General features: G+C 41.5%; 8 protein-coding genes across 17 annotated transcripts in view; 1 reads left to right on the forward strand and 7 right to left on the reverse strand.

Moving 5' to 3' along the window:
• The window catches only part of wscd2 (WSC domain containing 2), a 55,512-nt gene extending 40,927 nt beyond the window's left edge, over positions 1-14,585 (reverse strand). For both annotated transcript variants that reach the window (XM_061039134.1, XM_061039133.1), the window contains exon 1: positions 14,092-14,585. The gene's annotated coding sequence lies outside the window, so the exon portion shown is untranslated. The remainder of the gene's footprint in view (positions 1-14,091) is intronic.
• Positions 14,586-32,616: 18,031 nt separating this feature from the next.
• Positions 32,617-39,480, reverse strand: LOC132974652 (ubiquilin-1-like). Of its 2 annotated transcripts, none has more exons than XM_061038854.1 (8): positions 39,212-39,480; positions 38,920-39,062; positions 37,996-38,114; positions 37,063-37,184; positions 36,728-36,841; positions 34,867-34,982; positions 34,564-34,726; positions 32,617-33,965 (listed from the first exon to the last, which is right to left on the reverse strand). In XM_061038854.1, the coding sequence occupies exons 1-8, from the start codon at positions 39,341-39,343 to the stop codon at positions 33,927-33,929; spliced, it is 948 nt and encodes a 315-aa protein (XP_060894837.1). In that variant the 5' UTR covers positions 39,344-39,480; the 3' UTR covers positions 32,617-33,926. The 2 variants fall into 2 exon arrangements, with proteins under 2 accessions (XP_060894837.1, XP_060894838.1); XM_061038855.1 differs by having other exon boundaries at positions 36,758-36,841; positions 39,212-39,479.
• Positions 39,481-40,709: 1,229 nt separating this feature from the next.
• gkap1 (G kinase anchoring protein 1) lies at positions 40,710-48,895 on the reverse strand. 2 transcript variants are annotated; one of them, XM_061038857.1, is made up of 13 exons: positions 48,738-48,895; positions 48,147-48,402; positions 45,942-46,091; positions 45,635-45,712; positions 44,484-44,619; positions 44,365-44,393; positions 44,083-44,244; positions 43,733-43,819; positions 42,036-42,099; positions 41,829-41,899; positions 41,664-41,741; positions 41,453-41,487; positions 40,710-41,200 (listed from the first exon to the last, which is right to left on the reverse strand). In XM_061038857.1, exons 2-12 carry the CDS (start codon positions 48,387-48,389, stop codon positions 41,455-41,457), a joined length of 1,131 nt encoding a protein of 376 aa, XP_060894840.1. In that variant the 5' UTR covers positions 48,390-48,402; positions 48,738-48,895; the 3' UTR covers positions 40,710-41,200; positions 41,453-41,454. The 2 variants fall into 2 exon arrangements, with proteins under 2 accessions (XP_060894840.1, XP_060894839.1); XM_061038856.1 differs by lacking the exon at positions 41,453-41,487.
• A 1,988-nt stretch (positions 48,896-50,883) lies between these two features.
• Positions 50,884-61,449, reverse strand: LOC132974886 (kinesin-like protein KIF27). The gene is given in 14 exon segments (XM_061039194.1): positions 50,884-51,490; positions 51,974-52,172; positions 52,375-52,602; positions 52,721-52,909; positions 53,037-53,265; positions 53,911-54,118; positions 55,528-55,665; positions 55,907-56,028; positions 56,222-56,424; positions 56,519-56,695; positions 57,166-57,309; positions 58,043-59,004; positions 59,516-59,716; positions 60,980-61,449. Coding segments are annotated over 14 exon segments (3,876 nt in total). The 5' UTR covers positions 61,296-61,449; the 3' UTR covers positions 50,884-50,930.
• A 1,100-nt stretch (positions 61,450-62,549) lies between these two features.
• Positions 62,550-73,612, reverse strand: qng1 (Q-nucleotide N-glycosylase 1). The gene is made up of 7 exons (XM_061038858.1): positions 73,524-73,612; positions 71,724-71,918; positions 70,258-70,408; positions 67,071-67,183; positions 65,145-65,288; positions 63,279-63,474; positions 62,550-63,081 (listed from the first exon to the last, which is right to left on the reverse strand). The coding sequence occupies exons 2-7, from the start codon at positions 71,907-71,909 to the stop codon at positions 62,852-62,854; spliced, it is 1,020 nt and encodes a 339-aa protein (XP_060894841.1). The 5' UTR covers positions 71,910-71,918; positions 73,524-73,612; the 3' UTR covers positions 62,550-62,851.
• Positions 73,613-75,191: 1,579 nt separating this feature from the next.
• hnrnpk (heterogeneous nuclear ribonucleoprotein K) lies at positions 75,192-89,900 on the reverse strand. Of its 7 annotated transcripts, none has more exons than XM_061038890.1 (17): positions 89,788-89,900; positions 88,843-88,919; positions 88,564-88,730; positions 88,169-88,266; positions 87,825-87,881; positions 86,864-86,907; positions 85,230-85,302; positions 84,057-84,170; positions 83,590-83,718; positions 82,600-82,934; positions 82,035-82,082; positions 79,746-79,785; positions 78,892-78,907; positions 78,397-78,429; positions 78,171-78,238; positions 77,655-77,873; positions 75,192-76,137 (listed from the first exon to the last, which is right to left on the reverse strand). In XM_061038890.1, exons 3-16 carry the CDS (start codon positions 88,619-88,621, stop codon positions 77,673-77,675), a joined length of 1,314 nt encoding a protein of 437 aa, XP_060894873.1. In that variant the 5' UTR covers positions 88,622-88,730; positions 88,843-88,919; positions 89,788-89,900; the 3' UTR covers positions 75,192-76,137; positions 77,655-77,672. The 7 variants fall into 7 exon arrangements, with proteins under 7 accessions (XP_060894873.1, XP_060894875.1, XP_060894874.1 ...); XM_061038892.1 differs by having other exon boundaries at positions 77,704-77,873; positions 84,057-84,161; positions 89,788-89,899; XM_061038891.1 differs by having other exon boundaries at positions 77,704-77,873; positions 84,057-84,164; positions 89,788-89,899.
• Positions 89,901-91,141: 1,241 nt separating this feature from the next.
• rmi1 (RMI1, RecQ mediated genome instability 1, homolog (S. cerevisiae)) lies at positions 91,142-105,099 on the forward strand. The gene is made up of 8 exons (XM_061038878.1): positions 91,142-91,349; positions 92,373-92,483; positions 94,542-94,691; positions 97,986-98,056; positions 98,306-98,429; positions 98,625-98,712; positions 99,368-99,551; positions 103,188-105,099. The coding sequence occupies exons 1-8, from the start codon at positions 91,188-91,190 to the stop codon at positions 104,269-104,271; spliced, it is 1,974 nt and encodes a 657-aa protein (XP_060894861.1). The 5' UTR covers positions 91,142-91,187; the 3' UTR covers positions 104,272-105,099.
• Positions 105,100-127,691: 22,592 nt separating this feature from the next.
• Positions 127,692-135,774, reverse strand: part of LOC132974675 (solute carrier family 28 member 3-like) — a 16,370-nt gene continuing 8,287 nt past the window's right edge. Inside the window, exons 10-17 of the mRNA XM_061038898.1 lie at positions 134,994-135,119; positions 134,505-134,635; positions 133,067-133,235; positions 132,536-132,733; positions 131,561-131,642; positions 130,246-130,344; positions 129,594-129,708; positions 127,692-129,437 (exon numbers count right to left, since the gene is read on the reverse strand). Coding sequence (XP_060894881.1) covers positions 129,317-129,437; positions 129,594-129,708; positions 130,246-130,344; positions 131,561-131,642; positions 132,536-132,733; positions 133,067-133,235; positions 134,505-134,635; positions 134,994-135,119 — 1,041 coding nt within the window. The 3' untranslated portion in view covers positions 127,692-129,316. The remainder of the gene's footprint in view (positions 129,438-129,593; positions 129,709-130,245; positions 130,345-131,560; positions 131,643-132,535; positions 132,734-133,066; positions 133,236-134,504; positions 134,636-134,993; positions 135,120-135,774) is intronic.

The following is a 135,774-nucleotide window of genomic DNA, read 5'->3' on the forward strand; positions in this document are numbered from 1 at the left end:
ACGTGGACACAGAGCAGCAGCAGGTATACTCAGGAAAAACGGTCAAGTACTGTGTTCAGCAGAATACCCAGGAGAGTACCCTCATCAATCAAAACACTGAATAGTGTGTCATGAGGCTGTGTGGGCTGTGCAGTAGCCTCATTGTATTCCTGTATGTGTTTATATTTTCTAACCTTTGCTGTCTTCTATCTCTCATGCTGTGTTTTTGCAGATCTTGTGTAATATATTTTGTGTTGTCTTGCACTGGTACATGCCTTTCTGTTTACATGTGGATGTGTTTTTATATTGTTTTTATTTATTGATTCTAAAGGAAGCAGCTGAATGTTTGGCAGCACTTTGAGTCCAAGACAAATTTCCTCAAGAGGACAATAACGTGTATCGTATCATAATTAATTTTTTTTTAAAGGCCAGACCGAGTAATCAGCCAGCCGATAATATCGGCCGATTGATCTCTTTGCTGATATTGTCCTGAACATGTGCAAGTAGTTTTTATGAACAAATAATCCCATCCCGCTTTTTTTTAAACTAATCAAACGTATCGCTCGTTGTGAATTTAACCTGTCGGGAATGTAAAAAGAAGAAGAAGCAGTTTTCTCAGAGAGGAAATAAGCACGCTGTGTGACGCCTACCCTGCAGCAGAGCTTTCAGACATTAACAACAACTCTGACGAAATAAACAATCAGGTCTCTGATGGTCTTGTTTGCTTCTGTAGCTCACAGAGAGGCATCAATAATAATCTCAGCCTGTTTTCTAAGCAGATAAAAACTCCTCACAGGAGCTTTAAGTTGAGAAGAGGAGATTTCCCCTTTGAGATCAGAAGTGTCTGTTATCAAATCTATCATCTTAATCTTGATCAAAATAACCAAAATGCTGCAGCCTAATTGCTGACTAGTTGACGTGGCTGTCGACAGTTAAAGGAGGGGAAAACCACCTTTTAGAAAAAAACAAAAAGTTTCACATTATTTCCACAGACTGTTTCTGCAGCAGAGCGTGCAACTCTGCAGCCAAAATGTGTTTTCAGTCATGACAGAACTCTCATTTTCTCTCCATAATAAAAACACTTAGCATGCAGTCCATATACTGCTTCCACCACCTCCACCCATAACCCACAGCAGAAACAAGCCCACCCTCTGACTCTGTGTCCCTTATATAACACCAGGAGGCTGTAAGGGTATACTGTAGCATGAGAACAGGCAGCGTGTCTGTCACTGCGAGTGTTGCTGTACACAAGCTATTTAGCCGTTTCTGATGAGCTGTTCAATGTGCACAATCACGCAGCGCAGCGAGCCGGGTGCAGTGGTCTGGATGCATTTATTTGAGGAACACGAAGCGTGTGTGTGTATATGTGTGTGTGTATATGTGTGTGTGTGTGTGTGTGTGTGTGTGTGTGTGTGTGTGTGTGTGTGTGTGCGGCAGGGCGCTCTGTAAGCATGCCTTGCAAAATGTGTAGTGAACCGTGGGCCTCATCAGGATTCACGCAGATCTGCCCTGTAAAGGTCGAGCAGCACCAGAGGCCTGCTGTCAAACTATCCTGTCCAATTAGATACCGACATCATTAGTGTTGCTTATACAACTATTTTTAGTTGTTGTTGTTGATGTTGTTTGTCCCATTGACTTTATATGACGTGACATGCAATGAGTAAATAAAGTGCTTTCAATGTTTGATCAACTTTAGAGTCAGTCTGAACGATCCTGGTGTGCGCTGGATTACTCTGATCTTTTTTCAATTATTTATTTTGGGCCTTTATTTCAGAGACAGGAAAGTGGAAAGAGTCTGGGGAGAGAGGGGCGCCGGTAGCCTAGTGGTTAGTCCAAACGCCCCATGTACGGAGGCTATAATCCTCCAAGCGGGCAGCCCAGGTTTGGATCCAGCCTGTGGCTCCTTTCCCGCATGTCATTCTCCACTCTCTCTCTCTCTCTCTCCTGATTTCTCACTCTACCCACTGTCCTATCTCAAATAAAGGCAAAAAAAGCCCAAAAATTAATCGACATGCAGAAAAGGAGCCACAGGTCAGATTCGAACCTTGACCGCGCACTCTCTAGGTCTCTGTACCTGGGGCGCGTACACTAACAGCTGTCAGCACGTCTGTGCGCCGGGTGTTTTAGTGACATCATGGACGAGGAAGCGACAGCAGCACCAATCATAGGTGGTATGGAAAGTTGATAAAACACCATGAGCACCGTCCCAACTCAGTTTCTCAAACACTTCCCTCGGTGCGCAGATGTAACTTGTTTCCATTTAGCTTCACAGGTTTCCACGTCGACTTCTAAAATGGAAGTTATCTGTCACCAGCTTTGACGGGCATGTTTCCCCCTGTGCAGCGGGACACATTGTAACGGACGTGGATACATGTCAGTTTGTCTTATAAGCTCTCTGCCATTGTTGTTTCCACAGCTGTGTTGACTCTGTCACATCCCCTCTGCCCCTACCACTCATGTGCGTATTCATCTTGAAACTAGCGTCCGTGGGTCACGCACAGCCAATGCTCCAAACGGACGCAGGGGACCCGGCAGGTCAGCCGTTATGCACAAACCAGAAGTTTAAAGAACGTATATCTCTGAAACAGTGATAGTACTCATTGTGAATTATTTTTTGAGAATGTTCTCTACAGAGTTCTTTGCATGACTTTTCTTACTTCTAGACCTGCAAACATAAGGGAAATTGAGAGAAGGTCTCTTATGCAATGATGGAAAGGGTATACCTCTAATGTCTGATTCATGTACACATTCATGCTTGGCTCTTCTTTCTGTTATTTTAATTTAATTTAATTAGTTTTCTCCAAACAAAAGGGACCTGAATACGACCCTTTGTCCTCCCAGGGCTTTGGCCCTATACATGTTTATGTGCACACAAGAGGGGGTTCTGTAGCATGCTATTAAATGTGCATACATGAACAGTATGTATGTGTGTGTGTGTGTGTGTGTGTGTGTGTGTGTGTGTGTGTGTGTGTGTGTGTGTGTGTGTGTGTGTGTGTGTGTGTGTGTGTGTGTGTCGGGCTCTCTGACAGCTGCCTGCTTCGGGCCTGCAGCTCTGCTAAGATGAATAAAATATGACGAGCATGCAGAAGTGTTTCTCTGTTGCCCTGATGCAACGTAGACAACATCTCTAAAGCAACGGAGGAAAGCCGAGAGCCGCGCGCCTGTGAAATAAATCACAAAGAGAACGGACAGCGAGGTGCTCTGAAAGATACCTGCAGTCTAATCCGTCTGATGTGGATGTGGTTGAAGTTACCCACACATGCCCCAGAAACATATTTCTGTCACTTCCCTTTGGTGGCATCCTGGCATGATTTTATGAGCCGAGCTTTTCAGTTTCTGAATCTGAAACTGAAGCGGACTCTTTCTTCTTGCAGCAGAAACCGTCTCTGTCAGCTTTGTGGATTCTCTCCGGAGTAACTGGGACATTATTTATGGAAAGACATGTTACAGCTGATTTCTCAATCATCCCAGCCCCCCAAAAACAAAACTCCCCTCTCCTCCTTAATGTTGAAGTAAACACAAATGTTTATACCTAAATATTTTAGCTTTTTAGTCGACTAAATGGTTTAACATCACCCTCACAAGTCAGCACCAGAGTTACTAGTGTATGCCCTCGACGTCAGTTCAATGTTGTGTCTAAGCTGTAATGCAGCTGCCGGCCACTAGGCGGGGCTGTAGATCTGGTTAATAGACCTGCTCTCCCTGCTCTATCGGCAGGTTGTAAACAACTCGTTAACTTTAATATAGGAGTCTCTCTATCAGAAGATTTCTCTAAAAGTTTAATTCACTGAACAATATGCCACCGTTTGCTTTAAATGCACGAGAGAGAGGGAGAAAAGATGTTAAAGAAGTAGAACACCTGGTCTGTGTCGCTATGTATCCCAGCACGGATTCATTTTCAATAGCGTAGTGTGGCGGCTGCACCCGAGCTAATGACGGCGCATGTCTGCATTTGGTATACTGGTCGTACTGGTGTATAAGATGCAGCAAACTTTCTAGATTGGAAAAATAGGTATTAAAAGTGCGTCTTATACACAATATTTTACGCTTACTATTCAACAGCATTTAAGGTGGTTTGGGAATCTGTTAAGGATGCCTCCTGGACGCCTCCCTTTAGAGGTTTTCCAGGCACGTTGCTGGGGAGAGGGCAGTCTGGGCTGACTTACTGCGCCTGGATAAGCGGTAGAAAATGGATGGATGGATATTCAACAGCAGGTTAGTTCACCTGCAAGGAGGACTGAAGACTGTTGATGTGATTTACCTGCAGACGCTGTGATCCCGTGTTTAGCTGTGTTTGAATCATTGTGCTCGGTTTGGACTCTTTCTGAATGTGTTTCAAACTTGAGACTCGTCGACTGCTCTGAGTGAGAAATTGCCAAATATGGGATATTTTTGATCATTAAAAATAAAATAAAAAATGCCCAATATTGGGTGTGGATCACTTCTGTTTTTTTGCTTCTGTGTTCATAAAGGAATCAACAGCTTTTAATTTTTACTAAAATAATATCCCAGTTTAAAACTCTGGTGTTATGATGACAACCTTAAACTCTAGCATGCAGCGTTTGAAAGGTAATCTATACCCAACAAATCATACTCTCTTATGTTTATAGCACACAACCGGCCTGATTCTGTATGTTATTTGAATTTCAAATAAGTGAATTTGTACATGTTGAACACTGTGGGAGAAAAAAGGATGGTTGTTCACATTTGCAGAGAGTGGGGGAGTGGGATACTGGTTGAACTTGTGTTAATTTGCTCAATCACAGCTTTCTGAAGGGAGTGATTAAAGGTAGAAATGTCCAGCTGCTGCTGCTTCAAGCTTGATAATCAACAACTCCAGATCGTCTTTGACGGATCCAAAACATCCTCTCTTTGTTTTTCTGAGGTGAAATACCAACAATTAGAAAATCCATGAAGCACTCCGATCCCCTGAGGAGGTACGATCAGGCTTTGTTTTTTTTCCGACAGACAAACAAAAAGTGGTGGACCCCCCATCGAGTCAAACAGAGCAGATAATGCAGCCTGTGCGCCGGCCTCAGCGGATCAGACAGACACAAGTTAAGTTGCCGCGGTTGACTGAGTGAGAGGCCCGAGCCGGGAGTCAGTGAAGCGCTGAACTCCAGCTCAGGCTGAGTCATCCGGCCCTGAAGCAACCTGGGAGAGACATCTGCACAGTCACCGAGAGAGAGAGAGAGAGAGAGAGAGAGAGAGAGAGAGAGAGAGAGAGAGAGCCAGGGTGATGCGGGTTGACGAGGCGTGGCGGCCGGCTCGTAGCTGACCAGGCGTGCCTCATTGACTGCATGTGATAGTTCCTAACATCACGGCCAACCTGGGCAGCCTCACTGGCAGATGGAGAATATTAGCGCGTCTGCTGCAGAGCTCTGCTTAACGCCAGAGTCAGAAAAGTAGCTGATAAGGGGATAGACTTAGGCGCTCATCCTGCTAGCTGCTGGAAATTAATAGAAAAACATGTAAGGCTGAGTGTAAGAATAATAAGCCCTCCTTAAAGTGTGTATAAATAGACGAGGCTCGGTTACTGTTGCACATTTTCCAGAGGAAATCCCTGCAGATACAATTACGGAGCAGTGAGAATGCGCTTCTTCTGTTTACCTTTTAATAACATATCGCCATGAGGAAATCAGCTAGATTAGTAAATCCGTTTAAAAGCCTGAGAGTCCTTTTATTCCATTATGAGCACAGATGTAGAGGGGCTTCTTTTGGGGCGAGAAAAAAGAAAGAGGCACGTCTTGATTTGGCCAAGAAGTTCATTTCAGAGCGACCTGACAAATTTCTCGAGCAAGCGTGAGAGCCCAATTAAAGGCGAGCTCCCTGAAAGGAGATCTGAAGCTGCTGACACTGACTGCACCGGCTGACAGAAAACCCAGAGGGGACTCCACTGCTTCTGATGATTTATCACACACACACAGGCTCATGCTGCCGCTGCTGTACTGCAGTATGGTGAGGACAGGGCTTATAGAATCCTCCTGACATCTCCTTTAGAGAGAAAAGGCCCCGTCTTATTCTCTCCAGTCTGAAGGTGTCTTTACATCTCTACTGCCTGGAGTAAAGGGGAGAAAACACCACGAGGCAGGACTCTATTGTTCATATATGATCTCAGCTGTACCAAAATAATAGAGCTGAAAAAGGAATAAGGGCTGTTTCACATCAGGACCGATGTGTGGGAAAGACAGTTTTCAAATGTTTAGAAGTACGTCATATAGCGGTCCACTTGCGGTCACATCTCCCACAGACCGTACTCGAGTACACATAAATCGTGCCTGAGACCACCTCTTCAAGAGGACTCGGGAACGGTACCCGAGTATGATACCAGTTTGTGTTCACACTGGTCAAATGAACCGGACTTTGGGGTCAAGTATTCTCATGTCCAGGCCCGCCCCAAAATGCGCTAGAAAGTCGGCCTGCACCACGTGAGAGAAATATGCAATGTGTGTTAACGTCGTTTAATGTTGCAATAACAATATGAAGTGTGATAAATTAACAATAATAACAGAATGCATGAAGCCATGACTCACAGGTTTTATGTCTTCCTGCTGTTCTTCATGTTTTACACAACACCTGTGTTTGCAGCACGTTTCTCCTGAATCCAAAAAGAATTAAAAAAGCAGCTTTTTCTCTTTGTCTGCAACAACTAACCTGAGGGAAGCTCATTAACGCCAGCTTGAGCTTCTTATAACTTCATTATGGTGTGAAAACTAAGAGGCAACCACCAGTGTGAAAGATGAAGCTACAGCGGGAGTGGAAAAAACTGCAGTTCCAGAAGTGTCCACTAGAGTCTGGCTGCAAAAACAAAGAGATCCCTTTTAAAAAGTCTATTTTTACATCAGAAATAAACATGTTTACAGCCTGGTACAAAAATGAATTTGGTCTTGTTAGCTAATATATTTATTGATTCATACTGTTCAGGGGGTGAATCATCATTAACTCATTTAATTTGTATTTTTTAAGGCTAAGAGTTATGCTTACATACTCAAAGAGGCTAAAGTCCCACCTCAACTTCATCTCTATTCCTGTTTCTAGTCTGATTGGAAGTTTGTAAAAGTGGACCGCTAGGGGGGCGTCTAATGGAGCAGACAGAGCTAACATGGGGGTCATCTGAAGACGGTATGGGGGTATCACGTCATCCCTCGATTACGCACCCGCGACATTCAGACTGAAGAGGAACAGCACAGTGTGTAAATATCACAGCTTGAAACAGCAGTCTGAAAAGGGCTATCAATGGTTCTCTTTGAAGGCTTATTTTTGTGTGACTTTGTGTTTTTGCTGCTGGCTGCCTCCCTTGAAAAAAAAAAAAAAGGTTGTTTATCCCAATGGGACCAACCTGGTAAGATAAAGGTGAAATAAATATCAACAGCTTGGTGTGAGATCTCAATGTGGAGACTCAATGTTGACCTTGAAAAAGACTGAATTGTCTACAAATGAGTGGAAGCTGACTTTATTGCTACGTTTTCCCTTCTACTCATTTGGATAAATGGTGCCTCAGTTTAGGGTTTAAATACCTCCTGGGCGAGCACACAGGCAGCACTCAGACCATTTCGCCCTCCAGTTTCCTAAAAGCGGGGTCGCTAAACTAAATGTCTCTTTAAAAGGCTCTGCTGTTGCCAGTTTTGGAAATCTGTTGGTGCAGCAGGTAGAGAAAACAGATCCCAGCAGTTTGACACAAACAAAGGCCTTTCTGTGAAGCAGGGATCAAGTTGAAGAACGGACAAGGAGGTCTGCTACTCGAGGTGAGCAATTACAGCCGCAATGTGCTGATCCTGCACGCTGGCACCGCCTCAAGGTCGCCCGCGGCCCGCTGAGAATGTGGCTATTATATTCACTGTTATCTTCTGCTCCTCATCTTTTCTCATTCTCTCAATGGTTCTCACACTCTCGTTCCCACTCTCCACTCTCTCTCTCACTCACTCTCTGCCCCAGCGGAGCGGCTGGTGTTGATGTTCACACAGCTGTGAGTCCGTCAAACACAGAGTGTACATCAGACTAAGGGGAGCCGGAGCTGATGCCTCATTTGGGGATTTAACCGACCTCCTGATGAAGTCTAATGTTGTGATAATCTACGTCTAGGGAGAATAGACAGATTATATTATACTTCATTTTACAGCAGAGGACTGTAAACTGATCTTTGATCACATGCACAGACTGACCTCAGACAGTTCTTAAACTCGTTAATCTTCACAATGAAGGAACAACTTCATGATTCAAAGCATGGACTCAGACGTGTGAGATTTATCCAGGGAGAAAACTTCAAAAGGATGCATGTAAGGAACCAGACGGGGGGAAACTAAAGCTTTTTATCTCTTTGTCAAAAATGAATTACAGAAAAAGTTTTTCCTGCTCACAGCTTTGCTTTCAGTTCAGTGTGGGAGGCTTGTGTCTTTTGTTTATAAAAAAAAACTTTAAAAAGTTGAAAATTACAGAGCACTTGAAGTCTCAAAAAGTTGAAAATAATACCTCGTGTGCGCAGACAAACAAGCTCAAGCTACCGATCAGCTAAATCCAGATTAATTGGGGTCAATTGAACGGTTAAATCAAAAGACTTTGGGGATTTATTTTGAGGAGAACCATGTGCCAAACACCGGTATTATGAAAGAAACCCATAAATAACTACATGTGAACAAACAATGAGTTATACAGTAGCTGATATGCACAGAAATCGAGAAACCATAAATGGACGGTGTGATGAAGAGCAGGTGTGTTTTGTTTTGGAGCCCCGCAGTGTGTGAGCCCTCCGTCTCTTTGTTTACAGATAATATGCACCAATTACTTATTTTCTATTCGTTGCACTTCATATGGTTATCTCTGTAATGAAAACTTTTTTTTTCACATATTTCTCTCAACTTGCACAGGCCTATAACATACCTGCAGTACATACAACACTACTGTTAATATCTGTGACAAACAAACTGCAGACTAGAGTTAAAGGGGACATATTATAAAAAATCTGAAATGTGCTCTCCTTGTGATGTCACAGTGGGATTCTGGTATCTCCACCCACGGACTCCACCCCACACCTAGAGCAAACTTTTACGCAGGTCTGTCATTTTTAATCTCGCTACAGAGGAGTGATGTCTACCGGGAAAACTCAGGGGGGGGCTCATTGCATTTAAAGAGACACACACACCAAAACGGAGCGTTCTGAGAGAGCTGGTTTATACAGGGTCACAAACCTCTTCTGGTGCTTGATTCATGTTATATTTTGACCAAAGCACAGCACAGATGTTTCATTTAGACCACAGGGGGACTGATTGAAAAGGTGGAGAAGGGGGATAATATGTCCTCTTTAAAGTTTAGTTCACATTGTCCTCACCGCATGTCAGGGCTGCGATTATGTGGATGAAGGAATCCGGTGTGAATAATCCACCTTTAAGCTGAAAACCTGGCCCGGATGAGCATTCAGGGACACTGACCCACCCCTTAGATCTGTGTCACCGGAACACAGGTTTCGAGGTCATCCACCTACAATCTGTATTATTTTAATCGATGTCGTTCCAGGGTACAGCAAATTAAAGTGGACCCTTTATGTTTGTACTCAAGTGGATAAAAAATAGATTGTGAAGCCCTGAGTGTGAAATTCTGCCGCACACTAGAAATAGCAGGGAGACTTTCAGCACGTCTTTGCAGAGTACTCGACACTAAGCTATTTCTGTATGAGCTCTAATGAGGATCCTTCCATCTTTTCTTGCCGGTGATACATCAGTGCAACCCTCAGCCTACACGCAGCCCGCACACCCTCACTGTTATTCCACCATAAGGGCTAACACCAGCATGCATAACTGTATTTCCTGTCAGCTCCTCGGGTGATCTTCAAAGCCTCCGGACGTTGGATATGATCCACGGCACGTCCCTGAGAGGTCGCAAAGAGGATGAGGAGATAAGCTCGGGGGGAGGAATTCAAAGCTTCCTCACCGTGCCGACGGCCAGCCCCCGTCGCTACACAAAAGGCCGCGTCACATCTGAGACACGTTCAAGGTCTCCTCCGCAGCCACAGCTCAGAGAGGAAAAAACTTCAGGTTATGAAGACGTTTTCTGTCTGTTAGGATTCAGTCGTCCCCGTCCACTTTATAAAGGCTGACACTTAAACTCCAGAGGGGATGGAGGCCATGCAGAACTTTTGACCCCGGATTGTTCACTGAATCAACAGCAACAGTGGAAAACAGCCCCCGCTCATTCTCAAGTGCACGGATACAAATAACACTTGTTGCCATAGTTCTGTGGCGTCTGCTCGCTGCTACCCGAGGGAGGGTCGAGCTCACGGGACAGCAGCGTCACCGCAACAATAAAATCTGTGTTTCATCTGAGTTTTGAACGGCTGTTTCTGCAGAATCATGTCACCGAAACTCTGATAAAAAAAAAAAAAAAGGGTTTGATAAGAACCAAGAGGAGAAGGTTTTAACTCTGATCTCTTCGTCCTGGTTCTGATCAGTTAACGTCCCATTACAACTATAAAATGAAAGATTTCTCTGGCTTTGATGTTGGAAACATAAGGAATTAGGTTTTAATGATTTTAAAGTAAACATTCTAATAAAAGTCTACATATTATACCTTTAATGCAGGGGTCGGCATATGGCGGCCCAGGGGCCACACGCAGCCCCCATCAACCCTCAGGTCAATTTTTACATATCAATTAATTGGAAACATGAAGAAAACATGACAAAATCTGCCATGAAATCATGAAAACCAGAAAAATGTCCATGATAATATTTGATCACTGGTACATGTTGAGTTAAATTTGAGACATTATTGACTGTAATCGTTTTTTGCCTCTGGCAGTGAGAATTAAATGAATGTGGCCCTTGCTGAGAACCAAAGTTGCTTCTTTAATGTGTCGCTCTTCATGTCCTTATTACAATATTGAACGGTGTTATCGCACGTGTTTTCTCGTACCGCGCGGGTCGAGTCTTGATTCAGCGGCTATGGACTCAACGGTGCGTCACACTCCGTTCTTTTTATTTACTGCCGCGCCAAGCGCTGAAGTAGAAACAGCACGAGCAATCAGTGGTGTTCACGGATTGATTCTGACACCACCGGGATCGATCTGAACGACCATGACGTTCTCCTTCTTCTTCTTCCTCTCTAATTCAGCGCCTCACACTGAGAACATTCAAAATAATCATCTACACAACGGGGTCATCTGGAACGATGAGCAGCAGAGGAGGTGGCTCAGTATGGATAAATCCATTACAATCATCGGAGTCCCGTTGGAAGCAATCAGCTTGCACAAGCGGATAAGTAGTGTCAGGACTTGTTTTCATGATAACCTGATGTCTTTAAGTGTTTTTTATTTCTATTATAAAAAAGAGACAACGCAGATACTAAAATAAGATTTTGTTGAGCACAGTGAGACGGAGCACACATTCACACAGACATCGAGGAACTCAACCACAGCCAGACTCTGTGCAAAAGAAAAAGTGTCAGATCTTGTTTTTTTTCACAACAGCCACTGGTCCAAAAATACACGATACTCAACTTAGAGCGAAACAAAGTGAGAAAATTCAAACTTCAAATCAGAAGAGCTGCACAGAGTTCTCTTCTGCTACAGTGATGAATGAACAGATGATATTTAAAACAGTGTCAAACAAGAGAAGAAGAAAAACTCTCTACAACCACAGAACTGATCCGGTCTAAAAAGAATTATCAGAAAAGACATGATCGTAGAAATAAAACAATATATGTGCACATTTTGAGACCACCACAACAAAACTGGCTTATTGTCGGTTTTCAATTATCAAAAACTGCAAGCACACCACACGATCTAAATTACAAAATACAAAAACGTTGACGATGTATTTGTGCAACTCAGATAGTGTGCAAGATTTTTATAGATTACATTTTAAGCTTTTTGTGCCTTTATTTTAGAGATAGGCCAGTGGATAGAGTCCAATCTCAAGGAGAGAGAGACAGAGAGAGAGAGAGAGAGAGAGAGAGACAGAGAGAGAGAGAGAGAGACAGAGAGAGAGACAGAGAGAGAGAGAGAGAGACAGAGAGAGAGAGAGAGAGAGAGACAGAGAGAGAGAGAGACAGAGAGAGAGAGAGACAGAGAGAGAGAGACAGAGAGAGAGACAGAGAGAGAGACAGAGAGAGAGACAGAGAGAGAGAGACAGAGAGAGAGAGACAGAGAGAGAGACAGAGAGAGAGAGACAGAGAGAGAGAGACAGAGAGAGAGACAGAGAGAGAGAGGGGAACGAGCCACAGGTCAGATTCAAACCCGCTTTGAGGACTACAGCCTCGGTACATGGGGCGTGCAAACTAACCACTAGACTCATTGGTCTCCTACGCACATACAGAATCTTATGAGACAGACGTAGATATTTATAAACTCTTTATGAGATGTTAACATGCTGTAAGGAAAAGTCTATTTTGTCAAATGTATTTAGTATTTTATTTAACCTTTATTTAATCCCATTGACGTCAGGGATCTCTTTTTCAAGGGAGACTGTATCTCTATCAGCAGAAAAGCACGTTTCTGTGCATGCTTCAGTTAAGAAATCCATGAACCAGTGCTCCTAGAAACAAAAGTTAGGAACATGTGTCTGTTTCCTCCGTCTGGTTAAAAATTAGCAGCAGTGCTTTAATGAAAGTGCAGCGACTTCACACCTCGGGGGGAAATGATTCAGACTGCGGGCCACCAGCCATGCATGCGCCTGGTTAATGCATCTTTACTGCCCACTGAGCATGAAAATGTGCTGAGCAGAGAGCAGGGACACCTTCACATCTGTCACACACACACACACACAGGCACTACAGGTGAACGTTTTATTAGAGTTAATGTGGAGCTCGGCCTTTCTGTACCTGGGCCGATATTTACACCAGGATTCTGAACTTCTAAATGATGCTAGTAAAAATCTAATCAGGTACCTGTTTCTGCAACCAAAGTAGAAGTCCTCCAGGCATCCACTTTTGGCAACAACAACCGCAGGCCAACTCCTGCACACACTGTTTAAATAGTACACCTACATTGGGGACGTTTCAGCAGCCTAAATGTCGCCAACTCATTTCTGCAATTTAGATGGTGCTCTCTTTCCTCAGCTCCCGGTGTTTGTTTTGTTTGTGTGTTGGTTTAAAAAGGGACCAGTGGCCTGGTGGTTGATGCACGCACCTCTGTGCAGGGAGTCTGGGGTCCAGGTTCGGGTCAGACCAGTGGCTCCTTTCCCACATATAATTCCACACTTTCTCTCTCCCCGACTCTATGCACTGTCCTGTCTCGCCCCACAAATAAATCTTTGAAAAGTGACCCTGTTAGGGGGCCCTTGTGGCCTGGTGGTTGATGCACGCACCCGTGTGCAGAGGCTGGGGGTCTTTGAGGGTGGGCAGCCCTGCATGGTTTGGGTCTGACCTGTGGCTCCTTCCCTGAATGTCATTCCCCTCTCTCCCTCTCTCTCTCTCTCTCTCTCCCCGACTCTATGTAGGCTACTGTCCTGTCTCTTTTAAAAAAGGCGCAAAATTCACCAAAAATAAATCTTTAAATCGTGACCATTGTTAACTGGCGACTTGCAGAAGAATGCGTCTGTGGTTGTCATGGTTACGAGTGTGTCCCCTATGTCTGCCTCTTTATTTTATTTTTTTAGATCAGGTCAGAAATAATCAAGACACATCCAGCGGAAAGTCACCAGATAACACGGTCACAATTTAAACCATAACACACCGGCAGCTTCGGGTTAAAATATGCCTGAAGATTTGAAGGTTGTTTTTAAAGTCTTAAATAGGCATACCATTCATTAAATACCTGAGATTGCATCGTTTAGTACCGAACACCTATGACAACCTTGTTCTTTGGCTCTATTTGCAGGAGTCAGATCTGAGTGTTTCTGTGTAGTGTGAAGAAACTGACAGGGAAGGTTAGGGCAGGTATTTTTTTTATCACCTGAAGCTCAGTCTTTAAACACACCATGCTTAAAATAGAGAATGCCTAATGCAGCATGCAGGCCTACTGTTCAATGTTTGCTTTAACAAGTGGAGCCTCTTCATTCATACTCGTCTTTGAGTCCATACACACTTTCTGTTTGTTTGTTTTTTTAAACAGGATTGACTCTGAGCTGCTGTGTTAAAGGTTTCCCTCTCGAAAGCAAACGTAACGACTGCAGTGGCCCAGCTTACCTAGGAGAGGAGTGAGGAGCTGCAGGCTTCATGAGGGTCTTCTTGGTGTTGCGCTGCACAGGACGAAAACTCAGCCGAGGATGGTCACCTCTCGGGCGCAGGCATGATGTCTCATCTCCGCGGTCATTCAGCCATTCAACACAAACAGCAACATTGCTCTCCGTTAGGTTCTCTCTCTCTCTCTCTCTCTCTCTCCGATCATCCGCAGATTCGTCACGTCATTTTATCAAGCTTATTAGCTCGTGGTGTCTCCTCGCGCCGCTCAGTAATCTACTGTCCGTTACCGCAGATAAACCCCGCTGCGCACTTCTAGCCTTCAGTCAGAGGAGGAGGAGGAGGAGGAGGAGGAGGAGGAGGGAGTGCGTTAACCACTCTGTAAGCTCAGCCGTCTAAAACACACAGTCCGCTCTTCTTCGTTGCCCTCGCTCCACTCAGCTGTTCAGGTCACAGTGTGTGTGTGTGTGTGTGTGTGTTGGGGTGTGAGGCGGGCTTTCAGGTCGACCTGTCTTCTGTGTGAGTGTGAGTGTGAGTGTGTGTGTGTGTGTGTGTGTGTGTGTGTGTGTGTGTTTGTCGCGGTGCAGGAAGGCTGTTTGACGCTGCAGCGGAGAGTTACGCGCCGCACCGTGCGCCCCGCACGGACCAACAGCACTGCCTGCTGTATTTAAAGAGACACAGCAGCAGCAGAGATACCCCTCTCCCCCCACCCCTCCCCCCGCACCCTGCTGCTGCCTGCTGGGACACACAGAGCAGGGGCGTGACCACACACTCCTCTGACTGGGGTGGTGGCCCAAACTGGGGCACCACTGACTTCTGCAGACTTGAATGATCTTTGTATTATTGTTGCTCTGTGTGTCTCTATCATTCTCCTTCTTTCTGCATCTCCAGAAAAGAAGCATTTATTTAGGCTCTCCCTTTCCACTAATCACATCTACTTTAACTAAAATGAAAAATATACACACAGATGTTATATGATGTGTATAATTTCAAAAAGTAACGCAGCAGAGTGGTAACATGAAATCTTCTTAGCTTTATTATTTAGCAGGTGACTCTGTGTCCGTCAGTACGATAAGACTTCAGAGCTTTTTAACCTTGAAGGCGCTCTGAGCAGATTTCATCACTGATTTACAAATTTGAGGTTATTTATAGATTTTATTGTTTTAATGTTTTTTTTCCTCTTAAATGTCAGATTGCTGTATTTCAAACGTAATCTTCTCTGTGATTGTTAATGGTTTGTTTTAGTGTATTTTTCTCTCTGTCTTGATGTTTTTGATGTTGTGTGTGAAGAACTTGACTTGACTAAAGGCCATTGTTCATAAGCCAGAGTATGGAAGTGACTAGTGATCAGAATTCAAATGATAAAGCTAATTTGAAAATGAAAAAGCAGTAACAGAAATGCTTTTTAATTTTCAGAATATGAGTGTATTATTTGACTCAAAAATACAATTATGACTAATTTATCTAATTTGCATTTTAGTTTTCAACTTCAAAAATGCACATTCTTTGACTAAATTAAAATGAAGACGGAAATTACATTTGCTTTTTCATTTTCAAAAAATGCTCCATTGAAAGTTGAAAGTTGAAAACTAAAATGCAAATTAGATAAATTAGTCATAATTTTATTTTTCAGTCAAATAATACACTCATATTCTGAAAATTAAAAAGCATTTCTGTTAATGCATTTTCAAATTAGCTTTATCATTTGAATTCTGATCACTAGTCGCTTCCAGAGTCTTCTGATGACTCAAAGCTCTTTTACACCGCAGGTCACACCTAAAGATTCACACACAGATGACAGAGGCTGCTGTGTAAAGAGTACATCAGTATGAACTAATCCATTCATACACTGCAGACAAAGCAGCGGGAGTAAGTTGGGGTTAAGTGTCTTGAACAAGGACACATCGGACATTTTGCTTCAGGAGCTGGAGATCGAACCCGACGACCTTCCGGTTGAGAGACGACCACCTGAGCCACAGCCGTCTAAAACTCAAACCACACACAGGAACAAGTTCTTTGTAAGTGAGGTCCCTTTTTAGTCTTCGTGTGTGTGTGTGTGTGTGTGTGTGTGTGTGTGTGTGTGTGTGTGTGTGTGTGTGTGTGTGTGTGTGTGTGTGTGTGTGTGTGTGTGTGTGTGTGTGCGAAACACTGACAGACAATGTTGTCACATTTGATTAACAGTGACAGTGTTTGTTTTTTGCCCGCTTGGCATTCTGATATCAATCCAGATTTCTGTTTCTGCTTCACTCCTCTCAAACCCACCAGATGTTCAGCTTCTGTGTGTTCGTCGTCGGTGCTGCACGTCAGGATTTCCAGCATCAGATCAGGCTGATCATCCATTCTGTTCAACTGCAAATCTGTCTGTGTGTGTGTGTGTGTGTGTGTGTGTGTGTGTGTGTGTGTGTGCAAACTGTGCGCTTCAATCAGTTTTAACGTCCACGGCTATTTAATCAATAGATTACACCGACTATATAACACAGATCTCCAAAGTGCATGTGCACATATAGAGATTCTCATGCAAGCAGAGCACAGATAAACAGCACACAGGCTGTTTACAGTAAAGTCTCAATCCCACCTGACTGCTGTGGTTTAGCAAAATGAGAGCCTGTCTAACAAAAAGATGACGTTTTAATGAGAGAAGATGATGGGTTTGTCTCACCTGTGAGGGTTTTTGTCAGCCTACTTAGTCTCCTCTTACTCCTGCACCTGCAGTCTGAACAGGCCACTCAGTCATTACAAGCTTAGGGCCGCACGGAGAGTCCCTGAGGGATGGTGTGCTGACACAACACAAATGATTCTGCATATTTCAGCTGCATCAATTCATGCGCCGGTTGCTGTTTTGTGCCGTCGCCAGTAGCGCTGTCACCTACAATTACTCTCCTCCACATGGTGACTCAGCGGTGGACTCTAACTTAGAGGGTAACTCTTGAAATAACCAGTGTGCAGTGGTGATATTGCTCATGCTGAATCAGGCAGAACGAGCAGGACAGCAGCACAAACAACACAATCCTAATACTCATGCGGAAGAAAAAAATTACACAGCAAAAACTCAGATCTAAGAGTATTTGTCTTCTTTCTGATACAAAAATATCAGCCACATGCACCTGACAAAGTTGACACATTAGATTGACACATTACTTCATCGTATCACAAGCACAAAAAAATACAGCCTGCATCGCTTGTAAGTAAAAGTATTTGTAATTGCAGCATTCAAATTTGTCTGGAAATGAGACGCACTGTTAAAATTAGATCGCACATCATATTTCAAGACGCTCAAAGCCTTTTAAAGCAATTCAAAATATGTACTTTTTGTTTCTTATAGAACAGAAGACTGGGTTATCAACCACCAAGCCAAATTTCAGAGACAATGAAAGTTGCTAATACATTCAAATTAAGCATCGAAATCATGAAAAATTAAGCAGTTATGTCACCGCTGTGGGATTCTGTGGGAGTGTCAGATTAATGCGCCAACACCCCAATGCACCCCTTATGAAACATGGGGTGCACGCACTAACCGCAACGCTACCGGCGCCCCGAGAGTTTTGAGTTAGTGTGACGTTTGTGTTGCAGAAAGATGCCGAACATGCTCCCTTGTCATAATGTGTTTCGTAATGATATGCAGTTCACATATTCATGCATTGTTTAAGGTCAGGAGTGTGTTTACGTGTTTGTGTGAAGGGGGGGATGGTAAATCATGTGCTGCGAGAGATAAAATTCCATACCAGCCAACGCAGTCCATCTGCATCACAAGCCCGCAGTCTCTGCATCGGGTGCATTGTGCGCTGGCCTCTGTGCGACTACAGCTGATTTATCTGCTCTCCAGACGCAGGAGGCTGAAGAAAACAGATGATAATGGGCTCATTGTGTAAAATCTGCTCTCTCATGGGGACACGTAGGCGGCCGTATGAGATTGTGCCTTTCATTTTCATATTGAGTCCGGGGTTAAACCATTCCTCTGACGGTCCTGTTTCATGTCGCCATCTGACAAGTGGCTGCTGTGCACACGGCTGAAAAGATCAGACATTCTTCTGGATTTTCTGCCTCTGTCACTGAAATATCTGCACCACACATCTCATGCACAGAGCCGGTTTATCAAAAGGTATTTTATGCACATCACCTGCTTGTCCTCAAAGCGGAGTTTTCATGGAGACCGATCATGCTTTGGCGCTGTGAACAAAGCCTCATGGGAAATCTACTGGAGCTACAGTGTGATGAGAAGCTTATTATTGTGAGTTATGTTTTTGGGAAATAGGTTTGTAAGTAGTTTAGTCTCATGTTTCTGCCATGTGACGGACGGGAAAGGAAAGACTCTATAGCAGGCTGCTGAAAGAATGAAGCATATTCTCTTTAGGTTCCCATCTTCATGAAGAAGCCTCACATTCATGTCAGCGGCAGTCATTGGGTTTCATGTTTCTGACTGGTTGGTTTACTGTAAAATAGCTTGAAAAACACTTTTGTCAGGAGGCCATTGTACCTGTTTAGAAGCACTAACACTCTTTTAATTGTGTCATGACCGGCTCAAAGGCCATGGCCAATAACGGGAGAAAAAACGAAATAACACTTAAAGAGGTCATATTCTGCCCTTTTTGGGGTTCATATATTTAATCTATGTACCTACTAAAGTATGTTCACGATCGCTAAAGTGTCTGTTTTCATGTACTGCCGCTCCATGCACCGGCTCGCTTCTGACTCTCTCTAAGGCTCTGAAGTGCCCACGTTCAGAGTCCCCCCAGAGTGGGCGTGCTACAGAAGTGAACGGGCGTGCAACATGAGCTGCAGGGCTTGCCACAACGAGCCAATGGGCTTAGATCAGTGATCTCACACTGACAATGACGTCACATTGGCAAAAAAAAATTCGAGGGGGGCTAGAACCGAGCGTTACATGCAGCTAATGCTACAGCTAACAGGAGGACGTAGGAGAAGCCGCGTTTCTGTGGACTTTGAATTTTTGCACATAGATGTGTCTAAACATGCACAGGACACTTGGAAAACACACTAAAGGGCATATAAACCAGAAAAGGCATAATATGACCCCTTTAAGTAAACTAATTTATTTACAAAAACATGACTTAAATTGCGAAAGGGATGAAGTTTGGATGTCAGTAGAGTCAATAGTGTGAGTGAGTGAGTGTGTGAAAAGTGTATCGTGCATGTGTTGGACAAAGTAACAAGAAAAGAGGAGACACAACCTAACAGGCCACTGGGCTGTCACACTTGTCACATGAGATCAGGTCCAGTTGAAGTGCACTTAGAGTGTCAGAGTGTCGCCTACAGCACATCAGGATCAATGACAGGTCAGCTCTGAAACCTCACCACATCATCCCATCATGTTCTTCAGGTAAACATCCTTCTTCAAGTTTCCAGCCTTGAACAGAGAGGAGGACACACATGAGGAAGTGTACGAAGGACAAACTAACTGAAGCGTGTTCAGATCATAACTCATGTTCAACAACTGCCTAACTTACTATCAATAAGGAGTCATTATAGAGTATTGAGAGAAAACTCTGATGATCTATTAGCTGCGATGGTGATGCAGAAAAAGGTGAGAAGCTCTTAATAATGACTAATACGCAGCCAGTATGCTACTTATTAGCATGCTAATAAGCAACTAGTTAATCGGGAATATCCAACAATCCATCCATCCGTTTTCTTCCGCTTGTCCAAGGTCGCGTTAAGTCAACCCAGACGTCTCACTCCCCAGCTCCTCCAGGGGGATTCAGAGGCGTTCCCAGGATTAGACGGGTCTCCTCTCAGTTGGACGGGCCCGAAAAACCTCCAAATAGAGACGTCCAGGAGGCATCCTAATCAGATGCCTGAACCACCTCAACGGCCTCCTTTCGATGTGAAAGAGTAGCGGCTCTACTCCGAGCTCCTCGCCCTCTCTCTAAGGCTGAGCCCGGACACCTTCCACAGGAGACTCATTTCGGCCGCTTGTACTGTATCTGCAAATCTTATTCTTTCAGTCACTACACAAAGCTCGTCATTGTGAATATCGTGACCTTAATTTAAAGTGTTTAAAATCATTTTCAAGAAACGTAAAAAGTGCATTTAGCTTGTTGTAGCTTCAACCTTTTTTTCTTTCTTTTTTTGAAGATTTATTTTTGGGCGTTTTCTGTCTTTATTGGAGAGACAGGACAGTGGATAGTGTCGGAAGTCAAGGAGAGAGAGAGTTGGGAACGACATGCAGGAAAGGAGCCACAGGTCTGATTTGAACCTGGGCCGCCCGCTTGGAGGACTACAGCTTCCACACATTAGGGCACTAAGCACTGCGCCAACAGGGCCCCAGTAGTTTCAATCTTTTTTTTAAGGATTTTGTTTTCTGTAACAGTTTTTTATCTTAATCAGAGCATGCACATTTAGATAAAGTTCAGTATAAGTCTTTTTGTAGCAAATAACATTTTCTTAAGTATTATTGCTGCTTTTTTAGGGTCGTCTAACATTTCCAATGACCCCGAGCTCACAAACTGTGAGTGTGCATCACAAAGAGCAGACTGTCGACCCAAACAACTGACGATCGATTTAGTTTTTCTGTCGCTCATGTTCCGATGGGACACAGCTGATTGGTCTACTGTCTCTCGTCATTCAGCTTTTTTTTTTGTCATGCGACATGTTCATCGATCTGCTTAGGGATTTATTATCATGCCGAGCTGGAGGCCGGGCACCCATGGGACCAATCATGGGATCAGCAGTGAAACCTCACCCAGTCTGACACTTTTAACAGAGACATCTCTTCATCATGTGTACCCCCCCCCCCTCCCCCCGCTCTGTGGTAATTATCTGTTAGAAGCTGTACAGTTCCGCTCTGAAATAGTTCTCATTGATTTGACACGAGAATAACACGATCGATAAATGTAGTTTGCTGTGACCTTTAAACCAGTAAACACTTACCACCCACTCTGCATGCATACTTTTTTGGCCACAGCTGCAAGTTGGGAGGGATTTTCTGTTTTTTCTGTTTTTTTTCAGCATGTTACATAAATGTGAGTGATCTTCACTGAGATTGCAGGACATTTATGAACATTTTTTCTTGCATCGGGCTGGAGGATCTCAAGCTCCCACAGCTGAGAAAAACAACATGCTGAATTCATCTTAAACAACTCCTCCACAAAGACTGAGCAATTTGAAAATCTTACATCATGGAACTAAAATAACTTCAAATATCATCTTTTTGTCTCCTACTTCCTTCTGAAAACTACAGAGCTACGTATGTCTGCGCTTCTTGCTACCCCTCAGGGATTACAACACTTAGTACAGAGCCATAAAAAGCTGCTGCTCAGCTACGACCCGCTGATTGTTTTCCTGACAACCACGAAGTGACATTATCATCGCAAAGCACTTACACTCGACAGCCACATGATGAATATTCAAGAGAAACGGCTTCAAGAGCAACACTGATGATGCTGCAGACAACTGTTCTGTTCTGACTGAATCCTTTCATGAACATCTCTGAGTCATCTGAGGAGCTGTGAGTGTTTTCACACACGTCCTCTGACTTTCAGCCAAAATGTTTAGAGCGCCCCCTGCTGTCTGGCCACAGAACAAGTCATAAAAACAGCCTCTTCGATTAGATGGCACAGTAGCTTTTTCCTGAAAAACAGAATGTAGTGCGACCTCCTTACATGTGTTGTGGTGACATTGTCTGCAGAGACCCTGTCCTCTGCCTGGATATGTGATGTTTTGGTTGACTCTGCACTTTCCTATGCAGGGCGCTGGGGTGTTTCCCCCCAGCCAATCACAGCGCACAGGTGAGTTTGGTAGTGGAGTAGTAGTGGTAGTCCAAGTAGATAAAGCTCGTTCCAAAACGAGGGTGAACCCTCGGTGTTGGATTTGACCCGCGGACGTGGAGTTGGCCTGCTTTCTTTTGGACAGGTAGGTTGTTAGCTTGTGCTAGCGTGCAGAGTTAATTTCTGCTGTGTAAAAAGGCTTTTTTCAATGGGAGTGTTTGTAACTTCAGGAGATTCTGCAGACAGCCTCAAGTGGACACTCGATGAACTGCAGTTTTTTGTAAGCATGCTCTTGCTTTCATAAAAACAGAGTTTTGCCGCTTGTGTTCTTCCGGCCTTCTGTGCATGTAAATTACATCACAAGTGCAATAAGTCAGCGCCCGGGGGTATTTTGGCCTCACTTTTGTACAAAGTCTCCAAAAAATGTTTTAATGTAAAAAAAATGATAAAGGTTAATTTAAAAGTTGGGGGATTCAGAGGTTTTACAGAGTTTTACATTTAAATTTCGGGTCACTCAAAGATAGTGTAATGGAGTCCTCTTAAAGGCAGGGTTGATTAATTTTCTCCACTTTTTAAGATGTTGGTTGAAATTGTCTTTAGGTCCCGACAGAAATTAATAACTCATGTTCTCTGAAAAAGGAACGAAGAAAATCCATCATCTGTATCAGTTGTAAGCCTGTAAAAACTTCGACCAATGTCTGCCACGAGGTACCAATCTGATGAACCAATCACACGCCTCCCTGTCTCCCTGCTCGTTCTCCACCTCTTGCATGCACTAACCCACACTCAAAGCATGAGCTGAGGTCCGATTCTGGAGCAACTAAGTGAGAGGTGTGGCTTTTGAGGGAGCACAGAGGGGAGGGGGTGGGTGCAGACGGAGCATTGAGGGAATGCTACTTTCAAAATCATGCTAGTTTTGGAAATTTACCAAACCTGCCTTTAATAGTCTGTTTTTAAAATGTAGATGTATTGTGGTCCTTTGTCCAGCCAGGGGAATTAATAACAACAACATAAGACAATCATTCAGAAAATGGTCACCAGCTAAATTTAAGGGTTAAAGGGATGAAGAGGCTGATCAAACTGGGAAGTCTGGGCTTGACCGGACGATGGTTGATGCTGTGATCTGAGGCTGATGGGATGAAGAATGGGATGAAACTGGGAAGGCTTGGTGGTGATGCGGAGGTGCAGAACTACTGGATAGATGTGACCAAGGTGACAGTAAGAAGACAATGAGTGCGCATGTATGGAGGAGCGAGTTACACAGTATGAGACAATAAACAATAAAACCAGCATGCAGAATACAGTCTTCCTGACTGAACTTTCTCTAGAGCTACATTTAAAGTCACTTAACATTTGCATAATTTATTTATCTGTGGGCAACACTAAATCACTGCTAGTCCATATTCTGTGTGCTGACAGCCATGATGATCTGTCCTGCTGTGACAGACTGGAAGTGATACATCAAATAGTGGTGACACACACATTGACTTTGACTTATTCCCAGTATCACTCTGCCCTTCAGAGAAGCTGAGTGGAGCCAGGACTGGGCTGATAAGCGTCACTCGGCTCCATTAGCACAAATAAAAAAAAACCTTGTATTTGTTGAGTATTGATTTTATCTTGACGGTCTTATTGTGAGTACATTCTGTTCCGATGGATGTGTACTCTAGCCTTCAGTCTATCAGCTGTACTGAGAGAACAGATATCAGCGTGACACGTTCAGTCGTGATATCATACAAAGCAGAAGCCTCCAGTGTTGAGAAGTTAAGCTAATGTGGAGAAATGCAAAAAAAACTGCTGTTCCTCAAGTGTCCACTTGAGACTCTCTGCATGAAACGTTCATTATAAAGTGCACCTTGTAGGGAGTATGCCACTTTGTAAAAGGGTCTGAATTATTTGTGAACATTATGCTACCGTATATAGCGCACTCATTGTATCCCACAATGCATTGTGAAATGTAGTGTCGGCCAATGGTCACTATCTAAGCGATATACGAGTGAATATTATTCTTAATATAATCAAACTGGACGACTTCTAAAAGAAATTCAAGCATGCAACATGTTTATTTCTGCTTTTAGAAATGGGCATTTTAATGCATTGGCCTAGTTGGGATCCTTTGGTTTCTGGAGCCAGCCTCAAGTGGACACTCGAGGAACTGCAGTTTTTTTTGTTTTTGTTCAGCTGGGGCTTCATTTTTTATTTTTTTTCCAACTCTTTTTATTCACTTTTTTTTACAAGTGACAAACATTTGTAAATGACAATGAGATATTTCTGAAGTAGTTTTGTCAACAAACCCATTCCACTCCCTCCTCCCACCCCACCACCCAGTTAGTTGGGGCTTCATTTTTTGATGTTGTGCTTTACCTCTGGTCACTTCCTGTGTGTCCGAACTTAAAGGTACAGTATGTAGAATTTTATGACAATGTTTACATTCAAATATCTAAATTTATTAAAAAGTGACTAAGCCTATGTTATATCAAATGTTTTGTTGAGTACTTACGTTACCTCAAATATTTCCAAAAATTATCAAAGCCAGAGAAAAACGTAATTTTATATTTGTAAGGGGACGTGTCTTGTCGCGGCAGCCGCCATGACAGACACAAAATGTTTATCGTTGCCAAGGAAACACCGGATGTTATGTCAAAGACCGCTTCATCAGGAAGCTGGAGCTGCTGCTGAAAGCTGCCGTACTGTAGCTGTATGTGCTGCTGTGATAAAACATATTCTCTTTCTCAGGTCAATTTCGCTTGCTCGTCTTGACTACGGTCAACATGGAGTTCGTTTTTGCAGAGTAGCAGAGAGAACTCCCATGATTCCCCACTAGCCTCGACGTCGTCTTTTGTTATTGTTTTGACTGAGAGCCAGCGGGCACTGACTTAAACATACTGTGTGTTTAAAGTTGTACATTTGCACTTCCTGACGTTGTTTCCTCCTCTAGATCTTCACTTGTGTTGTTCTTACTCTCTGATGTGCGTCGCTTGCGATAAAAAGCGTCTGCTAAATGTAATGTAGAATTGTAGAATACAAAGCAGGTTTGTTCTGGTCCGGTCTCAGAGGAGAGCAGGTGAAGCAGATTTTAACTGAGTCATCTATTAAACCTGATGGATGCTGGCGTTAATAATTAAGCAGTCACTCCAAAAACTAGTAGAAAAAAAAAATAGATCCTGCATTATTAAAGGGGCACACTGAATTAATTAGAAACATGAATTAGTGATGAGTTTATCCAGAGCAGCCAACTTAAGTTCCTGGTAGTAGAGCTCAGGGAATGAACGAGTTGATCGACTCTGAGTGCACACACACACACACACACACACACACACACACACACACACACACACACACACACACACACACACACACACACAAACTGTTCTGCTTAGACGACCGAGGCTGTGAAATCAACCTCACACAGTAATTGCTATTCGGGGAGCGTTTCAATGTCAACGCTGCAGCTCGGGGTAGAATTACCGGAGACTTACATCTTTCAGTTACCATTAAAAAATAACGATTCCCTGACTGAGTTTTGTTTGATCCTTTTGACCGCGCTGCTCGCCGCATCTTGTTCAACACATCTGACACAGTTTGCGATGTTTTGGTCGGTAGTGTGGTTTCCTATCAGCGTAACACACAATCACACTGCTGGGAAAAAAACCACATCCTTATCTCTTGTTTTTGCTCTTTGTTGTGTTTTTATTTTATTGCTTTATACGTGATTTAAACCTTCTGCCCTTTATTTTAAACTCTTTATTCAGCAGAGATGTGCTCGTGTTATTAATTAAAGGTTCTAATTTCACATTTGTGCGCTCTGCTAAAAGCAGGGTGCAGATGTTAATGACACCTCTCGTCATATCTTTCACCGACTAGTTTAATGACACACTTGATTCTGTTTAAAGGCCAAAAGCATAAAGAACCAGGAGGGAGCTGCAGACAGTGAGTGAAGTCATTGACTCAGATGTGACACACACACACAAACACACACACACACACACACACACACACACACACACACACACACACACACACACACACACACACACACCGGTAAGTGGTTTTGTTGCAGCCCCTCACATCTGCCAAAAGCTCCATCTCTTCTCAGATGTCTGCTCCAACTCTTGTCTCGTATTATAAATGACTGCCGTGTGACTGATGAGCGACTCCAAAGACAAAGAGAACAACTTTGTGTTTGTGTCCTTGTGACTGAAAGAGAGATAGCAGACGGGTCATTTATCAAGGGGTTCACATGTAGAGAAATTAAGAGGAATAAGAGGAACTTCAAAAAACAGAATATGCTGATTCTTCGTACAATTATGTCTGAAATGTATTTGACTTTTTTTTTAATTATCATACTTTAAAGGAGCAATATGTATCATAAAGTGACCTTATGATCAGACATTAAGGAAACATGCTATGTTGAAGTGCTTCTCTGACAACAATGCAGCAGCCAGTATGTCCTCCTTCTAACTTTAGATTCTGGTCCTGAATGCTCTGGATTTGTTTGGACCAGAGAAGGTAGGCGGTTTTAAGGAGACCCCCCCCGCCGTTTTGGACGCCCCTCGGTTTGTCAGATATGAGAGCAGTTATCAGGTCAACAGGTGTTGCAGTGATGGAAGCGGGCAAGAGAAGTGGTTCAGATAGAAGTGATTGTACCCGACCTAAAAAGCCTCTGCATGTTTCTAATAAGCTCCACGAGCAGAAACGTGCTCAAACTAGGATCAATATTGGAGATGCTTTTGAAAAATGGAGAGAGGTTAGAACACAGAAAGGTTTACAGACCCATGCAGAGCTGGATAAACACTGAAGCTTCAGAGTCCACCACATGGTGACCTGAGTGAGCATCGACTCTAGTGAGGAGGGGGGGAGACAGCTCTCTACTATGTTTTTAAATCAGACTGCAGTACCCATTTTAAACACTAGGTGTCAGAGTTACATATTAGCCTTTAAAATTAACCTGACACTTCACACTCTGGTGTTCGGATAACATCTTGTGTTTTCAGGGATAACGACTAATAATGAACTACCTCTAATACTGTAGTAATTGCAAATAATAGTTTTGGTATCGGTCCCTGGCACTGCTTATGTAGTTTCATGTCTGAGGAAGTTTGTCATTGTTGTGCCAAGAATATCATGCACCTCACAGGACAATGCAAAACATGGCAGACTCAATTTCAGGCCATATTAATGCAAGCTAATGAGAATGTGTCTTCTGTGAGGGGGAGCCATAACAGAAGTTGGTTTTACAAATGAGCAGTTGAACTCAGAAACTGTCTGTGTGCACCAAAGCGCACCAATCCAAATTCTGACATAATGTTGATTTAATATCCCTAATATCCCTTTCCACCTCAGTAATGTTCACGTATTGTGGTTGTTTAGAAGCCAAGAGTTTTTTTTTATTATTATTACATTTTTAAAATAACATTGACATAAAACATGTTTGGGAAAAAAATTAATATGTATTTGGATTTTCTAGTTCAGTGTAGCTTTAGGGGAGCTGTCATTCTCCCCTAAAGCATGACATATATAGTTTATGCTAAGCATGTAGCATTCATAATGTAAAAAAAAAACTACTTTAGGTAACTTTCCACCTCAGTAGTTTGAGCCATGGTTTCAAAACACCCACAATAAATGAACACTGTCAACAACCACTGCTGCTACATCCGTCTGAGAAAAAACATAACGAGGCTACAAAATGCTAATGACTTTCTGTGCTGGGAAAACTAATTACGCTGATGCTTTCCGATCCAAAACCAATTTATTGACTTTAGCACATTTTCCAGTTCCTAACAGACAGTGCCCCAGCCTACTTAATAGAGACACATTTATCTCTGTGCTCATTGAAGCTTTTGTTTGTTTTGTTGTGTAACAAGAACACAAGACGCTAATTGGGAGTTGGGTCTCTTTAGGAAATTGCAGGGTGTCAAACTGTGTTGTCAGACCTCAAACAACAGCTTTTTGCTGATGATTATACCTCACTGAAAATGATTTACACACACACAGGTTTGAAAAGGGAATGGCAGCACACACAACATTTTCAGGTGTCTAATTAATAACTCTCAGTGTGTTCAGAATAAGCAAATGTGCTAAAACATTCAAACAAGCCATCCATTATCTTTACCACATTTGCCATTCGGGGTCGCGGGGGGCTGGAGATGAACCCAGCTTTTTTTTTTTAACTGCTTTTTATACATTTATTAGATAGACAGGACAGCGGATAATAGTTGGAAATCGGAGAGAGAGAGAGGTGGGAACGACACGTTGGAAAGCGGCCACAGGCCATACCTGAACCATGCTGACCACCCGTTCACTTTGAACGTCTATGGTGGCCGTAGATGATTTCACCTTTTCAGCAGATTAATGCACACTGGGATCGTGAATCCTGTGCTTGTCCATCATCCTGGCTGTTGTAGTTTAAGAAATATTACATCCTAGCTAATGGGACACAATGTTTGGTCATCTTTAAGGCCTCAGTAGTTTTTAGGTGTCCCACAGGGATCAACGCTAAGACCCTAAATTATTTAAATTTCTATGTGACCATAGCTTTAGTTGTACATATTTATAAAGCAGGCCTGTCTCATAAAGACATAAACAGGCTGTGCAGTTTATGTGGATATGCAATTGATTGCAAAATTGGAGATTAGGAGTAGCAGAAGACCGAAGTGTCCTTCATGTGAGATTTGACGTTCTTTCTAATCACAAGTCTGACGAATAATCTATACTTTATTAAACAAAAGATAAACCAAGTTATAGGGAAATGTTTATAATTCTTCATAATTATTTTAGAAGTCCAGAAAAGAAAAGGTATGTATAAAAGACAGAAAAACAACTGTGAAAATGAAATAGATCAGGTGTGAATTTGTAGAGTAACCTTTAGGAAAAATAAATAAACAAGAGGTCCAATTTTTCTTTTAAGGAAATGTGGGATACAAATGATAAGACAGATTGAAGCTGGAATGTGTTTGAAGAAAATGAATTTCAATTCAATATATACACAAGCCAAACCTCCTCAAATCGAAAGATGCAAATATAGAAAGGCATGCTGAGGTTGAATAAACTTCTGGGCCAAATTCAATCCCCTGCAGATTTATGAAAGCAGATGAGACATATTGTCATTTCGGTGCAGCCTCCTTTGGTTAGCGTGGTGGAAACAGAGGGAAAAAATAAAAATGAGGAAAGATGGCTTTTATTGCGGTGGTACAGAACACAGCAGACATTAGAAAACATGATTTCTTTCACTGCCTGCAAATACAAAATCTGTTTTCAGCCTCATCCAAAATCCAATCATGGTCTTTATGGGAAGTTCTATTGAATGAGCAGCAGCCCTGCCACTGTTTAAACCATCCTTCAGGACGCACAAAGCCAGACTCCCTCACTGCAGAGAAGCTATTAGACGGGAAGTTTTCAGAGCTCTGGAGTCCAGACATGTTCAGTTTGCTCTGCACAGACACACCATGACTTAAAACCAGAACATATTCAGCTCTGAGGACAATTATGGTCATTTGAACACACTCTAACATTTCTTAATTTTTATAATCAAAGAACATTACAAACCCTTAAAAAATAATATTGTCTTATATTATGTAAGTCTTTCTTACCCAGGTTAACTGTAGTCTCAGACTCAGTGGAGAGCCTTGTATTGTGAGAAAGCAGTGAATGCACCGTCATCACTGTTCCTTGAAAGACAAAGTGACTTTGCATAAGGGTATGGGACAGCAGTTCATTTTCATGAGAAAGGCCAAGCGATGCCCCGAGCTGCAGCCTCATTACCAGCAGGAGGTGAGCTCTATTTATGGACACACTTGTTATATATGCACATACCAAACAGACTGAAAGAAATCCTCGTTAAACAACGGCGAGTGGTGCAGCCGAGGCACACTGTACCATCCGAGCCTCAGGAGCTCTTATCTGCATATGAATAGTTTGCAAGATGCACTCATTAGCATTTTGATGGGTTGAAAATTGAAGACATAAACAAGTAAACATGTATATTCAAACATGCCGGACAAATACTGTGTGCATTTAAAATATACACATTGCCATGTTGAACCTTTGAATGAGCTGATGTTAGAGGTTGAAGACATTTAAATGCCAGTCGGATTCAGGTCATCAGTAGTTTGCATCCTTATCATGTTAAATGTAAATACTAACATTTGGACCTTTGTTCAACATTTTCCTATGCAGATTTCACTGACTGGCTTTAACAAACTGCTGCAACACGTATGAGCCAGTTCAGCCAGGAGACTCTGCAGCTAAAAGCAAATCAAAGAAGACACAAGCGAGAGCAAATGTTTGAGCCATGGCAGGCAGTGTGATTACTTAATGGCTATCCTCTGTCAATGAATAGTATTGACCAACTTTTTGAGCTTTCAATGTGACCAGCGGTTAGTTATAGAATGTCAAACAGAGATCAGGAATTACAAAACAACAAGAGGGAGTGAGAGAAAGCTTGTGAGAGAGTGACGGGTTTCTTTACAGACAGTCTGATTGCCTCAGGAAAGGTCAGACAAGATCTGACACAGTCCATGACTCTCAGCTCAGGTTCACCTCTTTGTCTGGAACGGCTTAACTTCTTCACAACACAACAGGAGTTAGACGGTGACCCTTCACCCTCCTCTCTGCCCTTAAAGCCTCACAAACACTTACCCTCTGCTATGTATAACCATTAATTTACTGCCCCCTGGGCTCTTCTGTCTATGACTATTGATCACACCGCGCTCTCTGCGCTAATTTAGTGCCCATGATACAGTCTGTCATGAAGGATGCAGGAAGTATTGATTCAGGTGCAGTTGTGCTCAGGGCGCTGCTGCAGCATCGTTCTACAGCGAGGCTCTAATTAAGTTTGAATCGCTCGCAGCGCTGCGTTCAGATGTGTCCGAGCCCTGCTCTATTTTACCCTGAAACTGCTTCTGTGGCTCCATGTGGTGTATGGAGTTATTATTGTTAAAGAACTATTTGCAAAGGCGTAAGCAGTTCCACAAATGCATACACAGATCTGAAAATATGTACAGCAATACATAAGTACTTATGGCTGAAAAGAGTGTTTTTGCTCTAAAAACACAGTCATGACTCATAGCTGAGGCAGGCCTCTCAATTGGCTGTCTGTAGCAAGTGACTTTTACTTCCAGTGCAAGATCCACAAATGTGTAAGCAATTCACACATGCATGTGGCGAGGGTTTGTAAACCCTGAGCTCAGGCTCACAGGCTTACCGTACATTACTTTTGTCCGCCATGCCTCTCTTGTCATTGTTGAATGAATTGAGGAGTCATTTCAATCCAGTCAGATGGGATCATTTATTCTGGATAGAATGTCAAGGGTTTCCTTTAATTGTATCACACATATTATGCAAAATACATTTCACCATATTTCTCTAACTCTAATATGTGTCTCTAGTCCGTCTACAAACCCCCCAATGATGAGAAAAGTCCATCCTCTCTGTCTTCTGCCTGCTCCACTTTTCAGAAAATGTGTGCTAAAACAGGCCTTTTGGATATTTTCCCTTCATGACATCACAAAGGGCAGTAGCCCCTCCCCCAGGTGGGTGACACTCCCACAGCTAGGTGTTTGTTCTGCCCTCTGAGTCTGCCTTCTCACCGTAAACAATAGGACACAGAGCAAGAAAGCACAGAGTACACCCAAATCCTTTCAGAGAGGGGGCGTGGTCAGACACATCTCATTTACATATTTAAAGGTACAGACACAGAAACAGCCTGTTCTGAGCAGGGCTGAAATAGAGGGGTTTATAGACATGATGAAATACAGGATCAGAGTGGATTTAGAACAAGAAACTTCACAGACATGTTTTGAGGAGCTCTGAGACTTATTTACACTGGTTGAAGAGGAGGAGAATATGTGACCTTTAAAGTTTTACAGATATTACATAGTTAGATAAAACACAGGTTTTTACACTAGGAGTTGTATTGTAGAGTCGAAACATTAAAATTCAAACAAATATGTAAAAATAATGATAATAATTCAAACAATATAGCAGGACTGAAATGTCCTCTAGCTCTCAGCAGCAGTCAGGACGTTTGTTTCTAATATTAGATCAGAGAGTGAAGTAGTTTAGTTTCACTTCTCCTTCCATGTGTTCATTGTTAATGCGGCTCTGCTGCCCCCCAGTGGCTCTCTGAGGAAGTGGCCAAACTATAGAAATATTTGCTAAGTTATTCAATGAGACAAAAATGAAACAGGTTGCAGGGAAATTGTAAAGTAATTACAACACGGTAGAATTATGATTTAAAAATGCTTTTTAAAAAATCAACATTGGGGCGCTGGTGGCTCAGTGGTTAGTGCGTGCGCCCCATGTATGGAGGCTGTAATCCTCCAAGCGGGCGGTCCAGGTTTAAATCTGCCCTGTGGCTCCTTTCCCACATGTCATTCCCTACTTTCTCTCTCTCCCTGTTTTCTGCCTCTGTCTACTGTCCTGTCTTGAAATTGAGGCATAGAAAGCCCAAAAATAAACCTTAAAAAAAAAGAACTAATTCAAGGTGATGGCAGAAATACGACCATTACAACACCGAGGCATGAAGGGAACAAAAGCAGCTTTCCAAAGCAGGACATCATCATCATACATTCATGTGCAATAAAACAGTGCATGAATATAGAAGTGAGGTCAGAACATGAATTATAAAATGTGTTGTTTTAACAGATTACATCAAATATAAAAGTCAGCTTAATGAGTAAAAGTGTTTCTCAGTCGGCGATGCACACAAAGATAATGCACCGCCTACTACAGCCCAAAATCAGTGTGGTGCAGTATCTACTGGAGCTCTACTGAATACAACAACAACAACAACAACAATAAATCAAAGTAAGAGGTAGGCATCGAAGGTTTATTGGAACATCTTCAACTGTGAAAAGTTCATCTTCATCGTCATTGTTTTACATCTGTATTCTGTATTCATTCATGCCTGAGAGAAACGCTCTCCTGGGAGAGAGAGTTGAGAAGATCTGAGTTTCTGTGCATGTGTGACTTTGAGTTAAACATTCATCCTCTCTCTTCTTTTAAATGCAACGTTAGGAGCCAAACCTTTTAATTATCTGGGGTGTTTTTTATTTTTATTATCTTTACAGTCTGTGGTGGACAAAACATTCATTCAAGCAGCGAGGGAACGAGCAGAACAAAAAGATTCTTCTCTTCCATTTTCAATCTGAGACCAGAGTTGGTGTTTCAGGCTCTCGTTGTTATCCAGGTGGTAAGACGAGAAGAGGCCTGAGTGCTGCATGGAGATGATTAATATATGACCTCTGGACATTTATGCACTAAAGCTACAAGTGCAGAGTGTGTGAGTGTGTGTGTGTGTGTGTGGGGGGGGGGTTAAGTTCCTGCACAGATCTGTCTCACTGCATGAAGAACAAGTGAACACCAGCAGGTACACATGTGGTCTGATGTGAAGAAGGAGGTGACAGACATAATAAGTTTAAAAAGGAATTAAAGTTAGACTTTGTTAGTGCAGCGATCTAAACATGGCTTGTGTCTTATATCTTTAGTAAGATGGTAAAACATGCAATCATCAGACTTAGTACGTTTCTTTTACATTGTTTTTTTCTCTTGTTTTAAACAAAACTACACTAAACTACAAAAAAGAAACGACTGAGAACAAGATGAAGAAAACTGCAGGACAGAGTCAAAGACACATTTCCCCTTTGGAGACAATGAAGAAGATCTTATCTTAAGGTGTATCTACCACGACAGATAATTCACAAAATCCAATCTGGGTAGGAATCAGAAGTAATCAGTCAGTCCTACAATCACATATAAAACAAAACAGAGGAGGAAAATAAATAAATAAAGTGAAAAAAACTACAGGACTACATTTTAAACGGTTACAAAGAGTATCTAGGAGAAGCCCCATTGTTTTGGTTGTTGATGATCCTCGTCTACTTGGCGATATTTATTCTACAATCGTGTGTTGATCTCCAATCTGGTAAAGAACGTTTATTTTCCTCTTATCTTGCAGCACAACGATCTTTATCTTTGTGTTTTTTCTCAGAAACGACATAGTCACCGATAATGACAAAGTGTTTACTACGATTATCATGTTTGAGAGTGTGTGTGTGTGTGTGTGTGTGTGTGTGTGTGTGTGTGACAGTCTGCCTGTCGGTCTCTGAAGCTCAGGACTCAGCCGCTCATCTCCTCCTGGATCTCCTCAGCAAGGACCTGAAAAGAAACGACAACAGAGGGAAGAGTAACTACAAAAATATTCAAAAAGAAAAAGAACACCAGTATTTTGTAAAGAATATGTGTGTAATATTTACAGTCTATGGTCGTGTGTCATATTTTATTTCTTTAAGAATGAGCAGAGAGAGCATGAACTAAATCATTTTTAAGATTGACAAGAAATTACAGAAACGTTATTAGTCCATAAAGCTCTCAATGGTTCAGCTCCTCAGTAGATTTCTGATTTGCTCACAGACTACAACCCGACCCGGCCCCTCAAGTGGAGGTCTTATAGGCGTACCCAGAATTATATCAATGTCCGGAGAGGGGACCTTTAGTGACTGCGGTCCTTCTCTCTGGAACAAACTACCTGCTGACCTGATCCATCACAACTGTCTCTACTTTTAAAGCTAAACTCAAAACCTATCTATTCAACCAAGTATATGAATAGTTACTCTTTGTATATGTATGTGTGTGTGTGTGTGTGTGTGTGTGTGTGTGTGTGTGTGTGTGTGTGTGTGTGTGTGTGTGTATTGCTTTGCAGTTTGCAGTTTGAATCAAACACGGACAACGAGGTCAAAAGGAACCAATGAGATACCCCATTTGAGTTAGCGAGTGCCTGCAGCATCTGTTGCACAAACTGCTGCTGCTGCTCTGTCACCGTGGCAACCCCAGGGCCACTTCCTGATTGGTCGTTACGGACACAGTCGGATGCTGGAGCAGCATCGACAAAGCAGGTTCCAGTGTCTCCCGGTCCAGACCTACAGGACGGACATGTGCTGATGAATACTGAGAAGTTTAACTGAATCTTCAACTCTCAGTGCTCCTTCAAACCGAACACTTACAGGTATATTTTAGGACGTGCACTGTGTGTGTGTTTCTGTTGTGTACCTATACTCACATGGGCATCAGTGCAGGAGCCTCTGCAGCCAGAGTCTGAAGAGCCTGCTGGATCTGAAGCAGAGCCTCCATGGCTCTGGGATTCAACATGGCTGACAGTAGCTCTGGACTCTGCATCTGCATTTTGATTAACATTACTCATGAATAGGGGGGAAGCTGCAGGGTAACTGAAGATACGACACCATACAATACAATATGATGCAGTACAACACGATGTGGTGCCATAACAGTAATATCACGATTTAGCATTATGCAAGTCAATCAAAGGATGGTATATCGAAATAACTCCATGATTCTAAATGTCCCTAAAAAGGTGCAAAATTTACATTTGAATTCACTGTAAGTTGGTGTCACTTTCACCTCTTATCACGCTTTATCATTCAACATCTCTTCAACACTGTTGGACATTTTACTGATGTCTTCTCCTTCTTCTTTGGCCAATTAACTCCCACAGTGTTACCCTCATTTGTTTAATAAGCCAGCGTGAGGAGACATGACGAAGTGACATGGTGAGTCTTATTGGCAGGGAAATGTGTTTGCGGTTCCACTTTTATTTAAAAAAAAAAAAAATTAAATATAGATATTAATCCTTAAAAAATATGTAACACAAAAATCAAGCAGATGATACATTGCCAGGTCTGCATGTTGTCGCACCCTTCATCATGACGATAATGATCATAAACATGATTGAGTTTGAGTGGAGATCCATGGAGTTTGTTTCTTGCAACATGACTTTTAAAAAGATCGACAAGGATATTCTCATGGTGGGAAAAATGATGTTGCTCAACTAAATAATGGACGTAATGGGTCCAATGTTGAGAAAATCCTGAACCTATATATTTCATTGTTGCATGATATGAGAGTGTGGAGTCACCTGTTACATGATATGAGAGTGTGGAGTCACCTGTTTCATGATATAAGAGTGTGGAGTCACCTGTTTCATGATATAAGAGTGTGGAGTCACCTGTTTCATGATATAAGAGTGTGGAGTCACCTGTTTCATGATATGAGAGTGTGGAGTCACCTGTTACATGATATGAGAGTGTGGAGTCACCTGTTACATGATATGAGAGTGTGGAGTCACCTGTTACATGATATAAGAGTGTGGAGTCACCTGTTACATGATGTGAGAGTGTGGAGTCACCTGTTTCATGATATGAGAGTGTGGAGTCACCTGTTACATGATGTGAGAGTGTGGAGTCACCTGTTTCATGATATGAGAGTGTGGAGTCACCTGTTACATGATGTGAGAGTGTGGAGTCACCTGTTTCATGATATGAGAGTGTGGAGTCACCTGTTTCATGATGAGAGAGTGTGGAGTCACCTGTTACATGATATGAGAGTGTGGAGTCACCTGTTACATGATATGAGAGTGTGGAGTCACCTGTTACATGATGTGAGAGTGTGGAGTCACCTGTTACATGATGTGAGAGTGTGGAGTCACCTGTTACATGATGTGAGAGTGTGGAGTCACCTGTTTCATGATATGAGAGTGTGGAGTCACCTGTTTCATGATATGAGAGTGTGGAGTCACCTGTTACATGATGTGAGAGTGTGGAGTCACCTGTTTCATGATGTGAGAGTGTGGAGTCACCTGTTACATGATGTGAGAGTGTGGAGTCACCTGTTTCATGATGAGAGTGTGGAGTCACCTGTTACATGATGTGAGAGTGTGGAGTCACCTGTTACATGATATGAGAGTGTGGAGTCACCTGTTACATGATATGAGAGTGTGGAGTCACCTGTTTCATGATATGAGAGTGTGGAGTCACCTGTTTCATGATATGAGAGTGTGGAGTCACCTGTTACATGATATGAGAGTGTGGAGTCACCTGTTACATGATGTGAGAGTGTGGAGTCACCTGTTTCATGATATGAGAGTGTGGAGTCACCTGCTGCAGGTAGAGCGGGATCTGCTGTCTGATCTGCTGCTGCAGCAGAGGATTCCCTGAGAACAAAGGATGGCTCAGCAGCATCTGAAACAGGAAGAACATGAAGCTGTAAAGAGTTAAGTGGAGGATGGTTGCCCAGTTCTCGACCTGTAGTTTGCAGCCAGTGGGATTTTGTGAACGCTTCAGACACCCATAGACCTACAGTCAATGTGAGTGTGATTGATGGGAGGAAGTAAATGTTCTGCAGTTGCCGAGTGATCTGATTGCCTGTTACGAGTTCCCTGATGTGCACGAGTGTGGGTCACCTGTGCAGCCAGCTCCGGGTTTTGGCTGAGGCAGTTCAGGAGGCTGCTGACATACGGCCCGGACAGCAGGCTCTCCATCAGACCTGGACTGGCTGTGATCTCCTCCATCAGTGACTGCATGCCTGAGAGGAGGAGAAGAAGAAGAAGAAGAAGAAGAAGAAGAAGAAGAAGAAGAAGAAGAAGAAGAAGAGAGGGCACAGGCACAAGATGAGGGAAATGTACACATTATGTTAGAGTTCAGTCATTTAAAACATGGTGGCTTTGGAATGAAAGAGCATCATTAAACTTCACGCCTGCACAAAAATGGAAAATCTATTTGTACAACTTTTTTTGCCCACATGCCCTCCTGGAAATTTCTAGAAATCTCATGATGGCCTGCATCTGAAATGTTCATTGAGTCGCTCTGTCACACTCGTCCCTCACATTTGTTAGGTTTCTTAAAATGAGATCTTTATCTTCATACAAGAAACTTAAGTCAACTTTGCCGGCAATTCAGGCGGCACCAGATGGCCTAGCGGTTATGTCGCATGTCCGCGTACGGAGGTCAAAGTCCTCATGGTGGTTTGCCGTAGGTTCGAGTCCCACCTTGGCTCTTTGCTGCATGTCGTCCTCATCTCTCTCCTGCTAATATTTCCTGTCTCTCTTCAGCTGCTCTGTCTAATAAAAGCAGAAAGGCCCCCAAAAAACTTAAACAAAAAGCAATTCAGGCCTTGTGTTTCACCTTTAATCTCTTGAAACAACATGTTCAAATAGACTTGACAGATGAATGTGGCTGACTTTAAGTGTGATGAGATATTTATGACTAGAAATTTAACAAATAAACCTGCTAAGATTTGAGTTTTTGCAGTGTGTGTGTGTGAGATTTAAGAAGTGTGAAAAGGCAGAAAATAAGAGTGTGTAGGAGGAGGGATGTTCATGTTCAGGAGTTCTTACCCAGGCAGAGGGGAGACTTTGGAGAAGGTGTGAAGTTATCAGGGTCAGGATCAGGGTCATCTGTAAGGTCTGACTGAACCACTTCTGAAGCTGGATCAGTCGTGGGAGCAGCAGGAGGCCTGAGGAGGACAGACTTAGTCAGAATCTGAAGCACTGTGGGGTGGATTCATGGAACAGTCTGAAGATTAAACTCAAGCAGAGCGACGGATTGTGAAAGCATGTTTTTATAAAGAGACTCGGGCGGCTGTGGCTCTGTCGTCATCTCTCAACCGAAAGGCCGAGGGTTTGATCTCCAGCTCCTGCAACAACATGTCCGATGTGTCCTTGGATAAGACACTTAACACCGAATTGCTCCTTCTGCTCCTTCGGCTTCTTATACACAGCCTGTAGATTATTCAGTAAACATAGTAAAAATATAGATCCTACACAAGAGCACGCAGAACAGTGAGGCGGATAATGGATTCTAGACGAGTGATTAGTTTGGAGGTTAAAAGAAAGCAGGAAGAGATCTTTGGTTTTGAAAACCTACTTAAACATGCAAGATCAGCCAAGAGGTGAGAACTCCCTGTTTGTCCACAAGGGGGCGACAAAATCAACACACAGGACCTAAACCAAAATAGTAGTTCAGCTTTTTATTGGACCCTTTTTACCTGAAGCCCTACAAGGGAACTTACCTTAGAAAACAAACGATACAAATAAATAAAAACAATTTCAATACAATATGAAAAGGCTACAGAATTTATAGGCAAACTAAGTTAAAAGGAAAACATCTGCCCTAAAAGTTAGATTTTGTGGAGTGAGATGATGGATTGTTTTTGCAGGATGTGATCTTTGCCATACAATTACATTTTAAATTAGATCTTTTATTATTATTATTATTATTATTATTGTTATTATTGTTGTGACTGGGTTGTTTCTGTGTACCTTTGCACCATGCAGAGGCTGACTGAGCCGTCTGCTGCTTTCAGGTGACTCAGGATTTCTGAGTCTCTGAGGACACGGCCGGAGTGAATCAGCACCAGCCGCTGTGCCGGGACCTCCAGGCGCCCTGCTAGTCCACATTTCAGCTGTACACACACACACACACACACACACACACACACACACAGAGAGAGAGAGAGACACACAATTACATTTAACTGTGTTACCCCAAAAGGTTACCTCATACTCCCACAGCTCCACGCGCAGCCATCAGTAGGACCAATAATCTGCTGACCTGTGTGACGGTGCAGTTTCCTCTGACGGAGAACTCTTTGCTCTTCGTCAGACTCTTCACAGAAACGTGGATCATTTGAGACCCCTGAGCTTCAGTCGGGGCTCCAGGTTCGTCCTGTGCTGTGCCCGACATCCCTCAGTCCTTCCCGGGATGTGAACGGAGAGGAGCCGGAGAGGAGGAGGAGGAGGAAGAGGACACAGTCCCGGTGTTATGACTCGACAAGAAGTGGTGCGGTGACCCGAGGACGCAGGGTGATGTCAACACAGGAACTACAACTTTTAAAGTAATTCTTCCTTTTATTTAATGTAAAGTTTTAACGCGGATAAAACAGCAGCTAGTCATGATTGAATTATTTGATCACACAATCCTAACTCAATAGTGCACAACAAAATATGAAATTAGGTCACAACTTAAAACTAAGAAATATGTTCTGATTTATTTTTTGACTCCTTTTGAGTACATTTTAATTGTTTTTACAGACTTGGTCAAGCATTATTATCTACATTTCTCCAAGATAGCTGCACGATGGGTCCCAAGGTAAGGAAGCCCAAAGTGGACATGCATTCATGCTTTTTATTTTCTCAGTTTTTCTCTGATTATGAGTCATTTCTGGTTATTCTTGAGATCTGGACTCTTTTTTTCCCATCTTGTATCCACGCAGTGATGATTATCGAGTCTGTCGGCTCTGGGCAAAAATCAATTGGGGGCCCTTCCAACCAGCATTCAAATGCTGCTTGGGGCCCCCTACTGGTCTGGGGCTCCTAGCAGTTGCTGCCAAAGAGCAAAGCAAACAGAAATAGGCTTAACTTACCTCATAGTGTGGGAAGCAACAGCATGTCATTCACAGTTTTGTTCTTCTCGATCAGGGGTGTTCAATTAAAATTCAAAGAGGTCCCGTTAGAGACAATGTGTCTCTCGTCTTGGTTTTCCTCTCCTCCTCTGTGTAGCCTACTGTTTATTGTTCCTGACTCTAATGCACAGATTTGATTGGCTGAGTATCATTACAACACATGCAATTGGTTTGGGAGTGTCAGCCAGTACCATGAAGACGATAAAAACTGTGCTGGATAAAATTTAAATATTCTCACTAATTTCTCAGTTACAGGTCTGGGTCCGGATAGGACGGCTTCTAGGTCTGGACACTCCTGTTCTACATGACCAGAAAATTATCCCTATATCACGAGAAAAACCAGCTTTCATATCTGTGATGATTCATGAATCTGGTTTACTGGGAAAACCAGCTTTGTCATGCCAAGATAACGACAGAAATGAGATAACATGCAGGGTGGATGCATCAGCTTTGGGCTTCTGTACCAAAATGCAACATCATTTATAAGACTAAATTATTCTGCACCAACCTCCGGGAGCCATTCCTGATCTGTGAAACTTAAAATGATCAGTGGAAGGAAACAAGTGTCTCTCAAACTCAGAAACAATAACCAGAAGATCTACAAGCGCCCATAACTCTTTAACATCAAAATAAACACCGAAGTGGGAATCACCTTTCACTGAAAAAGTATTTTATTTACTTGACAGTTTGAAAGAAAGAAAAAAAACAGAACGAAAACATACATTTCATTTCTGTCAGTTTGGAGGTGAAGCCAAACAAAGATCAGGCACACAATCCCTCCTGCTGCACCACAGATGCAGTGACACACCTGTGCCTGCAGGGGGCAGCATTGTAAGTAAAGACTTTTAACACAGTTCAGAAACTTCTCTTCAGAACGTCTGGTCTTCTTAATCGCTTGTGTTTGTTTTACACCTTTTGTTTTCCTGCTTGGAGTGTAAGTTGTGTATATGAGTAATTACAGGGGCATGCATTTTATGCTGACATCAAGTCCAAGCTAAAAAAAAAAAAACATAAAAGAAAGAGGACCCTGCTTGTGATCATTATTGTTTTTCTTCATTTGTTCGTTCATTCTTTTTTTGCATTAACTTCTGAAACATTCATAGATCCGCGTCGGAGCCTTTCTTCCCTTTCTTGTTACCCTGCCGACAAAGAGAAGCCAGAAAGTTCACAGTTATTGACAAAAACAAGAACATCTACTGAGCCAAGTGAAGTTAGAGTTGGATAAAAAAAAAAATCATGATAGAAAAAAAAAATTTCGCTATTAAAAATTAGAAAAGAATTAATGGTTGAATTTTTCTGAACCAAAACTTATCCTAATTCTTCCCTGATCTCAGATTGCTTAAAAGAACAAAAACTAATCTATTGTGACTTTTCTTTGTGCTGCAGCTTACTTTTACTGCAACTTCCCTCTGCTTGCTCCTTTTTTCTGTGGTATAGACAGGAATACAGGGACCATGTATGCAGATGAACACACACACAAACACACACAATCCCGCCTAAACATAGTTACACATCTCCTCTCTCTAAAACAGTCTGAGGTTTTCATTGTTACAGTGAAGCAGAGGTTAACGAGCGAGCATGTGTCAGTGTTAGTGATCTCACCTGATGTTTCGGTTGTTCTGACTGCAGACCTTTGACTTTAGACCTTTCTTGCTCAAGGGCCCCGTGTAGTAATGATACCTAAGAATAAAAAAACAACAACATTAAAATGCAAACACGTGTACTAACGTGTCTACCTTCACCTTCCTCTGTCTCAGTCATACACACCTGTGATGATAGTTCTTCTTTTATATGTAGCAGCTCTTCTACCTGTAGGAGGATTTCTGCTTTGTCTTTCACTGAAGGAGAGGAAAGAGACACAGTCAGAAATCATCAGACGGATTGGTGTTAAATCTTCATGAGGCAAGAGAAGGGCGGATAAGAAGTCAGAGGACGGAGAGCGATCGAGTGAAATCCTGATAAAGTTCGACTCACTTTCTCCCTGTTGGAGCATCTTCAGCAGTTGAGAATTTCTCGCCTTCACCTCTTTGTATTTCAGCTGCGGGGATACAAAGAAGAAAAATCATTTATGGAGGGGAAGAGGATTGTGGGACAGGTACAGTGTAAGGCCCCGGGCAGGAGAGCGCTGGCTCTGCGCTTGATTGAAACGTTTGTGCGCTGAGAAGAAAAAGCGCTGCACGTCCGTCCTGTCTCTATGACAACAGGCTGTTGACAACGCCCGCTGTATGAGCGACACTGCTCTGTTACTTTTTCCTGCATGCTTTATTATTTAAGATCGTTTATTTCCCCGTTAAGACACGGAGCGAGGAGGATGCGAGTACAAGACACTAAGTGACTAAACTACATTTGGAAAAGAGCGCCGGTGACGTCAGCAGCGCCTTTCTGAAATGGTGAAAGGTTTTCAACTTGAGCGCTCAGAGCGGCCGCACATAGAAGGTGGAGAACTCAGAAAAAAGACACAGGGCGCTGTGCTTATTCTCCAGGCGGCTGCCGTCTGCTGCCAACGCTCTCCCTTCAAAAAGACGCTGGAGCTCCGATAAAGCACTAGGTGGACACGGGGCCCGAGTGGGATACCCTGCATATGCTGATACATAACTTCCTTTTTGAGTAGGCCCGCATGGTATGAGAAAAATAAGCCATGTGTGATCACTGTGAGCAGCAGATCGCAAGCTTGAGCTTCATCCGACTAAATCAAAATTGTGAGAAGGCATTGATGTTTCACACTGAACTATTGCTTATTTATTCTTTGAATGCTGACATGTGAGAGGTGTAAGTTAAGAATGCTCATATTATGATAACTGTGATTCATTGTGTCGTCCTTCTTTTCTTCCCCAGCAGACTGTTTATATCTTCAGTGTCGACAGAATTCTTAGCCGACTGTGTTGTCAACACTTTGAGAAAGCAAAACACAAAACAAAGAACCAAGTGCACGCTGACATTTCACTAAGACACTCTTTCCCAAGCTGCATTTTCTAAATCTGGGCCGAGAGAAGAACAAAAATCAGAGGTTACTTTTGATGAGAGCTTTGTTGTTAAAAACAGGTTTGTGCAGGGAGGAGTTAAAGGAAGAATATGTGATTTTTCACTCTTAAATGAGCAGAAATCAAATATATCCTCTGAAAATAACTCTGTGAGTCATGACTGTCTACATGACTCCAGAGTCCCGCTGTCTGTGATGTTGTCTGAGCCGTATCTTCACTTTGTTTACATCGCCGGGACGGCCGGCTGACTCCTCCCCTCGTGTATAAAAGTTTTTTAATTGAGGGACTAGAGAAAAGAAGAATAACATACTGTACTCACTTTGTTTAAATTTACATGCAGTGTGAAGATATGAGCATAATAAAGATCGCTAGCATTAGCATGCTAACACAACAATGCAGCGCCAGTTGTTTTGGTTTCATGCTGGTGCTCAAGGGCGACATCTGCTGGATCAAAAAATCACATATGAAGCCTTTAAAGTAGTCAGCGGTCTGCAGCGTTTAAACTCGATCTTTTAGAATCGTCTCTGCTAACGCACCTTAACCCAGGAGATACCAAATAGAGAACCACGTGTCTCAAACTATACGCTCATTGTGCCGATGGAAACGGAGACGGAGCAATTCTGGAAGATCAGACAGAGTTAGACATCTCCAGTGAAATGAAAGAAGGATAAGGTGCTTCTGACCACTCACCTCCCACTGTGAGATGGTCTTCTTTAGCTTATCGATTTCCTGGTCTTTTTTCTCCAGGTCGTACTTCAGCTGCTCCGCTCGGGGATCCTAACAAAATCAACAAGAGACAAAAGAGCTCAGTGAGGACGAACTCAGACATCACATCAAAGACCAAACGTTCTCCTTCATCTACATCTCCAACAAGCTCCCGTCTGTCTCAGTGAGGTTGAAAAGGTTACTTAAGAGACGTATATAAAAGATTCAGCATGATAGAAACACAGATTTTAAGATTCATAATAGAAGACTGTCAGCCAGGTGTGTTAAAGTAGACACCTGAGTGAGTATTTAGAGAACTGTGTGTGTTTCTGTACCGGCTCGTGTTCTGTGGACGTGTTGACTTCCTGTCCCTGGCTGTTGGTGTACTGCTCGCGTCTCTTCTCCTGCAGGACGATCCGACTGACGTCATCCTCCAGCTTGTTGAAAAAACGCTCCTCCTGCCCGCCTCCCAGCACTAAGTTAGCCGCTCTGGCATCCTGGAGAAGAAGACGGTCGATGTTTCAACATGACTATGCTACATTACAGATGACATCCATCCCACATTTATTCACAGGTCATTGATGAGTGTTTGCTTTATATGAACAAAAGATGCTTACGTCTTTCTCTTGTTTCCTACCTAAATGTTCTGCAAAGAGACAAAAACATTGACAGAAAGATTAACACTGCGGCACACCAGATCATAGTTTAATGAAACTAAATCATAAGTAGTTCTCACCTGCGCTGCCCTCCGCCTGGAAGTCCTGCAGGGAAACCGTCTTTTTGTCTTTCGCCTGCTGGTTCTTTTTTTTGTCCTTCTTCCCTCCGCCTTCTTTTCCTCCTCTGGACTTCGGTGAGGATGCGTTTGTGGGGTGCTGAGTGAAAGCACATGATCGGATGTTCAGTGATGCTTCTACTCTAGCATGTTTGATTTAAATGAAGCAGTGACTACGTCGTAAAAAAAAAGGATGACTCAGCGCTTTAAGGAGACGATGACGCATCAATACAGGGTGAGCAGTGGGAGATTAAAGTCGATCTTACCCTTGGCAGATAGTTAAATAGTAACTATGGCTATATGGGTCATCACATCAACTCATATACAGCAAAGTCAGCATTTTAACACAATTGTCCTTGTGTCATAAAACTTATGAACAAGAAAGCTGACCCAAACAAAAATGAAACAAATCGAGCTGTATGAGTCTGAACAGAAGAGAAATGGATTTTCATCTGGTGAAGAGTGAAAGGTTTGTCTTAGAGCGGTTAATTTCTCTTTGAAACCAAAGATCCTGGAAACAAAGAAGCTGAAGTGTTTCTTTAGCATCATCCCTCCGTGGTTTTACAGATTTAAGAATAGATTAATCAGGCTCTCTAAAAGGACTGGAGTGGACAGGGAATAAAAATGAGCTGTGTTTGATCGTCCTGCAGCTCATGATAAACTTCTTAAATCTTCATCTTATAATGCAACAAGCTGGAGCTGGGTCTTCTCTCCTCAGTCTGCTGCCCGGATGTCAACACGCGGTCTCATGGCCTCTTATAGGAGCAGATGGGTTTGGCAGTAATTTGAGATCATTAGAAGAGTGAAAATTCAAATCAAGTTGTTTTGTATACTGTGTCACGTTTAACTTGCAATTCCACCGGAGTAACGCGTAAACACATTCAGCGACAGGGATGTGGACGTTCACCTGCACAGAGGACCGACGGCTGGTGGCGCTAGCACAGCTAACCTTAGCCACACTCAGCAAACCAGTTATTGACGCTGAGATCTCATTTTCAGCCGTGTTAAATAAATGACGCTTGATTTTGAGTGTTTTCTGAGAGTTTTCTTAAGTTTAGAAGAGTTGACTACTCTGAGTTTAAATTGTAATCAAATTTAAATGTAGTTGCCTTTACCTGTTTCTGCTGTTCGAATTCCAGTTTGCTTAGAATCAAGGCCTTCTCCAGGTCTGCCTCGTACAGCTCAGAGGTTATCTACAGAGGAAGGAGGAACACACACGATGAAGAACTCCTGCTGGAGACACATGGTTGGTGTTGTCGGTGAGATCAGACATGAACTGTCAGTAAAATGCAGTCTCATCAGAAGAGGATAAAACACTCCTCAGCCAGCTCTCTACAACTCTCCTCTTTGTAAACACAGCTGCCAGAGCGGTGTCTTCCTGAACAGCACATCACCTACAGTACAGGTGTTGTTCTTTCTTACCTGCTCATCCCTCTGCTTCCACTGCTGCCACCCCTCTGCAGGCGGAGCGTGGTCCCCCCCTGCAGGACCGAGCAGTTCACCGGCAGCAGACAAACAGGGAGGCGGGGCACACGACTTCTGAGGAATCTTCTTGAAGGCCAAATTACGTAACTGATAGAAAGAGAGACATTCAAATAAAATGTTTATCACCATCAATGCTTCTACTTTTTAACTTTGTCTTGCGCTACTATTGTCTATTGTCTTTGAGTCAGGGTCCAATCCTCCCTCATGTAAACAGTTAGGCCCTTCAGATAAAAGCTTTTTCTTATTAGTTCAAGAGTTTAAGCTTAAGCATTATAATTAAATCTAATAAAACATCATCATAGCAAAATGTTTCTTATTAATACGATTAACATCTTGCAATTCTTGTTAAGTTACATCAAGGCTGAGATCTGTCACAATGTCAACTTTTCATGTCTTCATTAAATATTAACCAAAGTAATTTGTCTGAAAGGTTTAAAAAAATAAACAAGACCAGACTGAAAAACTCTTAAAAAGATTTGTTATAAAAGGAAGAAAAGCAGCCAATGTTTAATTGGTTAAGCTTAATGACTAATGTTTGACATTTCAGGTTAAAAATATGACTAACGTTGAATTATCTAGAAACACAACAGCTGCAGGTAGATTTCGTTAACACCCCACTTAACCGTTTATTTACCTGTAACTATGACCTACACACCTTGAAGTGTGTGTGTGTGTGTGTGTGTGTGTCTCTATCTATATAGGATAGGATAATACTTTATTGATCCCCAGAGGGGAAATTCGGGCGTTGCAGCAGCACAGAAAGGAAGCTCAAAATACAAAATACACATTAAACAGAATAGATAAATATAAATAAAAACAGGGTATATAAAAGTACAAAATGAATGATGAAGTTAACTATGCAGGGAATTGAGACAGTATGTGCAGAGAATGACAAGATAAAGTGACAAGTGATTAAAGTGACTTGGTTTGATAAATAGCAGCAAGTAATGTAAACAGCAGAGAAGAGAGGCAGTGTTGTACCACAGTAATGTAGAGTGCAGTTATATAATATAATGTAGTATAATATAATATAATATAGTGTAAGTATCTAAACACACAGGTAAGTAGGTAAGTCAGTCAGTCAATAGTTGACCTTCTTTCTTGGTTTAATTCTGTTTTCTTCTGAGTTTTTGGGGCGTTTGAGGGCAAGAAAGCGACATCTTTTGACGTTCCCTAACAAAGAATACATGAATGTCCATAATAAAGAACACACCTTACAACATACCTTATCTTAATGAGTGTGGGAGTGCTTGCTATAAACAGAAAACAAGGAACCCGATCAGTTCCGTTTCACCTGACAGCAGCCTCTACAGTTTCAGTTCAGGTGAAGTGAAACAACAACAACAGAGGAGAACAATAATTAGACTCCTCTACGGATCACCATCCAAAACACTCAAGAAACTTCGACACATTCAGAACCCCGCTGCTCGTCTCCTCACGCTCTCCCGCACCAGAGACCACGTCACCCCCACTGGCTCCCCGTCCCCCCAGCGTATCCACTTCAAACTCCTCATCCTCACCTACAAAGCCCTCCACAACCTGGCTCCCCCCTCCACCTGTCTGAGCTTCTCCACCAGCACTCTCAGGTCTGCAGATGCAAACCTCCCAAACCATCGGTCCTGGGGGGACAGGGTCTTCTCCCACCTTCTGGAACTCTCTCCCTAAAAACATCAGAGACTCCCCCACCCTCACTTCCAACAAGAAATCCCTAAAAACTCAGCTTTTCATCACCGCCTACAACCACTGACTCTCATCACTCTCTCGACACAACTTCTATTATGTTGTTTCCTGTCTTTGAGTGTTCAGAAAGATAAGTCATGATTGTGTGTGTGTGTAAAGATGAGGGGTCTCTAGTGTGTAAAGATGAGGGGTCTCTAGTGTGTAAAGATGAGGGGTCTCTAGTGTGTGAAGATGAGGGGTCTTCAGTGTGTAAAGATGAGGGGTCTTCAGTGTGTAAAGATGAGGGGTCTTCAGTGTGTAAAGGACAGGGGTCTTCAGTGTGTAAAGATGAGGGGTCTCTAGTGTGTGAAGATGAGGGGTCTCTAGTGTGTAAAGGACAGGGGTCTTCAGTGTGTAACGATGAGGGATCTTCAGTGTGTAAAGATGAGGGGTCTTCAGATGCCCCTGTGCCTGCTCACTCACCTCATTAGCCTCACTCTGCTGCTGCTCCTTCTTCTTCTTCTTCTTGTCTTTCTTCTTGTCGTTTAACTGACCACCTTTACCCCCCGCTGCCTTCCCTGGTCGGGGCTTCCCGGAGGAGTCCCGTCCTCCTTTGGTGCTGGTCTTCCCCGCGTCAGATCCGTCCGAGTCCGACTCCGAGTCTATCTGGAGCAGGGCGAAGCGGGAGGCGGTGGTGGGGACAGTGATCATCGCAGAAGACGCCATTTCTAAAGTAAAACTGATGAAAGAGAAAAAACAATAAAGAAGAAAAACGCAGTTAAGATAACTTAAAGACAAACACAAACCAAAGACTCAGCTTCTAGTTTATCAAATAAAATCAAACCTACGTCTCCTCTAACAGCTTTCTGTACAGAAACAGATGCATGATCATTATGTTGTTTAAATATAAGACAGAGATTTGAGCTGTAAAGTGTCTAACAGTCTTACAACAGGCTCAGCTAGCATTACATGGCAGCAACTTAACCTAGCTTAACATTTAGCCGGTTTTGTTAGCTTCTAAACAAGTACAACAAGAACAAAACGTGACAGTCGAGAACACGCGGAGGGACTCACGGGGGTCTTTTGTGTTCAAAACGGTCGCTGGTTGAATTTAAAGTGGAGAGTATTCACAAGAAAAAAGTTGCTGGAGAGTAGTTTCACCTGTTCGTAAAGGTGCTGTTGGTAACCGTAGGTTTGCTAACAGACTGAGTACGGCAGCTCGTCAGGACCAAAAAGCACAAAGACTCGTTTCTGCTGTTCTCAGACATTAGCGCACAAAATAAGTTGTTTTATTCTTATGATCTTATCCGATCTTTTTAGTGTCAAGTTTACATTATGCGCTATGTGTTATTTGAAGTAGGAATCAGAACATTTCCTGCAATTGATTATATTATTAGTCAAATTTACCAGTTTACAAAGCCACAGTTGTCATGGTGACAAGATGTCTTCCTCTGGACTGTTGTCATGGTGTTAGGTCTGTAATCGCAGACATGAGGTGTTCTTTCAGACAGAGGTAGATTTAATGTAAGTTATTTATTCTTTAAGTTAAAGCTCCTATAAGGAAAGGTTAATTTGTTTTGATTTTGGCGTCCCCTATGGATGGATAAAGCGCTGTGCCTTATTTGTTTGCTGATTTTGTGTAGGTAGGGATTAAAAAACATCATATTCTCCTTTCTTTAAAAGTCATTAAACCACTCATTAAGAATCTTTACCATGGAAAGAGGCTGATTCAACAGCGTGTCGCCACATACTCACAGGCAGACGTTTCTGGCATTAAAAATGACTTTTTAACAGTTAGTTACAACCACCATATCTGATTGGACAAGAGCTATAGCCTTAATATTTACAGTCTATGGTGAGGACACAGGACGACGTCACTGGGACCTTTCACGACGCATCTCTCACATCAGCCAGGAGTTCTGAATACTCTTAATTGACATTTACAGCTGATCGTGTTTGTCTATAATATTAACCGGTCTCATAACTCAGGATCCCACAACAGACTCTTATTTCACTGGTTTGATGACAAATCCATTTCTTTAAGGGTTTAACATGTAAAGGTTCTTACTACAAGGTAGCTGCTGCTCTGTGGTAACCATGGACACCAGCAGATTGCAGCAGTATGTTTGGGTTGCTTGGCAACAGTCTAATGTCAGTTAAATTGTGGAACTAGTTTAGTGGCTGACGGTTTCTTTTACAAACTGAAGACTAAACGAGCTAAAAACTCTCCAGAGTAGTTTAAATAACAAAAATTACACATTTACTAATTTTAAGGCTCTACACCTTACCCTAAGGTTTTTTTAATCTCATCATTAAATATTTAAAAAAGGAGAGTTTAATCAATCATACAACAAACTTGTGTGTTAAAATTTGATTTATCATATTTCTAATTTATCCCTTGAAAGATGTCCAACATCCTCTTCAAACCACAGCTCAATGTGCTACAGCTGGAGAGTGAAACGAGCCCACACAAATAAGACAACACAGCGAGAGGAGTTTAATAGTTTAATAAAATAAGATTCACATTTGTAGAAAATAAATTAAAACAGCAGTTAACTTAAAATCAATAGTAAAGAAAAGTGCACACACATATATAAAGTTTACACCAAAACAAATCAAATGCATGAAAAACACGGCTGAGATTTATATTAATTTATCTTCAAGTCATTTAGTGCTAAACAGTGCTGCATATTTTACTGTGGAAGACGAAGCGATTTTCTTCATGTAGCATCATATGAAAAGATGAAACAATAGGTTAAAGAACATGTGCTTTTAAACAGAGGAGAATCCATTCAGTGAAGCTGAGTGGTTACTTTAAGTCCATCTAATGCATTTTATATTAACAAAGAAGTGCTGACGTTCACTTTAAATAACCCGTTGTCTTACTACGTACTTTAGATTTTAAGTTATACACACTTATGTCAGAGATATATGAAGCTCTAAAGCTAGTTTTTATCTGTATCTATTACAAGAACTTGAGATTTAAGTTGAATAAGTATTAAAGAGATCCATACAAGAACATTTCTCCCTTTATATATTTATATTTCTTTCATGACAATGTTGGCCTTCTTCTGTATTTCTTCTCCTTCTGAAGAGCAAAACTAAGAATCACATTTTCTCTTCTCTTCCTCTCCTCTCTTCAGCCCTTAAACTCTGCAGTTCTCTACCTTGCTGCAGCTTCACTCCTCTGTAGTTTCACATTAACAGCCTGTTTAACAGCTGCTGCAAAGTGATCTACTAAAGGCACTAAATAAAAATGCTACAACATCATCTATCAGTGTTTTGAGTCACTTCAATGGAGTCCTCTAGAATAGAATCTGAGCTAACATCCAGAACAGACTGGCGCCTCCATGTGGCAGAGCCGAAGATCTTCAGGTCATCTGGGGAGATTTGTCTCAGCTCTTTGCGACACAGACGGACAGGTTCCATTTCTAAACATCCGGACCCTCTGTCCCTCTGCCCCTGGGACTGTTTTTGGTGTTCAGGCACTTTTGTGTTTTTGCAAACTTGCAGGTCGGAGGATGAGGAGGCGTAAGGGGTCTGCCATTGTGTCTGTTTGTCTGTTTCTTCACTGTGTATCTTTGCATATGTTGTAACTACATGTGTCTTTGCCCGTACGTCTTCACTGTGTGTCTGGAGTTGGTTTGCGCTTGTTGGTCTGTTCTCCTGTGAGTGTGCAGGCTGATCAGCTGAGTGTAGCGCATCGCTTTGGAGCTCCCTGAGTTTCTTTTTAAGCTGCCGGCTGGAGCTTTTGTAGAAAAAAAGCTCTTTCTCCAGATGCTGCAGTCGGTCCTGGAAAGCCTGCTGTGCCTCTCCTGGACCTCCCTCTAAACACACAGAGAAACAAAAAACAAAAATAAATAATTACCCTTATATAAATTATAGGACGATGGCCGAAATACACACACATGCACAAACAAGATCCTATGGACATGCATTAATAAGAGGTCTCAGAGTGAGGGGGCTGCCCACAGCGAGCACTCCAGAGCAGTTTTGGGGTCGGTGCCTGGCTCAAGGGTACCTGGGCAGAGCTCAGGAAGTGGACTGGCACCTCTCCAGCTACTAGGCCAATTTCCAGACTTGGCCGGGCCGGGACTGGGTGCTGGGTTCCCAACCCAGGTCCCTACAGACTGAGTTACTGCCGCCCCTGAAGAGTGAGACTGATTTCTAACCAGGCACACTCACATGCAGGCAATTTAGAGTCTCCATTAAACCCAACGAGTACGACTTTGGACTGTAGGAGGACGCCCGAGTACCCGGAGGGTAAATTTTTAAAAATTGTTTTGACAAGGCTGCCCTCATCTCCTCACCTTTTAGCTTCTGCAGCAGAAGCTGGATGTTGCTCTGGTGATCTCGGTGCTGCTGGATGAACCTTCGGTCTGCGTCCAGAGTAAGCCGCTGCATGGCTGCCTTCATCTCCCTCATCGCCACCTCTTGCTCCCCAGCGTGGATCTGCAGCTCTTCACAGTGCAAACGCAAACGGTGCTCCATCTCTCGCAGATAAACCACCTGGACAGTTGGATAAAGGTGAGAGTGAGCCGTGCAGAGAAACACATCAATTTGATATAGAGAAAAAGAAAAGAAACATCTGTAAAGTACAGAAAGAGAAGAATATATCAGCTGTGTCAGAATACGATTTCCACTTTTTTTGTAACTTAAAAAAAGAAGAAATGTAAACAGGTCAAAGTAAGTGAAGACAGATTTATTGTACCTTGTTGAAATATTTGACAAGAAGATCCAAAGCCTCGGGTGGTGACAGTTTCCCCAACTTTGTAACGATGTCACAGAGTTGGGCAGGTTCAGTGCTCTGTGACTGATGTGCAGAGGAGTCTGTGACTGACAGCTTCTTCTGTTTGTCCTGGATGGAGCGGCTTTCAAACTCCAGCGCTGCGTCCAGAGCTTCAATGTCTTCCTCCAGCTCCAACAGGAAATGCTCCTCCTACATGAAGACGTGCACAGATCAGAGCAAAGACACAATGACGAACATTACAGTGCATCACAGATAACAATAAGTATGATCCTATGCATCATACACACAGAGGTCCCTTTTTTCTGACCTCCACAGTGAGCACCATGTTGTCCTTCAGCTGGTCGTCCAGGGTGTCTCTCCTCTTTCTAAGTGTTTCTCTTTCTTTCTCCAGTTCCTCTCTGGTGACTCCTCCATTCTGCCTCACACTGCTCCTCCTCATCTCCTCCTCCAGAGACTCCAGCTGCATCGACACGTGCAGCAGGTCCTGATTCAGAGCCTGAAGAGTCATTGATAAAAACCTTACAGATTCCAGCTTCAGTTATACATGTTCCCCTCATCCAGAATCTGCATCGATTAAAGTGGTCTTTAAATTATAATATAACTTCTCAGATGTACCGGCTGACCTGACTGGAGCGTAGCTTCTTAATCTCCAGTTTATTTCTCTCCTGCAGACAGGTATCCCTGCGCAGCAGCACCTCCTCTCTCCTCTTCAGATCCTCCTCCAGCTCCTGCAGCTCTGCTCTTTTCTGAAGGACCCGCTCCTCCTCTTCCTCCAGCCAACTACTGCCATGAACCTACAGGAAAGACGAGAGAGGGGTGTGAGGAGGGAAATAAGGAGCAGAGAAGGGAAGGGTCAAAAGAGGGAAAACAAAGAAAAATGAAGATGAGAAGAAAGTGACAAAGAGGAGGAAAGAGTGAAGGAAAAAGACACACTTTAGAAATGTTTATTTCAGAGAGGTAAAGGCTTCTATAGTGAACATTTTACCTTTTTCTCTAACCCGTCCAGGTGATTGTTCTTGCACACAGTGACATCTTCTGCACTTTGCTCCTATAAAAAAGACAGATCATGTTTACTCAAAAGATTCATTTATGTTTTACCTGTGCTGGGAATCAGAGACACTGTTGACGTTTGTTTCCCAACAACTCAAACTGAAAGCAAGGCGATATTCAAAATGTTCATTTGAACTCTCAATTAAAACAAAATAGGTAGATTTAAGACCTTACAGGCAAAAATGTCACATCTAAGTAGAAACATAAAAGTTATTTTCTAGCAATCCTTTGACAGGATGTGAATGCGTTATTGCTTCTGATAAGTTTATATGTTTTACTGGCTGCTGATGAAAGATGTCTCTTCTTCTTTTCAGGAGTCTGCTCACTTGCAACCAAAAAAAACCCAGTAAAATTTGGAATCCACATATCTGACACACACGTTTGCTTACAGAAGTCCAAACAACAGTTTAATATGTTTGTGTCTTCTCAGTTGCACAATCCAGCCATTCTCTTTGACAATTGTATTTTGTACAACTAACCTCACTCTGGAGTTCTCCGAGGCTGCTCTGAAGCTGTGCTCTCTGCAGTCTTATGTGCTGCAGGCTGTGGTACGTCTCTGCTTGGACCTTCTGTCTCTGCATGGAGAGTCTCATCCACACGTCCGAGTCATCACTGCTGTGCCTGACGTGCCTGTCCACTGCTCGGGTCTCCTCGTCTGTCACACAAAATCACACATTTAGAGATTGCTCATTGAAACAACTCATACAATGAAACAGTTTAATTAGTGATTAAGTTTAAGCTGTGGTTCAGTCTGAAACGACTGGTTTTTCAGTGTTAAATAAAGATGAGCCTGTCAGCATTAAGTAAGACGGATTCTAATTGGAAATCTTCAAAGTCTATATTTTCTCCCTTCTTGCTCCTAACCTACTTTATGCACAACTTGGTTCCAGCTGTAATCAGCATTTTTCTAAGTCCCTCAGATGGGACTAATACCACCTTTACACAAACCCAGAGGGGCTGCTTGTCAACAGACCCCAGGCCCCCCGAGCGCTGACAAACTTCAAACCACAGCAGTAGCTCAAAATGTGCAAATTTTGCAATGACAGTAGGAAACCTCCCTAATGGGGCCCCATCTGGCAGCAGTCAGTCTCATCGCCCTGCTTAGCATCTCATGTATTACTCCTGTGAAAACCAAAGTTGGTCAATGAAAGTCACTGAAGGAAGATGAAGAGGAATCATCTGTATGGGAGCAAAAACCTAAAAGAGGAAGAGCGTCGGGACACGGGTAGATATAACCCCGGTTGGAGGGGCCCCCGATCAGTTTTTGCCTAGGGCCCCAAGAGACTCTAGAATCGCCACTGCACAAACCATCTTTCTGACAATAAGAAATAAATCCCACTGACTTTCATGTGTCTTAAATAACTTGAAACCTGGCCAGTCGCTGAGAGACATTAGTGGTTGTCACAACAACAGAATTTTAAACTCAGATTAGATTCCAGTTAGAATCAAACAATATCTGTTTTGATACCATGGCAACAAAAACAGAAGTCCTCGGCAACCAACATAGCGTGAATCCTTGTTTTTCACTTTTCACAATTGCAAGCACACACCCGCACACCGTCTAAATGTCATCAGTGTGCAGGTGTCTGCTTGCTCATTCTGATCCATTCATTCCTCTCCTGTGCACCCGTCTTATAAATGTCATTTTCTTTCAAGCTTTGGTACCTTCTCCATACTTTGATCATTCAAAAAATGAAGTTGTTTCGTTCTAAAACCATGTCATGTTGTTAATGTTAAAAACAATTACCAGACTGATAACTTCATGATGAGATTATCACTTAAGGCGGATCATGTGCGCCACAACAATTTCTGTCTTTCTGTAACTGTGACCGTTTTTGTCCCTCAGAATCCAAAATTTCTGCAGAAAGCTGCTGGATGTCTTCTCAGCATGTCAGAAATGTTTCAACCAACCTTGACTCATAAAAACTCCTCACATTGTTTTCTGATGCACAAAGAGATAAGAATCCTTTTCACTGACTCGGTATATTAGATTGAGTAAAACCAAAAACAGACAGACACAGGACCACATGAGTGGTATGTAAGTATGTAATCATAAAATCACACCGGTTTTGTTTAGATCTTTGATGAGCTCCTCTTTCATGCGCATGTTGACAGTCAGATCCTGGATCCTTCTCTGAGTAACGCTTGCTCTGAGTCTCGCCTTCCTCGTCTGTCTTTGCTCCGTGTTCTCTTCGTCTTTTCCTGAGCAGAAAACATACATGAGAGGGAAACAGCTTGGTGGATATTTAAATCTTATTACACTTATTAGAGAGCTTTGACCATAAACACAAAAAAAAAACACAAGCACTCCTGAAAATATTCATGTACCCAGTCTGCTTGCTAGCTGTACATTTTTCTTGAATATCACCGGCTTCATTCACACATTGGGCAGTTCCATGAATGTGTGAAAACACCAATAAAGTGAAGAACATGGAAAGTGTACCTGCGGCTCCCTGAGGCGGTTGCACTGATGGATTTCTATTGGATGTTTGGTTTGGTGCAGTTTTTTTCTCTTCCAGAGCGGATCTCTTCTGCCTGCTGGTCCATGTTCGGTTTAAGGAACGCCTGGAATAAAGTCACAATATCATACAGCAGCTCGTTTTAATATGAAAAATTAGATAAACGGGTTCAAGCTCCTTTTTGTATTCTTACCTGTTTGTATTTCTTTGGCACAGTTTTTGTCATAATTAAACATGTTAACAAAGAACGTAAAGACTCAAAGTCCATTTGCTGACATTTCATTTGTTGTGGCTCGTACCTGAGTCCCATTCTGCCCACCAACATGTCCTCCTCCTCCTCCTGCTGCTTTTCTTGATCCATGCCTTTGCTCTCTGCCGGTTGTTTTATGAACGGACAGTACACCTCATCCTTCTCTTCAATCTCAGTCAGCAGGAGATGACCTCGCATCTTGAAGGCTGCCATCACCCTCTCCAGTGAATAAGCTGGAGGGCTGGAGTGAATCTACAATCGCACGTGTGTCAGGACAGAAGCCTGCGCCGCCATGAACGAAGAATAATCAACTCAAAACACACACTAAACAGTTCAGTGAACCTACCCGTCTGCGGGGCCCGTGTCCACAGCTGTGTCTCATCAGAGGGACACTTTGAGGTCTCCTGCCTGAGTTCCAGGAGGCTCCTGATTCCCCCCTTACCCCTGATGTTGCACTCCTGACGGCCATCAGGTCGCTGCGGAGCCGATTCATCAGAATGTGCTGCTCCACGAGCTGTTCAGTCTGAAGACATTCACGCACAGACGCACACGCACTCAAAGGTACATTTTAATATTTCAATAGATTTTATTAAAGAGTAAGGCACGGGGGCTGCAGAGTGGTCCGGGGTGATACTGGCTCTAAATGCACTGCTGGCGACGTCATAAGGAAGCGTCAAGCTTACTTTGGGCAATCAGGCTTGTAGGACTCTCGCAGCTGGATGTTTGAGGCGACAGTGCACGCCGAATTGAGGCAAAAGGAAGAGGCAGGAGGTTAACCTTAACTACATTTGTATTGTTCTTTGTGTTGATGCTGTACAGTTTGATCACATGGTGTACGTATTGTATTTATAGGCTGCGCTGAGGTGAGGCCAGTTGAATAAAGTTGGAGGAAAAATTTTAAAATCTGATTTGCAGATAATATAAAGTGATGTAGGTGTCTGGATCCTTTTTCAACTGTATGTCAGAGCTGGAAAACAGGACTGTTCTTCTCACCTGTATTCGAGTGCGTTCACTTTGCTCCTCCAAGGCCTGAATGTGAGCTGTGTTCTCTTGAAGAAGTCTATCTATTTCTTTTTGGAGCTGTCTCAGATCTGCATCTCTCTGCTCCAACAGCTGTTTGTGTCGGGCGAGAACTTCCTGAAAGACAGAGAGAAAGAGTGGATTTTTTTTAAACCTGACAGGGAGAAATCCTATGATAAGCTCAGCAGCAAACATGTTCCTATTATCTGCTTTATTACAGTAGCTGTTTTAGTCCATGTTACTAACTGGATGAAGTGTGCATGATCTCAGTTTAGATGATAATGAACATCACAGCGGACACTTTTCTTGACTTCAATCAAAGGAAAAAAGCGGAAAACATGAAAAATCTATTAACTCTGACTGATTTCGGACTCTAACCACTGTACTATCGCTCAAAAAACATATCAGTATCGGCCCAAAAAATAAAAAATCGGTCGGCCCTGTAGCCCAAAAAACATATATTTAAAAAAAAAAAAAGACAGGGAGGTTTTGACTCTCCTGTTCAGACGGTACTTTTCGCGAGTACTTTTATAACTAAAGACAATGATTAATTACAAAGGTCACAATCTGCTGTTAAAAAAATATCTAAACTCTTTGGTGCACCTTTTTTTTCTAGAACATTTAATTGAACACATTGCGTAACATCACAATTTCCCTTCTAAATTTATAGCCAAAGTGTAATTTGATCCTAATGGACAACAAAGACTCTTAACAGCAGCTTACCTAAAGCAGCTACATAGGTTTTCAATTTGATCAATTTTTTCTGTCCAATTCTTAAGATAGTGAGCCAGATCGCATTAACTGTTGGAAAAATAATATCACCTTTAATAATGGTCAGTTGTCCTCATACCTTGCAGTTGCAGAGTTCCTCTCTGAGCTTTTCTATGGTAACATGTTGAGATTTGCCATCGCCTTTCTCTGAACAGTCCTTGTCCTCAGTTTGATATGAATGATTGACAGCTGTCAGTCTGTCCTTCCATTCCCGCTGTCTCTGCCTGAAAGAATGACTAAGGGTGGGACCAGAAATCTCCGCAAGCAGCGTTGCAGCTTCCTGAGCCAGGAGGCGGTACTGTGATGTTTCCTCTCTGCTCAACTTCAATTCTGCATCAGACATCTCCACCTGGCCGGGCTGTGTGAAGCTGTTACCCTCTCCAGCAGCTCTGCAATATTTCTTCAACCTTTCAATCTCCACATCTTTGTCTTTCAGCAGCGCTCTCAGAGTTTCATCTCGAAACTCAGCATCGGCCAGTTTAGCCTCATAAGGATCCCAGGTATTAGGTAATTTTAATTTTAAATGTGTACATGTATTACGAACGTTACGGGCCTTTGATGCAAAATTCAGGACGCGGCAGGTCTCAAGTACACTGCACTTGGAGGGGCATACACATGCGATCATTACAGTATGCGCATTGCCTCCCAATGAATCTCGTAGGAGACGAGTGATCTTGGCATCACGATATGGTATGTAGAAATCACCGCGATTACGCCTTGGGTCACAGAGGGCACGGATGACGCTGCCCAGTGCGAGCAGGCCTGTGTTGATATGAACAGACTCTCGGAATTTGTTCCCAGTGTTTCCAGTTTTAGCAACGCGCTCTGAGCCCGCAAGGTCAACCAGACACAGCTTGGAGTAGCCCATGGACTTCTTGTCGGGGCAAGACTGGAAGAGCTGGAGGGTGAGGATGGCATGAGAACGACTGGAGTGATCGTTCATCTTTGTTCTGGCAGTGTGGCGCTGGGCATTGCCCATCTCTAGATAACTAAGGATCTCCTCTGCTGAGGTGACGTCCATCTCTTTGGCTCCAACCACAGCTGAAAGCAAAATCAAAATCACACACTAGGACGCCAATATTGTGGATGCAAATGTACAAATGCTTAAAGGTCACATATATTATTCTAATTTTCAACAAGTTTAAGTAAGTCTCAGAGCTCCCTAAAACATGTCTGTAAAGTTTCAAATAAAAAATCCACTCTGATCCTGTTTTTGATCATGCCTATGAACCCCTCTATTTCAGCCCCGCTCAGAACAGACTGTTTCTGTGTCTGTACCTTTAAATGTAAATGAGCTCTGTGCGACCACGCCCCCTCTAGAAGGGGATGTGGCTCGAGCTTTCTTGCACCATATGTGGCCTTTAATGAGGGCGGAACACTTTCCGTAAAACAGTCAGTGTGAACACAGAGCTGCAGAAAGTATATAAATACAGATGCCAAGCACATCGGATGAAAGAATTATATGGCAAAACAAATGCAAAAGCCAATACAAATCAAATTCAGTCTATGTGAAAAATCAAATATGATTGACATTTGCATAATTTCAAATAACCTGTGTTTCCTTTGTCATCGTCTCTGATTTGTAGCACTTTCTGATTGTTGTCCATCTCCAGCAGGTCTCGCAGTGCCTCCTTATACAGCTCCATGTAAGAGACTCGCACTGTTGCCCTCAAACCCTCACTGCTCGTCCTCTTCTGCTCCAGCAACCAGAACACATTCTTCGCCACACGTTCAATGATTCCTCCCTCTTCATCTAAGAGTGGTTTTGGAAGGTAGAGACTGATAGTTAATAAGCAGGTTCACAATGACCAAAGGGTGGAAAATCAGACAAGATTTTTTTTTTTTTTTAATCCCTAAAAAGCCTTTAAAAGCCTAAAAAAACTGTCTGTGTAAGCATGCTGTTTACACACTTTTGTTTATGTAAACCCTTGGTTGAAAGCCAAAAAGTTTCAAAAAGGCAAATATGTGAAAAAGTAAATACACAATCTTCAAAGATCACGTCATGTTATTCCAAAATGCACTTTACCATGTGCTTGAACACAAAATGAGTCCCCAGTCTGTCTTCAAACCCCCCAATTATGATAAAAGTCCATCCTCTCTGTCTTTAGCATGCTCCACTTTTTAGAAAATGTGTGCTCAAACAGGCTGTTTGGAGATTTTAACCTGTGGTTAATCGAGTTTCTTTTGTCTTACTATTAGCTCGAACCAGTCCGGCCATTCTCCTCTGACCTCTGACCTCTGACCTCTGGCATCAACAAGGCATTTTCGCCCAGAGACAACTGCTCACTTGATATTTTCTTATTTTTTGGTCAATTCTCTGTAAACCTTTAAGATTTATTTTTGGGCTTTTTATGGAGAGATAGGACAGTGGATAGAGTCAGAAATCAGGGAGAGAGAGAGTGGGGAATGACATGCGGGAAAGAAGCCACAGGTGGGATGTGAACCCGGACCGCCCGCTTGAGACTACAGCCTCCATACATGGGGTGCGCGCACTAACCACTGCCCCACCAGCGCCCCTCACAGGAGCTTTAAACATATAGTCAACAACATGCTCTAATTTATGATACTTTATAGTCCCGAACCTTATTTAAAAAACACTGCTCCCATCTAGGGCTGGGAAATATGGACCAAAACTCGTATCTCCATATTGTTTAGCTGAATGGCGATACTCGATATATATCGATATGTATTTTATTAACAGTGAAAACACATGAAAAATAAATGACCTGTTTGTGAATTTAAAAAGTAATATTATAAAATACAAATGTTGCTTAAATACAATAAAAGAGAGAGAGAGGAGGAGCAGGGTTAAGAGGGACAGACAGTCAGACATCATCAGTGAGATGAGAAAAAGGTGACCTGGCACCTCTGTAACGTTATTTTAATGATATTGTCTTACCCGTTATCTTGTTTGAAAATACATCGATATATCTTAAAAACTCGATATATTTCCCAGCCCTACTCCCATCTATCATTTCAACCAGATGTGTAACGGTGTGCAGCCTGTACAACATACCCAGCTTCATCCCTCCCAGTGTGTGCGTCTTCCCTGAGCTTGTCTGTCCGTAGCAGAAGACGGTGGCGTTGTAACCGTCCAGCAGGTTCTCCATCAGCGGCTGAACGCAGGTGTCGTACACCTCATCCTGGCTGGCTGCTGGTCCGAAAGCATAGTCGAAGTGGAAGATGCTTCCTGGGTCGACTTTGTTGTCTTGGAAGAGCATCACCTGTGGGGAGCCCGGCACCGCCCGCACACACACCTTGTGCCTGTGGAGGATTTCTTTAGGAAGCAGGGGCCGGATACGGAGCGCCACCTTGACGAACTGCTCGCCCATGACGGTAAGTAGTTAATGTACGTTTACTCTCCGCATCTCACAGCTGAATTGTGGATAAATAATTAGGTTTTTTTTTAGCTTTTAACTTTGTCTAATACAAACAAACATAAACAGGATACCAAAAACAAACCGTTCAAAACATTTTCTATTACTTTCACCCTCGTTGCTGTTGTACACTTGTTGCCAGCTCCCGTTTGTTGTCATGCAACGGTTTCCCGGGTAACCGCCGAGAAAAGCACGAGGCGTTTCAAGAGCGTTCTCTGAGAGCGGATCGAGTGTCACGTGAAGGCAACAGCGCCCTCTAGTGGTTGGGCTGCTTCTTCTTTTTTTTTAATTACACCTGTGTGAAAACTTAAACTTAACCATATAACTACAGAATTTACACATACCCGAGATAATATACAATGAATATATGTTAAAAAGAAAATATAGATGAAATAACTTAAAAATATATTTTTTTTACACCAAATATATGGACATTGCTAAGTTAAATCCTGGTTATATATATTCACATTCTTAGTTTTGATATTTTTAGTGCTTATTTACTTTGTATTTAATATTATATTATGTTTAGATTTGCTAATATTGTGTTTTTTTGCTAATATTGTGTGTTTGGATAACCTGCTGCTGTAACGCCACAATTTCCCAGTTTGGGATCAATAAAGTAATTCTATTTTATTCTATATATTACTCAGAATGACCAACAAATGTGTGCTATATATGTGATTACGTTTGTTTTCACTTAAAGAACACTTAACCAAGGCAGTGTAACACTACTGTTCTGTAATAAGTATGTAAATAAGTATTTACCATGATATACTCTACACTACACGGTTGTACTATGTTCTTATCATACACATTACATCTTACATTTTATGACATGTTCATTTTACTTTGAATCATACATGATTGATTTTTTATCTGTTTTATTGTTCTATTAAATAATACACATTACATTTCTGTATTGATTCAGACTCATCTCTTATGTTAAAGAAAAACGCCAATTTAATTGTCAAATAATTGTTTATTTATACATCCTTTATGTATGAAGGTGATTATTAGTTTTTATTTGTTTATTCAAACATTAAAAATGAAAACATCTCAATTATTCTAGCATTAATACCATCTTCTTCCTTCTAAATATTGAACACTTCTATTCCATTTAAACCCCTTTATTATTATTTTTAATCAGAAGATGCAAAATTTGATCTGAAGAAATCAATCTACAGCATCAATACTTTACAACAAAAGAAGAATCTTACAAAAAATAGTTTATTTTCAGCATTAATAAATCACAGTTCAGAAGATCACATCTCCTCTGTAAGGCTCAACTTGTCTGTCATTGTTTTTATCAGATACAGTAAACAATCACTTGTGCTCCAGCTGAACTGGAAACATTTTAATTGACTTCAAAAGGCAAACCATCGAGCGACATGAAAGCTCAACACCTTTTTTGAAATAAATCTGGCACGGAGGCATGCTTGGTTTTATCCCCGAGAGAGGCGGCGCACACTGAGAAGTGCCTCCTACTGTAAGAGCTGCTGCCAGCCCGCTCTTCAGTAGTAAACACAGCGTGTGTGGTGGATGGGAATGTGGGCCATCTCTTTGTGGTGCTGCTTGGCGTACGGCCAGAGGTAGAAGTCAATGATCGCTGAGTTGACGCTGCAGGTCTGTCCGTCTCTCTCCTGCATCAGCTGACACAGACGCTCTCTGATCAGCTCCACGGACCAGATCGAACAACCCCGGATCTCCACCTCTCTCCTGTCCCCTGAACTCAGCAGCTCCCCTGAGGAAAAAAAAAACAGTACAGTACTCTTTTTTTTTTTTTTACCTGATACAGTTCTTTATGATCAGAGAAACACACGCACGCACGCACGCACGCACGCACGCACGCACACACGCACACACACACACACACACACACACACACACGCACGCACACGCACACACACACACACACGCACACACACACTCCTGTCTCACCATTCTTCAGCGTCTGCAGCAGTGCATCAGAGTATCGCAGAGCTCCGAGGTAGACGAGCGCCTGAGGGACCCTGTAGTCTGCAAACATGGTGAGCCAGTCCATGCTGACGATGTCTCCCTCTCCTCGGGCCGCCATGACGCCCCAGAAATCTGCCACCAGGATCTGAGCCCGCTTGTAGAAGGAGATTCTCCTCCCCTGAAACACACACACTGCTCTTACTCTGACAGTTCATTCATTTGATTTGATTGGCTTGTTTACTTTTCCCTTTGTCATGAAGTCTTATGTGGAGCGTTTTGAATTGCCCTGTTACTAAAATGTGTGATATCAAAATGTTCCTGCCTTACCTTGTTCCTCACCCACTACCTTTGTATGCCTAGTTTACAGATAAAGAGAACATGAAGGCCACAATGCATGTGTAAGGAGGATCACTTTCTCCTAACCTGACTGTATGATAAAGAGCTCATCAGCATCCTGCCACACTGTGTTTGTCCAGCAGATGGAGCTATCACACTACCACTTCACTTCCACGTACACTTCCTGTATAGTTTTTAGATGTTTCAATTTTTTGGATATTTTTTTAGTCTAGCTTTGAACTGAATCTCATTTTATCTCGTTTTATAAAAAATTTAACCTCCTGTGTTTCCCTCTGTCCGTCAGTACCTGTTTTTATCTCCTTATTTCACCTTCGTTTTTGGATTGTGGGGTAAGGAATCGGGGCGGGAGTCATGTTGTTTCTGTTTGATTTATTTTGATTTATGTAAAAGCACTTTGTGATACATCGTGGTATGAGAAGTGCTATACAAATAAAGTTTGATAAAGACTATGAAATCCCAGCAGATTTATTGAACAACACATCAAGTAAAAAAAAAAAAAAAAAAAAAGATTAAAAATGACTCGATCAGAAGCTCCTTCTTCATCTTTTTTGTAAATTAGTTTTCAAAAGGAAACTAATTTAAACAAAACATTTTGATTATTATGGGGCTGTCACTATGCGATACCATTAAAAATCAAATAATATTGATACCTGTTTGGATACCACTGCAACAACTAGACACCTCCTGGTAACCAAAATAAGGTCATTTCTTTTTTTTTTTAATTCCCGCCCTGCAGTGGACAGTCTCTGAACACATCCCAACATTTGACATTCGGTTAATAACAATGAAACGCATAATAAATATAATATTAAAATACAAAAAAGAATCCAGAAGAAGTGTGTGTCAGTGTCTGCAGAGATTCTCTCTGTGTATTTTCTCATTTTATGAATATTTTGGTGGTGTGAAGCCCCCTGTCCACAGTTGGGACTGACAGAAAATGTAAAAAGATTAGGTGTCATGTCCGTCTCTTGACTTTGCTCTCTGTCCGTCTGTCACTCTGCAAGAGACACTAACTTAACTTGTGGAGCTTTATGAGGCGCATTAAGGACTTCACAAATCATCGGCCTTCTCTTAAATTCAAACAGTGAACCAGGTCGTTGCTGTGTGAGAGCTGCAGGTGTTACAGACGGGAGAACGACGACTAACGCAGCGGCCACAGGGTGTTTCTTGTTTTGTAACAAACTATTTAAAATCACAAATGATATAACATCGTGTGAAGGAAGAATATAAAAAATACAACGACTTTTCTTTAAATTTCTCTACAGAAATTGACTTTGGTCTTCATCGCAGCGGCTGTGGGTTTGAATCTGACCTCGGGCCTTTGCTGCGTTTCTCCCCCCCCCCCCCTCCCTCTCTACTCCTCACATGTGCTGCCTCTCTTCAGCTGACTTATCCAACAAAGGCAAAAAGGCCACACAAAAAAAAACATCAACTAAGTAATTTGATATAAAAGTAAATTCCGGTGTCATGTTGACCTTCTCTCACTCAAACCTCATACGTGGCCTCGTCCCTGTAGGACGGGATCTTCTCCACAATGAGCTCCACCATCTTCCGGGCGTCGTTCGCGGCTTTGCTGATGAAACTCCGGAAACTTCCGCCGTTTTCCAGAAGAACACGCCCCCCTTCGGTCAGCACCTTGTCAGACAGGAACAGCATGCCGAGTGTTCAAATAATGACTTTTGTTAGATAGATTTATGTGACAAAATTGAAACACATACATGACAGGCTGATCATATCAGACTCCATATAACATGTTATATTCTCCTCATACCTTATAAGGAGTTCCTGTAAGCAAGAAATGTGACTGTGGTGGAATTAATATGTGTTAACTTTAGAAGCTTTAAAATGAAAGTAAATACAGAGAGGTGGTTAACAAGGAAAAAAATCATCAAATCAACAAGAAACATGGAAGGTAAAGTTGTACTTTCATGTTTTATTTTAAAGATCCTGTGAGTCATTTTTGGTTTGAGTCAGTTTTGGCGCCCCCCTGTGGACAAAGCATCCCCCTTCAGACTTTTCTGTTATCATCCCAAACATGTGTAAGTCGTGTTTACTGATCAAAACATCTCATCCTGCTGTCTTTAAGAGTCAAATACATCACTCACTGTGAATCTTTGCTGCAGAAAATGTAAGAGACGTCTGACTGGCGCTTAAAGGCTTTATATGCGATTTTTTGATCCAGCAGATGTCGCCCTTGAGCACCAGCATGAAACCAAAACAACTTGCGGTGCATTGTTGTGTTAGCATGCTAATGCTAGTGATCTTTATTATGCTCGTATCTTCACACTGCATGTAAATTTACCTGAAATGAGCGTGATCTAGAAACACAGTTAAGCAGTGAGTACAGTATGTTATTCTTCTTTTCTCTAGTCCCTCAATTAAACAACTTTTATACACGAGGGGAGGAGTCAGCCGGCCGTCCCGACGATGTAAACAAAGTGAAGATAGGACTCTGAAAACTCTGAAAACATCACAGACAGTGGGACTCGGGTGTTACACCCATTGTAGACAGTCATGACTCACAGAGTTATTTTCAGAGGAGATACTTGATTTATATTACATTTAAGTGTGAAAAATCAAATATTAAGCCTTTAATGACTTCTTCTGACGCCCCATCCCGCCACATTTAATCAGGCAGGAAGTATTACTATATAAAAAAAGTCCATCTTAATAATGATAGTGTTATTTGCATTTTGTAGCTCATATAGAGTCACACAAATTAATTTCAGTCTGTTTAACTAACACACACAGACACACAGAGACACAAAACACACATTTTCACTGCTGCCATGTGCAGATAGAAGAGAACACAGAATAATATTATCATGTATCCTTTATGTACTCTGGAAGGATGTAATAATATTTAGATTTTCAATTCTTTGTTCAGAGTCAAAATAAAATAACTTAAAGAAAGGACAGGGCTGTATTCATCACAACTCCATTATTAAATATTGAAGAACGACAGATACACACAATAAAGAGTGCACATTAACTATAACACAGGCTTGATGCCTATCTGATTTACTTCAAGTTTAACACACTCTGATCTGAGTTTGCAACAAATATCTTTTGAAATCAGTACATCCAAAAAGCTGTTTTTTATTTCACCACTAAATTGGCACCAACTAATCTGAGGTTAGCTGAAGGCTAACAGCTTAACATTCATCTGACTGCATCTAAATGTTGTGAAAACATGAACATTATACCCAGGCCTTTATTCAATAGTTTAAATGTCTGCATGCTGAACGAGTCGTTTGATTACAAAGAAAAAACATTTTTCATCCCTAATCATTGCAATAAATTCAGACTTTTGCGACGTGTTCATCATCCTCCTCTTGTGATAACAATGACATTGGGATGAATTGTGCCGCCATGCCTTCAGAAAGATAATCCTCTCATAAATGAAGATGTGAGTACCTGGTGTCGCTCCTGAAGCATGGGCATGGGGGTTTTATTGTCTGATCTCAGGACGTGTCCCAACTCCTCCACACTCATCTGAGAGAAGAACTTTGGGTCAGTGATGGGGACACCTGTTGGCAGGTTTGAGACAAATATTCAGATTCTTTTCTTATCGTTCTGAACACTATTCACTGTTCCTGTTAGTTTGAAATAGGTCTCGGTGTTTATCGTGTTGTTTTCATGATTTTTGAGTTTTGATTTTAGAGCTTGGCAGTTTTTAAATGTGATTTATAAATACATTGGGACTGGATCTTTCACATAAGCAGAGGTAGAAGATGTGTTCGGGTCGCCGGCTCAAGTCCCGGGGCGGACCACAAATTTTGATGGTGGTCTGGTAGCTGGAGAGGTGACAGGTCACTTCCCGAACGCTGCCGATGTTACCCTAGAGCAAGGCACCGACCCTCTAACATGCTCTGTGGCAGCCTCACTCTCACATCTCTCCATTAATGCATGTCCACAGCTCCTGTTTGTGCATTTATATGAGAAGCATGTCTCTCAATAACAGAGCGTAAAACCAGAATCTCTTCAGGGATTAATAAACTATCTCAAATTTACAAAAAAGTTAAACTTCAGATGAAAGTGTCAAAGACTAAAAATACTCGAGTTTAAGTCTCGAGTGAGATCTCACTGAGATAATTTCTATGATTCAGTTTTGATCACCAACAAAAACCTGCAGGAGTATTTTAGAGTTTAATAAGTCCAGCACTGCTTCCTCTTCAATAGCACATCTGCTTTTTTTTTTTTTTAGCACATTTGCAAATTGTCAAAGCCTTCATTTTAAGAGATTCACATCAGAAGAAAAGAAGAATTATGAGAAACATCTTTGAAGAGTTAAAGCAAAGAAACCTGCACGACTGCACAGGTAGCATCCTACAAACAGCTGAAGGAACAACTGATTGTGTGAAATTTCACATTGCACATATCAGACTGGAGTACCTCATCTGTTGTTTTATTTGATTTACTACCCTGCTGTTTTTATGTATTATACTGTGATGATTTGATTTATCACTTTGTCCTATGGTTGCTATCAACTCTTATATTGTTGCATTGATCGCGAGTCACGCACTCAATTTCATTTAGCCTTCTACACTACAATAAATATATTCTATTCTTAAAGGGCTGCTTTTTATTTAGATCCTTCATCAGCCGAGTTATACGTACATGTAGCCGTCTGATAAATGCCGTAAAGTAAAGAGAAATGTTTCCCTTAATGGGGAAGGAGAAACAGTTAGGATTGAATTTAACAAAAGAAAAAGTGGAGCTGAAGAGAAACAAAACATCCGAGGCCGCTACATCATGCTGCACAAGCATGAATATATCTGCAGAGTTTCTAACAAGAGGCTCAAAAGACATCATTTATTCCGACCTCACGCTGCCACCCCTCCAGTTCCTACCTGAGCTTTTTCTGAGAGAATCTCTGGTAAATTATAAAGGCCAGGGCGACCACACATTGAGAGCACTATTCCATATGAGACATAATTGATTCATATCTGGAGTCATTCACGCTAATTATGAGTGATTCAAAGCCGCATGCAGAGCTACAAGCAATTTCCCAGCAGTCCAAGTTCAAGTAAAGGGCACGTACACAATAATTGGTAATAGCAGTGCACAACAAAAGCACTCAGAAGAAAGGGAGCGGAAAAAGAGACATGAAAAGGGCTTGTACTGTATGTACGTGGGTTTTTTTTTCTCCAGAGGTGAAGCTGCTCAAAAACAGACAAATTAATCTATAATAAAGGCCAAGATGCCAGGAAACACTCAAAGCACAGCCTTCACATTTCTGTATCATTCTGACATTTTTTAATAATTTTATATAATTCTGTGCTTTTACTTTCTGTCTAAATTTTATGAATCCTTTAAATATAAGTAACAGCCAAATGTGCACCTAAGAAAAGTGTGCATCACATTTTAGATGAAATGATCAATTATATTCAATTATATAAAGTCCTTAGTGAGGAGTCTGCTTGTTATCGTGGATAACACCTCGCATCCCCTGCATGCCATTCTAATCCTAAAGGAGCACATCCAGCTGTAGACTGAGACCACCGGGAGCCTTTTCTTTTATCTGGCTTAAAGGAGCAACATGTAAGATGTGTAGTGAGTGAGATGATAAAGTGATCTTACTATATGATCAGACATTAAGGAAACATGTTGAAGTGCTGGCTTCTCTGACAACAATGCAGCAGCCAGTATGTCCTCCTTCTAACTTTAGATTCTGGTCCTGAATGCTCTGGATTTGTTTGGACCAGAGGAGGTAGGCGGTTTTAAGGCACCCCCCACACGGCCGTTTTGGACGCCCCTCGGTTTGCCAGATATGAGAGCAGTTATCAGGTCAACAGGTGTTGCAGCGATGGAAGCGGGACAGAGAAGTGGTTCAGATAGAAGTGATTGTACCCGACCTAAAAAGCCTCTGCATGTTTCTAATAAGCTCCACGAGCAGAAACGTGCTCAAACTAGGATCAATATTGGAGATGCTTTTGAAAAATGGAGAGAGGTTAGAACACAGAAAGGTTTACAGACCCATGCAGAGCTGGATAAACACTGAAGCTTCAGTGTCCACCACATGGCAACCTGTGTGACTCTAGAGAGGAGGTGGGGGGGGACAGCTCTCTATAATGTTTTTAAATCAGACTGCAGTACCCATTTTAAACACTAGGTGTCAGAATTACATATTAGCCTTTAAGTCATGCATGGAAACTTAAAATAAATGATTTATGTGTTGATGAGTCTTATTTTGAAAATCATATTTGAATATTTTTAAATGGAAGAAATGAAAGCAAGAAAAGTAAAGCAAATTTCAGCAACGAGGCAATTTAAAGTGCTACACCAACACATCAAACACAACATGACAAAGGGGGGGAAGAGAGACTAAAAGAGGACATTTAAAAATCATTAAACAAACCATTAAAATCAAAGAGAAGATCAAAACACCCCAAATTAAACTATATGCACAATGTAGTGTTTGCAGTTGCTGCCCTCTTTGGGCGTGAAATGTCATCACACAATGGCGTCTGTATTTAAATCAGTTGTGTGATGGAGGGCGGCGTACTCAAAGTTCTATCTTATCTGGTTTTATCTTATCTTTAAGTGCTGGCTCAACAACCACGAAAAACAAGCAACAAACTCTAATCCTGCTCGCTCTCACCTTCCTCCATGGCTCTGGCGATGGCAGCACACAGGGTCATGTAGCCGGTGTACGTGGTCCCGTTAAAGGTGACCTCACACTGTTCACTTTCCTTTTCTGGCCAAAAAGAGAAGTTCATGGTGTCCACAACAAACACCCAGTTCAAGGCCTGCAAACATGAAAAACACAAAACGATCACAGTTCAAGAAAAAGTCAGAGCACCCCCCCCTCCCCTTTTTTTTTTTTTTTACAACACTTGTTTTTTCTTTGAAGTCCAAATTTCAGTTAACATTTAACACTCAGAGTGCCAAGTGAACTTGTGGACACAGATAAATATTCCAGCAGTAGCTCTCTTTAACTTGATCGGACTGTCACTTGAGTACAGTCGCTGTTACTATGAAAGACATCACAAATGCTTTTGGCTCTAAAGAATACTGGGTTGAACTTTGCCGACATATGTGACTCGTTTAATATATTTGAATAAAGCGAAAGGTGTCCCACAGGGGTCCATCTTGGGTCCATTTTGATTTTGTTATTTACATAAATAATTTTCATTACGATACATGTTGTGGAGCAAAAACTTTTTTCAGTTCTTTCTGAAATAATGTTGAGAAAAAATGCAAACTAGCAAATAATGCAAATGCATAAAAACAGCACATGTACCTCAAAGGTGTAGTAGGTACTGTACTTGAGTAACGGTAAGTGTTCTTTAAAGAGGACATATTATCCCCCTTCTCCACCTTTTCAAACAGTCCCCCTGTGGTCTAAATGAAACATCTGTGCTGTGCTTTGTTCAAAATATAACATGAATCAAGCACCAGAGGAGGTTTGTGACCCTGTATAAACCAGCTCTCTCAGAACGCTCCGTTTTGGTGTGTGTGTCTCTTTAAATACTGAGCCCCCCCACCCCCCGAGTTTTCCCCGTAGACATCACTCTTCTGTAGTGAGAATAAAAATAGGGGATCTGCACAAAAGTTTTGTTCTAGACGTGGGGTGGAGTCCATGGGTGGAGATACCAGGGGAGGGGAGGGGATTTTTTTTTTTAACAGAATCCCACTGTGACATCACAAGGAGAGCACATTTGAAATGGAGCATTTTTCTCTGTGTTGTAAGACTTATGCAGACCACAAACAAAGGACTGGATGAGTTTATTTCACATTTTGTGGGTCAGTAGACACTCAGGTTACCCAGATATCTGTTCACAAACACTGTACAAGTGGATTTTTCACAATATGTCCACTTTAATGAAATAAATGGTAGTTCATCCAATTATCAGAAAGTGTGTCTTATCAACAATTTATCAACTTACATTTTCTTATCGTGCAGAGATAACTTTAAGCCCTCTGGTTATTAGTTAAGTCATCATACTGGAACTTATATGAACCCTCTCCATGAGTTGGTCCACATATCTTACACTACCTGTAACAGTATTAACGTAATACTACTGTTGTCTCTAAAATATGGATTGCGGTTTATAGACTCCCCTGGTCAGAGGTGGGGGCTGGAGCCAATGGATTCGCCATCTCCCATCCAATGGCGGTCAGCTCGTCACCGTGTCGGAGGTTGTAGAGCATCTCGGCCACCTTCTGCACTCCTTCCTCTTCCACGAACACATCCTGACTCCACTCTGCGACGAACCGCCCGGACTCACGGGGAAGCATGGGTGGCTCCATGTCGCACAGCTGCATGAAGAAGATTTATTTTTATAAATATAAATACTTCCCGTACTTAGTGTTGGCAAGTTTGCAATAAGCGTCGTCAGAGCAGCTTCTTGAAGCGTGTCATGGAGGGTGCAGGGAGGAGATGTAAAGCCAGTGCCCTTTAAAACACCAATATCCTTCAAACACCTCCAGGGAAGTGCCATTTTAAAGATGATCTCTGTGCTTTATTAGATAATTCACAATAAAAAAGACATAATCAACACGGGAGCGGAGTAACAAGGTGGGAACATTTCTTCTCAGAAAGAAAACCTGGCAGGGCTTTACAAAGTAGCTCACACCTACAGAGCTCGAATCTTCACACAGAAACATTAGGATCAAAAGTAAAGCGCACAAAGAGGAGCATCTCTGACCATTATCAAAAGAAAAAAAAGAACAAAATTATACTTCTCTGCCTGCCTCTAAAAGCTGCAGCGTCCTTTCTATCCATCTGAAGTGTCCAGTTGGTTTTGTGTTAATGATGTGCTCGCTGTCAGACTGACATTAGTTACCAAAACGCCCATCGAGTGGCCTACTGATGAAAACTCTTATTGAATACTTTCTAAAGGTTGTCAACATTCTGAATACTTTGATACTACTTGTTTAAGACAATACAATCCCCATTAGTTTAATGATCAATCGTACAGAAACAAACCTGAGCTTTAAGAAAAACTAACTTCAGATCTTCCGTCATATTGTTAATCAAAAGGAGTGCACTGTCTATAAATTGCACAAACGCTTTGGAAACGTTGTGCAGTTTAAACATTGTTTAGGAGTTTGCCTGCTTATTTTTTGTATTTAAAAACAACAAAAGACATTATCACACGATGGGAGCTTAGGACTTCCATTTTTGTTGCCGTGGTGTCGAAAAAGTAAAAATATTGTTTGATTTGCGTCTGTACATAAGATTATTTAAACGCTCAATCATTTAATCATGTTAATACTGTATTATCATCCTCTTAATCTGATATTAATCTATGCACACTGTTTAATATAACTACAGCAAAAACAACTCTCTACTTCATGTTAATCAATTTATTTGTTACATCATTCCATCATCATGTTTATTCACTCCTCACCTCCACACTATTGTGTTATTTAGTCTCATTGGTCTTTGCTTATTCTGGGTTTATTGTTGATATTTAATGTTTTACTTTTGACCATAGAGAGCTCAGTTCACACATTCCTTGTGTGTGTGAGTATATCTGGTCAACAAAGCTGATTTAGGTGATTCTATGATTTGTATTAAAATAATATCGAAATGCAAACATCTCTGAGTTATATGATTTACTTCACAGTCAAAAATAAATAATTAAAAATAATAAGCACATTTGTTTTTATTTAAACAGAGCTGTATTGATAATGGACCAATAAGTAGTCAAACTATAATCATGTATTTTTGTTTATTTTTCACCTGGCGCACACAGTGCACGCGGTCCTGACAGTAACTACCTGAGTATTATTAATCTAACGTTAGCACGAGCAGAGACACTAAACGGCTTTCTAATAACTGTTCTTGATTTAAGACTCAAACTTTCTGATAATCGATAATACATTTCATCCCTGCCAGTTTTACAGTAGGCTACTTACCTACAAATGTAAAGCAAGTGAACGGTACAGTGTTGCTTCGTGATTCCGCTTCTTCACTTCCGGCTGTCTTTTGACCAATCAGCGCTTCCGTGTTGTTGTCGTCACAGCCCGATAGACCAATCACAACAAACCGGGAGAGGAACACGGAAAACTAAACGCGATGAACTGCTTTAATTCAATCAAACGTATAAAACTCGCAAGTCCCAGTTTTAAAAGAAAAAAACATTTGTAAAATTATTATTAATTTGACTAAATTATTATTTGACAACATTTTTGTCAAAACTGCAGCTCAGCTGATCTATTTTTTTAATTCTATATTGTGGTATCTATCTATTTTTTTGTACATTCTTAATTTTTCTTTTTTTATTTAAATTGTACTGTGTTCATTTTTTGTTTGCAGTCTTTGCTCTTTGCTGCTGTAACAATGTAAATGTCCCCGTTGTGGGATAAATAAAGGATTATCTTATCTTAAAAGAAAGCAGTCTTCTTTGATTAAGAAATAAAACAGAATTCAATGACAGAATAACTTCAATTATATTATTATTGATTTTCATTGTATTTCATTTATACTATCATTTCATACTTTTGTGATTTTATTGTTTCTTGTGTCATTTTTTATTATGACCTGTCTTTTATTTTATTGAATTCATATAGTCGAGCTTTAGTCTTTAAACCCTTCTTTACATTCTACCTTTTCTCAATTGTTTCCCCCTTCCCTTGTAAAGCACCGTCCTGAACTACATGGGATTTGTCTGAACGGTTCTGTAGGAGCAAAGTCTGATTGATGGACAATTTGCTTCACTGTGTACGTCCACTTAAAGGTTTCACCAGAGTTTTATATAATTCTGTAAACAGAAAAAATGGACACATCCAAAGTTCTCCTTCACGTTTTGTTGTAGCCGACAGAAAACTGAAGAAATGATTAAAAATGTGCCAGAATAACCATAAACACGTCTGGTTCATGATGATGTCACACTGATATGTTTTTAGCACTTTGTGGTAAAGACATTTTCTTTTTGAATGGCAACACCAGTCAGGAGAATCATTAAATCATTAATCCCCCCCCCTTCCAAAAAGTAAAGCTAGTTACAAAACTGTTTCTGATGATCGACAACTTGTTTTACACCTTATTGATGTTGATTCATTGACACTTTCTTGGTAAGCGTTCAACTTACTTAAATGCATATTGGATCATTTTTGTACTTGATAATAGACCAGAACACATTTCTATAAATACAGGAGTAGGAAAGAAATTGGACTTCCTAAATTATGCTATTTCAACCGTGTTGGTGCCGTACTTTCTGCATTTCGGCGATGCGTGTGCATAATGCTCAGATGATCGCTCCTGCCTGGCGTTCATAAACCCTACGTCAAGTCAGGTTGTGCTTCCAGCAGTATCCACAAAATAATCAACAGCAGCTCAGTCCAGTGACCTTTTAGTTGTTTTTAAATGATCACTGCACATATTTTAGTCTGAACAAATAATCATGAGGTTAACATGTGATGAAAATTCTCCCTAGTGGTAGATTTACTAATAAAACCTGAAAAAGCAACTTGACCACAGCAAAGTCTTCACACACGTTTTAGGCTCGTCAGTGGACACTAAACGAACCAGGAGAGCTGAATGAGTAAACTTTCAACCACAGGAAAATAAAAAATGAGAGTTGGTTCAGTAAAAAGTGGCACCATCTTTATTCATTTTACAATTTGACAATGTGAAGTCTACAGCATGGAGAGAAAACGAGTGTAGATTACAGGAAATTACGGGGACAGATAGATTCGTTCAATATTGGTCAAATCTCCAATAAAACGCCAAGAAAACCTCTAGCTACACATTTCTGTTTGTGATGAGTTATTCAAATGTTTCGGATTGGTTTTTGTCACACAACTACCACAGTATATTCTGAATATTCTTACAAATGAGACTGTCCCGTACCCCGGTTTGTACAACAGTCAAAACTTAAACATCCCAAAATTCTTCCTGGCGGGTAAAATTTCCCACAAATCTTTCCACAAAAAAAAAAAGAAAAGCAAACAAACAAAACTAAATCATACTGGTTCAATGTGAAAAGAAAACATCTTACATTCTGCATGGTGCTAATGTTAATGTGGGGAAACTGTGTGAACGGACCCAAAGAGACAACAGAAAGCAAACCAATACACACACGCCAACATGCACACATGCTACACACGGGACAGATCTAAGCCGGAGACGCAAACACACGTCATTAAAAAAAACAAAACCATCAAAAATAAAGGTTATGTTTCTTTTTGTCTGTCAGGAGACTGAAGAATAATTTGATAGATTTAAATGTTAGAAGAAAAAAAAAAAGTGTATCTGATAAACTAAATGGACTACACTCTTAAAAATGCAGAACATCTACTTTTTGTTTTATGCACAGGAATGTTGGACATTTATTTCATTAAAAAATACAAAAATAAAATTCAAAAAAAGAAACCCACAATCCAGAGTAATAGTCTGAAGGGGATATGTTGGACAAGGGCAGAGAGGGTCAGGGGTTCGGAGGTTTCGGGGGTGGGTGGGGGGAAATCTGAGCCTGCTTCAATCTTAGTCTCCTGGGTCTACAGCAAATGACCAGAGTACTGCTTCACACTGGAAAAAAAAAAGAGAAAAATAAATAAAAAACACAAGAAGAAAATGCAATTCACAAGTCAATGACGGTGTTAATGTACAGCTGAGGGAGGATGAAGTCTTGGGGGAGGCAGAGCGGGAGGAGACACAGGCAACAAGTGAGAAAAGACAGGCAGAGAGGAAGGGGGGAGGGGAGGGGGGGAGGCAAGTGGCAGAAGAAGAGTGAGGAAGAGGAAGAGGAGGAGGAAAAAGGGAGGGGTGTGGTTTAGGCCTTGTGTCCAAGCAGGTGCAGCACACTGAAGGGCGAGGAGAGGGGAGGAAAGGAAGAGAGAGAGGCAGGGTTAGTTACCATGGCAACACTACACTACACATGAGGCGGCGGCGGCAGGTCTACAGCTGGATTAGCATTCGGGCTAGCATCAACAAGGAAGTAGTGTGTTTTATACGTGCCTACTGGTTGCCAAGGGAGACAGAAGAGGAGGAGCCTGTGCTATTTGGCAGACTGTGATTTGTTGTCGGTTGATCTAACTAAAAACAACAAAATCACTAGTCTTCCACACAGCAGCAGCCAGGGGAAGAATCAATCCACTCCCTGCTTCACAGTGAAACGGCTTAGACGGCAGATAGACAAGTTTTATTTTTTTTTCTTAAATTACTCCATTATTCATATTAATGGACAAATGTGATCAACAAGGAAACATGTCAATCACACAAATGTCCAACTTTGTCTACTCCTTCACAGCCATTTCATGCAAGAGGAAGGTTTGAACTAGATGCAGGTTGCATTGGGAAGAAAGGAAGGGGGTTAGTGAAGAAGAGACAGCAGGCAACAGGAAAGCATAACCCGAGAGGGCTAACTAGTATCAGGATGCAAATTCAGAAGCAAAGAGAAACATACATGTACTGACAATCTGGGAAAAACAATTCTGAATCTACGAGGTTCATTTTCATTTGGTGAACGAGCTGCCAATGAAGCATCGTTTTGCTTTTCTTTTAAGCTCGCACGTGTCCACAAAACGTCACTTTCTAAGATGTGTTGCATTGACAAACAATTAACAAAGCAACACAACAGATGTGAGCTCAGACGTGTGCACAATTTGATTGTGTTTTTTTTTTTTTTTAACAGGGTCATCAGGATACCAGGTTTTTAAGACTTTGATACGATTCTATTCAAAATCAAACGACATTGTTACCCGTTTCGTTACCATAGTAACAAAACTACAAGTCCTCGGCATCAATGTTGTGTAATTTCTTGTTTTTCTTTTAGCAAAAATTGCAGGCAAACTTGTGCAAGCTGTTTGAATTGCACAAAAACATTAGCAACGTTACAACACGGAAATGCTGCCAATGATTTTTGTGAAATTTAAACATTGAGCCTACAATTTTCTGAAGGATTTATCCGTCTACAGTCCTGTCTAATGGAACAGATGTAGTTTTTTTTGTAAACGTCTTGTACTTTTCCATATTGTGGATCATTTTGAAAAACAAGCTGGAGACAGGATAGCACAGTTTGATGGAGCTAAGTCAAGCTTCTCTACCTCTAGAAAGACGCAGGCTCATAAGAACTGATGCTGTGTCAGAACTTGCCTGTTCTGTAGAAGGTACTGGGCGTTCTGGATCTGATCCTGGGTGCCAGTGATGGTGATGATTCGGTCCTCAGAACCTTCCAGAGGCTCGTCGATCTTGATGGAGGCTCCAGACTCGTGGCGGATCTGTTTGATTCGCTGGCCTCCTTTTCCAATGATGGAGCCAGCCAGCTGTCGGTGGGATACCGAGGAGAGGAAAGACAAATCAAGCACATGGAGAAACATTTTAGACACTAGGATGACAATTATTAAAGAAAATATAAAGATGAATAACCTCCTAGAATGATCACGTCCTTATCTACTGTGGGAGACAACATAACTAATTGGTCCATCGGCTCAAAGACTAATGAAAAAATGTATCTAAAAAAGGTTGATCACAATGCTGATAACAAAGCTTACTCTGGCTGAATTGTTTTCTTAAAACATACAAAGGGGGGCACATCATGTCATGTGTCTGCCTTTACTCACATCTTTGGGGATGGTCACTTGTGTGGTGATGACAGGCCCACCCATGTCACTGTAGGAGCCACGTCCACCTGTTGGCAGGAGGAGGAGGAGGAGAGGAAGTGAGGACCAGAGAACACACACATGTAAAAAAAAAAAAAAGTACAACTATCTTTGGCTCTATGAATCACACATTGTTTGGCATTTTCTCTCTTTTCCTTTTGATGGAGGAAAACGTGCAGAGACTCACCTGACGGGTAGCTATCCCAGGAGGAGCTGTTGTCTGAGAGGAAGAGAAACAGAAAGGTAAACTAACCCTGACTGAGTGGTAAATATTAAAAGGCAACATCTCTCTTTCTTAACATTTAATACTAAAAAAAAAATCAAAATACTGAACTGGAAAGTCTGGCTGTTCTAACATTTTCATCTGACTAAAGCAGTGGAGTGCTTTTAAATTATTCCTTCATGACATCTCTTAACATTTGTCATAAACTGAGCTGATTCAGTTATCGAGTTTCATTCCACTGGACTTTTAATAAAATACTGTTGTAAAGCATTAGCCAAGACATTATCAGTGAGAGCTACAACATCCTCCTGAACATGCTGCCACTGTGCAGATCTCATTTTGTTTTAAAACATTTCATTCAGACAAAATGTTTGACACAAATATGATAAATTAACTCTAATATCTGAGCAGCCATGCACATGAAGACACACTGAAACATACAATGAGATCAGTTCTCACCATATCCTCCTCCGCTCTGTGAGAAACAAACAGAAAGACAGACGGGTTACACTCTGAACAGCCGAGTCCTTTCATCTTTGAGCTGATCGTGGCTAAATGAACGTGGCGTTTGTAAGATCTAATGTACAGATTATGCAGCAGCAGCCTCATCCATGGAGTAGACTCAACTAAAAGACACCCAGTTTTCATCCATAAGCTAGACTCCTCCTCCCTCCCCTCCCTCTCTCTCTCCATCCCCCCTTCCAGTCTCTCCTCGCATCTCCATCAGCCCCCATTTTCACCTGCTATTCAGCTGCTGCTGTCGCCAGGGCAACAGGCAATTCAAAAAGCTGTTGCTGAGCAACGGCAGGCAGTATCCTGCCAGCTCTCAGAGAGGGAGAGCGAGAAAGAGGGAGAGAGGAGAGAGAGACCTTCCAGTCTGTCAACAAAGCGTTATTGTTGCCTAGCAACCACCCATGGCCACCCCCAGCCCACCCCACCCCCAACATCCTTCCTCTCTGTGCAAGAGAAGCAGGCTGGCCGTGAAAAGTACACAGTAAGAGGGCAATTATAGCTGATTATTATGAGGTGTCTCCGGCTGTGGTGATTATGGTCATTTGGTAGGGAGGTTTGCACCGTGCCAAAAACTTGCCTGTATGCACGATCGCGGCTAACACGAGCGTAAGAACATGCATGCGCACATGACTGACCAGCCCCTGGTTTTATTGTCATAATCTACCGTTATCACAACAACACGATAGACAATCAAAACACACTGTCTGCTGCTAAATCAGGTTGTACGCCAGCCTGAGGACGCTGGAGCCCAATGAGCCGCTTGAACCAGAGCTGCATGCATTTAGTGAAGGGTCACTAACCATGTTATCGCTATAGCGATCCGGTCTGCCTCTTCTGTCACTGGTGACGAAAGTGCCATAAAGGGAGGGAGATGGGGGGGGGGGGGGGGGGGGGCAGGAACAGACAGAGAGAGAAAAAGAGAGAGATGTGGGTGGGGGAGGAAAGAAATAGAAAATGCTTTACAAAAAAAAAAAAAAATACTTGAAAACATTCCAAAGGAAATTTCTGGTCTGGGTCAAACTGCACACACGCTGAGGAAGATTACAGTATAAACACGTTTCCTCTCAGCCATCTTCCCACACAGTAACAGGAACAGCTCTGACAGTGTTATAGTGAGAGAAGTGACAGGTGGTGGTGATGATTATCAGAGCCAAGAGCTGCTGCTTTTTCTCCCAAACCGGAGCTCAAATTAAGCTGAAGAAATGTGTTGGGATTTCTTTGCTGTTCCTGAAGAACACTCGTGTATGTTTGGTACGGGCGTGTCAAACTAAAGCCTTCACATGACTTCATGGATCACTTGCTTTTTCGCTTAATTTTTCTCTGTCGCCATGTTGTTCTATGTAGTGGCATCAATGCCTGACATCACTTTTCTACAAACAGTATCATCAGATTTATATCAGTGTGTGTTTTCATAGTATTATGAGGCGACACTCAACTGAAGGCCTGGTCATTGAAGAATTATTCTTAAGAGCTACAAAGATTGAACGCTTAGATGTCAACTAGTAAATTAAATCACCAACCCATTATAAAAGATGATTTATCTCAGTGATAACATTATCTTGAATTAGAAGTCATACTTTTCTGAATCCAACATCTACAATGTGAATAATGACCCTTGATGTTTTTATCTCTTTTATAGTTTACTAAATATCTATGTTGTAGAAAAAATACGAGATATTTCAAGAATTTTATTTTGGACGTTGGGAGACATCGAGCAACATTACAGATAAGTTACTTTCATCACAGAGTAAATTACTTCTGAATAAAATGTTGAATAATCCACTGATTAATGGGTAGAGGTGGGGGGTCAATACAGTATAGTATCATGATATTTTGCGTGACGATATATCGATTCATGGTCGCCAAGTATCAATATTTCTAGTATATTAATAACAAATGTGCTTTTGAATTTTTATTTTCTGAAAGGTTTGCACAATTCATTTTGAACATTTTGCACTGTTAAAAAAGTCTGCAGTCGTCCGTACATGTTTGTGTTGAGTTAAGTTCGATTAGACTGAAATACAAACAGTTCAGATTGTGAGCTGCATGCAGCCTTTAATGGGTTTGACTTTTATCAGTGATGGTCAGTCTGTGAGTTTGACTCTCATTGAGTAGAAATAAATATTATTTTTTTCTTATTTGACAAAACAGTTCTTGATTTAGTTTAATTTTATGGACATAATATGCAGTTTATAAAGTTATAGCGCAAAATATTAAATCGCAATAATACTGAATCATGACTCAAGTATCTTGATAATATCGTATCGTTAAGCCTCTGGTGATTCCCATCCCATTCATGGACATGTTAATATAATGTAAATGTCTGCTAGTTGTTGCTTTATTATTAAGGCTTAATAAGAATTAAGAAAAAAGATTTCAGAAATGTTCAGCCGTACATTTGAGAAAATAACTTCTCTTATTCCGTGCTCACTGGAGGAGGTCTACTGTTTCTATGAGCTCCGTATCAGCACATGATCATCACACACCACGAGAAATAAACTCTCAACCTGGATTAATCTGGGAGTTAGTAGCAGGTCAGATGAGTTATTAACACTGGAAAGAGGAGGTCATACAACATCACTGTTAAGCAGCCTAGAGCACTTCAAAAAGTCAAGTGCAAAAGGGTGAGTAGGGATCAGGGGAGGGGACGTATGCAGGCTGGGGCGCTACAGGCAAGAAGACTACAGGAATATGGAGATCAAGGCAGCGGTTAGTAATGAAAGTCCAGGGTATGACAAGGGGGGGTGGTTACAAAGAGATATTTTATCAATAAGATTAGAGAAGAAGTGGAGAACCAGTCACATTTAAAAAAACAATAAGTCAGGGGAATATTTAGGGAATACCTCAACACTTCCATGTTATTTTAAACCATCAGAGCCAATCAGTGAAGGAACATAATGCTCCTCTCAGCTACTGTTTAAGATTCCACAGACGTACCGTCCAATGATATCAATGAGGAACCAATGCTTCAGCGCATTACCTTTAACTAGTTCTGCCTACAGTATATGCAGGTCCAATAAAATAACAGAGTATTAAAGTATCCCTGTTCAGAGATGGGAAGAGGCAAAGGTTCGGGGACAGTGACTTACTTTGACCTTTCATCAGAGCCGCGGTACGAGTCATAGTAACGGTCTTCTCTGTGGGCGAGATGGAGATGGGAAAAAGACACACACAAACACACCCAGACATACATTGATGAGCACATACTATTAATGGAATGATTATCATGAGTACAAATGTTTCCTGAGGGGCGCACGCTGGATCACATGCAGTAAACTGGACTTAGTTTATCCTGTCGACTAGACAACATAAAGCAGGCTTTGTGAATCTGAGCGTCGTCTTTGTTGATGCAGGAGAAGAAAAACAGCAAAGCGTGATAGAAGAGTAACAATAGCCTGGTATGTCTGAAGTATGATACACATTAAAACAAGAGGGGGAGGACCCTCAAAAGCTGACTAATGGGTTTGATCATGCAGTTTTCAGGCATTTAAGTGTTCAGCAAATGAAAAGATTGATCTGTCTTAGGCCGGGACAAAAAGAGTCCACACACCATGTTACATCTCACGTCTGAGCATGAGCAGAAAAAAAAGGCGAGCAGGAGAGTGACAGACATAGAAGCAGCAGACTCCACATCACTTCTGTTCAATATCTTACCCTCCTCTGTGTGGGTGACCCATTGGCATGTTGCGACCGCGGGCGCTCCCCCGGCCACCGACCCTGCTCGGGTGGGGCGGAGGGGGACCACGGCGAGGGCTCATCTCTTCGTAGTCCCGACGGGAGGGAGGCGGGGGTCCTCGTCCCCCTCTGCTTGAGGGCATTCGGTCAAAGCCGCGGTCTCCACCGCTGGACCTTCCCCCGCGCATCGGGAACCCTCCCATAAGCCTGCGACCACCTCCCCTCTCCTCAAACATCACAGTGAAGCCACCGTACTCGTAGGTTTCGTCGTAGAAGTTGGGGTCGTAGGGTTGTGCGCGGCCCTTAATGGGAGCCTGCAGAGGAGGAGGACAGAGGGAGATATATTCTGATCAGCAAAAAGACTTCAAAAACAAAAGTTTGTTACTGGAAATATAACACTTAAAGCTCCTGTGAGGAGGTTTTTAGTCTATAACATAGACTGTTATTAGTACTTGGCCTCTATATGAGACAGGATTGATTATCACATTACTGTTATTTTAAATTCTTGAAGACGATTTCAGATGAAGGGATTAGCAGCATCCTGCAGAAACGTTTTTTTTTTATTTTTTTTTTAAATGTTCAGTGGCAAAGTGATGCATGTTACTGTCAAAAGACATCAAGATGAGATTGTTTTTGTTAAAAGAACAATACTTACACAGGTACAGGACAAAAATAGCAAAAAGATAAGAGGTACCACTTTGTCTAGAGGGAGCACCAAAATAGACCCAAGCTGATAATGACTATGAAAAAATGATTTAATGGTCTTATTCGCACAACAAATTCTCACAGACATCTGGAGCCTGACTTGTCAGTAGCTATAATTGTCATCCCATGTGATTGCTTTAACTCCGCTACATTTTGAATTTCTAAGCATCAAAGAATCTTTAATTAGAAAGACATTCATTTAATTGCGCCAAAATGATGTTCTTCTATTGATCAAACTTGTGAACCACATTTTAAGATATTTACCTCGGCGATGAGCTCCAGCATAGTCTTGATACACTCCACCACGCGCTCCGTCTTCCCGCCAACCAGCACCACCCGGTCTGTCGACTGAGGACAACACTCCTGGAACAGCTTGATGCTGGTCTTTGTGTTCTGAAGGCACATAAGACACGGGCACGAATGAGAATGTAACTACACAACATGGCAGATGAAGACCACTAAGCATTTTACACATCATATCACGTCAGTGACTTTATGGGCATCAGGTACATCAGGAACTCCAGGACAGAAAAACATCTCAGACTAACAGGAATGAAACGGTTGATTTATTTATTTAACCCAAACACAAAATATAAAACAGATCATCCACCAGCTGGGATCGATCCAGTACATTCTGGCTGGAACGTGTTTGACATCACTCACACATCTCCGTGTGTAAACTGCTCAGCAGATGATTTCATTTCACATCCCGATCCCTTGTATCAACATACCTCCCGGAGCTCCTTGATCTTGGCTCCCTTGACGCCGATGATGGAGCCGGCAAGGCTCTGATGGATGAGGAGACGCAACTCACAGTCGAAGTCCATGCCATTGTACTGCTGGTACTTAAAGGGACACAAAGTATTTTAGTACTCTAACCTCTTGTCTTAAATGGATACACTTATTTTATGACCGATTGTATCTTCAATCACATTTTTAACACGAAGCCGCAGCGAGAGATCGAGAGATGACACCGTGTAAGTTCTACAAATACGTTTGGATGCCAACAAATTAGAGCGGATTTAGCAGTTTGGGTTATCAAACACAAAAAATCACCTCTAACGGGTGCCTACGAGTTCATTTTTTGTTGCCATGGTATCAAAACACGTATTGGTATCGTTTGATTTTTACTAGAAACTTATACAAGTTTGAAGGTCTGGTACAGTGACACCCTATAAATATAATCAGAAGATGATGGGTGCCATACATTTTGTGAATTGTGTGAGTGAGTTTAAAAAGTTGAAGGTTACAATTTTTTTTCCACCAACAAGCTGCGGATACAAGCTCATAGCAACAGTGTTATAAACGACCTCGAAGCGGAGTGCTGACATAAGCGGAGGGGTTTTGAGCGAGTGCTGTTTCAACCATTCAGCTCCACTCATTTGTAAATCATCAATGCAACAGAGGGCAGAAAGAAAAGAGAATACAGCTGCAGCAAGCACTCTCGATATCTGATTGAGCTGCAACACAACGAAACATTTTCTTCCTCGATACTTTGAAACTACATGATAAAAAAAAAAAATACAATCTCTGATATTATGACGATTGTTTGTAATCAAAAAGCACCGTCACTTTAAAACAGCGACACATCTTCAGTCATATTTTTAACCCGAGAGAGAGAGCACCGTTGAAATTGCACGATGTCGTTGTCAACGTTTTGGTAGCGAAACATTGTCAATGTATTAGTGGAAGACAGTGTGCAGGAGTTTGGCTGCATTTTTAGGAAATTCAAAACAAGACAGTACAGTGTGAGGCGCCTACAACTTTCGCTTTTCTTGCAGTTATATCAAAACATTTTTTTAAACTAGAATCTTTTTGAGTTTTAAAGATTTTGCATCGTGCAGCACACTAGTTTGGTGTTAACTTTGTTCACTGAAAAAAAGAAAAGAAAACAGGTCCTTTACCTCTTCCAGTGTCGGGATAATTTTGAGCAGGATTTCTCCGACTGTCTCGATGTCGGCACTGATGCTCAGGATGCTTCACATTTCACACACCACAGACAAGCCACAGCCACGCACAGGGGGTGGGGACGGAGGCAGCCAGCAAGGCATACCAGGAAGAAGGGAACAACATGTCAGATCAGATAATTCATCACATCCCCCCCTTTTTTTTTTTTTTTTTTTTTTTTTTTTTTCTTTCTGCCAAAGATTCAACAGTCCCAGCCAATTTAACAAACTCAGTCCTTAAAGCTAACATCTAAATGAACTGCTGAGGTCCAGTGTTTTCTAAACTCGTTCATGGTATTTCATGGATTATTCAAACAAAGCAGCCAGAAAATAAAAAACATAAGCTGGTTCCCAAACAATACAATGAAAAGAAAGTAGTATTTTGTCCAGAGAAAGGAAGAGAAGAGACAAAATAAAAGGGGACCCAAAGAAAAGTGACTGCATTTGGTGACTACTGAAGGGGCAAGAAGGGGGGGGGGGGTGAAGCTGAGGAGGATCTGGCAGGAATAGGCACCAGAAAGAACTCTAAACTTCTAAAGCATAGTTTGGTGGATGCACACCACAAACACTTTGCCTATGTGACAAACACAACTTTCAAAGTTAAGGAAAGACAGAGAGAATAAATGAATCCTCTCTACTCTTTCAGATAATTAGCAAAGTGGACCGTTGTAATTGTTTTTTTTTAAGAAATTGTAAATAAAAATTTGTAGTCTGCACCCACCTAAAACCGTAATAAAAATAAACAATGAATTTACTGATCAAGAAAACTTTAGCACAGTTTGTACATGGAAGAAGAATGGCAGACAGCTGAGGAGGAGTATCAGAGCAGATTATAACATGGGAGAAATCAAGTTGGCCACCACCGGGGTTGATGCTTTTTAGGGGAATGGGGGGGGAAGTGATAAACTTAAATCCAAAGAATGCAGAGATGGATGGGACTGGGGAGGGGGGGGGGGTTATCTGTCAGTTCAATAGCTCCAGCAGTCAATAACCAAGATGAAGCAGAAGACAGAAAGGAAGAAACACAAACACGCACACAACAGTCGAGTCCTAGCTTTGCCTTTCAGGATGGATGGACAATCTGAGATCGGTAAAATGAGGGCATCACAAGGAAAGAATGGGATGGTGCGAGAAGCAGGTGAGTATGAGACTAACGAGGGGGGAGGGGGGGGGGACAAGACCACCAAGATATCCACTCTGAGGGGGGAGGGAGGTGAAAACGCGAAAGATAAAGAGGATAGATAATCATCAATGAAAATTAAAGAAAAATATAACACGGACATATTGCACAGATCATAGAAAAGATTTTTAAAAAGACAGTGGCAGATTGTGGAAAAACCCTGACAACACCAGCCTAAGTTTCAATGTTGACGTGACTTTCAAAAATGGCATATTAGGATGTTGACATGGCTTTTACAGGCAGATTTGGACATGAACGCATTTAGGCATTTTGACTCAGGCTAATATAGTGTGAGAACAGGTAGGTTAAAATACAGTGACTTGACAGAGGCAGGATGACTATTTATTATTCTCATCTTCTTGTTTGTTTGACCTGTAGTCAGGCAGTGAGAGGGAGGAGCTTAGGGACATACCGCTCAGGCCCACTGCTGTCTGGGACTGACACACTGGCATTGTACTGGGCGTGGCATGGGCAGGGGCCAGGGCCATTCGAGCACAGATGTCAATCAAGTAAGGCGCCCATTTAGGGACAGGGCACGATTATGGACAGGGCCAACCAGGGTGTCAGGTGGGCGGGCGCAGGAGGGGCCATCCAGAACATGGGCAACAGAGGAGGAAGTGGGCAAAAAGTCAACAGTAAAATAATAAACAAGGGAGAGGGAAGAGGGGAGAGGAATACATTTTTAATATACAGGCTCTACAGCGTTCAAACGTGACTTTAATTTGATTCTCTCAGAGATTGGTTCTTCAAAGAGAGAAAAGGAGAACATGTGACATTGGAAAATGGGTAATGGCATATTAAGAACATGAAGATTTCAATGTTGGGGAATAGACCAGAGACAGTGAGAAAGAGGGGTAAGAACAAATTGTGGAGCGCTACAGAAAGAGGCAATGACTTCATGAATTAAGAAATGGCCAGGTTGCCTTAAAAAAAAGTTTGCCTGCACTGCAGGTGACTTTATTTAAATCCACACTGTGCCTCTAGATTTAACATTACAAGAGCATCAGTGGTCTTGTTTTCTTACAGTTAATCAAACTGATGACATGAAATTGGACTTTTGTTCCAAGGGCCAGTTTAGCTGAGGCAATGACAGGAGATTTTACGTAGGAACAAAAGGATTACATCAACCCCAAAGGGTTTGTCAGAAGGCTTTTATCAACTCAGCTAACCACACCCCTTGTTTACAAAGAAGAAAACATTGTCAAATACTACTATGAGTTTTAAAGGGTTAATGTCTGTAGAACAGCTGACTTACAGGAGGGGGGCTGGCTCGTTTAGAGATGCTGAACACCAGTGGAGGGATAACTCAAGAATACAAAATCAAAAGGCGAAACGAAAGAAAGATTCAGAGCATATAAAGTAAAAATACTCACATCTGTACGGAGGGCTTTGATGTTTTTGCCACCTTTCCCAATTACAGCTCCTGCATTCTGAGAACATCAAGAATTGTTATACAAACTGGCACGTCACAAAAAAACATTACAAGTTGAATAGTGGAACTTAAAGACAAGGTTTTAGCATTAAAGTAAATGTCTAGAGAAGCACACGCGCTTAAAAATACGCCTAACAGAGGCTGAAAATTAAAAATGTGGCAACCGATCAGTCAAAAAGAAAACATTTTAAAAAAGGAAAAAGCTATCAGAATGGAAAGGAGTATAAAATCTATTATCATATAAAGGTTTGTCTGGAATGTGAAATGAAAGGAGAGCTGATTTACTTTGCTCTGCAGGAGGATGCGAAGCTCAACCATCTCGTCCGAGTTCCTGGAGCGCTTGAATGATTTCTGCTCATCTGCATCCTCAGCAGGGCGCTTACCTGGAACCAGGAGATAAAAACATACAATGACAATCCTGCTTGCACAACCGTTCACAGAATTATATTAGATAATGATTTTTAAAAAAGTCAGTAGTATAGCAAACACAGCATCATATGTTCAAAACATACAAAAAGATAACACTACTTTAGAGAAATAAGGTGTTAATACATCCAAAAACAGAAATACATTCATGTCCTAAAACAAAACTGCTCTGTCCTTTCACTGTTCATGTAAAAAAAAAAAAAAATCAGTCAATACACTTTTAGACAAAAATAATCAAGCACAAAGTTGTATACCGTTGGTCTCTGTGTTGCTGAATGAAGAGTCCTCTTGCTGTTCGATTTCTGTCTCCATGGTCTTCTGACAGCGGTAGAGATGGGGTGGTGGGCTCCTCGGTCCGGGAAACAGGCAACAGGAGCAGGAAGAGAGAAGCAGAGAACTGGCCTCTGTGAGCTGTGGTGGTCTGTCAAAATAGTAACAGGAGGAAAAAGGAGATGAGATAGTTGAGGAGGCTTCATGCTCCCGAGATGACAAACAGAGGGGGGGAGAAAATGCAAAAGAAAACCAGCACTCACCGATATTTATTAGCGGGATATGGGCGTGTTGCTAGGCGGAACTTATTAATAAGCAAGGACCAAACAGCTGATGCGACCTGTAAGGGAGGGAGAGGCTAGTTGAAACACTAACATTATGAAAATGGCCTGACACAATTTATATAATATTTAAATGACATGTTTGAAAACGCATTGGTTGATATTGTTTATTAAAAATGAAAGACATATTATAATTATTATTATTATAAATGCTTTGAACGAATACCAAAAATTCCCCAACACCGTCTGAAACACGCGACCCGACTGAATGACCGGTGTTACGGTGAAACAGGTGACCGTTACAACCCCGAGACGCTTCCGGATAAAAGTCACCGATTAACACGGTCGCTCGTTTCACCGTAACACCGACTGTTCCCCTTGCCTGACAACACGACGAAATCTCACTTTCAAAGTAATTTATCGTTTTAGAAACTGACACTAAACTTCGGGAACGTTATTCAAACGCCGACCGACACACCGAGAGTGAGATGGCCGTTGGCTATGCTAAGCTAACAGCTAACTAGCCTGGAGGCTAAGTGCGTTAGCTCCGAAAGGTCCGTCGTGTTGCGTCCGTATTGGCAGTTTATCCACACGACGATCTACCTCTTTAAAACCCCCACTTAACCAGTCATATTCAAGCTAAGGCCTCATGATCTGGTGCGAATGTGTTGATATAACATGAACAATCGGTCAGTACAAAAGGCACTCGGGAGTTATTCGAGTTAGCTGCTAGCTAATTTCGCCATGTTGAGCACAAGGGGGGGGCAAGGCAGGCCAGCTAATTAAGCAGCGTTTGCATCGGACACGACAAAAGTAATATTACCCGCTTCAATAGAATGTCTTTCTGTAGTACCTTAGCTTAGTAACTGAATTGAGAAAACAATGTTTCGGGTTGAAAACAGGAAAAATATCGTCAACAACACCAACCTGCTGTGCTTACTACGCCTCGCTCGTCCCCCTTTCTTCTCCACCTAACCTGGGAACGAACGAACCGTGCCAGAGGGCGCTGATTGGTTGAACGGAGAGCACATCAAACAGACGAGCGAAACGATTGGCTAAGGAGGGACGTCAATCACAGGATATGCGGAGGCGTTTCCACAGCGACAGCATTAAGCCCTCCTTTCCGGAGTTCTGCTCGGTCCAAGTTATCCGCGGCTGTTGAAGTCATTCCTGTTTTAACAGCATTGTCCGCATTCTTATGCAAATACGTGACTGTCTACGAAGCTGCGTGATTGTTAGGCATAAGAAAAGCTTATGTATATTAGAGCTTTCATTGTCATCTTGAATGGACACAACGCTGAGGTAAAGGGGTTGGGTTGGTCAACTTTGGCGCCTTTGCTGCTTTCACTAACACACCTGGAGCTACACGCATGAAAAGGGCTGTCTCTATGCGTTTGAATCTCACCTTTACATCAACATTTCACCAGTTTTTATACTACTTTGACTTCTCTCTGTGTTTAACACTCACTCTCTTTATCTCTCTCCTCCACAGTATCCAGTCGTGACTATCTGCAGAGCTGCAGGGCTTATCCGTGCTGAGATGATCACAGAAACATAACAGAAGTCAATCCCACAGTCCTCTTGTATCATAAATATCTAACCTCTCATGCCGATGAATCAACCAACAGATTAGGTGTCAAGTACTTTCAGAGATCCAGGTAGGAGATGACCCCTTAAAATACAAAACAAAACTCTGTTAAGCCCTCAGTGGCTGCAGTGTGTTAGTCCATGAATATCATTAAATGCAACAGTTAAACCACTACATGTACTCTACACCTGCAACAGACTGATATCAGACCAGGGCTGAACAGTAAACCCCAATTTGTAATCATTGACAAATGAGTTTTTGCAATAATCACATTGCAAAGGTCTGAATTTATCTCAATAATTAAGAAACAAAATGCAAAGAAGCACCGCTTGCTCATTCAGAATTTGTACATTTTAATGCTCTCTCACACCATTTTCATTCAGTCAGGATGAAACTCAAGCAAACTATCAGCTACAGTTAGTAATTTTTGCAAAGCAGTGATAAAAAAAAAAAATGCACAATTTATTTTGGATTGAGGAGAAACATGTTGCAAACAGCTTTAGCTAAATCTAAAACAGATTATTTTGTTATTAGTTTATTTGTCATGCTTCATCCTGTTCCACATATAGTGCAGGCCTAAGAATAAGATAGACTTGATTTAAAAAAAAAAAACAACTTAAATGACTTGTATTTAACCTATAAAAACTAACCGAATGTCTCAGTAATGTGTAATTATTTGATAGAAGATAACACAGCGGGATGTTTTGTACGTTCTTGTTATACACACTAGGGAGAAAAGATGGCACCTGAGATCCAAGCGGTTGCTCGTGCTACTCAAACCTGGCTGCGGTCGTCTTCGCACGTCCAGGTGCCCATCGCCTGGCTGGAAGCCTGCGTTGAGTGGCTGCAGGAAGAGGCAGGCGGAGCAGGCCGTCTGTCTCAGCAGCAGGTCAATCAACAGGTATGCAGAATGCTCTGACTATGCAGGTGAAGGCTAAATGTTTACAGAGTTATCGTCTTGTGACTTAAGTATGACATTAGGGTGGGTGGTGAATAACAGGCGGTTGTGTAAATATGGAGGAGGATCTCCCTTCTCGATCTTATCTCTGATCATGTTAACTAAGAGGCCCTTTATCAGTGAATGCTGGGAATCCTTCTCGTCTGTTTTCTGTCTGCTGTAAATATTTTGTCCCAGATTCTGACAGTTGTATTGAGCTGAAAGAATAAATAAAATAATAGACAATTTATTTATTCTAAATTAATAGAATAAATTAATTAATAGACTGTTCAAAGATACAGATAGAAGGCAAAATCTTAGTGTAAGAAACCCTGTTTTTTTATTTTAAATTTACACCCTGTCAAGTGTCATCTGTACCAGCTGGTGGTGGCGTCATGTGGGGTATGTTTTCCAGCGTTTACGCACCATTTGTAGTCCAAAGCGTACCTAAATATCGTAGGGAACAGCTGTGTACCTCCATAGCCAACATTTGGAGCTAATTTTCATTTCTCGAGAAGGCTGTGCTTCATTTCTCAAGGCACAGATCGTCTGCTGATGCTTCCAGGAACATGTCGGTGATATGAGATAATGAAAGGGGCCCACATGGCCACTGCATCTCTCTCCAGGAGGGCAATGTTTGATGAAGGATATGATATTTATTTCATGTCTGAGAGCAAAAATCTGCAGGGAAGTTTAACTACTCAGTCACAATATGTCAATAAACCTGTAAAGACTAATATAATGTGATATGACCCAGAGCTCCATAAGGCCTGTGTTTATCCAATAAGTTATCTTTAACTGTATAATTTCATCATGTGTGTCATTGAATTGAATGTAACTAATAATTTGTCATGTCTCAGAAATATATAAATGTAGCCAAGCAACAGAGAGCGTCATGAAGTAGATCTCACAGTAAACGCACTGTCAGTGACAGGATAGCAAACAGTCTGAAATCTCTCTCTCTCTCTGTGTGATCTGATATCACAGGCACTGGACCAGTGGTTGTTGACAGACCTGAGGGACCTGGACCACCCTGTTCTTCCTGAAGGGATCAGTCAGGCCCAGAAGACCGAGCTGAGCGGGATCTTCTGTGTCCAGGTACACGTCTGACTAAACACATGTTTGATGTAAGACGCCTTTATTGGTACGTTAAAAAATATAAGATGCCATACTAGAATATATTATACTGTACACTTCTCTTGGAGACATTTGTCTTAAACTCCGAGTGCTGCACACATTTAGCAGCAGGAAGGAGGTGAACACATTTACTGTAATTGATATGTATCTACAATGCACAAAGAAAATCAAATTACAGTAAAAGTAGCAGTTTATACTGACCTGCTACTTCCACGTATATCGTGCATGCCGCGTTTAGTTAGCGCTACGCACTATGGCGCCGTTCCCTCCCACTCTTGTAAATGATTATGTTTCCACAGTACTCGCCTCTGGAGCGTGCCACCAGCGCCACTCGGCTCCGTTTCAAATTACTGACCGAGTCTATTTTCGACGGAGCCTGCTGTTAGCACGTGTCAAGCTGAACAGAATAGATTCACCCGGACAGGAAGTCAGACAACAAAACACTCAACATCCATTTGGTTTCAAAATAAAATTCAATATAAAGACTCCTGATCTTATAGTCCATCACTTTTATAAACATCAAAACAGGCAACAATGAACAGCAAGTAAAACTCAGAAATTGAAGCAAAGTGTTGTTTGTACGTTTTTCTCTTTATTCCCGCGTGATCTGGTAGTTCTCCTGTGATCTTGTGAATCCGAGTGTACAGCTGCGCTCCGCTACTCTCAGGCTCCAGAAACAGACTCAGTGGGGCAGGGTGGGCGCCGTCTGACAGAGCAAAACCGCGGACTATGTGGAAATTGCGGATTAGAAAGAAAAGGGTCAGAAGGTTCCTCCTGCATTTGTCTAACCTGTCACTCTTCACGGAGCAATTTTCAGATTTCCTTTACAGCACTTTGAGTAACAGCTAATCTACAAAGAATCAAATTAATTCTAAAGACTCGCAAGAATTTGGAAGCACAAGGCTAGAATACAGCCATACCCATTAACTCCTTAGAAATGCACAGGAATGGAAGGAAACCTTGATGGAAAGTCATGCTGCTTGGAGCTACGCTTTTTAAAAATGTCTTCCAAAAGATTGAGCTGAGAGATGTAATTTAACATTCATTCTTACTTCAGTCTTTGTGGTCTCCTGCATGTTTAAAATATGTGATCTCATAAACCTCTGGTGTTTATAAAATGATGTGCATCATTGGATCAAACAACTTAAATGTTAATAACTTGTACTTTTTGAAAACCAGACGTTAAGCACTTAAAATTAAACTTGTGTTTGTGTTTTTGTGTCTTCAACTTTGTCGACTTATTGAGGCATGGTTTCTCTATGAGCTGGTTTCATAATGTGTAGCAACAATAGCAATAATAATAGAACCTTCTCCTCATTAATGGATAAGTAGCCATGTGTAGTAGTATAGACAATGGAGAATGCAACACATCGTGATGAATCGTGCTATCAAATCAAATCATTGTCAGGATAATCGAATTGAATCATGAGCCCAGTGAAGATGCACCGCCCGAACTGGTACGCTCTTTAGTGAGGTTCAGAATATTCTACAACAAGCCAACAGTACACGTAATTAACAGAATCACACAGTAAGCTTTGTGTAACAGAAAGTGAGGGTTGTTCAAGTTAAGGGACAGAAATGATTGGAGTGCAGGCAGGTGCCATATTCTAACAAAGCTCCACTGGACTTCCATTTTTCTTTGAGATGGAAAATGGAAACTCAGCTGGAAACCCCGAGACCGAGTAGTTCTGTGATAGGTCGAGGAATTACAATCATTATTTCCTTATTTTACAACACAGGTTTGCATAATGAATTTAAAGTTTTACCTCCCTCCTGTTACCTACAAAGAAAAACATTTACGTTTTTTGCACAATGAAATAAAAAAGAATCAAATCTGGTTATTGGTTTTAAAGGGACAACGATGGGCGCCACAATACGCCTGTCTTTTTATAGGAAAGACAAATCCTCACTCTGTGCTTAAAAGTGTCATTTCACTGCAGCGTCGACATATTTTACCTGATATTTTAAGAGTTTTGCAGGAAGAAGTGAATAAAATCAAAGGTGTCCCCTCTGTTTCAGGTGGATTCTTTGCTGGACGTCAGTCAGCCTGCGTACGGTCAGCTGCAGAGCTGGAGGGGAACCGACTGCGCCAACGACGACGTGTCTTCGGTCACTCAGATCACTCAGCGACCCTGGGAGGCCAGACCGACCCGCATGCTACTACTGCAGGTCAGAGGCGTTTAGGGAAATGAATTGGGTAAAACACAAATGCATCTGAAATGAAGAAGGGTTCAATACAGTTTTAAAAAGGTTAAATAAATAAACGAGCCTTATTCACACAGGGTGAGCTGAAGTTGTGAACGCAAAGGAGCTAATTTTTCCTCCTGACTTTATCCAGTCTTTTTGCTTCCTGCTCCCGAGTTAAAAATGTCCACAAGATATCCTGGTGAGCAGATGTGTGAACACAGCAGGGAATGTGCAGGAAAATTCACTTCAAGCGAGGGGGTGGGGGTGATGAGGTTTATAATCTTCAACAGGTGCAATGTTTGTGCCCGCAGTGAAGCTGCTTCATTCTCTTTTCTGCTCGCCGCATGTTCTTATCCACTCTTGATACTGTGATACTGTGAATACGTCCAATTACACATAGCATTGATTTAAAGGACAAACTGGTGGACTGTTAAAACTTGTACACCATCCTTTTAACCCAATCAAACAAGTTATTACCTCCACTCTTTATCCTAAATCGACTTTGTCATCCTGGTTCAGTCAAAGCAGCAGATTTCTTTTAAACTTGTTTTATTTCTCATGTCTATGTTTTCAGTGCACAAAACCTAAAAAGTGATTTTTTTTTTTTCTTCCCAGAATGCACTCTTAGTTAAGGCATGGCAGCGATATTGCTCTGTAGCTTTTCACCACTCTGTCTTCGCTTCACAAATATCTGCAGCTGCTTGCCAGGTTGCAACATTTGGCTGTTGGTGAGATGTTGACGAAGTTTAAAAAAAAAAAATATATATATATATATAATTAAGGAAACCAATTGAACGCTCACCCCGACTGCAGAACCCCTCGGAGCTCCCTTTTAAATCTGAATGCAATGAAACACTCACTCCTGCTCTCACATCTTCTATTGAGTGTGAACACGATGAAGACTTTGGAGCATCAGTTAGAGCAAAGCAGGAGACAATCGATGCCCTGGGCTGGAGAAACACCCGATATCTATTTAAGATTGTGTATTATTTTAACAGCTGCTGTGACCTCAAATGAAACACTCGTTTCCCCCTCACATCTCCGTTTGATCCTGTCTGACTGAGCTGTTTGCCTCAACTTGTCCTCCTCTGTGGAAACTTGTAGCATTGATGTACCTAATTGTCTGTCGTCCCCCGGGCAGCAAGGGTGGATTACCGCACGGGCCTACCGGGCCCAAGGGCTCAGGGGGCCCCTAAGCCAGACCCTCAGACGAAAGTTTGTCTAACCAGAAGTAGCCCAGCAATGAGAGGAAGCTCTCTGATTGGTGGTCAGCGGATTGACCAACAAAGGGTCCGCTCCACCAGCCAGATCCCTTTTGCTCATGTCTTAGCTCATAATGTCACCAGAACGATGATGTCAGCCCCAAGCGGATCTGCGTTGGCTTTCATTTATTTTTACAACAGAAGGAGACGGAGATGTGTTGTCCATATTTAAATACGGTCTACGATCCCAACATGATTGAGACCAGAAAGCCCGAAATTTCTCAGGTTTAAATTCAACAAAATCAAAAACACTTTTTAAAAAGAATACACATTAATGATGTTTTATACATTTAGTTTTGAACAATCCACCATCTCTGCATATTTCAGTGAACACGCCCGTGTGTTTGCTTGTGCTTCTCTTCCTCACAGAATCAGAGTGGACATGTGCAATCAGAGAGCGCATATAAAAGAGTACATTGCAGGGATATAAGGCACAGACTGTAATTTTCACCTTAAGTATTACACTTGTGATGGCTCCATGGTTTCTCAAAAATAGCGCTGGTGTTGCTTAGAAACGTTGCAATGGCTTTTTTTTTCTTCTTTTTTTTTTTTTTTTTAAACTTCTCTACAGACATTTGTGAGCAAGTTTGAAAGTTCTGGAGGTCATTAGATGTAGAGACCAAAAATGCACAGCTACGGGACGCCGGTCGAGCTTCAGTCCTTGTCACACCGGTCCCTCTTTCGACACCCGGCTGCGACCATTTGTTAAGTGTCATCCCTCACTCTCCCTCCCAAAATGTCCTCATCCTCTTAAGCTTTCACCGCCCAAAAGTCCGGATGATACAGCAGAGTGTGATTGGTTTTCTTATGTCCTGGGTTCCCCCCCCGTCTTTCCACCAATGACAGCTCACACCTGTTCTAACTCCCCTGTGCATAATGCTGCATTCATGAACCAACAGCAAACCGTTTTTAAATGGTTACAACTGATAGGTCATTACCTATTACACATGACAACATCTAAGAGTTTTGTCCATGCATGTAATTGGCTCTCATTCTCACAGGTTGCACTCTGCCATTTAGAGTTACTAAATCGTAGATATACATTCATAGATTTGTCTAAAGCCCTTTTCACACATGAACAAATCTTGCCTAAAAATGTCCCTGAAATTTTAGCCGTGAGCTGCATGTTGGGGATACAAACAGCCATGTTTGTGGTTAGTGCCCGCGGGTGGGCGGCCCAGGTTCGAATCCGGCCTGTGGCTCCTTTCCCACATGTCATTCCCCACTCTCTCTCTCTCCCTGATTTCTGACTCTATCCACTGTCCTGACTCTCCATTAAAGGCACAAAAAGACCCAAAATAAATCTTCAAAAAAAAAAAAAAAAAAAAAGAAGTTAGGGTGAGTCGATATGAGAACGCAGCAGGTACTATTCTGGAAAACTGCTGCAAATGAGTGTGGGAGGGGGGGATAAAATCTGTACCCTGAGACTGACATGCTACTGCTGGGATCTTCATGCATGGACAGGAAGTCAGAAAAAGGGAACGCACAGAACATCCGCTCAATTTGAAATTAAGACAAAATATACAGACTCCTGATTGTTTATCCCATCGCTTTATCTACATTGAGACAAAACAAGCACCTAAGGAACAACAAATCAATCCAGTTAAGGCTAAGTAACCTGTTGGTGACAAGTTGTTGTCTTTATTTATGCAAGATCTTGTAAACCAGTGAGTCCAGCTGCTCATGTCTCTGCTGCACTAAGCCTTCAGAAACGGACCCAGCGGGGTAGGACGGAGCTAAACCTACACAGAGACAGAACGCTGCGCATCATAGGGTGCCTCCGCCCCCTCCCTGTCTGACAAGGAAAACGTCCAGCTGTGAAGGACATGTGTGGACTAGTAACTCAGGAGTGGACTGAAAATTAATTGAAATTTTTAGGAACGTGAAACCGGCTTGGAAAATCAGTTTCAATCAGCTGTTATACCCTTGGTATAATACCCTTTTATACTATTCTAACTTCACAGCCATTTCCCAGTTCAGCTGATCTTTGTTAAACTCTTTGTCTGTTGTTCAGGTGACCGATGGAGTCCAGAGCCTGGAGGCCATGGAGTATCAACCTATTCCTGCACTCAGCACCGCTCTCAGGTGAAAAAGAATAACTCAGTCAAACACTTTCACTGGTGATATTTACTGATAATAACATAACATTAAACCTTTTCTAAATAGTAGTCATTTCTAACTTTACAGATGGATTGTTGTTGTTTACCTTGTGTTAGATTAATCGGGTGGAGGTGCACTTTAAAGGTTGACAAACACATCACTGAAGTCTCTAATAGATACAGTTCTAATAACAGACGATGTTTAAAAGGTCTCCTTGCCTCGTGTAACCTTCAGGCCTGGTGCGAAGCTGCAGCTGAAAGGGAAGTTGGTCTGCAGACTCGGGGTGCTTCTGCTGGGGCCGTCGAACGTTAAAGTCCTGGGTGGTGAAGTGGAGGACCTGGTGCAAAGAAATAACCAGGTATACTGTTCAAGCAGATACATGTTTACTTTGTATTTGTATGAATAAAAACCTTCTGATTTAGAACACGAGTTAGAAGTTGATCTTTGTAATAACGCCTTCCTTACATTTTAATGTCAAAGACAACGTTTTTGTATGATGTGTAATAATTTATAGTGATTCAGTGGATTGTGTTTTTCTATATTTCTCTGACAGGGTCGGGTCCTGTGTCGGACGCTGGGACTTCCTGAGGAGGAGCAGCAGCAGCAGCAGGCGGGGGAGGAGGTCCAACTAGCACAACAAGGTGCATACATGAGAGCTTATATATCTGAGTGCACACTCACACGAGGCCACAGTTTCTCTGATCTGTGCAGAAGCAAGATTATCCCCCCCTCCCTCATTCCCCCACTGACATCGCTCCAGGCCAAACCAGGCCTGAGCACTGTTACCTCTTGTACATACCTCATCACCCCATCATAGGACACCTTGTGTCTCAGAGTCAGCTCCATGGAGAACACTGAAAACATGACCGCAACTTGTCTGACCTTGTTGCTTATTTTGAGTCGTTTTGGTCCGATACGGGACTCTACAGGACGATATTCATGTCTGCCCAAGTCTTGAGTAAACACGGTACCTCTTCATCGCTGCCGTTGTTTAAAATCCTTGTAGAGACGAGCGCTCACATGGACTTTACAGCGTGTACACGGTACGCTCCTGTGCTTGTGCTCCTGCATGCGCTGAAGTGTACCGAGCGTGAGTTCATTACGGAGCACTCACTGTAGTCAAACAAACTGGATTTTGGGGGTCAAATGTGCTTGGGTGTGTGTGAGTGTGTGTGTTTGTGTGTGCCCGACCTTAAATGGTAGATTGAAACTCGCTGACGACGATGATGAACGCCTGAAATTTCTTCTTTCAATTCCACAATGAAACGTAACCGTTGTGTTTTGTTTTCTCTTCAGGTAACCAGGAGGTCGACGACCTGGAGCTCGATGATGCAGAATTGTTGGCCAGTCTCGAGACCCAAGAGATGGTCGGGAGGGTCCCAGCTGTTAGAGACAGTGGCTACGGGACCCTCAGCGAGACCTCCACTCTGTCCTCTAGAAGCTCCTCTGTCAGGAGTCTCGTCTCCACGACATCATCCAGGTGAGAGTAGTAGAACTTCTTAGTTTTCACTAGGATTGCAAAGGGTTGTAAAATTTCTGGTAAAATTTCCAGAAACTTGTGCACTTGAGGAGTAGGATATTCAAGTGACATCTGGTTAGTCAAGATTATGCTAAAACTATATTTAAGTTCCCTGTTAAGGGCCAACCTTCTATTTTGTAAATTCCTGGTTTATTCCCGTTTATTCCCATAAATTCCTGTTAATTCCCATGGAAAGTTTCAACTTTGAAAAATCCCAGAATTTTGCAACCCTAGTATTCACTGTCAGGATAATACACTTGATATGCTTACATTGAGGAATCATGAATCACTTTCATTCCACAGCATATGACAAACTTCATTTAATATCCTGGTGGGTGTTTTTTTTTTCTTGATTTTTGATGTTTTTCCATCACAGCAAGGGACCGCCATTATATTTCATGAGGGAGTTTAATAAATGAAATGAAATACAAGGTATACAAAAATAAGTTGACAATGATATTGAGACGAAAAAGGATTATTATAATGGTATATTGAGAGACTATAAAGGTGACTTGAGAGGCACATGGAACATTCTGAATAACGTCATAAGATCTGACTCAAGGGCCACAAATTCTTCCGATTTTTTTGTTAAGGATGATAAAGTTATAAAAAAACAACACTGAGATTGTAAATTAGTTTAGTCCTAATCAAATCAAGAGAACTAGAAGGGATGGTGGAGGGAGTCAAATTCTGCAGTCAATGTATCTTGGAGGAATTTGTCTCTATCATTGTTATAAAAAGTTAAGAGTAAAACATCAACTGACTGTCATGGTATTGATATGACAATTTAAAAAAAGACAATAGACTGCATAATTACTCCATTCACCTACATATGTAATTTGTCAATTAAAACTGGTACTTTTCCTGAAAAACTGAAAATGGCAAAAGTAGTCCCACTCTTTAAAAATGGTGACAAACATTGTTTTAATAATTACAGACCGGTGTCATTGCTGCCTCAGTTTTCTAAAGTGCTGGAAAAGTGTTTTGCTCAAAAATTAGATGATTTTATAGAAAAAAATAATCTAGTGAGAAACAGTATGGATTTAGAACAAACAGAAATACTTCTTTAGCATTAATAGAATTCATAGAAAAAATCACAGCAGCCATAGAAAACAAGAATTACACGGTCGGCGTATTTATTGATTTAAAAAATGCTTTTGACACCGTAGACCATGATTTGTTATTATCCAAATTACTAAATTATTGAATTAGGGGAATTGCACATGAATGGTTAAAAAGTTATTTAGAAAATAGAAAGCAGTTTGTACAGTTTGCTGGTTTTGACTCGGAGTCTAAAAAAGTTATGTGTGGGGTCCCACAAGGATCAGTTTTGGGCCCAAAATTGTTTAATCTGTATATTAATGACATTTGTCAAAGTTCTATCATTTTGCAATTTCTTTTGTTTGCTGATGACACAAATATTTTTTGTTCAGGAAACGATTTGAAGTCCATTACAGAGACTATAGTGTGTGAAATGGATAAACTGAAATTGTGGTTTGATGAAAATAAATTATGGTTGAACTGGAATAAAACAAAATTTATGATTTTTGGAAATAGAAAAAAGGAGGAACACATCAGCATGTCTGTAAACGGTGTTCTCATTGAAAGAGTTTCTGAAGCAACATTTTTGGGAGTCATAACTGATGAAAAACTGACGTGGAAACCTCACATAGAATATGTAAAGAGAAAATAGTGTAAATGTATTGGTGTTTTGTACAGAGCGAAGGACAGTTTGGATTCCGCTTCTCTCCATATGTTGTACTGTTCGCTTATTCTTCCATATTTCACTTATTGCAATGAGGTATGGGGCAGCACGTATGTGACCAACACTAAACCTTTGTTTGTTTTACAGAAAAGAGCGATCAGACTTATAAACAAAGTGAACGTTAGAGAACATACTAACAGACTGTTTATTAGCTCACGTGTGTTGAAATTTCAGGATCTAGTTCACTTGAAAACATTGTTAGTCATGTTTAAAGCTAGAAATAGATCCTTACCCGAAAATGTACAGAAGTTGTTTGTATTTACATCTAATGAGGAGGATCGTAGACGGAGATTTAATTTTAAAAGTCCATTTGCATTAAAACAAATGTGTATCTCAGTAAATGGAGTTAAATTATGGAATTCTCTCGATAATCATTTAAAATGCTGCTCAACTATCATTCAATTTAAAAGAATGTATAAAGAAAAGGTTCTGGGAAATTATGAATGTATTGAGTTAATCTAACTGATTGTATTTGATTGTTTCTATATTTTTGATCTATTTTTTGTTTTGTGAAAGAAAGAGAAAACAACAGGTTAGCCATCTTATTCTGTTAAACAGTTTCTTGTGTTATTAGGAAAAGGGGGCAGGTATTATAAGTTTTCTTCTTCCTGCTCCTGTTTGCTCATGAACAGTGTTTCAGCATTATGAGAAAATATTTTTTGTTGTGTATTATTGTGTTGAAACCATACACTGAATTGAGCAAATAAATAAATCAAATATGAAAAAAATGTGAAATAAAGCACAAACTTTGCATTTAACAGACTGTGGTCACTTATAGAACCTCTGCATCAAGAACAATGCAAACTTTAATTAGAGGGTACTGACCACCAATTCCCTGCACAGTCTGAAACAAATGAGAACAAATTGCAGCATGATTGAAATGTTTTGACATGATGGATGGAAGTCACTTTAATATGAAATGTACACATGCTGTCTTGTGTCAAATGATGGAGCATTAACCACCTGCAGGCTGTTTCCAAAGACAACACTTATCAGTTCACATGTATCTGGAGGAGTTTTACTTTGCAATTCTGATCTTACAGCCCGCATGGCAGATGTCTTTCTGAAAACTCTTTGACTTATTAAAACGTAGCATCTGTTTTTTTAAAAAGCTGAAGAAAACCAAGACACTCTTCTGGAAAAAAAGTTAAATACTTTTTTTCAATCAGCTATTTTTTTTTTTAGCTAAATAAACCCCAGACTAAATTAAAAAACAAGAAGATTAACAATCCACTTTTAGCCGCACAAACAGCTTTGCTCACGGTTGTTTGTGCTGAAGAATGCTGTTTGTGCCAAGACCTTGTTACTCTACATGATCTGTTTCTAGCTTATTAAAATGAAATGAAATAAGGCTTGTTACTTTTTCCAGAAGAGTGCCTCAGTGTTTTCTGTCTTCCTCAACTGTTTAAAAACAGCGGCCTACATATTTAGAAAATGTAAAAAAACATAACAGAGAGTCTATTTAACAGACATTTGTAAAAGCATTCTTAAAGCTCCTTTGAGGAAGCTTCAGTTTGTTTTTCGATTTTGAACTATGAATGCTGGTTGAACTATTTTTTTCTATTACGAAGAAAAGATGATAATCACATTATAATTCTTCTTTTTTTAAACCCTATATAGAGACAAATGTGTTTTGAACCTGCAAGTTTAATCAGAAAGTGTCAGGGTCAGCTGTAGTGGTTGCAGGAGCATATCATTGTCATGGCAACGGATGTTTGTTTGTTTGTTTGTTCGTGTGTTTTTTTGTTTTTTTTCACATCTAAAAACACAAAGAAAAAACAAATTAGCAACAGAACAAAGCTACAATAACCTTATCGGTCGATCTTTTGCAGAAGTGGTACGACCCAGAGCAGCAGAGGTGATCCACTCCAAGGCCGTCACCGTGGTAACCAACAAGATAATTCTCACCTCTCGGACGTCTTGCCTCCCGAACGAGCGATCCCAGACCACAACCCGACAGACGAAGACTTCCAAGATGAGGACTTTGAGGATCTCCCCCTGGATGAGTTGGATGTCGAGATGTTTCAACAAAGCGCCGACGTTAGCAGCAGCACTCACAGGAGCACGGGGAACCATAACCAAGCAACAGAACCACAAACTGTGATCGGCTCTGGGCCGCGGCTTGATTTTAACGACTCCAGATCCACCGCGCAGGGCTTCAGTGGAGGAGCTACAGAGCAGATTGTAAAGCCATCACACCAATCAGGAGCTGATCCTAATGATGAGAATGATTTCATGGATCTCGATATGGACTGTTTTCTGGAGGAGGTGGAAACTGGGAGAAATGGAGCGCCAAATCAGCTCCCTGTTCATCAAGGACCTAGAGACCAAACCAGAAGTTCAAGCTCCAGTTGTAGACCTACCAGCCTCTCTTCAAGAACTGATCCACATCAGAAACAAAGCACCACCTCTAGCTTCACAGAAACGGAGAGATTTTCATCTGCACCAAGTCGTAGCTCAGGTCCTGCTCTCACTCTAACCTCGCCTCCTTTTACGTATTTGTGCCTGCTGGAGGAGAAGAAATCCAAAGATCAGAACCAACCCGTGGAGATCCGTGTCAAAGCTTTCATTGTGACTCTCCTGGGGAAGCTTAGCAGCAGCAGCGGCCTTTGGCGTGTCTGCGCTACAATATCCGACGGAACGGGCTACCTGGACGTGGAGCTCTCTGACGAGGTTTTGACCGGCCTGCTGGGATTCTCGGTGGCGGGAAAGTCGATACTGAAGCGAGACCCGGCCCGGAGAGGGGAGCTGGACGCCGGCATGAGGCGCTGTCAGGAGGAGCTGGTGGACATGTGCTGTGTCATGACCATCGTGGTCGAAGCAGAGGGCGGGAAAGCTGTCGTGACAAAGGCAGACCCGGTCAATGAAAATGCGCTCCGGGAGCTGGAGCAGAGGGTTAAAGAAACGAGGAGGTAAACTTAGAAGGGAGGTTGAGGGGTAGTAGGCGGTAATGAGGAAATCACAGGCAGCTGAGAGGTACATTGGCCTTTAAATTGACACAAATTTAACTCCTCATCAACATTGCCTTGAATGTTTCCTCCTCGTGTTAGGTAATTTCTTTTAAAGGCTTCCTGATCAACCGAGAGCAGAATGTGTGAACGGGATGATCAGCAGGCTGCGTGTTGAAATGCATCCCATCTGCTACATGTGAATGTGACATTCTGTCATTTGTCATTAGAGGAAATCATTCATCTATTCACAGAGCTATTTTCAGCCTTGAGCTCCGATGCATCGCTCCCAAAAAGAAGGCAGATTACAGATGTATCTGTGTTGTATCGTAATAACATATTTGTTACAAAAAAGGAAGAAAGCATTCTCAGTTTTTTTTTCTGTGCTTTCATTCTCTGAGACGAGAAGAGTGAAGCATGTGGGATGAGAGCGGGGAAGTTAGGCGGGGAGACCAGACAAGAAATTACATTTTGATTGTGTTAATGAATTGGCAGCCTTTGCATTTATTCAGTACATCCATTACTTCTGACTGACAAATGATTAAATATCCAAGGGCACCGTTGGTCTTTAATAAACCCCCCCTTAGAGAATAATGAGAGGAGAAGATGATAAAGGAGAGACCATGAGCTCCGATTATTTCTTCTCATTATAGATCCTCATCTGTGTCCCCCCCCCCTCTTGATTAATACACACAGCACACATTTGATTCTTGATTCTGTATTTACTGTGTGTAGTTGTCTTGATTGTTCTGTAGGTTTTTATGAGTTTGTCGACAAATAAAATGTGTTTCAAAGACCTTGCTGTTAATTTTACCTTTGCGTCCGAGTCAAATCAGTGATGTAATCCTTAAGATCAGATAAATAACCCGACAAATTAGACTTAATTTGCATTGATATGTTTTATTAAATACACCTCTGGGACATGCATTGTTTAAGCACATGTAATTATTTCCCTTTAAGATGAAACATCTCATCAATTTGTGATACACTATTCAATCTGTCTTGTCTGCCATTAAACAGTTTATTTATGTGGTATGTTGTCTTCATTGTGAGAAGCGTACAAAGATACCGCATGAGATGTATATAGTGTGTGTCCGTTCAGAGGGGCCCTCACACACACACACACACATACATGTTTTTGTCTTCACGCCTCTGTGCACTTCCATTCAGGTAGCTTGGTTCATTAAGGGCTAATTAGGTTGAACATCTAAATCAGGGTCTTGCTATGCATGTGGATTGGCTGTTATGTGCTAATGAGGCTGGATACGATGGAGAGGGGGAAGGGAAGGGGGGGGGGAGCAACCCATAGGGAGAATGAAGTGGAATAAATATTGGGCGATGGAGTGAATGAAATGAAGGGAGAGCTGTTATGTTACAGTGGAGATTGAATACAGCGTGTATGTCACTCAAATAGACAGGTGGTGGTGGGTAGCAGCGTAAACATGACAAACTAATATTACTTCATATGTGTTGATTTTTTTGTTTTTTAGAGCTACTAGTAATTTATGGATGCTGCTGAGGTGTTCAGGGGAGGAGCCTGTATGGGCAGCCACTTTATTTTAACCTGCAGCACAATGTCATGACGGGATAACAATATAATCAAGACGTATAGTATTCAAGTTATTTTCATCTCATTGTACAGTGTTCCCCTTTGTTATTTTATTTTATTATATCTTTGCTTTAATACAGTGTATAGCTTCTGTACAGTTTATTTGAAATCACTTAGCCGTTATTACAACTTATTTATTTTTACTTTTACTTTTTTTTGTACTCTTTTTTTTTCTTATAATGTTATTCTATTTTATATAGAATTGTAACTTTTTTTGGCAGAAGCTGACTCAGGGAGAAACGCACAATAATTCCAATGTACCTGTACTGTCCTGTACCTGTGCAAATGGCAATAAACATCTATTCTATTCTATAGTATTCAAGTTATAGGTTATGTTATGAATGGGAACGTTTATGCTAATAAAGAAAATTTGTTGTTTTTGTTTCCCTTATAAACATAAAAATATATTATTTATTAGCTTGTTATGTTATTTAAGTTTGTTATTTTTGAGTCTACAATTAAATCTCAATTAAAAGGCAAGATAGTCAATGTATTGATTTCGAAGTTTATAAGCTTATATGAGGAGAATCATCACAATCTTAAAATCCCTCTCACCTTTATTTACCTGTAAACCGTGGCTGGTAGGTCGCGCAAATTCCTCTGCTAATTTCCAACCCTGGGGTAGCACTTTTCTTTTCGATATAACACCTGTTCAGTCAGGAGAAGCTTGCATTAATTTATGAGCATGGTGACGAAAAGCCTGTGATTGAGGGGGCTACGCATGCGCAGAGCCGCTTAGTCGCACACCATGATAGGTAGCACTATTTGACACAACACCTGTCGCCCCGTTGCTCTGAGAGGATCGGACATTAATAAAAAAACAAGGCTGCAAAAGTTTCATGTCTAGAAGTTAAAGTAAGTGTAGTTAAAGTGAAACACAACTGATTATGTTCGACTATTTTTTTGTTATCAACAACAAAAAGGGAAAGTTGATGACGTAATGGGGGGCGGATATTCACAGACCGCTAATTCAAGCTACAAGAATGCTAACATCACGGAGACAATGTGTGTTGCCCCTGACTGAGGATAATGAAGAGGGTTGAAAAGAGGATTATATAGTAAGTGAGCTCTGTTTGCTTACATTTGGTTCCTTATGTTATGTGTTGTTTGCCTTGGGCTAACACTACAGCTAGCCGGAAGCTCACTGCTAGCTAGCAGGTGAAGTGTGTAGCTGTTTCCATGGTAGCAGAGCATCAACCTGCTGTATGTTATTGTTTTTGCTCACAGCTGAGTAATATCAAATTTACTATTTTTTTTGTCATTATGATTATCGTTTTCAGTTGTTTTATGACTGTTGTTGTTGTTGTTGTTGTTGTTGTTTTTTGTTGTGTTCTATTTTGCATGTGCAGAAAACTACACTCTTATTTAGACAGGTGCAACATCAGCCTCAGGTATCCTGCGGTGGTTTGGAGCGTCCTCAGGAAATAACGGTGCGTTCCAGTTGATCTCGTAAGTGGGAAATTCCCAGTTCCCAGTCGGAAGTGTCAACTGGAACGCCCCCCTGAAGTCGTAATTACGACTCGGAAACTCTGAGAAAAAAAATGCTAAACTCGTCCGCAGGAGCAATATGCATATAACCACTAGGAGCAGTGTAGAGTTGTAGGGTGATGAGGCCGGAAATGACAACATCGGAGACACCAGAGAGCCGCTACAACAATAGCGGAAAGTTTATAGATCAAGCCCACTAGGCACATATAGGGAAGCTCTGTTTTCACTGCCAGATCTGAGTCCTTTTACCAGCACTGATATATAGATGAATACAGCCTTGGCAGTCAATTAGGACTGAAGTGGACAAGGAAAAATGCAGAGCAGACGAGGACACAAACTAATCATTAACAGCAGGAATTCATTTGTCAGATATCTCAAATGAAGCATATGACCCTCATCATTTCCTTCATAAATGTATTACAAGCGCGCTGCAGATCTGAGGTTCATTGCGCAGTCTTGTGAGGAAATTACAATTTTTGAGTCTTTAAAAGTTTGTCAAGCAGCAGCACACCGTAAATTACATATTTCAGAAGCAGTATGAGAAAGTGCTTGACTGCCCTAATGGCTTTCCATTTGCAATATTATTTCCTCCATGTTAGTTTCCACTTCAGTCTCAGTCCTGAGCGGCAGCAGGAGGAGGAAAAAAAAAAATGCTTTTTTTTTTTTTTTTCTTCCACTGTGAGTTTCGATGTACCTTTTCCAAATTGCAGATCGCAGGCGGGTGGAGGAGGCTGAGGCAGGAGGGACTGAACACACACACACACACACAGGGAAGAGAGCGCCGTGCTAATTTCTCTAATGCTCATATACAGCTGCACTGTACCTCTTTGGTCATTACAAATGTCAATGTAAAAAGTACATGAGCAGTCCTAATACCCCTCCCGCTGCAGCAGCTGTAATTTTCTTTGCCCTATTACATTTAGTAATGAAAAATCCACTTAGACAGCTCAACCTCTCTTTTAGGCCTCCATCAAAATGAGCAAATGGTTTCTCTTCATGGCAAAAACATACCTCTTTATGTGCGTGTACCTGTGTGTGTGTGTGTGTGTGTGTGTGTGTGTGTGTGTGTGTGTGTGTGTGTGTGTGTGTGTGTGTGTGTGTGTGTGTGTGTGTCTGCTGAGGCCGGAGGATGTGAGTCATTAAAGGAATAGAAAATTATGAGGAGCAGGACTTTGGATATTTTAGTTTTGGCTCATCAGGATGGATAGAAGGATGACTATTGTGCTTTTTAAAAGGAATGAATCATGAAAAAAACTTTTGCAGGGGGTTTATTGTAACTGAAAAAAAGTGTTTTTCTGAGTCATTGGCCTGTATATTAAAGCCCATTAAGACAGCATGTTAAGAAAATTGGATGTACCCAAAAGCAGGAAGGCCAATGATTCTTTCATTTAGATATTTTTATTTTGAAGTTTGGATTTTACAGACTTCAGATTTCTGCCTTCCCAATAATACATATAAAGTATAAAAAATAAAAACGAAAATATTATGTATATTTATTATAATAGATTTTTTTTCCATTTCAATTTTTCTGAATTCTGTGTTTTTTCGTTTCTGGTCAAGGAGCTTATTAGAAACATGCAGAGGCTTTTTGGGTCGGGTAGAATCACTTCTATCTGACATAGTTCTTCTCCAATGCTGGAACATGTGTTGGTTTGCCGTTTACCTGGCAAACCGAGGGGCGTCCAAAACGGCCGTGTGGGGTTGCCTTAAAACCGCCTACCTTCTCTGGTCCAAACAAATCCAGAGCATTCAGGACCAGAATCTAAAGTTAGAAGGAGGACATACTGACTGCTGCATTGTTGTCAGAGAAGCCAGCACTTCAACATAGCATGTTTCCTTAATGTCTGATCAGATAGTAAAGTCACTTTATCATCTCACTCAGTAGATATCTTACATAATGCTCCTTTGGGGCGGCAGTAGCAATCAGTCTGTAGGGACTTGGGAACTGGAAGGTCACTGGTTCAAGTCCCGGTGTGGACTAAATCTGGAAATTGGTCTGGTAGCTAGAGAGGTGCCAGATCACTCCCTGAGCACTACCTAGGTGCCCTTGGGCAAGGCAGTGTTCCCTCCCCCACCAGCTGTCTGTGGGCAGCCTCACACATCTCTCCATCAGTGTATGTCCATAGGATCCTGTTTGTGCATGTGTGTGTATTAAGCATGTTCAATAACAGTGTAACACTGATTTATTCTAAACCTGGAGCATGACAGCAAGACATGACAACAACCTCTGAGCTCCCCACCCTGAGTGTGACATCATGGCAACATGGACGCCGCAGGAATTTAATCAGTTGTGGCAATTTCATCTTCTAATTAGCATCGCACCAAATGCAGACTCACCTGGCTTTTTTAAAGAGAATGAGAGATGACATTCTGATTAGTTTGATTCATGTTACGCCCAAAACACAAAGATTTATTTAGAAAAGTAAAACATTTGTTTTGCTGCCCCTCCTTCAAAAACACTTGCAGCATTTTGACCAGAGACATTTCTTTCAAACTCTCCCGTTAAGGCGTCTAACTTGGGCAGCTGAAGCTCTGTGTGGGGGGGGGGGAGAATAAGAAGAATGAGAGCTGTTAGGAGGAATGTATGCAGAGTGAGACATCTTAATGATTCTGAAGCTGTAATCTTGCAATTAGAAAGAAAGAATGAACGTGAACTTTGGTCTCCTCTTGTTGACTCAGGTGAGGGATTTTTAACTAGACTTGTTCGGCTAGGTGAGGCCGCTCTGACAGAGCGCAGACAATCGATTGACAGGCCAACAATACCGCCGGCCTCTCTCCACGCTCTACTCTCATACTACCGAATCATTACCTCCATTTGAATATGAGCGGGATGCACTTGAGGAGCAGGACTTAAAAGAAAGGAACGAAAGGGGTACCACATAAAGAGACGAATGAGTGATTTTGCTGTGACAAGGAAGAGAATGGATCACTCCCCCCACTTGTCCTTTCTTTCTCCACCGAGACGAGGAAGCCTGACAAGCTGGCCATTAGGAAGGTAATTTGAAAAGCTGTGCAGAGTGCTTTCTCTGCGCCCTTAAACCTCTTGAACATTATGAAGCCTTGTTCTGTATCCCTAGTTAATGTTAAGAGAAAACGCAGGCTGGAAAAGACTTCAGACGCACGTGTGCGTTAGGGCTGTGCAATTAATCGCAAATTTCATCATTATCGTGATATGAGCATTTGTTATAAATACGTTGAAAAAAGTCTGAATTCATCCCAATAAATAGGAAATGTTGTTTTAAGCAAATACGCAATGCTTTCTCACTCAGCATGTGTACATTTCCTGGGTTTTAATGGCCGTGCTTTGTTGCAGTCAGATGAAGCTTAAGCTAGCTACCTTCAGAGTAATCGTTCTGATATATAATTAAAATCAAATGCTTTTTATCTTTATTTTAGATTGAGGAGTAACAAGTTGCAAACACGGATGTTAAACATGAAGACCAGCAGATATTAGGTCAGCGCAGAATTCACATTGTAGGATGTGCAATGTCAAGTCAAGTGTTCTTTGCTGCAAACCAAAACTGCCCGCTTTTGCGTTTTCCATGACTAATCGACAGTAAAAGTCCGTCTGATATCATGATCAGTAGTCATGTGTACATGTGGTAGGATGTTCCCAGCCGACTCCTGTCCAAGAAGGTTACATTTAAATTTAAATTCCTATTAACTGACTCGTCTAAAGGTAGAAAAAACATTCAGAAAACAGTCAAAATTCGGGGGTGCCAGATAGCCTGGTGGTTATGCCGCGCCCCCGATGTGCAGACGCTATAGTCCTCACCGCAGCGGCTTTGGGTTTGAATGTCATCCCCCGCTCTCTCTTCCCAACATTTCCTGTCTCTCTTCAGCTGTCCTATCAAATAAAGGCAAAAAGGCACCAAAAAATATTTTTACAAAAAAAAAGAAAACAGTCAAAATTCTCTACAGGTAAATTTGAGAGTGGCTAATGTTAGCAGTGCTAGCACCACCAGCCATCGTCCTCCCTGCAGGTTAACACCCAAATCAGTGTTTCGACTAGGTTTACAGCGTTGGGGGGGTGGGGACAAGCCGACATGGCGACACGATGCCCCCCTAATATAATGGTAGGGGAAACACTGCCCACATACTTGTGCTAAATGTGTCTCGTACCCACATCCTCTTTGCTCCATGTCTGATCCGGACAGAAAAGTATTTAAAATATGACATGCAGTAATATAAGCAACGCAGAAGTGTCAGTCCTACAGCGGTTGTTGTCAACAGACTGTTGTCATAGAGACAAGACGGGAGGTGCAGCGCTCTTTTTCTCAGCGCGTAAACACTTCAAGTGCACAGCCAGTGTGTTTCTGCCCAGAGAAATCACCAGGTGAACACGGGGGCCTTAGTCGTCTACACATGCACATCCCTATAGCTGAAGCTAACGGTGCATGTAAACTTACTGAAGGTTAATCCTCGTCAAACCTTCCTAACAGGCAGCGTGTCAAACTAATGTTCTGCTCAGATCAATGTGGCTCTTCAAAGTCAGAGACATTAAGTAAGCAGTCATCCAGCTGTTCAGCGTCAACACACCACCTCTGAATCCCCGTTATTTTTTATGCATGGAGGAGATTACGCAGAGTGATCTTTAGGTGATCTGGTCACATTTCTAAAACGGTCGTATGTGACATCGGGGTGTTAATTTTATGGGGTGTGTGCACCTGTTTGTGACTGTGCGAGTTAATGCCTTCGATTTCACGAGGCAGGATATGAAATGAAAGGTCACCCATCAGGAAACCGTCGGGATAAGGAGGAATTAAGAGGAAATGAGATCCACCAGGAGGGAGATTAGAAGGTGTGTGGTTTAAAGAGAGACAGAAAGAGGAAATACTGGCTGAAGGGCTTCTATAGGACGAAAACCACCTGAGAGTTTATGTTTAAGATTGTGTCTCTGAGGTCATTTATATACGTCTGTGCTGACAGGACAGGTAGACGAGAAAAGGTTACTAACAGAACTACACACATATACACGACGAGGGCTGTTTGGCAATGTCTTGTGTTGTTGCCGTAGTGATTGGCATACAGGGAAAAGAACTTGGGTTTTTCTTGTGTAAAAAAAAAAGGCCAAATTTGCTGGTGAAGGCTGGGCATTCACAACACAGCATCCAGCCTTTGCTCTTAGGTTGCTGTATTATTATTCTCTGCTTTTCATCCTCCAGTGTAGCTTTTTCTCTCTTGTCCTTCTTCCTTCTCCCCGGATAAACTCTCTGCGCTCTCTCTCTGTTCAGTCTCCCCGCCGCTCTATTATGAACTGATCTTCTATTCTTTTTTTCTGCATTGACAGAAAATAAAATAACAGTGTTTGACGTTGTTCACAGGGCTTGAACTCTGAAAACAGTCTTACTTTAAAACTTTAAGATGGAACTGCTGGAAAGATGGAACATGTTTTTTTGCACGAGTGTTTCATATGCAGAATTGATACTAGAAATTTGTTTTAAGCATGCTGAAGCTGAAGAGATTCATACAACTGCATGGAGGACCTTTGTTGCTTGTCATGCCCTCCTAACCCCCCTCCCCCCCCCCTGATTTCTTCTGTTTCTTCTCAGTCAGCTCTTCCCTGTAACATCCAGTGCAAAGACACTGAGAACTGACTCTTCAGCAAGTGGCAGAGAGCAGTTAAACATGCAAAATGAAGAAGAAAAAAATGTATGCATATATCTAGATTTTGTAAATGAGGGACAAGAAGTAGAAAACATGTAGTTTTCTAAGTATCTTTAAAGGGGACATATTATTTAAAAAAATCCTCTTCTACAGTGTTTGTGAACATATATTTGGGTAACCTGAGTGTCTACAGACCCACAAAATGTGAAATAGATCCATCCAATCCTTTGTTTGTGGTCTGCATAAGTCTGACAACACAGAGAAAAATGCTCTGTTTCAAATGTGCTCTCCTTGTGATGTCACAGTGGGATTCTGGTAAAAAAAAAATCCCCTCCCCTCCCCTGGTATCTCCACCCATGGACTCCTACCCCAGCCTAGAACAAAACTTTGGTGCAGGTCCTCCATTTTTATTCTCACTACAGAGGAGTGATGTCTACCAGGAAAACTCAGGGGGGCTCATTGCATTTAAAGAGACACACACACCAAAACGGAGCGTTCTGAGAGAGCTGGTTTATACAGGGTCACAAACCTCCTCTGGTGCTTGATTCATGTTATATTTTGACCAAAGCACAGCTCAGATGTTTCATTTAGACCACAGGGGGACTATTTGAAAATGTCCTCTTTAAGATTATCATAAATAAAGTTATTTTCTCTTTAAGTGATGGCTGTGGTTTTGAGGATTTGCAAAGAAGCACACAATTAAAAACTCTAAATTTGAATGTAAGCAGCCTCCACTTTTTACATACAATAAACGTGTTTTAATGCGTCAGTCCCCTCGGTGTGCTGTAGTTGAGAGCAGAAACTCAAAGCCAGGTTGAATATTGACCCAATCAAACACACACAAAAAGGATCCTCTGGAGGCATGTTGCTAAGCCAATATGTTTCTATTTTATGGTGAGTGACATGAAAATGTGTCTTGACACCCTGGGCACTAGTTTGAAAAAGTGTTTTCACATTGGCCTCTCCAGCTTTTTCTAAAATTGTAGACCAATTTATTGGCAACAGTGGGGTGCTAATGCTGCCTCCATAAGTGTATGATTATGTTCAACTTTTTTCACATCTCTATTTTTTTTCCCTCCTCAAGTTTCTTATCATCATGTAGAAAAACCTGGAAATGGGGTCTTTAACACCTTCAATAAAGAGTCCGCCTCAGTATGTAGTAGCATGTGGTCAAATCAATCTGGATTATATTTTTGATGATATATAATCTTGTTTTTATTTTCCATGATGACGTTCGATAAACGACTGAGAGTTGAAGATGTTGACGGAAACAATCAAGGACTACTTGTTCCAGCAATTAGGATGCTAACAGCTAACAGTTTTTTTTTTTAAGGTTTATTTTTGGGCTTCTTTTAGGCCTTTATTGGAGAGAGAGGACAGTGGATAGAGTTGGAAATCAGGAAGCTAGAGAGAGTGGGGAATGACAAGTGGGAAAGGAGCCACATTTCGGATTTGAACCTGGGCTGCCAGATTGGACGCCCACAGTGGTAGTACCTAAAGAAGTGAGTATACTCTTAATTTTTCCCCGAAATGTTTCTTTTAAGTGTCCCGTCCACCGAAGTTAAAAACAGTGACATGTATGACAGCTCTTATTTAGTTAGTGCATACTAGCCAATTAGAGACACAGTAGGGAGGGTCATCCTTTCACAATCCAAGGAAAAAAATCGCAGCATACTACAAAAATGTGTCAATAAATCATTGGTGTGAATCAAGAGGAGATTTAGCAGTGGGTATACTCTGTATACGTGAGTATACCCTGCACTACACCACTGAACGCGCACACTAACCACTAGGCTACCGGCGCCCCAACAGCTAACATAGTTGTTGGACATTGTGCTCACAAACGGAAGATAACGATGATGATGAAGACGAGGACTGTCTTATCTAGTTGCATTAATAAGGTAAATAAGCCTTGAAAGCAGTAAATAATCACTCTGTGCTAACATGAGCTACAGCTGTGAGGCAGCCGCTACCTAGCAGGAGCTGTGTTGCTGCTGCTGCATAGTAATGTTAGGAATCTGCTCAGCCAAGTCTCGTCCATGCTGCAGTCGTTTCTGCTCACAGCTTAACCCACAAACTATTCATGGTGACTATGACTTGTATATTAATTTATACAGCTAATATCACATGTTGTGAGGCACAAACATGTATGTACATTTATGTTGATCAGTTGTAACAATCAGAGTTAATGTGTAGTGGTATACATTTAGGAGGGAGAATTTCAATTACTCACTCACACACACACACACACAGAGAAAGCTGTAGCACTTCGGGGAGGAGCAGGGTTATATGGCCTGGAAGGCAAAATTATGCCAACAATCAAAATTAGTCATTCATTTATGCGCAATCACACACAAGAGAAACAAATCTTGGATGTCTGTGGGGACATTATGAAGTCTTATTAATGGAGCTGATCAGAAATGATGCAGCTGGCTGCTAACTGTTGCATGTCCATTAGAATGCATTATCACACTCTTGCAAATGTCTTGCCCTGCAACCATGTTTGTTTTTCTATTATGCTATAATGCTGCCTAATTATATATTATTAAGCTCTCCATTATGTAAAAAAAAAAATTCTTGCATCTGATTTCTTTCATTTGAAATAGGAAGTGGTTTAGTAAGTCTCCTTGAAAATCGACAGCGAACAAGAACTTTGTGGTTTAAAAATAAAAATTAAATTAAAAGTTTTTCTTAGTGTGCAAAGAACTTGTTCATTCAAAACTTCACAGTCCTTTGTTAGCTGTTTCCTCCTATATACATTACTTCTTTTTGTTATAGGTTTGCACTTCTATAATTGGCTTTTGTAAACAGGTGTAGCTCTGCTGTCTCTATATTCATTTGCAGTCCTTTTATCTTCTTGCAGCCTCTCAAAATCCCCCCCCCCCCTCCTCCTCTTCATTTTCAAGCCTTCTGCTTTCAAGCTACTCAATTCAATCTGTTTCTGAAGAAAACGGAGATGCCTCTTACCCTGGATTCTAATTTGATGAGCCTAAATACAACAGCGGAGATGGAGTGAAGAGAAGAACGGGGAGGGGGGGGGGGATTATAAGGCAGTATGAGATAGGATGGGCATGGAAAAAATAGCTCTTTATACAGAGTAAACCTGGAGTTCTGTACATCACAGCTATAAACGTCTTAAATCTTAAAAAGTATCTAACAGAAAAACTAAGACGAGTCACATCTCAGATCCAACAAGCTTTGGGGAGACGTCCGATATTTCAACACTTCTGGTACAGCCAATCGATATCCAAATATCTCACATCAGAATCAGATATAAGATTATATTTAGCAAACCATGTGGCCAGGGTCCCAAATCAACACCTGCCTAGCCCAAAATGCGGGTAGATTTTCTGTTTGACGAGTTCATTTCAGAGAGCTATTCGTCACATGGGGGGTTAATGTTTGTTCAATAATAGTCATTTAGATTTCCAGATTTCCTGAAAGGCATCAGAGCTGATTGATCCGAAGCTTAATTTTTTTTCTTTGTTACAAATCTGCGTTTTTATTACTTTATTTATGTAAATAAGATTGGAAATTACGAGAATATCTTTATATTTGGGCTCATACCGCTGAGGGGAGTTTTAAGTGAAGCTCAGTGGTGATTCTAGAGTCTGTTGGGGCCCTAGGCGAAAAGTAATTGGGGGTGGGGGGGGCCCTCCAACCAGCGTTCATCACCATTTTGTCTGCCAGTTTCCCGGCAATTACTCGTCTTCCTCTTCCTCTCTCTTTTTTCACTCCCAGACGGTTAAATCCTCTTCATTTTACTTTCACTTTCATCGGCAAACTTTGGTTTTTCAGAGCAAAAATGCATGGTACACTTAGCAGGGCAACGGGACGGAGTGCTGTCAGATGGGGCCCTCTTAGGGAGGTTTCCTACTGTCACTGCAAAATTTGCACATTTTGACCCACTGCTGTGGTTTGGTATAGAAATGTGAAAGTCAGAGAAATGTACAGATTCTGTAGTATATGTTCATAACTATATACACAAACTGTTCTCAAAGGAAAATGTGATCCCTTGAACACTGTTTAAAGGTAAAATGCTGTGCGTGGTGGGGGGCCCTCAAGAGTGAAACTGAACTCTCCTGGTAGCTTTTTAGCTAAAAACAGTGTTCAGGGACCCATTTTTCTACAGCACCAAATCTACATAGTGCACCTTTAAAGTTTGTAAGCCCTAGGGGCCCCCCCACTGGCCTAAGACCCCAAACTGTTGCCTGCCTTGCCTGTTGACAGACAGTGGCTCTGAAGCTGCTGTGTAACTTCTTATTTACTGTTGAACTAAACTCAGACTCAACAGATAAACGGGCGCTGCTCCGGGATGTTATGGACCAGGAAATGACAGTTTTAACCTTGCATCGAAGTCATTCAAATTGCTCACTTCTTGCGAGCGCTTATATTCTAACATGAGAGAGACACCACCACAGTGATTGAGGCTTTTTCAGGTCCTGTAGGGAATTTGTAAATACTGCACATATTGAAGAACAATATCATTGAGGGATGATTACTACATTTTTTATATACATATAGCATAAGTGTTTATTCCACTTCCACTGTCCCTCGAGCACCAGATGCTTCACATCCTGCATCTGCCCACACACGAGAGTTTGGAAATACAGGAGCTCCTTCATTATTGCTTTTCAGTTACATATTGTGTTAAACCTACTTAGCAAACAAGTTCCATTGTGTCTAATAAAAGAACAAGCAGCTTCTTCTTTAATGTGTTTCAGTCATGTGATGTCATGTTCCCTCGGTTAAAGCTCCTGTGATTACATTTTGGTTGGTGTTGATTTTGGTGTCCATCGTGGACAAAGTGGTTCATCTCATCTACAATTCTACAATTCACTTAGCAGACGCTTTTATCCAAAACGACGTACATCAGAGAGTAAGAACAACACACACAAGGATCTAGAAGAAAGGGAACAATGTCAGTAAGAGCAAACGATCAGCTTTGAGTCTGATTGGACACACAGGTGCTGACAGGAAGTGACCAGAGGCAAAGCACAACATTGAGGGCAGTTCTTGAGAGCTCTAATCAGTATAGAAACCATCTTAACAATGGGCGTTATCGGGGCGCTGGTGGCGCAGTGGTTAGTGCACGCACCCCATATATGTAGGCCATGATCCTCCAAGCGGGTGGCCCTGGTTCGAATCCCATCTGTGGCTCCTTTCCCGCATGTCATTCCCCACTTTCCATCCCTGATTTCCGACTCTATCCACTGTCCTATCTCTCCATTAAAGGCTCCATTAAAAAAAAAAAAAAAAAATTAAAAAAATTGACATTATCAAACAAAACCATCGTCATTACCATCATCATCATCCATAATATCGAGACCATCGTCATTGAGGTCATAGGTGTTCATGAAAGAGCTGGGTCTTTAGCTTTTTCTTAAAGGTGCAAAAGAGACTCTCTACCTTTAAGAAAAAAATCTCTTCGCTGATCTTGCCCTGCATGTGTATAAGTTGAGTTTTCTGAGGAAATAGCTTACCCCTCTTTCTTTTTGAACAGCCTAACGTATCACTAACTGTGATAAATAAATATTTAAAAACAGCTGTTTTCTTCTGCATGCTCGTCTGACTGGTACCTGCAGAAGTGTTTACATGCATTCAAAGTTTTTATTGAGAAATAATCAAGCTTGTCATTGATGGCCTAATTTCCTTTTCAATCAATCAATCAATCAATTTTTATTTGTATAGCGTCAACTCATAACAAGTGTTATCTCGAGACGCTTTACAAAAAGCAGGTAAAATACCTTACTCTTTGTCTGTTAACATTACAAAAGAGCAGGTAAAAAGACCTTACTCATTGTTATGTTACAAAAAGCAGGTGAAAGCAGGGGGGGTTGTTCTGGCAGGCCGTCAACCAACGATCTTGAGGAGCCTAAGAGAGCTCAAGAGCTCCCAGGAAAGTAGGTGGTTAGTGACTGAGATTTACAGATAGATACATGCAGTAATATGATGTACTGTATATGCACAGAGAGAGAGAGAGAGAGGAGCTCAAGGTGCCAGTTCCCCCGGTAGTCTAAGCCTATAGCAGCATAACTAAGAGCTGGTCTACACCAGCACCAGCCCTAACTATAAGATTTATCAAAAAGGAAAGTTTTAAGTCTATTCTTAAAAATACAGAGTGTGTCTGCCTCCCGGACCCCGGCTGGAAGGCGGTTCCAGAGGAGAGGAGCCCGATAACTGAAGGCTTTACCCCCATAGTACACTTAGAGACTGTAGGTACCACTAGTAGGCCTGCATTCTGGGACCATAATGTTCTCGAGGGACAGTACGGCACTAGTAGCTCCTTAAGATAAGATGGTGCCTGGCCATTTAGAGCTTTGTAAGTGAGAAGAAGGATCTTGAATTCTATTCTAGACTGTATGGGGAGCCAGTGCAGAGAAGCCAAGACAGGAGTAATGTGGTCCCTTTTCCTAGTTCTGGTCAGTACACAAGCTTCTGTGTACTGAGCGTACTCTTCAACTAGTCCAGCGTTCTGGACTAGTTGAAGAGTCTTTAGAGACTTGCCAGAGCACCCTGACAAAAGAGAGTTACAATAATCCAACCTGGAGGTAACAAATGCATGAACTAGTTTTTCTGCATCATTTTGCGACAGGATATTCCTGATCTTGGATAAATTACGAAGGTGAAAATAGGCTGTTCTTGAAATTTGCCTGATGTGAGAGCTAAAAGACATATCTTGATCAAAAAGAACTCCTAGATTCCTAACAGTGGTGCTAGATGCCAGGCTGATGTCATTGAGGACAGTCAAATCACTAGAAAAAGTCTCTCTGAGGTTCTTAGGGCCTAGCACAATAACTTCAGTCTTGTCTGAGTTAAGTAGCAAAAAATGTCTGGTCATCCAGGTCCTAACGTCCTTAAGGCACGTTTCTAGCTGACATAACTGACTGGTGCCATCGGGCTTCATTGATACATAAAGCTGAGTATCATCTGCATAACAATGAAACTGTATGGAGTGTTTCCTCATAATATTTCCCAGAGGAAGCATATATAATGTAAAGAGAATTGGTCCAAGCAATGAACCTTGTGGGACTCCATGGCAAACTTTAGTGTGCATAGAGGACTCATCATTAACATGTACAAACTGAGATCGGTCTGATAAGTAGGATTCAAACCAACTTAAAGCAGTCCCTGTAATTCCAAGTAAATGTTCTAGCCTGTGTAATAGGATCTGATGGTCAATGGTGTCAAAAGCAGCACTAAGATCTAACAAGACAAGCACAGAGAGAAGTCCCCTGTCTGAAGCTAGAAGTGGATCGTTTGTAACTTTAACTAGTGCAGTCTCAGTGCTATGGTGGACTCTAAATCCTGACTGAAACTCCTCAAATAAACTGTTGTCATGGAGAAAGTCACACAGCTGATTAGCTACCACCTAATCCAGGATCTTCAAGATAAAAGGAACGTTGGCTATAGGCCTATAGTTAGCTAGAGTTCCTGAATCTAGAGTAGGCTTTTTAAGTAGAGGTTTGATTACCGCTACTTTAAATGCCTGTGGTACATAGCCTGCCAGTAAAGACGAATTGATCATATCTAATATAGAGTTGCTAACTAAGGGAAAGACTTCCTTAAACAGCTTGGTTGGGATTGGGTCCAAAAGACAGGTTGACGGTTTCGACGCAGAAAAAATGGAATACAGCTCTGAAAGGTCGATTGGAGAAAAACAGTTGAGACTAATATCTGGTCCTGGAACTGTCTCTGCCGTATCAGATGTATCTGCACCAGGTAAGGGCAGGAGGTTACCAATTTTGTCTCTGATGTCTAGAATTTTGTTGTTGAAAAAGCTCAGGAAAACATTACTGCTGAGGGCTAAAGGAATACAAGGCTCAATGGAGCCATGACTCTCTGTCAGCCTGGCTACAGTGCTGAAAAGGTATCTAGGATTGCCTTTGTTTTCCTCGATTAGAGAGGAGTAGTAGGCAGCTCGAGCGTGACGTAGAGCCTTCATATATCTTCTATGACTATCCTGCCAGAATAAACGAGATTCTACCGTTTTGGTTGAGCGCCATATTCTTTCAAAATTCCGCAACGATTGTTTTAGAGTACGGGTTTCTGAGTTGAACCATGGAGCTAGTCTCCGCCGCTTGACAACCTTCTGTTTCAGGGGAGCAATCGAATCCAGAGTAACTCTCAGCGAATCCACTGCACTATCAACAAACTGATCTAGCTGAGAGGGACTAAAGCTATCATAAGAGTTTCCAACTGGGTTGAAACACGGTACTGAATCAAAAGCAGCTGAAATAGCTTCCTTAAATCTAGCCACAGCACTATCAGACAAACTTCTAGAGAGTACACCTCTTCCAGGCAGAGATAATTCTGGCAGGACCAAGTCGAATGTAATAAGGAAATGGCCTGATAGAAGAGGATTTTCTAGGAAAACTGTAAGGTTTTGGATTTCAATGCCATAAGCTAAAACAAGATCCAGGGTGTGGTTAAAACGATGAGTAGGTTCGTTTACACCCTGGGTGAAACCAATAGAGTCTAATAGTGACATGAAAGCTGTGCTAAGGCTATCATTATCAACATCCACATGGATATTGAAGTCACCTACAACAATTATTCTATCACTGCTAAGGACTAAATCTGATAAAAATTCTGCAAATTCAGATAGAAACTCAGAATATGGGCCAGGAGGGCGGTAAACTACAACAACTAGAACTGGCTGAAAGGTTCTTGAGACTGGATGTGAAAGACTAAGAACAAGGCTTTCAAAAGAAGAAAAATTCAGCTTTGGTCGAGGGTTAACTAGAAGACTAGAATTAAAAATAGCTGCTACTCCACCACCTCGTCCGGTGTCTCGAGGTATATGAGTACAAAAATGACTGGGAGGAGTGGATTCATTCAAACTAACATATTCATCTCGACATAGCCAGGTTTCAGTCAAAAAAAGTAAATCAATATGCTGATCTGATATCAGATCATTCACTAAAAGAGATTTGGATGCTAAGGACCTAATGTTCAAAAGTCTGCTGTGAATTTTCTGATTTTTTAGAAAAATCGTATTCGTAGTTTTGAGATGAGATTTTGACGATTTACGCCGTTTGGATGAAACGGGTCTGGGCCGGGGGACAGACACAGTACCTATAGTATAACTACAGTTCGATTCAGAATTACAGCTATAGTGACTGGGAGACAGATCTAAGGGAGGCGCAGAGAAGCGTGTAAGACTGCAGCTCTGCCTCCTGGTCTGAACTCTGTGTTGTTGTCAAGGTTTTGGACTAATAACTCTGCTATGTTTCTAGACAATAGAGCTGCACCATCCAAAGTGGGATGGATGCCGTCTCTAGCTAGCAGACCAGGTTTTCCCCAAAAAGACTGCCAGTTATCTATGAAGCCCACATCGTTTGCTGGACACCACCTCGACAGCCAGCGGTTGAGTGATGACATGCGGCTATACATGTCATCACTGGTCTGATTTGGGAGGGGTCCAGAGAACACTACGGTTAGCTAATCTTTTGTAGATCTTATAAATGCATCTGCAGCATCTGTTTCATTCTCTGCATAAGATCTTTAAGTAACTTATCATCCTCTACTAGAGCACCCTATCATGCTTGATTTAGAATTATTCAGATACTACCTTTTTATGTTTCTGACTGTTTTTCCCCAAGAAAAAATAATACAAAAGTGAACTGGAGTACCTGGAGTTTTTCTTTTCAAGAAAATCTGGTAGCTTTGCTCTTTACTGAACTTTATTCCACACTCAGGTATTTAAAAGTCTGTGTGCATGCTCATTGCCTGCTCTCATTGCAACTCATATTTAGATGTAAAGCGAGCTGAAGGCGATACCGGGCTGATTCAATGATATCTGCATCCGCCCTTAAGAAAGGCCCTGATGCACAGTTCAGGTTACAGCTAAGATGCACCCCCTTGTCGCAAGAAGACCCTAATGCATCCTCAAGGGCCCTTCACCTGCTCTCTGCTGCCTCGGTCACCATGGAGATCTGACTAATTTAGAAAACGATATAGGGTTAAATAAGTACACACACATTTGGAAGAGCACGAGCAACAGCAAAACATATACACACTTGTTGAATGCGGGGAACAACGGATGGCAGGAAATGAAGGGTTCTTTGATATGCTTTTAAAACTCACATCCATCCCCCTCCTCCACTCAAAACAAAACCTTCTTTTAGTAGCTGTTTGTGAAAGGAAAATAAATGGAATCTGGTTTGATGGAAACATGGACAGAAGAGCTGGTGGAGGGATAGAACCAATGTAAGGCCTGAATAAAATTAAAAAATTAAACGCCACTTGATATTCTTCGGGCCCCCGAGGCCATTAGGGGTGCGGCATGCCTGCTAAATTAGAGTAATGAGGAGTTTGGTACCCAGCTAGCTACACGAGGGGAGGACAGAGGCGAGGAGGGGAGTGCAGGATGAAGGCAGAAAACACACAATTCTTTGAACGAGGAGGGAGCAGGAATCACCAGATTTCAATCTCTAATATCTAATTGCCTCTATAGGTTCAGGAACAGTGCTCTGATGAGTTTGTGTGCAGAATACATTTGAAACACTCAGCTTTTCTGAGGCACAGGGGTATAAACAGAGCAGGGAGAGGTGGGAGTCGGGTGTCGATGATAAGAAGGGGAAGGAAGCGGGAGATTGGAAGAAAGAGCGAAAGAGAAATCTGAATCACACACTACTGCTCTGAACCCAGCATGTGTCCACTTCTGTCCCAGCCAGACCCCCCGCCTGGCCTCTAGGGAATTTGTGTGTGTGTGCGCGTGTGTGTAGGTGAAAGAGTGTGCACTGGCCAGAAAACGTATGCACAAAGGTGTGTTTTTGTTTGCTTGTGTGTGCTTCTTTGTGTGTGTGCGCGTGCATGTCTGAGTGTGTGAGTGTTTCACCCAGCAGGAGGGAAAGCACATGGGATGAAGGGCACATGTGGCTAAACACACATTTAGTCATAAAACGCTCAGTGGAGGTTTTTCTCAGAACCTGCCCCAAACCAAACGTGTGCTGTGGACGGGGAGAGGAGCCGCATGATTTGTCGGAACAAACAGGAAACGCTCACAAAGCTTCAGGTCTCTTGAATGCAACTTGATCCAAACAGTTAAATAGGACCCATTTTTATGTCTGGAAAGCATGACATGTAATACCTGGCAAAATAGGAAAACTTAACAAGCAGCCAATTCAAAGAAGAGCTTTCAACGTGGGCAATCAACGGACAAGTCCACCTTCTTGCTGGGTCAAAGTCTGGTTGAATGATAATGTTAGCTAGCACTCGACCAATTCCGATTTCCAACTTTCTTATTGTATCATATTAAACTACCAAACAGTAAAGAAGCTACCATGAGCTAATATTGGCTAACGATTTAAGCTCGCACGCTATCATTTCCAGTCTAAAATGTTTTACAAGACTTTACACCTTTCCTATTTGGCTCTCAATCAAAACAATAACTAAAGATGACGTCAAGGCTAGCGGGGAATCATGGGAGTGATTCTCTCTGCTACCCCAGATCCCAGGTGAAAACGAGGCGAAGCCAACCTGAGAAAGAGAATATGTTTACCGCCGATGTTTCCAACGACGTTTTTATCGGAGCAGCACATACAGCAGCAGCTCCAGCTTCATTAGCAGCGTTCTTTGACGTAACATCCAGTGTTTCCATTTTGTGTCTGTCATGGCGGCTCATCATGGCGGCTCATCATGGCGGCTGCCGCAAACTATAAAATTAAGGATTTCTCTGGCTTTGATAACCTTTTGAAATATTCAAGGTAATGTAAGTACTCAACATAAAAATATATATAACATAGGCTTAGTCAGTTTTTAATTAATTTAGATATTTGAATGTAAACATTGTAATCAAGTTCTACATATTGTACCTTTAATGTAAGCATATTGTGATCAAATATTTTTTATCTCAATTTGAATGTTACTGTTGTAGAGCAGGGACAGACTTTAAAGTTTAATGTGTTGAAACAGCATTTCTATTTACATTTGAATTTGGTTGTGTAATGCTGAAATGTGAAAGTGAAAATCTATCTATCTATCTATCGATCTATCTATCGATCTATCTATCTGTCTATCTATCTATCTTCTCTTATTAGCCCTCTGATCCTTTTTCCATGCTTTCACATCTATCTGTGTTTTCTAATCATTCTTCTAAGTGCCTCTCTCTCCATCCTCCTGAACTCCAGTTCCAATCAATCTATTTTCCAGCCTTCCTCCATCCATCTCCATATGCTTCCTTCATCCCAGCGGCCTTCCCTCTCCCTCTCTTCCTTTGTGTGCTCTTTGGAGTGCTGCTGGATGACAACTTCATCTCCATCATTCAGTTTCTCTCATCCTCTTCAGTCACCTCTCCATTGGTTGGAGTGTTGCTACATGACAATCCAATATCCACCCGCATCAGCCTCATAATACTCAACCTCTTTTTTTGCTCCACATGCGTTTACTCCATCAGTCCACCTTTCTCTTCCCCTTTATTTCTTACATATCATATGAGCAGTTAAAGTAGAATTAACTATGAAAATTAAATTGAACGGCCGCGATGTCAAAACTGGATGGATAGATACTAGATAGATAGGCATCTATTTTCATTGTATAAGAGAACACAACAAAACTTTTTCGGCAATCCCGTACAGCAGCATTATAAAATCGGTTCAAATAGAGTCTTTAGAGATTTACAAGGGCAGCCTGATAAAAGAGAATTACAATAATCCAACCTGGAGGTAAAAAATGCATGAACTAGTTGTTCTGCATCGTTTTGCGACAGGATCTGCCTGATTTTCGATATATTACGAAGGTGAAAATAGGCTGTCCTTGAAACTTGTTTTATGTGACAGATAAAGGACATATCTTAATCGAATAGAACTCATAGATTCCTAACAGTGGTGCGGGATGCCAGGCTGACAGGACAGTTATATCACTAGAAAAAATTATCTCTGAGGTTTTAAGGGTCAAGAACATAACCTCAGTCTTGTCTGAGTTAAGCAAAACATTTCTGGTCATTCAGAACCTAATTTCCTTGAGGCATGCATCTAGTTTTCACAACTGATTGGTGTCATCAGGCATTATTGATACGTATAGCTTAGTATCATCTGCATAGCAATAAAAAGTGTGGAGTGTTTCTTCATAATATTACCCAGAGGAAGCATATATAATGCAAAGATAATCATTTGGAGAAAGTTTGTACATCCTCCCTGTAAGCTGCCTCATTATTGTTTGAAATTAGACCTATGATGGTTGTGTCATTTGCAAATGTTTAGTAGGTGTTGGAGCTGCCGGTGGGTGCATGCCTGTGTGTACAGGCAGTGGAGGAGGGGCATGAGGACGCAGCCTTGGGGTATTCCAGTGTCGGGAATGATGGTGGAGAGGATGTTGTTTCCTTGCCTGACATGCTGAGGTCTGTTGGTGGTAAAAGTCCTTAATCCACAGACAGAGTCGGGTACATACTGTATATGCACTCCCTTTGGTCGGAGTATGAACTCTTGAATTCAGGGCACAGGTACAGAATGCCCAGGATGAGGACTAAAATAAGCATTACATTGTTTCTACCACGCAGTATTCAACTGCTTAATAAGCTTTGTATAGAGCAAGTGAGAAGGCGTCGTCTCTGGATCAGTTGCTCCTGTAAGCACTCTGATGTTGATCAAAACCTCAAAGCCAAATATCTATAATTCAATATAATGTACCCAAAAGATGTTGTGTTTAACAAACTATCTTTCACACAACAGTTTTTACAAATCTTACTGACTCTTTTCTAAGATTAATATTTTATTATATGTTTTTTTCTCAAAAGTAAATTTGCATAACACTAAGATTTGACTATTTCAAATAAATTAATATATACTACACCTGAATACACAAGATATTTTCCTAGAATTTCATTTGTCCATTATGTTGTATTTATGGGCTGCAGAAGACATTTGCTAACTAACAAGAGGAAATCACATTTTTATATAAACAGGCACATTATTTAAAACTGACAATTATTGTAATGTTGTGATGAAAATGGTTTTAGTATTGATTTATTCATTTAAAACAACATTTTGTAAAACAACAGCAAACAAAAAAACATATTGAATGCATTTCTGTTGGCCAAACAGCAGATGTTTGTCTGACATCACAATAAATCTGATTATTTTAAAGTGAACACAGTCCAGCTCTGTTAGGCAAAAGCAAAGCAAATTTCCATATTTACTTGATTTAAAAAGCTAGATCCAGGAACAGGAACCCTACCACCTACTATAGATTGAGTTTTTGAAAATATACAAAGATTGTATCTCCCATGCTAGGGATGGGTGATACGGACCAAAAATCAAATCTTGATATTTTTCAGCTGAATGGGGATACAGGTTATATAGCTTGATATTTCTTTCTATAAAGAAAAAACAAAAACAAAGTCTGTTCTTACTCAAATCCACATTTCAAAATGTCACATAGGCACTTTTATAAACAGCCTGCTGCACAATCTCAACATGTACAAGAAATACAACACAAAAATCAACTACCCGTTTGTGAAATGAATGATAATGATATTAAATTTAAAAAAAGCTCCCTGCAAAAAAATGAAGAAAAAAAAAATTAAATTTCTTGCATAACAAAATATAAGCAGCTGTGTATTTTGTTCTGCAGGTGGTATTTGAGTTTCACTTAGAGAGGCAGAACGGGGGGAAGAGGGACAGACAGCGAGAGGAGAAATGGTTGAACTGGTGGCTGTATGAAAAAAATGTATGAAGTTATTTTGAACTATATTGATTTATACAATATTGTTTCACCTTATATCTCGTTTAAAAATATATATTGATATTTCTTAAAAACTTGATATGCTTCCCAGCCCTACTCTAGTTTTAGATTTGGTCTTGACACAGAGAAACAATCAAAATCATGCTACAAATTCCCAAAGACATGCTTCTTGCTCCATGCTATTTCCTCCCCGGACAATCTGCCTAACATGAAAATGAGCTCACTGTGATTTTTCTTATTTTTTGATGGGGCACACATGGTGACACAGACCCTTAAAATATGTGACAGCGTCTGATGGCTGAGTCTAATGTTCCCTCTCTGTGGGTGTGTGAAATTCACACATGTGAACACACCTCCCGCCCGCCCAGAAGGGAGCCATCTGACCTTTAGCTTGTGCTCGATTTAATGAAAAGACTGTCATTTGCCCCCCACCCTCGATACCCTCCTCTTTATCCACCGCGCAGTCTGGTTGGATCACTTTTTTGTCCTTATTAATGAGCCAGACATGCGGACAATTGGTCTGCCAACCAGGCCAGTTTGACTGACTGGTGGCATAATGAATCCAGCGTGCGCTTTGATTTGTGCTGCAGATTAGAAAAAGAAGACAACAGTGACATCCGATGGCTGACTAATAAACTGCTTTCACTTAATACTGTTATAATCAGTCCAGTCAGAGAGGACAGTCAGTGTAGCTTTTGTTTCTATCAAATATGTAGCCACAGATATTTCACCCGTTTTCTTCTCTTTTTTTTTATAAAATACATTGTTTATAACATTTAGCAAACATCTCATTGTTTCTTAGTGACTTCAAATAAGTCACTCACTGCCAGAGTTATTCTCATACAGAACAGGAAAATAAGTAAAAGCAACGATACAGGTAGGGAGAGATTTGTTTAAGACACAGACATTCATTCATGAGATAAAATCAGGCCGTATGTGGAGTCATAGTTAACCCTCTCTTTCCTTGTATGAAAAAAACACTGCTTTCTTCTCCATTTCTTTGTAAAGAACAGACAAACACTACTTGTACATGTACAGGACAGAATCTCCAAAGAGATTAGAGGTCCTGCTTTGTCCACAGAGGGCGCCAAAAATCAATGTTAAAGCTACAAATACTCAGTATGCAGATTCCACCACCAGGGGGCTCTCAATCAATACAATAACAAAAGATGGCATTGATGCTAGCGGGGAATCACGGGAGTTCTCTCTGCTACCCTCTGCCAAAAACAAAATCCACGTTGACCGTAGTAAAGATGAACCGGCTAAACCGACCTTTGTAATGACGATTTTAACACAGACTGCAGCTTTCATTAGCAATTCCCTCTTCCTTATGTGGCGATGTTTGTCATAACATCCTGTGTTTCCACAGCAACGATACACATGTTGTGTCTGTCATGGAGGCTCTAGAGACACGTCCCATTACCACTTTAAAATTACAGATTTCTCTGGAATAATAACTGTTGGAAATTTTTGAGCTGTTATCTCTATAAGATATATATATATATATACATAAAACAAATCAAAACTTAAAAGGCATTAAAACACCATACAGAACATAAGAGAATAGTTTAAACAAATCACAGTGGCTCCATTGAGGTGTGTGTGTTGTTTTGTTCACAGTGACTCACAGCACCAGGCTGCAGTTAAAGAAGTGTGTCTGGGGTGAAAGTGTGCAGCAGCCCTGCAGACTGCTGTCACGGAATCCTCCTCCAATCGTCACGTTCAGCGGCTCATACACCGTCACACTGCGGAAGAAACAAACTCGATGAAGTACAGAGAATATCTGAAAAGCTATAGGTGAAGTATCCTGAATGAAACACAGTAACTCTACAGTAAGAAACAGGAGCCACACATCAGCTCGTTACAGTACCTCACAGGTCCGCACTGTCATAATAACACACCTGTTATATAGCTGTTTGCAGCAGGTGACAAGTTGTGAGCTCAGGGTCACATTGGTCTCGTTGAACTCTGTGCTCAGGAAATGTGGGCACTGAAGATCAGGAATGTACAGCACACCTAGAAAACCAGGGCGAAGGTCTGGTTTCAGTTACTTCATAATGACGGTCATTATTACGAATGTTCTGAATGCATCCATTAATGAAAACCCACAGTGCATCAACATCATACAAAGAACATACACATTACATAGATTTGTTTTACAGATATTACACAACGTTTGGTTCATTTCTTTACTAAAAAAACTATTTAGATGTACGTTAAAGCTTCTGAGAAGTCTTTGTTGTGTTGATTTTGGTCCTACGGACAAATCATGACGATTTATGTGCAACCTTCAATGGATGCAAACGTTTAAAATATGCTATTTTGGCACCTACACCCGTGGTAGTGTTGACAGAAATATAAAATAACAATGCAGAGAAAATTAATCTTCTCTGTGTTCTGTTTTCCTTTGCAAGTCATAAAGAGGCATCCATATTCATTTTAGTTTGTTTCATTCCCAGCCCAAAAAAAAATTCCTCACAGGAGCTTTAAACTGAAATCAAATAAAACACAGACAGACGTTCATTAATCAATTATTTAAGAGTAAAGAGTCACCTGCAATACAAGCTGTCATGAAACAGGAAACACTTCCTGCGATCAGAGCTCTGAAACCACAACTGGAGATGTCGGCACGTCTCTCTGGAGCCAGTGACGCTGGAAATTGAATGCTTAAAAGTTAGGAATATTAAAAATATCTAAAAAGAATGTGATAAAAGTATAATCTTTTATTTTACTACCCTAGCTGCTTCTCTGTCTTTGTCTGCATCAACAGGCTACATTATGTGTGGAAGTTTTATTGAACTCCATAATCAAAATTTTCAGTTTATTTCAAAGTGGATATTTGTGGAATTTTTTGCAAATTATCCAGATTGTTGTGTGCAACAAAAATCATTTATTTTGAAAGTGCATTCCTGAAGGATGACCTCTTCATTGAATATGTCAAGGACATGGTCACTTGTTGATTTTTAACTTGTGACTGAAGAATTTATTCTGTATGAAAGAAGCCAAAATCACCACTATTGAGTTTTTTTAAAAGCTACCCTCATAGTTCACCCTCACCCTAATAGTTGTTTACCTACAATTTTCAAAGCGTGCCTTCTAATCTCAGATTTGTGTGTTTTTTTTGGGGCAGAAACTTTTACGTCTTTGTTCAGCCGGGAAGGCTTTAGTTCAACAAGGTCAATTAGAGTGCCACACTTTTTATGACTCTAGCAAAAACACACATTCACACTTTGAGTCAGTCATTTTAGGTGACAGTTGTTATGAGGTCGTTGTTTAAGTATGTGAATTTGCTGTCTTGAGAATCCAGAGGGATAATATTATATATATGTACTTTATGTTTATTATAGAGCCCGACCGATTAATCGACCAGCCGATAATATCAGCCGATATTAGCATATCATTTTTATCTCCTTAATATCAATATCAGTATCTGACCCAAAGATTCCAAATCGGTCGGGCCCTAGTATATATATATATGTATGTAAATATGTGTGTGTGTGTACTTTTGTTTCCCAACCTAGAGCAGCCACAGACTAAAGGAAATACACTTAAGCGTCTCATTAGCCCACACGCTGTAATTGGATTAAATGTAACAGATGGATTTTACACCTACTCCCACTCATGCCAGCCAGAAAAAATATTTTCATCCTCTTCATTCAATAGCATGTGTACCTCATAGATTTCTTGCTGTGTGCTTTTTTTATGACCAATTTTTACTTATAGGGTCATTTAACACGAAAAATATAATTAATACCCAATCAGAGTTGCAGAATATTAGTGCTTACGACATCAGCAAGCAAGTCTACAAACTGTAATGTTCCTGTTCGTCTGTGCTCAGAAAGCTATCAGCTCATGAAGTGGCACTCACACATCGCTCCAACGGTCATCCCCAGGGAGGCAAAGTTGGAAAATCCACACAGAGCATAGGTAGCAATGGTTTCAGAGTGGACCTGAAGGAAGAGAATCACAAAGTTAGCATAAAATTATCATAATGTATCTCATATGCAGCTGCTGAATGGAAAAACACGTTTTCAATAATTATAAGTAGGGATGTCAAGATACCTCGCAACACAATAAATAATTGATACAAATACGAGACAATTCAAATGGATATAACAAAAAATATACTGCAATACTCTATCTTAAACCCACAGAGGGCGCTATCTGTGTTTGTCTTCTGTTGTTCAATGGCAGTTGCTGAAGAAGGGAGCCGTACAGAAGCAGCGGAGACGAGTTAAAATGTTGAGGTTTAGAAAGAAAGCGTTTTGTTTCAAAGCGCAGGTGTAGACACGAGATGAACGGATAATGTACAAGACAAAAACAGAAACTGATGAATGACACAAATAGCAAAACCAACATGATGCAGAGCGTAAAACAGGGCCATGTCTAGAAGCTGGGAAGTGGATTTATAACCCTGCTCGCTTTAATTCTTCTTTATTTAAAATAAAATGTTTGAAAAGGGTTTTTTGTACGATATTATCAGTGTCACTTTTATAATGAAAAAAAACACAGTTTAATTACTTTCTATACATCCTCGAAGTTGAAAGCTTTTACCCATACTTATAAAGTAAAATAAAAAATGATATCAAGAAAATCGTATTTTATCATAAACCCAGTATTGTTATACGTATGATATCATGAGTATTTCATAACAACCTTATTATAAGCCTCCTTTTGCCAAAAGAAGCTAAGCTAACAATTTACGTTGATAATTGGCTGTTTTAAGTTCTGTACCATAACCTATCTGTATCACATAGACCAGCATGACTTTAAAGGTCGTCTACTAAAGCAGCATATTACAACTCATACTTGTATTCATAGGTAGTTTAAGGTTTGGACTCACAGAAATATACTGCTTTACGTTGTTCACGTATTCCGGCCCTCCTGCTTTCCGCCTCTGAATAAACTCGGACAGCTTCTGATAGGCCACAAACTCATTGATGAACGTCTTTAGACCAATCAGCTCAGCAACGATAAAACTGTCCTCCCAGGAAACACCCATCATGAAGGACAGAGGCATGAACATGTAGGAACAGATGAGCTGAAGGAGAGACAAGAAGCAGGAGTCAGTTCAGGTAATTCGCACGGCACCATCAAACTGTAATGTTAGTTAGTCAGTGGTTGGATACTAGGGTTAGGATTTGCACAGTAACTCATGATAAGACAGCATACATTATGATATGAAACGCACGATACGACCATGCGATATGTGGAACACAATAACAGACATTGTTTTATCAATATTTTAAAATATAACCCCAATGCCCCCCCGGATCCTAACTTTTTGTAGTAGCTGATCAATCAAGGCAATAGAATAGTAGATTGTTCAGTTTGTCTCAAAGTGTATTGTTTTAGTGTCAGCATGCAGTATCACCGAGAAGCTGAGTTGTGGGTAGTCCAACATCCCACCCAGCCAGGAGAGGGAGGAGTCTAAAAAAGCCAACAGTGCCATGAAGGCAATGATGTTGACGACAATGTTGGCCACTAAACCCACAGCACAAGTTGCACCCTGGGATGCCGCTTCCAACAGGTTTGTACTCTCTCTGAGGAGACACAAGCAGCAATTGAACGTTAATTTAAAACTCAATCCTGTGACCAACATCTTATTTGAAAGAGCACAATGTCATCAGCATACTGGTGTAGATTAATTAAATAAGTTATCAGTGTTGTGGTACTCTTCATCCCAGCTCGATGAGAACAACCAAAAGTTATTTTCTTAGAGTGCCGAAGTTGACCAATAAAGTTTATTATCACTGCCAGGTACATATTTTTGTACTTTGCCTTATATTGGACTTTTTAATGTGTGTGTATGTGGCAGCTTGGTCTTTGTGAAGAAAATGTTTTTACAATTTATGTTTGAATAAATCTGTGGTTTTAAATGAGTGTATAAGTATTTCCTCTTTTTTTTCATCATTGCTATTCCCCAAGGTGACGAGTGTACACACTGGTACAATCAATTTTCATTTTTTGTGCAAAATGTGACTTTACTACAAGTGCACTTTACAGACAGCTTCATAGCTGTTTCAAATGGTTTTTACACAGTCATGACAACATTACACTGTCCCTCTACAAAAACAAAGTTGATTTCTTAATCTATTATAACAAACTAATAAATTATTATCCTTTAATATAGCTAGCTTTCAATGCTCATCACAGTAGCTCTGAAGTAACCCTTCAGATAAATCAAAAAGGAAAAGGACTAACTTAAATTTAGCAGACATACTTAAGGATAGTTCAAAGGCATTACACAATCAATAATTATGTCACAAGGTCACATATGTAAAATACACTTCACCATGTTTCTCTAACTCTAATATGTGTCCCTTGTCTGTCTAAAAAAAACCTGCCTGCTCCACTTTTCAGAAAATGTGCGCTCAAACAGGCCGTTTGGAGATTTTCCCTTCATGACATCACAAAGGGCAGTAACCCCTCCCCCAGGTGGGTGACACTCCCACAGCTAGGTGTTTGTTCTGCCCTCTGTGTCTGCCTTCTCACCGTAAACAATAGGACATGGAGCAAGAAAGCCAGAGCCAACCAAGCCCTTCCAGAGAAGCGTGGTCAGACACAGCTCATTTACATATTTAAAGGTACAGACACAGAAACAGCCTGTTCTGAGCAGGGCTGAAATAGAGGGGTTTATAGACATGATGAAATACAGGATCAGAGTGGATTTAGAACAATAAACTTATCAGACATGTTTTGGTAACCTATGAGACTTATTTACACTTGCTGAAAATTAGTTCAATATGTGACCTTTAAAGTCTGTATTTGTGTGTTGAGTTGACATCTTTGCATGTGATGTGTTGTCCTACCCTTGTTCCATTTTTAAGTCATGACTCGTCGTTACACGGGGTGGCTCTGTTTCAGGCCAGAAGGTCTTTGCAATGGCGAGGGAGGCCGGCGCAGACATCACTGACGCCGTCAACAAGTGAGTTGCCTCAACCTCAAAGGTAAAAAAAACAAAAACATACAACTAGCAATCAATAATTCTCCAGTCATCATGATGCACTTAAAGGTGCAGTGTCAAGGACAGCCAAGAGTCTGTGAGGTCGATGTTGACACTAAATCATAAATCCAAAGTCTTCTAAAACTTAAAATGACGAATTATAAACAGCATTTTATCAAACTAACTCTTACCACGGTGACTTTTGGATCTTACAGAAGAATCAACTTTTTTATCACATGTATCATATACAATTTAATCAAAAATTATAGGTTGATCATTAAATTAAAAATCATAATATGTTCTGGTGAATTTGTAATTACTTTCTTATCCCCTTCCTCCCCTGCCCCTGCCTCACCCCGAAAGAGATGAAGGCTCCTAAGATGGTACCCGAGATGCTGGCAAAGCCTCCTGTCATCACAGCATGGATCTCGGAGAGAGTTAACCCACTGATGTAGGGACGGATCAAGAGAGGTGACTCTGTCTGGAACAGAAGAGAAGGACAAGCGCTTGGCAAATGGTTTGTGAGTGAATTTACGGATCTTTCTGGTTTTTATTTGAGGTGGGAGTCCGAGGGTAACTCTCGATATGATACAAGAAACACAGACCACGACTTCTGCGCTAATTGACGCTGTAGTCATCCCTATCTATGTTTACATGGACACAATAAAAGCCTGACCAGAATAAAAATGCTTCATGTGAACACCTCAATCCGAACAGACTGATCCGATCTGGCTCATTCAGAAATAAATGTATTTCCAAAAGGAGAGTGATGGCTTATTAAGATTTACTTCTATTGATCCCCGCAAGGGGAAATTTCAGTTTTTACACTCTGTAGTCATGCAACACACACACAGGCTGAAGTATATACACACATGCACACAAACAGGATCCTATGGACATGCACTAAGGGAGAGATGTCAGAGTGACGGGGCAGCCCACAGTGGGTGCTCCTGAGCTGATGGTGGGGAGGGGGTTTGGTGCCTTGCTCAGGGGCACCTTGGCAGTGCTCAGGAGGTGATCTGACCTCTCCAGCTACCAGACCAACTTCCATTATTGGTCTGCATCTGGACTTGAACCGGCGACCCTCCGGTTCCCAACCCAAGTCCCTACAGACTGAGCTTCTGCCGCCCCAGTAT

This window comes from Labrus mixtus, chromosome 5 (assembly GCF_963584025.1).
Source record: "Labrus mixtus chromosome 5, fLabMix1.1, whole genome shotgun sequence".
NCBI classification, from domain to species: Eukaryota; Metazoa; Chordata; class Actinopteri; order Labriformes; family Labridae; genus Labrus; species Labrus mixtus.

Bases quoted from the DNA above. Each gene is read 5' to 3' on its own strand.
- qng1 (XM_061038858.1), bottom strand. From the start codon at position 71,909: ATGGAGCCACCCATGCTTCCCCGTGAGTCCGGGCGGTTCGTCGCAGAG. The intron at 70,409-71,723 runs CAGGGGAGTCTA...TTTTCATGTTTG, and splicing joins CTCCAGCCCCCACCTCTGAC to CAGGCCTTGAACTGGGTGTT. The intron at 67,184-70,257 runs GTGAGAGCGAGC...ACCTGCCAACAG, and splicing joins CGCCAGAGCCATGGAGGAAG to GTGTCCCCATCACTGACCCA.
- hnrnpk (XM_061038890.1), bottom strand. From the start codon at position 88,621: ATGGAGACAGAAATCGAACAGCAAGAGGACTCTTCATTCAGCAACACA. The intron at 87,882-88,168 runs GTAAATCAGCTC...TGATGTTCTCAG, and splicing joins GCATCCTCCTGCAGAGCAAA to AATGCAGGAGCTGTAATTGG. The intron at 77,874-78,170 runs GTGAGTAAAGGC...TCCCACCGACAG, and splicing joins AAGTGACCATCCCCAAAGAT to CTGGCTGGCTCCATCATTGG.
- gkap1 (XM_061038856.1), bottom strand. From the start codon at position 48,389: ATGGCGTCTTCTGCGATGATCACTGTCCCCACCACCGCCTCCCGCTTC. The intron at 43,820-44,082 runs GTACAGAAACAC...TGATTTTGTTAG, and splicing joins CGTCCACAGAACACGAGCCG to GATCCCCGAGCGGAGCAGCT. The intron at 42,100-43,732 runs GTGAGTGGTCAG...GTATCCCCGCAG, and splicing joins AGACCATCTCACAGTGGGAG to CTGAAATACAAAGAGGTGAA.
- LOC132974652 (XM_061038854.1), bottom strand. From the start codon at position 39,343: ATGTCGGGCACAGCACAGGACGAACCTGGAGCCCCGACTGAAGCTCAG. The intron at 38,115-38,919 runs GTACACAGAAAC...TGTCCTCCTCAG, and splicing joins AGCCTCTGCATGGTGCAAAG to GCCTCCTGCTGCTCCCACGA. The intron at 36,842-37,062 runs GTGACCCACACT...TTCCTGTTTCAG, and splicing joins ACCCGGAGCTGGCTGCACAG to ATGCTGCTGAGCCATCCTTT.
- rmi1 (XM_061038878.1), top strand. From the start codon at position 91,188: ATGGCACCTGAGATCCAAGCGGTTGCTCGTGCTACTCAAACCTGGCTG. The intron at 92,484-94,541 runs GTACACGTCTGA...CCTCTGTTTCAG, and splicing joins GCGGGATCTTCTGTGTCCAG to GTGGATTCTTTGCTGGACGT. The intron at 98,713-99,367 runs GTGCATACATGA...TTTTCTCTTCAG, and splicing joins GGTCCAACTAGCACAACAAG to GTAACCAGGAGGTCGACGAC.